This window comes from Panicum virgatum, chromosome 5K (genome assembly GCF_016808335.1).
Source record: "Panicum virgatum strain AP13 chromosome 5K, P.virgatum_v5, whole genome shotgun sequence".
NCBI lineage: Eukaryota > Viridiplantae > Streptophyta > Magnoliopsida > Poales > Poaceae > Panicum > Panicum virgatum.
This window is the reverse complement of record NC_053140.1, coordinates 50,593,633-50,733,248: the sequence shown is the minus strand read 5'-3', so window position 1 is coordinate 50,733,248 and position 139,616 is coordinate 50,593,633. Positions and strand designations below refer to the sequence as shown.

The 139,616-nt window shown below is 49.9% G+C and overlaps 7 protein-coding genes, 2 long non-coding RNA genes and 1 pseudogene across 37 annotated transcripts; 4 read left to right on the top strand and 6 right to left on the bottom strand.

The window, feature by feature from the left end:
* The first annotated feature begins 6,201 nt into the window (after nt 1-6,201).
* LOC120708267 (serine/arginine repetitive matrix protein 1-like) lies at nt 6,202-7,477 on the top strand. The gene has a single exon (XM_039993462.1). It carries the CDS (start codon nt 6,427-6,429, stop codon nt 7,267-7,269), a length of 843 nt encoding a protein of 280 aa, XP_039849396.1. The 5' UTR covers nt 6,202-6,426; the 3' UTR covers nt 7,270-7,477.
* Nucleotides 7,478-15,144: 7,667 nt separating this feature from the next.
* LOC120708266 (helicase-like transcription factor CHR28) lies at nt 15,145-25,880 on the top strand. 4 transcript variants are annotated; one of them, XM_039993461.1, is made up of 13 exons: nt 15,145-15,493; nt 17,592-17,661; nt 17,764-17,868; nt 17,992-18,201; nt 18,277-19,229; nt 20,129-20,200; nt 20,282-20,359; nt 20,438-21,320; nt 22,610-22,740; nt 23,223-23,444; nt 24,091-24,648; nt 24,731-24,940; nt 25,429-25,878. In XM_039993461.1, exons 1-13 carry the CDS (start codon nt 15,329-15,331, stop codon nt 25,531-25,533), a joined length of 3,762 nt encoding a protein of 1,253 aa, XP_039849395.1. In that variant the 5' UTR covers nt 15,145-15,328; the 3' UTR covers nt 25,534-25,878. The 4 variants fall into 4 exon arrangements, with proteins under 4 accessions (XP_039849395.1, XP_039849393.1, XP_039849394.1 ...); XM_039993459.1 differs by having other exon boundaries at nt 15,197-15,493; nt 17,764-17,883; nt 25,429-25,533; XM_039993460.1 differs by having other exon boundaries at nt 15,197-15,493; nt 17,761-17,868; nt 25,429-25,533.
* A 36,423-nt stretch (nt 25,881-62,303) lies between these two features.
* On the bottom strand, nt 62,304-64,339 carry LOC120708264 (annotated as a pseudogene).
* Nucleotides 64,340-65,471: 1,132 nt separating this feature from the next.
* Nucleotides 65,472-68,507, bottom strand: LOC120708263. Of its 2 annotated transcripts, XR_005689309.1 has the most exons (4): nt 67,966-68,507; nt 67,330-67,433; nt 67,123-67,195; nt 65,472-65,724 (listed from the first exon to the last, which is right to left on the bottom strand). It is a non-coding gene; the product is annotated as an uncharacterized LOC120708263 (long non-coding RNA). The 2 variants fall into 2 exon arrangements; XR_005689308.1 differs by having other exon boundaries at nt 65,472-67,195; nt 67,966-68,504.
* A 1,536-nt stretch (nt 68,508-70,043) lies between these two features.
* Nucleotides 70,044-87,128, bottom strand: LOC120708262 (insulin-degrading enzyme-like 1, peroxisomal). 3 transcript variants are annotated; one of them, XM_039993454.1, is made up of 26 exons: nt 86,710-87,128; nt 86,538-86,613; nt 85,184-85,251; nt 84,496-84,587; nt 84,302-84,375; nt 84,022-84,065; nt 83,416-83,467; nt 82,896-83,015; nt 82,720-82,832; nt 82,468-82,630; nt 82,241-82,333; nt 82,057-82,142; nt 81,639-81,725; nt 81,315-81,418; nt 80,439-80,541; nt 80,249-80,344; nt 79,952-80,141; nt 74,082-74,143; nt 73,799-73,903; nt 72,832-73,033; nt 72,525-72,733; nt 71,897-72,021; nt 71,716-71,767; nt 71,325-71,411; nt 70,779-70,901; nt 70,044-70,561 (listed from the first exon to the last, which is right to left on the bottom strand). In XM_039993454.1, the coding sequence occupies exons 1-26, from the start codon at nt 86,842-86,844 to the stop codon at nt 70,307-70,309; spliced, it is 2,916 nt and encodes a 971-aa protein (XP_039849388.1). In that variant the 5' UTR covers nt 86,845-87,128; the 3' UTR covers nt 70,044-70,306. The 3 variants fall into 3 exon arrangements, with proteins under 3 accessions (XP_039849388.1, XP_039849390.1, XP_039849391.1); XM_039993456.1 differs by having other exon boundaries at nt 84,302-84,365; nt 84,496-85,251; nt 86,710-87,126; XM_039993457.1 differs by lacking the exons at nt 86,538-86,613; nt 86,710-87,128 and having other exon boundaries at nt 84,302-84,365; nt 85,184-85,198.
* A 2,704-nt stretch (nt 87,129-89,832) lies between these two features.
* Nucleotides 89,833-92,739, bottom strand: LOC120708261. Of its 2 annotated transcripts, XR_005689307.1 has the most exons (3): nt 92,030-92,647; nt 90,604-90,681; nt 89,833-90,052 (listed from the first exon to the last, which is right to left on the bottom strand). It is a non-coding gene; the product is annotated as an uncharacterized LOC120708261 (long non-coding RNA). The 2 variants fall into 2 exon arrangements; XR_005689306.1 differs by having other exon boundaries at nt 90,604-92,739.
* Nucleotides 92,740-97,819: 5,080 nt separating this feature from the next.
* Nucleotides 97,820-102,974, bottom strand: LOC120708260 (vacuole membrane protein KMS1-like). The gene is made up of 8 exons (XM_039993453.1): nt 102,648-102,974; nt 101,632-101,843; nt 101,337-101,415; nt 100,784-101,086; nt 99,826-99,983; nt 99,408-99,524; nt 98,499-98,684; nt 97,820-98,366 (listed from the first exon to the last, which is right to left on the bottom strand). The coding sequence occupies exons 1-8, from the start codon at nt 102,721-102,723 to the stop codon at nt 98,205-98,207; spliced, it is 1,293 nt and encodes a 430-aa protein (XP_039849387.1). The 5' UTR covers nt 102,724-102,974; the 3' UTR covers nt 97,820-98,204.
* Nucleotides 102,975-105,953: 2,979 nt separating this feature from the next.
* LOC120708259 (septin and tuftelin-interacting protein 1 homolog 1-like) lies at nt 105,954-109,254 on the bottom strand. Its single transcript, XM_039993452.1, is given in 3 exon segments — nt 105,954-106,157; nt 106,258-107,552; nt 107,554-109,254. Coding segments are annotated over 2 exon segments (2,022 nt in total). The 5' UTR covers nt 108,832-109,254; the 3' UTR covers nt 105,954-106,157; nt 106,258-106,808.
* A 9,449-nt stretch (nt 109,255-118,703) lies between these two features.
* LOC120708256 lies at nt 118,704-120,591 on the top strand. 2 transcript variants are annotated; one of them, XM_039993444.1, is made up of 5 exons: nt 118,704-119,261; nt 119,484-119,674; nt 119,787-119,960; nt 120,085-120,231; nt 120,350-120,591. In XM_039993444.1, exons 1-5 carry the CDS (start codon nt 119,063-119,065, stop codon nt 120,563-120,565), a joined length of 927 nt encoding a protein of 308 aa, XP_039849378.1. In that variant the 5' UTR covers nt 118,704-119,062; the 3' UTR covers nt 120,566-120,591. The 2 variants fall into 2 exon arrangements, with proteins under 2 accessions (XP_039849378.1, XP_039849380.1); XM_039993446.1 differs by having other exon boundaries at nt 118,706-119,396.
* Nucleotides 120,592-124,638: 4,047 nt separating this feature from the next.
* On the top strand, nt 124,639-129,429 carry LOC120708257. 21 transcript variants are annotated; one of them, XR_005689304.1, is made up of 9 exons: nt 124,639-124,976; nt 125,077-125,133; nt 125,246-125,308; nt 125,418-125,582; nt 125,695-125,754; nt 125,865-125,936; nt 126,363-126,441; nt 126,761-128,700; nt 128,826-129,429. XR_005689304.1 is itself a non-coding variant. In XM_039993448.1 (9 exons), exons 4-9 carry the CDS (start codon nt 125,550-125,552, stop codon nt 127,126-127,128), a joined length of 642 nt encoding a protein of 213 aa, XP_039849382.1. In that variant the 5' UTR covers nt 124,639-124,976; nt 125,077-125,133; nt 125,246-125,308; nt 125,428-125,549; the 3' UTR covers nt 127,129-127,233. The 21 variants fall into 21 exon arrangements, 4 of the variants coding, with proteins under 4 accessions (XP_039849382.1, XP_039849381.1, XP_039849383.1 ...); XR_005689299.1 differs by adding an exon at nt 126,023-126,052 and having other exon boundaries at nt 126,363-128,700; XR_005689296.1 differs by adding an exon at nt 126,023-126,052 and having other exon boundaries at nt 126,278-128,700.
* Nucleotides 129,430-139,616: the final 10,187 nt, after the last annotated feature.

The window sequence follows — 139,616 nt, the reverse complement described above, 5'->3', positions numbered from 1 at the left end:
CACCGCCGCTCCACATCCACGCTGTCGCCGGTGAGGCTCGCCGCCGTCCCCTCCACGCCGTGTGCGCGCCCTCGGCCCATCTCCGGCCCTGTCACGCCGGCGCCGCCTTGCGCCGCCGCCGCAGTCGCCACGCGCGACGTGCGCGCGCGCGACGTGCGCGCGCGCGACGCCGTGGTCGCGCCCACGCGCGGGTCAAGGCGCGTGCTTTGCCTTTACCCGGCGGGTGGATCGCGAGCCAGTGGGCCCGGCCTGTTGGCCTCTGGGCTGGCCAGGTCCGGGTACACCTAGCATTTTGCTAGGGTTTTTCTTAGGTTTTATATTTCTGCAATTTTGCAAAATTTGTAGAAATTCATGTATAGCTCCAAAAATTATGAAACTTATTTTGTTGGATTCCTATAGCTGAGATCTACTTAGTAAAAATATTGTTGTGCATGTTACTTTGCTGTAGATTTATCTATAGTTTTATTTTGCAAAAGGGAGTTTAATGCTTATTTATTTGTGTATTGCTCTAAAAATTTCAAACTAAATTTTGTTAGACTCTTTGTAAGGTGTAGTTTCCAGTAGTGCAACTTACTCATGTGTTTCCTTGCTGTTGGTTAGGGTTTCATTTTGATTTCGTGCTTGCTGTCCAAAAAATGGTTTAATGTAGAACTTTTTGCTGTAAAGTGAGAAAATGGCAAAACTAGTTTTGTTAGCCTTGTGTTGCTGCCTAGTTTCTATGATAATTTTCTTGGATTTGTTTAGTTCAGTTTGCATTCCTTTCCCGATTTATCTTGCTTAGAGTAGCTGAAAATTGATCTATTTATGGTTATTTATAGGAAAATGCTTTTGCTACAAAATCAATTTTTTTGAGTTCCTTGTATAGTTCTATGCATGCTCATTTATTTCCTTGATTTATAATTGTTGTTTAGTTTGTTTCTTAATTCTTGCATCGCATTCATGCATTATAGTGACCGAGCCGTCGGAGAACGAACCCGTGGAGCCCGCCGAGTCCGTTGAGCCCGAGCCTGGAGTCCCGTTCGTGGTCGAGCCGGAAGTTAACCAAGGCAAGCAGCTAAGCATATTCCTTGCACCTATCTAATCTGATTTAGTATAGCTATTCCACTTGGGTATTGTGGGCTATATATGTATAGTATGTATGTATTGCATTTTTATATCTATCTTTATGCATGATCCTTCCTTGATTTGTTATCCCTATTCTTGGCACTAGTTAGATAGTTAATTACTTAACTTGACTATATGCTTAGCCCTGCTTAGAATACTTCTTTTGCTCGCTAGACAGGAATGGTTTGGAGGATCACATTTACCGATAATCCTTGATCGCACTGGTTCGGTTGGGTTGTTAAGAGTTTGGTAGTATCGAGATTCGAGCGGAATGGTAGGGCCTAGAGAATGAAGTCACATGGGCATAGTCCGCTTGGATCGATTAAGGACCGAGTGGATGCCATCGGCCTTGAGCACCTTTCCGTGCTACCACATATCCAATATAATGGAATGGTTGAGCCAATTACCTTCTCTGACTTGATCATTGATGTGCAGTCCTAGATACGTGGCTACGAGCTATGCAGAGAGGTTTAGTGTGTCCCCAGGTGGACCTATGTGTAGGAAAGTTTAGAGATGTCCCTGGTGGAACTAAGTCTCTACTCGTAATCTAGGTGTGAGGTTCAATGATCGAGCCTTGTTGGGAACGGTTGACGTGAGTACCCCCTTGCCCGGCATGATCGGTTGGGTGAGCCGCATGGTCCTCGCGTCGTGTGGGTAAAGTAGTACACCCTTGCAAGGTTATAATCAATTCGAATTGCCGCGCTCTCGGTAATGAGCAAGCTCTTTGTACGTTGAACTCTTCGTAGAAAGTTCCGGTTTTGATGGAAATGATTCATGGCACCTCTGTGCCTCATTATTATGTATACTCTTAATGTACTAAAATTGTGTAGGGGTTTGGGCAACATTAATCAATTCTGATAGGTGATAGTGTAGAGAGCTAATGCTTATGCAATAATTACTTAACCTTAAAGCTTTTACTTGAGCCAATGTATGATCCTTGCTTATTTAACCGCGTAAGTCTTGCGAGTACCTTTTGTACTCAGGTTGCTTTCTAAACCTAGTTGCAGGTGAGCCGGAAGTGGTGTTCGGCCACTTCTACCCCGCTGATCCAAACGCGGGGGAAGAGTAGGTCGTGGTGGCTGTATTGATGTCCTTGAGCAAGGCATCATTACTTTAGTAAGTCTTTATCGTAATCGAGCTTCGTGAGAGTATGTAAATACAATAAACTTTACGTTTCTGTTTAATATGACTTTCGTGAGCCCAAGGCTTGTAAGTGGAGTTTGAAACCCACCTATATTGAACTTGTAATATTAAGTGTGTAAAATTGCTCTTTGTGGATTATTGGCGATGTATTCGATTGTAAACGGTATGTGCATATGCTGATTCTGGGCGTATGTTGGAGCACATACCGGGACTACTGGATTTGATATTATTTTGGATGAATGACGTGTCGGTTATTCGTGTCTCTAGATGTGGGATAACACGTGGCACGCTCTCCGGCAAGCACGTGTTAACTCTCATCTGGATGATAATGACCGACGGTTCGTTTAAAATAGTATCAAATTAGGCGGTTCTCACAACGGGTATCAGAGCTAAGGTTTTCATGAAGTGAACCTAAAATTGGCATAGTAGGTTGAGAGTCAAATAAAATTTGACTACTTGCACTAAGATTTACTTTGGTTAAAAATTTGAACCTAAGGTGAAATGCTACCTTTCTTCTTTGGTCTTAGAACTAATTCCTTCTTATTGCTTCATTTGTTTAATTAAGATGTGCTTAACCTCTCTTGTCTGCATGAGTAACGAGAGCGTAGGAAAACCCTTTCATCCTCTGGAAACCTTTTGAGCCTTTTACCAGGGTTGAGAAGGTGAGAATCACCCATTGTCCTAAGTGCTAGTAGGAGGGTTATAGCGCTGCTGGGCAATGCGGTTGTTTCGGGTCGTAAGTGAGTGCTAGAACGTTAAGGCGTGCTCACGATGTGAGGAGACGTCATGTTGCATTCATACCTCGCATGCATGCATACTTTCTTTTGGTTTTCAAACCTGCATCTAACTAATCAAGTGTATCGTGGTCTAGTTTTCGCTGATCTCGTTCTTGCTAATCTTAGTGGACCAAATCTACTCTATCTCTTCGAGTTGCTACTCCGGTGTTGATCGTGTGTTAGATTTTTATCTACACATTATCTTTCCACCCTGCCTTTGAGTATCATTCTCTATCTTTCATTCCTGACCGCTAACCGTTTTGTTTATTAACAGGATGGTGTTGCGTTCGGGAACCGAAAGGAATGGTGCCAATGGTTCGGGTGGCAATAACAACCGCAACAACGAGGATCCCCTCCCTAATCCTCCAGTTCACCCAAACCTCGCGGACGTCTTGGCCCGGCAAACTGAACATATGGCGACCATAGTCAATCATATGGGCAATGTTGGCAACCATGGTCCAAGAGCTGAGCCCCCAGTGAACAGGTTCGGAGAATTCTTCCGTACCAATCCTCCCATCTTCCGTGGTTCCAAAGATCCTCTGGATGCGGATTTCTGGCTCAATGTGATTGAAGAGAAGCTTGGTCTTATTGAATGTGAGCCATATGAGAAGGTTTTATTTGCCGCTCATCAACTGCATGATGCCCCTAGGGTTTGGTGGCGGAACTTCAAGGCATCTCACCCTGCCAACTACCGCTTCACATGGGAGGAGTTCCGTAAAGCTTTTCGCTCCTTCCATATTCCCAAGGGTATCATGGACATCAAGAAAAATGAATTTTTGAATCTCACTCAAGGAAGTCGTGATGTGATGGCCTATGTCAATGCCTTCAACACCCTCTCCCAATATGCACCTGAAGAAGTGGCCACTGATGCTAAGAAGCAAGAACGCCTGTATGATGGGCTCTCCGCAGAGTTGCAAGACAAGCTCTCCACTACCAAGTTTGAAGACTTTAATGACTTGGTGAATATCGCTATCAGAGCTGAGCACAAGATAAAGAATCTTGAGGCAAAGAACAAGCACCCCGCTCCTACCTCAGCAGGCGGTAGCTCCTCACGTCCACGTCTGGGGCCTTCTCCTTTTCCACCTCGGGCACCGGGTGCTCAACCTCCCCGTCCTATGTGGATTGTGCGTCACCCTCAACATCCTCAAGGACAAGCTCCTAGGCCAATCAATGCCTATTGGAGCAATCCAAATGTTACTGCAAAGGGTCCGTGCTTCAATTGTGGTGGCACAGGTCATTTCTCCAGGGATTGCCCCTCTCCGAGGCGTGGCGGTGCCTTCAATGCACCCAGACCTAATAATCCTCTACATCAAGCACAGTGTCAAGAAGTTAAGCCACAATAAGCTCCTAAACGTGGCCGCCTCAACTACACCACCGCCGAAGAAATTTCGGAGAATGCCGAAGTCCTCATGGGTACGCTCCTAATCAATTCTCACCCTGCTATGGTTCTTTTTGATTCTGGAGCAAGTTTTTCTTTCATCAGTAAGAAATTTATGCTGCATAGTAAGCTTGAGATGCAAAACCTACAAGTGTCATACCATATAGAATCACCGGGTGGGGAAATCATTGCCAGACACTTTGCTAGTGAGGTTCCAATTCTCATTGAGGGAGTTACTTTTCGAGCCAATTTTCTCATTCTAGACAAGCTGGAGTTAGATGTGATTTTTGGGATGAATTGGTTGGGTAAGCATGACGGAGTTATCAAATGTGGGCCCCGCACGGCCGCACCATTGATCTTTTACACCCTTCTGGGAGTAGAGTTTTACTGTCTCTTGCCAAGGTTGTATCTGGTTTATATGCCTTGGCGAGCACTAAAGCCACGGTGTTGGAGGATATTCCCGTGGTTTGTGAGTATCCGGATGTCTTTCCAGAAGAATTACTGGGTATGCCTCCTGATCGTGAGGTGGAATTCATTATAGAGCTCATGCCCGGGACTGCTCCTATCTCTAGACAGCCTTACCGAATGCCTCCCAATGAGTTGAATGAATTGAAGAAGCAACTCAAGATTCTGTTGGATAAGGAATTTATTCGTCCGAGCTCCTCTCCTTGAGGATGCTCGGCTCTTTTTGTGAAGAAGAAAGATGATAGTTTACGGATGTGTGTTGATTACCGTCCGTTAAACGAAGTCACTGTCAAGAACAAATATCCTCTTCCTCGGATATATCTTATTTGATCAACTCTCGGGAGCTCGATATTTCTCCAAGATTGATTTAAGGTTAGGTTATCATCAAATCAAGATCCGAACAGAAGATATTCCAAAAACAGCCTTCTCTACTAGATATGGTCTTTATGAATTCACTGTCATGTCCTTCGGCCTCACCAATGCACCGGCTTTATTTCATGTATCTGATGAATAGCATCTTCATGGAGGAACTTGATGTCTTTGTGATCATCTTCATTGATGATATTCTCATTTATTCCAAGACCAAAGAAGATCATGCTCGTCATATTCATATCGTCCTCCAAAAACTTAGAGAACATCGTCTTTATGCCAAGTTTAGCAAATGTGAGTTTTGGCTTGAAGAAATATCTTTTCTTGGTCATGTCCTCTCCAAGGAAGGTATTGCTGGGGATCCTAGCAAGGTGCAAGATGTTATTGATTGGAAGCAACCTCAGAATGTCCATGACATCCGGAGTTTTCTCGGACTTGCGGGATATTACCGCCGGTTCATAGAGAACTTTTCTAAAATTGCGAAGTCTATGACCGAGTTACTAGAAAATTAGGCGGTTCTCACACCACACATAGCCATGTGTAGCGGCACAAAGCTTTTATTCGAAGGGAGATTGGTTGGGCAGCAGAGCAATCTGCTCTGGAAGGAGTGGCCGAGTCGTACTGGGATCTCGCCATACTGTTACAGTGTTACATAAAAACTCCTTTGCGAGGATGCTCCTAAAGTTGCACCGTTGGCCTCTGTCCATGCCTCAATGGGATATGAGGTCTTGACATATCTGATGGAACTTAGCAACTTCATATAAATTTGAATAAGTTTGAATGATGTTTTGTCAGCTGGATTTGGTAATTGGTATGGTACGGTGCAATTACCATCCGATAATACGGAGCACTTGCCTTCGTGGATTGGTAGTCTGGCACTCGTCACACTCTGTTACTCTGCTACTGTACCCGATTGCCACTGTTTCAAGCCAGCAGCGAGCAAAAATCTCGTACAGTCGTCAGGCTCGCTGGCCACTTGCCCCGCTCCCCCGCCGAACCCCTGAACCTACTTGACCACCAGTCCCCCACCCCACGCCACGCTCCCATCCCCATCGCCTCCTCCGCCCAAATCGAAGCACCCCCAGGAGGCAAGGAGAGGAGAACCCTCACGACCCCGTCCTCCACGCCCAGCCACCAACAGCCAGTCAGCCACCTTGATGGCCGCCTAGTGCGCCGGCGGCAGCAGAAGAAATGGGCTGCTGTTTCAGCAAGAAGCGCAAGAACCGCACGGCGCCCGGGGCGCGCCGGTGCGAGCCCGAGGACCAGGACCGCGACCCGCCGTCCCCGGAGGAGGAGACGGTCAAGGAGGTGCTCTCGGAGACGCCGAGCGCCAAGCCGAGGCCCGAGCCCAAGCCCGTCGCCAATGCCGTCCCCGACGCGGAGGAGCGAGGAGCGGAGAAGGCGAAGAAGCAGGAGTACAGCACCGACGCCGCGGTGAGCGACCTCGGCAGCTGCGTGTCGCTCTCGCTCGCCACCGACGAGCTGTCAGAGGCGGCTTCGGAGTCGTCGGCCGCGACCAGCTCGGTGGCCGGGCCGGAGCGGTCGCCCGGGAGGAAGCCGTCGGCTAGGAGGCGCCCGGTCTCCGCCGATCTGGGGCCCGCGCGTCGGGACCGCGCCGCGGCGGCCTCCTACGGCGTCCGCTCACGCAGCGCGCGGGCCTCGCCGTCCCCGCCTCCGCCGCGGCACGTGCCCCGGGACCGCTCCGTGCGGCGGTCGCCGTCGCCCGCGGCGAAGCGGCCGTCGACGGAGCACCGTCGCGCCACCAGCCCAGCCGCGCCCGCGCAGCGGAAGCCGCCTGTCCCTATAAGGCCGTCCGGCCGCGTGTCGCCGCGGCGCGCCCAGGAGCCGCCGCCTCCTCCCGCCTCGCCACCGCCGCCCTCGCAGCCGGAAGACGACGACGTCACCGTGTCAAGTGATGAGCACAGCGCCCCGGACGCCACCGCCGGTGGCGATGGGCAAGGCGGCCGTGACGGCGGCGGGAAAGAGTCGTTGGAGAACCCGCTCGTGTCATTGGAATGTTTCATCTTTCTCTAGCGCCGTGCTGCTGATGCGATTTCGCGCTGTTTCCCTTTGAAAGCCTTGGGCTAATCCAAGTTCTAGACGTTAAGCTCAGTGAAGTACTCCCTCTGTCTTTTTTTAACATAAGTTCTAGACGTTAAGTTCTAGACGGAGGGAGTAGTTTGGTGTAGGCCATGGTGGTTTGGTTTCGTACGTTCTACTGCCGCCGCCCACCGTCCGTTAACTTTGGCCGTGTTCAGTTCCATTTTTCCAAATTCCAAAAAATTTTTCCGGCACTTGCATGGAGACTTAAATCTAGACGAAATAAAAAACGCATTGCGACTGCTGTCTGTAAATGGCGAGACGAATCTAATGAACCTAATTAGGCTGTAATCAGATGCTAAATTGCTACAGTAATGCTACAGTAAATAACCTCTAATGATGGATTAATTAGGCTCATTAGATTCGTCTCGCGATTTACAGACGAGTACTGTAATTATTTTTGTGATTAGTCTATGTTTAGTACTTCAAATATAGAAAGATGCCTTTTCAAAAAATTTACAGGCTGCAACCAAACACGGCATTTGTCAGTGGAAATGCTCGTCGCTTTTGACTTTTTGAGCGCCGTTGGAATTGGTCGGAGCTACGATGCTTGATGATTTGGCTATCGTGTAAAAAAGGTCATATCGGATATTGTGGCACACTGTATTATTTTTTATTTGTTTATGGTAATTGTTGTCCTACTATGACATAATTAGGCTCAAAAAATTCGTCTCGTTGTGTACATCAAAACTATGTAATTAATTTTTTTATTTATCTACATTTAATGCTCCATGCATGAGGTAAAAAATTTGATGTGATAGATGAATAGTAAAGTTTAGAGAGAGAAATTTTGGAAGTGAACACAGCCTTGGCTTTTGTGGCCTTAACGTATTTTGCAGAGATGTTCCAGTAATCTGAACTTGTCACTCTTGAATCTTGACCCGACTCTATTTCAGTAGTTTGTGCCGCAGCCAATGTGCCCGCCCGATCAGTGATCAGCTGATCGCCCGGACATCGGATGCGATCCAAGCAGCGATTTTACGATCTCGTCTCGTCAGCAGATTCGCGGAGAATCAGATCCTCGCGCCGACAGGGAGCTCGCCAATCTAGCCAATGGATCACTGGATCTCGCGCATTCCCCCGCCTTGGAGGCGATTAAAAATTGGCGACGCCCCTTAATCCTCAGCAGGGTCGCATGCGCGCGGCACTAGCGAGCGCCGAGTGGCACCGCACGAGCAGAAGCAGCCGCGTGACTGCGCCAGGAGGCGGCTTGGAACACGAGAACGCCCCCACGCTCTTGTTCGCTTGGCTCGCTCGCCGCCGCCGGCCGCACCTTCCGGTCCCTTGGGAGTGAACAGTGAAGGCCACGAGACCAGAGTACCGGAAGTGTCGGCCGGCTGCCGGATCGCTCCGGCCTCCAGCTAGTCTCTCCGTTGTCTTCTTTTGCCGCGCTCGCGCTGCTCTCATCTCTCCTCCACTCGGCCCCATCGTGGCGTGTCCGCTTGCGGCGCAAGCGCGAGGGTCGGTTCACATCTCAGCGTCAGCTGCAGCTGCTGCTGCTCTGCAGCCTTGCCGAGACGGGTACCTGACGGCACATGGCCAGTAGGGTAGCCCACCCCGCCAGGGCAGGATCATCCCCTCTGCTCGAACTCCACACAGCTCTCTGGTTGGGCATGCTGTGGGCGGGGTTTTGGGCTTTTGGCACCTCGTTTGGTCCTATCACGAGACCGGAAAAGATGGGGGTGCGCCGGTGAGGTCGTGATGATTGGTGACGGCTGCCCCGACCCCGGCGCGCCGTGCTGCTATCATCTTCTCGGCTTCGCGTCGCTGTTGGTAGTGTAGTGCGGGGCAGACGACAGCGCCGCCGTCAAGGAGCGGCCGGTTCACGTGCTCACATGGGGCTCGGTTTCCTCTCCTCCGCGCGCTCGCTAGGCGCGGGCGGGGAGTGGCGCCCGGCGCCGGCGGCCGTTGGAGTGGATTTCTTCTGGTGGCGTTCGAGACTTCAACCGGCTAGCGAAAGACAAAAAGGCTCATGCTATAGCTGAGCGTACAAATCAGCGTCACCTGATTTGCGGCCGTGGTGAGATGGAGAGACCGTGAACCTCCCGTCCCGAAATTGTTTCCTCAAAAGAAGTGCGGCGGCGGCGTCTTCCCCGGCCGGTTCGGCCCTTGGCCGTCGTCCAAAGCTGTTGCTGCCACGGCTGAGCCGCAAAAGTCTCCCGCGCGACTCGCAAGGATGCAAATTTCAAAAAGTTCCTCCGTGCCGTTCATCTAAGTTTCTTTTATCCGTGTGCCACTACTGTGGACATCCGTTACTTATTGTCGTTTGCCCCCCATACTGACATGTGGGCCCGGTCCATGAGTCTTTCTCAACTCCCCTCGCAACACTCCCATGGAGGCTGCCGGAGCCCCACGCGCGGCCCGCGATGTGCCCCGACGTGTCCGGCGGAGCTCCTCGCTGCGGCAGCTCCCTGCGCGTGGCCGACGGAGCTCCCGTGGTGGCGAGCGGAGCTCCTTCCCTGCGCGGCAGCCGGCGGACCTCCCCGAGCGCAGCTGGCGGACCTCCCTGCGCGACCTGCGGAGCCCGCCGACATTGCGGCAGATGGAGCTCCCCCTTGGGGCGGCGGACCTCCCCGAGCCCAGCGGAGCCGCTGCTAGCGGCGGCGGAGGTGTGGAGCCCGCCTGGTGTGGCGCGCGGTAGGTGGAGCTCCCCCACGACAGGGCGGCGGACCACATCCGCGTGACCGCGCGGACCTCCCATGGTGGCGGGCGGAGCTCCATACCTGTGCGGCCGACGGAGCTTGCCGGCGCGCGGCTGCGGGGCTAGCTTGGGGGGCGCTCGCTGGCGGCGGGGACTGGCGGGGCTAGCTCACGGGCGCTCGGATTCGCAGCTTTGCGCCGGAACGGGGCCGTGCGAGTGGGGTCGAGGTCCGCCCCGGCCGCCACGGGCGCGCGCGGGGTTGAGCTCCACCCCGGCCGTCACCGGCGCATGGCGGTCCTGCAGCGGCTGGCACGGGCAGCGGGCGGGCGCAGGCAGCAGGCCGACGCGACGGCGGCCGCGCGAGGGCCAACGCATGAGCGGCGCAGGCCCATGGACTAGAGGCTGCAGGGGCTCGCACGCCGGAGGAGGGCAGCGAGCAGGATGCGGTGGAGGAGCAGAGCACCTGCCGGCTGCTTGGGGACGCAGGGCGCGGCGGCCGGGGCACTGCCAGTAGCAGCTGCAGCACCAGGCGCGAAGGAGGGGCGGCGCTGCAGATCGGGCCCACACGTCAGGACAGGCAAACGGAGGGAAGGCCGACGGAATGGCACGTAGGGAAAGAAAAAAATTTGGATGGTGCCGAAGAACTTTAGAAATTTTTGATGGTGTACAGGTAATTTGTAACTTTTGCAATGGTAGGTAGGTAAAAACCTCAAAAAGAATCGACTAGACGATAGGCATGTGGGTAGTGGGCTTAGGTTGGGCTTAGTTTTGATCCTCTTCTGTTGTTGTTGTTTTTTTGTTGTTGGTGTGGCGGGTGGAGTGGGCCTTGAGACCCTTGTAGCCAAGAAAACTCGTTTAGAATTGGGCCATGGCCCAACAAAGATGGGTCTCGTATATATTTTTACGTGCGTAATTTGCGATTTTATGCACTACTAGGGGACGTCAAAATCCAGGCATACAAAACAACAAGAAGAACCGCGAACTCGTTGGAAACTTCACCGAGCCAAGCAAAATTTACCTGGCAGACATCACACAACCGGCGAAACGCGAGCCAAGCAAAATTTACCTGGCAGATATATCACACAATTGGCGAAACGGATGCTGTATTATGCTTCCGGGGAAACTCGTATCTTTCGCCTTTTTCTTATACATCCCGTGACACGTCGAACCAAAACATCTTTTTTAACTGGCCCCCGCGGGCAGCGTATCGAACTGGGCTCGAGGACTCCACGGCGAGACGCATGACTTGACCTCGAGACTTTCCCCCTTGATGAGATGGCGTGTCGGTGCAGAACAGCAGGCTTGTTTTCAGAGAGGACGCGGCCAGCCATGCTGCCCGGGCAGAGGCCTGCGTCGACGCGGACTCGAACGCATCGGGAAATTGGGCGACGGACGACAGCGCGAGACGACTCGGGGGGCCGGGATGACCGGCGCGCGCCGACAAGTATTCTTGTCGCCGTGGCCGTCACGGTCGTCCTCGTTCGTCGTCCCCCTTCCCGAGGGAAAAGGATTTGCTGCGGTCAAGTCAACGCAAAGCCCGATCGATGCTTCGACAGGCAGGAGCCATGTGTGCATGCTGCTTGCCCTGGAGTTTCGAAGAAACGGGCCGCGGTAACTGCGAAAACAGGGCCGCGGTAACTAACCAGAGGTGATTCCCCTTTCTTCTTATTTTCTAGGCCCTGTTTAATTCTCAAACAAATCTGTCACATCAAATTTTTAAACATATATATGAGTATTAAATGTAGTTAAAAAATAATTAACTACACAGTATAACTAATTTATACGAGATAAATTTTTAAGCTGAACATTAATTGTCAAATAACAATTAAATGTGTTACAGTACCAAAACTTAAACTTTTCATGAACTAAACACGGCAGGCATGGAGTAATTTTGTGTGGCACTACTGCGCCTCGTGTTTTCTTGCACTACGAACTCATTTTTTTTTTTTTGCCCTTGTGTAGTTTGTCTCAGCGACTATCGAGGTCGGTCGACGCTTCACGTCGTGGTTGCAGCGGAAGCTTGAGTACCGTCGCGTATGAAGCTTTGCCAAACGAATATTTTACTAGTAGCTTTATCCACAAAGCACCTGCTCAAGCTATTTCCGACGGGCCTTGTTTGGTTTTTTTAAATTACTGTCACATCGAATATTCGGATGTCAACGTAATATATCATAAGTTGCAATTAGGGCTCTAGACGAATCTATTAATTATAACTAATGTACGATTAGTGAATGGCTACTGTAGCAATTAGTTGTCAAATTATGAACTAATTAGACTTAATAGATTCATCACGTGATTAAATCACGACTTATGAAATTAGTTTCGTAATAAGCCTATATTTAATACTCCTAATTGATGTGTAAACATGGAATGTGATGAGACTTATGACTTAAATAAAAAAACCAAACCAGTCACACTGGGGAGGATCCAGAAATCATAGGCCATGTTTAGTTCCAAAAAAAATTCTACTACTGTACCTGTCACATCGAATCTTTGAACACATACATGAAGCATTAAATGCAATTAAAAAATAACTAATTACACAGTCTAATTAATTAGAACGAGATGAATTTTTAAGCCTAATTAGTTCATAATTAGATATTATTTGTCAAGTAACAACGAAATATGTTGCAGTATCAAAATCCAATTTTTTTCAAAATCTAAATTTTTTCACCAATCAAACACACTTGCCCAGCTTCTTCCACGGAACGTGCAAACAATTTTAAAAAACAGCTTCTCCTCTAGTATCATCAGAGAAGCTGTTTGGAAGAAGCTGAACCTATGCCCCGTATTGTGCCGCTGCAGGAACGCGCTGCTTCTTTGACCGGAAGACTCTGCAGTGCCATTACTGTGAACTGCGCGCGCGGCGTGCCTGTCACGGGAAAGGCAGCCAGCCTCTGCACTCCAGTTGCCCAGTTCCCAGCGCGAGGTGTGAACGAGGACAACTGTGAACTGCGCGCGCGGCGTGCCTCGCAGTCGCGTGGACTTTTCCTCCCCGCGGCCGGGGGCCGACCGCCGGGCGGCCGGGACGTGCTCGCCGAATTTCCGTGGAATTTACGAGCCCCCGGGCCCCGCTCCGGTGACGCGGAGGGAAACCCGCGAGCAATCAAGGCAACAAACTACGGAGTACCACCAAACCCCGAGCGTCCTTGAGCTGCCGACGAATCAGAATCGCGAATCAGGAGCTGGGAGCGCTCCTCGTCAGATCGCACTGCGCCGCGCGCCCCTGCGGCAAAAGGGTTTGTGGCCTGCCTTTCCGTTCTTCTGCGCGGCCCCTCCCCTGATGCCGAAATTGCCGCTCCAGCGACGACCGTGCCTACGATCGCAATTCGCATGGCCTTCCCTGCCTTAAGTGAGCCCTCTGCGACCGCTTCAGAAAAAAAAAGGAAATTCTGTAGAAACTTTTTAGCTGCATTATTGGCTCCCTATTTTCACAAGAGTTTATGGCAATGCCACTTGTTAAGAGATGTGAAAACAAGCTTTTGGACACTTCAAATTGACGACATAAGGAAGTAAGCTCTCTAGTCAATTCAGTCATCACCTCTTTCTCAACTTTCCTGACCTGCATCACGAGACTACATTACATTATATATGACGAGGATCGTATGTGAATGCAAAACAACCTCCAAAAGTTGCATATCTTATTGTGTGTTTACCAAAAGGAGGATTAGGAGTTTTAGTCTTTTAGATATAAAAGAATGACAATCGCTAAAGTTTTTCAAAACTTTAAATCTTCCTTGGGTTAAGCTTTGTACTTGTAACAACTAACAAGTATTATATATACGGATGGAAAACTATGAGGGACGACAAAGAAAGGAACCTTCTTGCAGTAATGATATTCTCAACCTTTTTGATTTATATAAAGGCATTGCATTTGTGATATATCAAAATGGAAAGACAGTCTTTGGCTCTTTGCTCTGGGATGATATATGGTGGTCTACTACCAAAGAAGCATATGCTTAATCATTTTCATTTGCTAGGTACAGGAACATCTCACCTAAGAAAAGTAGATAAAGCTAAACATTTTCGCACTCTATTGCGTACTCCACCCTCACCATAGGTGTATACCCAATTTCGATTACTGGCAGATCAAATAAATAATTATCAATTCATTGTAGAAGATAACTGCACGCACTACCTACACTTGGGAAACGGTTCTTGTAGCTCAAGCAAAGCAAACCAAGTAATGGACATATAAGAGATCCATCGGGCATATTTATGACTCTAGAATGTTCATGCAAGCTTAGATACATCTCTCTCCTGGCTCTTGCTCAAGGACAGGGTAACATATAACTATTAAGAAAGAACATAGAATTGCGTAATCATTTACATGTCTTTGCAAAACACATTCCTGTCAGTCAAATTGAATTGTTGAGGTAACAAAATTGACTTATCTCAATACTGAGTTGTCTTAAACTCTCCTAAAATCATTTAGCAACCATAGTCCAAGAGATATATAGTCGCAAAAAACATCCAACTCCCAGCTTGATACAAATAGCTCCTTCATCATACATCAAATACTCTCAACTAGTATGCTCGACCAAACACAACCCAACCTTGAGTGGAGCGCACACAATACATTATACGAGGAATGGCCTCGATTGCATCCAGTAAAGAGACACATGTAGCAATAGACATCTTTTCCAACGTGTAGCAACACTAATAAAGAGGACATGTGCCATTTGAGATGCTCTGATTGCTATACACTAATAAACCCGGCCTAATACGTCAACAGCAAAGATATTGACCTTCTTATAATTTTAAAATAACAACTATGATCAGCAGAAATATATGACACAATAGTATTCCACGGTCACGGAGGGGCTCAAATACAATATTGTCATTAGAAACCCCCTATTTCTCAGGGGCTCCCTTGCAAAAGGACCGCTGCGCCAACGGGTACGTGTAGCACACGCGCCCGTTCCACGACTCGGAATATGGACGGGTCCGCCCCGATCACCGCCGGCCGGTCACAAACGAGCCAACCGTCCCGACTCCACTGCGTCGCGAGCACATGCGCGATCCCCACCAGAAACTACCCACCCCCGGCTCTCGCCTCCAGAAATAAACGATTCCGATTCCAGTTCGGCCATTCCGAGCGGCAGGCCTCGCCGACCCGTTCCTTTTTTTTAAAACCCCCACCCCCAAGCGAAATTTTCCCCTTCGACCACTTCGGTTTCGTTTCGACGCGGATGCCATCTTGTTCTTAGCCCCCCTCTGCCCCGCCCCGCCCCGCGCCACCACCACAGCCGCCCACCCGAGCCGGTTGGAAAAAAGGGGTTTCGCTCGTCCGGAGAAGGCAAGGCGCCCGCCCGCCCCCGCGAATCGTATGGTCGAATCGCGCCGCGGGTGATGGCGGAGGAACCGGCGGTCTGTGTCGATGGCTTCGAGGCCGCCGGCGGCGCTGGCGCCGGCGGCGCGGAGGACAACCTGTCCATGACCCTCGGCGACTTCATGGCCTTCCTCGAGACCGACCCGGGCGGGGAGGAGGACGAGGAGCAGCAGCAGCAGCCTGGGGTGAGTCGCCTCTCGTCGTGCCCTAATACGCTTTGCGCCGGATTTTGCGATTCGGATCGGATTTGGCAGGATGGGGCTGCGTTTAGGCTAGGGTTTTGGGTTGCGGGGCGACCGAATACGCCGGATTTTGGGTGGAATTTTAGCTCTCGGCTTGGCGATTTTGGATGATTTGGGGGGCTTATTAGATGGATGCTGTACCTTTCAGAGTATAGCGCCCCTGTCTAGGCGAGGGGTTGATGAACTGCAGAGCCACGATCGAGCTAAGGGATTACTGCGGTCCTTTTAATTTAGCTAGCGTTGTTTGTTGTCGTTCAGCACTTACTGGATTTTGCGTGCTTGTTCTGATAGTAAATGTTCTTCTGGAAACGATAATTATTTGAGTGTGGTGTTGTTCGGGAAATGGATGCTCTGTTAGTTATTCGAAAGTGCCCTTGTCTCTGAACAACCGACATGAAGAGGTTCCTGCTGTTCCTTCTCTTGGTGGATTTGGAGGGCTGAATGCTGATGGGTACTGGCACTCTTATCTATTGCAATGGTGTCTGCCAGGGAGCGGTTCAGGGTTAGTGATAGACATGGAAGCAGGGAGAGCTGGCAGCTAAGTCAATATTGTGATGAGGATTCAACGGCGGTGTTCGGCTATGGGCGGTTTTTGGATGAAGTGGCAATTGTGGTCCATAGTGGTGCCATTGTGTTAGTAGTTATGGGCTGTGGTGGATCCTGGGTGGGAGAAGGCGATGGTAATGGTGCTAGGTACTGGGTGGTGGTATTACTGTCCTGGTGTCAGTTGTATGTGATGAATAGTTGGTTTGTGACAGGCAATGGATTGTTTCTAGCTACCGCATGCCCTGTCTTGCAAAAATTTTGCAGTATTTGGCCTTGAAATCAGGCTCAAAGGTGGTATATGATATTTATAAATGAAAAAATTAGTCACGTCAAATGTGAAGCATATAGAAAATCAGATTACGGAACAAGTGAGTTTGAAATACATCATATATTGTTCTCACATGAAGAGACTACTGGGAGTTTTAGAAATGCACTTTAAGTCGGTGTAGTAATTCGAAAATATGAAATATTTGCATTGTGAATTGTAAAAACCATACACCTAAGCTATTGAGTTTGAAATACATCGTAGTAGTGCTGCACATGAGGGAACTGCTAGAACTGAGTCATGACTCACAATTTTGGACTTCCAAGAGACGAAAGGAATCTTGTCAAGGAAGTCAGATAAAAGAAAACATTTCCTTTTTTAGGGCCATGGTAAATGTCTGCAGCATTTTCCAGTCCTCTAAACCACTACATTGGGTTTGGCTGAAAATTTGAACGTTGATATTTGACTGCTATGCTTGTATCATCAATTTTATAGGTCTGCCTTTACTTTCCCTTACCTCAGATTATTTCACAAATGAAAAGAAAATCATGTTGCTGCTGCCCATCTAACTTAGCAGTATTACTTATGAAGCTTGATTGTGACAATTTTTTTTTGTTAAGTGATATTTGCTAAGTCATGTTGGACAATAACTCACGGAGTGTTTTGGTTGAAGGTGAGATGAATAAGATTGATTTGATCTGGCATCGTTGTGGTGGTTGAAACTGTTTGTTAAGTGATATTCTATGCTTTGTGTGAATGCTGTGGAAATGTGAAGCTGTTTGTAGTTTTGTGGCTCATAATGCTAATTTGTATTGAATGATGCTCCTTTATCATATTTCTGTGGAAACATGAAGCCTTGTAGCATAAATGGCTTATGTTTGTTAGACAGTATCAAGTTTTTGGATATAGTGATATTCATATCGTTGAATCTAAAGGCCTTGTTTTTCTTCTGTTATTTGAGCAGAAAGGGGGTCAACAAGTGACAAGTGGTTTCTTCAGTTTTTTTTTCTTGCATCAATTGCACCTTTTTTTTTTGTTTGGTTGATACAAATCACTCCATTTTTCCGGGGTTTTAGGGAACCAGGGAATCGATCCAGGGTATTCCACCTAAGATCATTTGTGCAGTAAATCTGTGATAAAGATATCACACATATAACATATAATAGTTTGTATCGTGTTTTGTGTCTGTTGTCTAACTTTAGGCTCTCTTATTTCTTATGTTTAATACAGGCCAATCAAGGTTGTTTGGAGATGCCTGCTGACACCAATGGTTCTGATGATTTATTCCAAAGCCAAGAAGGTATAATAGAATTGGCCATTTTAACATATGCCTTTGCAGGATACAAAAATTCCTTCTTTATAATTTTTGATATGTTATCTTGTCACTTCGTGAGATCAGCAGAAATGCTTGAGAATGTAGAATTTTGGTCAAACTACTCGCAACCCAATGAAGGACAACAAACAAATGATCACACAGGGGCTGCCTCTTATGGATTCTCTATCAATGGTGAGGAATGGAAAGGTGGAGTTAGATGAAACTGAGTTGCTGCTGCCCATTATTAACTTTCTCATTATATCACCTAATGTTTTATCTTGCAACTTACAAACGTTTTTGGTTACTGCTTTGCAGATCTACAAAACCAATCAGGATCGTACAACTTTGTAAATCAACATTTTCCAAGGGATGCATCAAATAATGCTATTTTTGAAGAAACAAGTGGTCCTCCATATGAAGATCTCTCAAATGGTTCATACCTTGGACAGCAAACAATGTACTCTGACCAAACAGAACTCCAAGTAGAGAACAACACGGAAGACATGGAGAAGCAAATGAATACTTGTACGTCGTTCGCCTCTTGGGAAATACATATTTTGCATTACCATAAAGGAAGCATTAATTAATTATCTGCTACAGATTTTTCAGGTGGTATATCCAAGCAGTCAGCTTTGAGTGAAATTCAATGGGAGAGTACAGATGAGATGCTTGGTAATACTGGTCTGGATGGTGTTCATTTCACTCCGAGGGTCATGATTTCTCTTACCCACAACACAGATATTCCTGATATTCCTTGCACTGAGTTGAACATGGGTGAGACAACTGAAAGCTTTCGCAATGCCAACAGCAGTTGCCTTACAATGCAGGAAGAACATCTGCAGGGGGAATGTGGAGAGTATCCTCATTCAGATTATATTTCTGTTGATATGGTTGGTGAAAGATCTGTGCATGATTTGCCACAGGATTTTTCACAAAACAATGAGCAATATGAGATGGAGCAGTTCCCACAAGATATATGCGAAAGTGGTTCAATGCAGATGGGCTCTCCGGATCAATATTGTGATGATACATCTTTGTCAGATATTTACATGGATGTATCCTCGCCAGAGTCGATATCCTGTGAACAGAACCAGTCTGAAGATGTTTTTTTCAAGAGTGAATCTAGCACTGACTCTTCTCCAGTACCCTCTAGCAGAAACTCCACCACAGAGGATGCTGATAAATACTTAGGTCACACATCAAAACAGTTGCTGGACTCTAGGTTTATCCATTTCAACAACCAGCATCCGTTTAAGAATGCGGGATATCAAAAATCTCCTGTATTGCATAAACAATATGACTATAGAAGGGACAACTATTCTATTCAGGGCAATTCGTCAAGAGGTTCCTTCAGTAAAGATGGCAGTGGGGCTTCTGATTTGTGTATGATTGAGGGCAATAGGAATCTTGCTCCTGATCATCGATTGCCAATCCACGGGAGGTTCCATCATAATATTCAGCAACCTATGTATGGTAATCCCATTCTTCCTACATTTGGTGGGATGAGATACAAGCCACATGATGAAAGAATCACTTTGAGGCTTGCATTGCAGGTCATATAATCCTCCTCTAGACTGTTGCTTTCTTATTTTCCGTATTCACGTTTAGGCATTCTCCTAGGAATCAGGCTGCTGCTAACATTTTCGGAGTCTCAGTTGCTGGATAATAAATGGCCATTAGTAAAATAGTACGTGGAAGGATGAAATGAAAAATCTTGGTTCAGTTGCTGCTAGGAATCTGGCTGCTGCTAACATTTTCGGAGTCTCAGTTGCTGGATAATAAATGGCCATTAGTAAAATAGTACGTGGAAGGATGAAATGAAAAATCTTGGTTCAGTAACATCATTTTGTCATTGCTGTTGCTGATTTGCCCTTCTCGATAGCATAGTGTTTCATGCTTTACTTTGGTTCCTGGAATCAATTTGTACCCGATTATTTTCTTCTTTGTATTGAGCGCTTCATTTCTTGAAATACCTTGCTGTAGGAAAGGTAATGTCCTGATAGTTTTTGGAGCATCATGTTCAATGTAACTTGACTTGCTAGTGTTGAGTTGCTTGGCCAAATAAGTCTTATCTAAATGCTGTGGTGCTACTCCCATAGCCTGATCTTCCCTCAAGCTGTAATAAGCTGGGTTCTTGGCCTTTGTAACCCAATGTTCTCTAGGATCATAATTTGCCACCAGACTGTTTTGTTTGTTGCTTTCTCAGAAGCTGGCACTGAATTTTTTTTAACTATTTGTTCCTTCAATCCATTTAGTAGCCATTTGGCCACACTCATTTTCTATTTCTAGTACCAGATGCTTATTTTTCTAGTCTTTTTTGGATTTCTATAATCTGACACAATTAAACATGAGCTTCTTTATTGCTACGAAAAGAAAAAATGAGATCAGATTTCTTTTAGTGTTATCTTTCTTCTGCCTCTTCTGCGCACTTGACAAATTTGGTGATTGGCAGGATATTTCACAGCCAAAATCTGAGGCTAATCCACCTGATGGGGTTTTAGCAGTTCCTTTATTGAGGCATCAGGTTTGCCTTGTAGTCAGTGTTGTGTAATTTTATGAAAATAGTATTTACAAATTCTTGAGTAACTGTTATTGCTTTGGACAGAAAATTGCCTTGTCTTGGATGGTACAAAAGGAGACAAGTAGCCCTCATTGCTCTGGTGGAATTCTTGCAGATGATCAGGTATACTACTAATTAATACCTTCCCTGTCGCTCAGCAAAATGATCAATTGTGTCTTGAGGCATTTGGTATTTTTTCAGGGTCTGGGTAAAACTGTATCAGCCATATCACTGATTCTAACAGAACGACCACCAGTGCCACAGTCATCTACTATTAAGAAAGAGCCATGCGAAGCTGTAAGTCTAGACGATGATGATGAGGATGATTGTGCTGAACCTCATTCGAAAAAGCGGATGCAGACATGTAACCCTGAAGTGACAAGTAACACAGTGAAGCAAGACAATCCTATTTTAGCTGTTAAGACAAGGCCAGCTGCTGGTACTTTGGTTGTTTGCCCAACAAGTGTTCTGCGACAGTGGGCAGGAGAACTGAAGAACAAAGTTACAAGCAAAGCTAATCTGTCCTTTTTAATATACCATGGTAGCAACCGCACAAAGGATCCTGAAGAGCTCACCAAATATGATGTCGTACTAACTACGTATTCTATAGTGAGCATGGAAGTGCCGAAACAATCGAATCCTGACAGTGATGATGAAGAGAAGGGGAAACCTGACAGATATGGTGCTCCTGTGTCCTCTTCAGGCAGCAAAAAGAGGAAGCCTTCTTCTAAGAAAACAAAAAATAAAAGTGCTGCAGAGATCAGCTTGCCTGAAAAACCTCTTGCAAAAGTTGCTTGGTTTAGGGTTATTCTTGATGAAGCACAAAGTATTAAAAATTACCGAACTCAGGTTGCCAGGGCTTGCTGGGGTTTGCGAGCCAAAAGAAGATGGTGTTTGTCTGGGACGCCTATACAGAATGCCGTGGAGGATCTCTATAGCTATTTTAGATTTCTGAGATACGACCCCTATGCTGTATACAAGCAATTTTGCACTATGATAAAGATTCCTATCAGTAGGAACCCAACTAACGGTTACAAGAAGCTTCAGGTTGTTTTGAAGACGGTAATGCTACGGCGGACTAAAGGTCAGTAAATAAGTTAAACATTTCCCTATTGATGCTCAACCACATGTTACCTCTTAGTCGAATGCCATTTTTTGTTGCCTAAATTTTGTGTAATTGCTGTCATGTCAAATCTGGTTTCAGTAGTTATCATATTTATGTTGAGTTTAATCAATGTGTATCAAATCTCTTGGGAGATGTTCTGCAGAACAATAATCATCCATTGATTAGTGGTTTTTTTGGTGTTCTTACCCCTGTTTTGAAGTGTAATTGTGATTTTGCCCTCATTTTTTAACTTTGTGATTTTGCCATATACTATCATTCATTTTAGAGATAATTTTCTATTACCATGAAATGTAGGAAAACCCAACAGTACAGTAACTGAAATGATCAGGACAAATTTGATGTGTGCACAAAAATGTTTAATTTATGGCACCCTTGTCGCACAATATGGAATACTTGGGGGCTTATAGTGCAGTTATGTCTGTCTGTGTCAAGAGGTGGACTTGATGACATATTATGTTTCTCATCCCATGGAAAATTTCCTGATTGTGCATACCTTTATATCTATCTTGTTTCTCCGACCAGTTCCATTTAACCTTGAAAGTGCAGAGCTTAAACGTACTCCCTCCGTCCCGCAAAGTCTGTTTATTTAGCCTTCAAATTTTGTCTCACAAAGTTGTTCATTTAGATTGTAGTAAAGTCCATCTAATTAAAGCAATATCAAATACCAAGAAACAATTGCATTGAGAAAGGCATAGAGCCAATCAAATGTTTAAGTGGATGTTACTTTTTTAATTCCAATGCTTTGCATTTATTGAGGATCTAGGGAACCAAATAAACAGTGCGGTCTTCAATCATAACTGCTGTAGTTAATTAGGGGTAGCATGGTCATGTTACACCACTAGTAGTATGTCTGAAATTTTCTAAACGAACGGTCTTTGTGGGACAGAGGGAGTACACATACATTCCTATGGTGCTAGTGCTACAAATTGTAATGTAGGTATGGGTAGCCTAGATAATCTATGGACCGGGCCCTAAAGGAGTTGGGCTCTAATCTTTATACAATTTTGAGCTAAAAATATATAAGGGCCAAGTTGAATTGTGAAGAGACCACTAGAGCCATGATCCGTAGGGCAATGTTTTTTTAATATTCTCCATTTTTTTTTCTTAAACGAAAATATTCTCTATTGTGACTTGGTTGACTTGGTGCCAGTTGTTCTCCATTTGGCATTCAACGTTATATTTGTTTATGTTTAGTATTATGATTTTTCATCGTTTAACTTATGATTTGTGATTTTATCATCTTGTAGCAACCATGCTTGATGGGAAACCAATCATATCCTTACCGCCAAAGACTGTTTCCCTTAAGACAGTGGACTTCACTACCGAAGAGCGTAATTTTTATAACACTTTAGAAGTTGAATCACGAGAACAGTTCAAGGTCAGTTCATAGTATTGATTAATAGCCTTATATATTCTTCTGTTTTTGCCTTATATATTCTTCTGTTTTTTCACTCAGCTTGATCTTTGGCTGCTGCATTTAGATACATTTTTTTGCATGATCAAAGATAAACGAATTGGTGTAATGCTTGCAGCTATCATTTTATTCTCTAATCATGTTGAATTACAATTAAGTGACATGGATCCTTTTGTTAATAATCGGTTGATAGCACTGTGTTTGGAATGTAGAAATGATAGAACCCTACAAAGTTAAAAAAAAATTATCAGGATAATTATTACTGTATGGCAGTTAGATATTTTAATGGCTAATACTAGGTCATAAGGGCACTGTAGTAGATGGTAACATGATTGATTTGCACATCCCGTGGCATGTTTATGCCATTGTAAAGTTGATATTGGTGTAAGATCTCATGTTTCATTTGCAAATATTAGAAGGCTATGCTCACTAAAACTTCTTTGCAGGAATATGCAGCTGCCGGTACTGTAAGGCAGAATTACGTCAACATATTATTGATGCTTTTACGGCTCAGACAGGCATGCGATCATCCTCACCTAGTTAGAGGTCATGAGTCTACTTCTAACTGGATGTCTTCATTGGAGATGGCGAAGAAACTTCCCATGGAAAGGCAGCAAGAATTACTTATTTGCTTGCAATCATGTTCTGCAATATGTGCTCTCTGCAATGTGAGTGAATTCCTCCCTCCCTTTCCCCCTCATTGTGTGTGGTCTTTTCATATGCACCTTGTTCTGTACTCCCTCCGTTCCAAAATGTAGGTCGTTTTGACTTTTCTAGATTCATATATTTTGTTATGTATCTAGACATATGTTATATCTAGATGCATATCAAACATTATGAATCTAGAAAAGCCAAAACGACCTACATTTTGAAACGGAGAGAGTAGTATGTATTGTACCTGATGTTTGGAGTATTCTTTATTTGAGTAACTTTCGCAGCGAAGTATGCACAATTAAGTTTTATTGGGAAATATACTTGGAGCACTATCATTACCAATTGAAGACAACACCCCAGAGACTATAGCTTGTGTTTATGTTAATAATAAATATTAATGCGTTGCTGTGCCGGTGGTTAGGTTGTAACAGATCTGTTGCAAAAAGTTTTCATCTTAGTATTAAGCTTGCATTTCTGTCAACGCAACTGAGTTTTCTAATTGCCAGCTAGCTTGAACTGAACCCTAATATCAGGAAATAACATAATGTTATCTGTGTTGTTGATCCCAGCTTAATGCTCGGTGCCTGGGCCATTTACTTACTGCTTTACTTTCTATGCTGCATAAACACTTCTGGTTCTTAACAAATATGAACTTTGCAGGATGCACCAGAAGATGCTGTTGTTACTATATGTGGTCATGTTTTTTGCAACCAGTGCATACTGGAGCAACTCACTGGTGATGACAGTGTATGCCCAGTGTCGAATTGCAGAGTCCGACTAAATACAACTTCACTGTTCTCCAGAGGCACCCTTGAATGCTCTCTGAGTAGATTAACCTGTGATTTCAAGTCTAACAATACCTGTACGGAAATGATACATGCTGAAAAGCGCCCTGGGATTGATTCATCCTATGCATCTTCAAAAGTGAGAGCTGCACTAGATATACTTCTTTCATTGCCCAAAATATGTCCCACCCAAACGATTGATAGCAAAAATTCGATTGAGCTAGCATCTGAAACGTCTGATGGAATGGGTTCTTCAGAACAAACTGACACCAAGTTGACGGAGAAGGCAATTGTTTTCTCTCAATGGACTAGAATGCTAGACTTGCTTGAAGTTCATTTGAAAGCTTCTCATGTCACGTATCGAAGACTTGATGGAACAATGTCTGTTGCTGCACGGGATAAAGCTGTGAAAGACTTCAATACAGTTCCAGAGGTTTGCATTTATAGTTTTTGGCATATCCACACACCTGATCTTTTCAAGTATGAGTTCTGTTTTCAACTTCCACTACTGTCAGGTCACTGTGATGATCATGTCACTCAAAGCTGCAAGTCTTGGTTTGAACATGGTTGCTGCCTGCCACGTGCTTATGCTAGATCTTTGGTGGAATCCAACCACAGAAGACCAAGCTGTGGATAGAGCGCACCGTATTGGCCAGACGCGGCCTGTCACAGTATCACGGTTAACTATAAAAGACACTGTTGAAGACCGTATTCTGGCTCTCCAGGTAATTTTTTAAGCTTTTATTGTGTTTTGATCATCTTTGTTTGTACATGTACAGGTATTGAGTTTCAATTTGGATTGTGATAAGAATCTATCCATACACTAAACCCTGAAACTGGCACAGGTATTGAAGCCAGTCCAGGCCCTCTAGGTAGTAGAGCAGTATGAAAATTATAATAAGCCAGTTTAGTAGTACCATTAAGTTGTTTCGCTTGTGATTCTAGGGGTCGAGCAGGTTTATTTCATTGATAATGAGTTATTTTCCCGGAAACAATTCAGAATACAGAAAAGTGTTGGCTTGATCTGAGATATAAAAACACAGTTATTGAATTCCTCGTAATTTTGTCACTTACTGGAATTCCTTACATTGCCAAAACCACCTATTTTTTTGTCTACAAATATAAACTATTTGTTTGTTGGTACTTTAGTTTACAATATTCACTTCAATAACCTACTCTCTGTTGATGCTTAACTAAGTTGTACATTTCTCAGGAGAAAAAGCGGGAGATGGTTGCTTCTGCGTTTGGGGAAGACAAATCTGGTTCCCGCCAAACTCGGTTGACTGTGGATGACCTGAATTATCTGTTTATGGTTTAGCATCGCTCCTGAGAGTGAACAGTTTTGCTCATTGGATGGTGTAGACAGTGATAGATAAAATCTCTTAAAACAAATAACAAATAGTTCTCATCTAGGGGTTATTAGTGCCTGTAGTTTGTACAGTTGTAGAGATTCTGTAGTTTTGAAGGTGGCATTGTGGCGGTTAGGTCATCCTATTCTTTTTGTGCTTAAAGCAGTAAGATTACTGAACCGGGTGAATTCTTCGGATAGCTGCAGTAGTGCCTGGTGACTTAATATCATGGATTTATTAACAGTCATCAGTTAACATGATATCTGTACATATTTTTAATGGGAATGTCTGACGTGGGCATCATCGTCCGCCAATAGTTTGGTTGTATGTGATGAACTATCGACAAGACTAGAAAGGCCTGCGGCTTTGCCGCGCGGGATCCGTATTCCGTGACGTAGTATAGGAGTTGATGCAAACTATAGTTGATGCATCTAGCAGTTCACGTTGCTTTGTTATTTTCGTATAGATGTTGCGGTATATATTATAGGCATTCTGTATTTATTGTGGTAAAAGAAGGGGTGAAATAATTAATTACGGAGGGTGGCGGTGCGGAGCATATGTAGTTGTGAAAACATGACCTAATTAATAGGTGTGATGTTTTTTAAAAATTTTGTGGATATATTAAAATATACTGCGCTATTGTAGAGGTCACATGAGAAGCTATAGAGAAATAGTATAATATTATATTTTAATAAAATAAGATATTATGTTGATCAAATTATGAAAGTAATTGTGGTGAAAGGAGTGGTAAGATAATTTATTAGGGAGGGCGGAGCACAATTAGTCAGATATTTAATGTATTATTGAAATCATTTTGCAATTAATAGTGTGTTATTTTTATAATGAAGCGGTGGTTATACTAAATGTATGCGTTATTGTAGAGTTAGCATGAAAAACTATAGAAGAACGGTGGCAATATTATATTATTAGCAATTTAAAATGTTATGTTTGGGTCGACCATTGCATAACTTGTGGCTTCAACTACCATCTCCTATCTTCTCATTTTTTTTTATTTTTTCTATGTGCGCCATTCTTTGTCTGTCTTCTTTTTTTTCTTTTTTCCCATCTATTTTTTCCTTTACTTTTTTCCTTTTCCTTTTTTCTTTTTTTCCTCTATATTTTTCTCTTTTCCCCACCATCGACGCCTCCGGCTCTCTCTCACAGCTCCTCTCTCTCTCGATCTCCGTCCGCGGAGGTGAAGCTCCTCCTCCTCGTCATCCTCCTTCTCCCTTTCTCCCCTACTCCCGCGCCGTCCTTTCCGCTGGCCCGCCTCCCCTATTGCTGCCGCCGTCCTCGGCTCCCCTACTCCCGCCTCCTCTGTGCCCTCTCTCCCCTGGCTCGGGCGCGGCGGCGTTGGGCGCGAGGGCGAGGATGAGCAGGCGGCGTTGGGCCATCTCGGCGGCGGGATCGAGCCCTCCGGCTCCCTCCATCGCTATCCCCTGCGCGGCGGGCGGGCGGCCGGAGGGGAGCGCGGCGGCCAGAGCGGAGGAAGCGGCGGCGGCGCGCGCACGGCGGGGCTCGGGCGGCGTCGAAGCGGGTCCGCGGGCCGCGCGGCGGCGGCCGGCGCGGTCGAGGGCTGCGTGCGCCGCCGTTGTGCCATTCACCCCTCCCTTCCCTCGGTCCCTCCCCGTTCTCTCTCTCCCCCCGGGCTCGGCCGCGGCGGCGGTGGCCACGAGGGCGAGGACGAGTAGGCAGCGGCGGGCCATCTCGCTGCCTTGTTCGGTCCTCCTGCTCCCTCGACCCCCATCCCCTGCGCGGTGGGCGGAGCGAAGGCAGAAGCAGCGGCACGCGCACGGCGGGTCTCTGGCGACGGCCCTCGGCCTTGCCGCGTCCAGCCGCGTTCCCATCTCTGCTCTCTATCTCCGGCCGGAGGCTGCGCGCGGTCGCTGCCTCCTTCTCTGCGGGCGCGAGAAGGCTCGGGCCGGCGCTGCGAGGAGCTGGCAGGGAGGAGGGGCTCGGCCAGCCACCGGCCGTTGGTCGCCGGATCGACGGCGACGATTTTTTTCGATGACGTGGCCTGCTTCTCCGCTCACCTTTTGGTCCAGGAATCGTAGTTAAAGATTGAGCTGAGCTATTGTCTTGTTATCTGGCCGTGTTTAGTTCCACGCGCAAAATTTTTTGTGTTGGAATCTTGTTAATTTGAAGTATTAAATGAAGTCTATTTACAAAACTTTTTGCACAGATGGGTTGTAAATCGCGAGACGAATCTAATGATGCTAATTAATCCATGATTAAGCAGTAATTAGCGGATGGTTACTGTAGCATCACTGTTGCAAATCATAGATTAAGTAGGCTCATTTGATTCGTCTCGCGATTTACAGCCCATCCATACAAAAAGTTTTATAAATAGACTTCATTTAGTACTCCATGCATGTGTCGAAATATTCGATGTGATGTTTTTTTTGTGTTTACGGGGTTTATGAGGTGTGATCTAAACAGGGCCTCAGTTCTGTTCGAGTTCTTTTATGCCTGTTGTGTTCTCCTATGTGTCTGTGTATCTGCCCCGGCTGTTAGGATATGCATCTGGGCCCTGTTTGGATTGGTTCTAGTTCCTGGAACGCACATTTCTCGGAAAAAAAATCTCGCATGCATGGATTACTAAATGAAGTCTATTTATAAAATCTCTTTAAGAATTGGTGTAACTTTTCGCGACAAATCTAATAGCAGTAATTAATTGTTGATTGGCTACAGTGATGCTACAGTAGTGTCGGTGCCCTGACCCGGGGGTCCAGATCCCAACTAGTAAATGCTGCGTGTTTCCTCGTCCCAGATGTTGATGCAAGAGGCAACACAGTAACGCACGGGTTTATCCTGGTTCCGGCCGCGGGGCCGTACGTCCAACAAAAGGGGGTGTGCGAGGGCACTGTATTATCTTGCACCCTGAGCGCTTGTAGTAGGGGGTACAAACGTGGCGAGAGAGGGAGGGAGGCTCCCAAGTCTCTGCTAGAAGAGGAGTTGGGCGTGGCGAGTAGCGATGTTGGGGTGGAAGCGGGCGTGTGTGCTTTGAGCGGTGTAATGCCTAGAGAGCTGTCCCCCCCCCTTATGGGAAGCCTGCCTCCACCTTTTATAGACTCAAGGAGGGACGGGTACATGTACAGGGGATCGTGGAAGTCGTCGTGTTCTTCCCGAGCTGTGGGGATACGACAGTCGAGTACTGTGGGAAGTACACTGTGGGGTATGGCGTCGGGCGTGGTGGTCGTCCTTGTCCTCGCGGAGATTGCGCCGACGTCCTGCCAACCCCAGCAGGCGGCGTGGTCCTCACTGTAGGATGTTCAGTCCTCCAGATGTGGCGTTCCGTGGGTCCTGCAGGTCAGGATCCTGCATGCTCCAGTGGTGGCGGGGCACGCACTGGTCCCGGACCCCCCTGGATAAAGTGCCGGTGTGCGCACTAAGGAGGTCCGAGGGTTACGTGGAGGTCCCGGACCCCTCGAGGGGGCAGGTCCGGGACTCCGACTGCGTGTGCTGTGCGTCCCTCTTGGAGGGGCACGTGGCATCGCCGGACCCCTTCCCAAGCAGGAGGCGGGTCCGGGGCCATACGTGTGATGAGGTGGAGTCCGGACGGCCGGAGTTGGTAGAATAGTACGGGAGCAGTGCCGAGCACGCTGCGCCCCGCGTCGTAGATCCCACAGTGCTGCCACAGCGCCCGGGATGGCGGAGCAGTGACCGGAGTTGGCGGATGGGACTTCGGTCACAGCAACTGTGGGGAATGACGGTCTGACGCCGTCTGTCCTGAGCACTGTGGAGGAGTGGTTGGCATTCAATGCCTCTGTACGACGGGCGGTTGAGCGGCAGGTCCGTTTGTCCCTTACGCCGAGGGGTGGCCTCGAGCGAGGCGGAGATGAGTTACCTGCTCGAGGGAGGTTCGCTGCCCTCGAGCGAGGCGGAGATGATTTGCCCGCTCGAGGGCAGATTCGCTACCCTCGAGCGAGGCGGAGATGCGGGGCGCAGTCGAGGGTCCCGATGGGAGCCCTCGAGCGAGGCGGAGATCGTCCCGCGGGCCCGAGAGGGGTGCGAATGGGCCGCATGCTGGGCTTCTTTGAGTCCTTTCCTTTCTTCCAGATTGGAAGGAGGCCGTGGTCCTTCGTGGGCCCAGTTGCCTTAACACTTGTTTGCGTTTTTTAGAGTAATCTTAGTACCCCGATTAGGACGTCCCTAATCGTGGCACCCGACAGTAGCCCCCGAGGCTTTGGTCGAGTCAAGGGATTCGGCCAAATGGTAATTCGGCAATTTCCCCCTTTGACGTGATTGGTCTGTGCTGTGCACCCGCCAGGCGCGCCTGAGCGCCAGCCCGACGGATGTGACAACTCGTCGGTCGGGGTAGTGCGCCTGCGGGGAGAGTACGTCGAGGCGCGCACCTTTTTTGTTTTGTTTGTTCCGGGGACAAGACGTGTCAGCGTGTTGAGCGGACCAGGGCGTTGATGGTGCCTGCTGCTCAACAGCTGGTGCTTTCGTCGCACTGTCCCGCGCTCAAGGTCTCGGCCCCGCTTTCCCTGATTGCCTTGTGGCGCGCCGTTCGAGGGCGGTTGGCCTGGGCCGATGCTGTGCCGCTCAGCATCCAGGGAGTCAGCTTTATTTCATCGCGTCGCGTCTCGGCACGGTGACCGAGGATTTCTTTCGCTCGTGGAGGGCCGCGCCATCACGGGCGGTCCAAGCCCTTGTCCTTCGACAGGCATGAAGCTTGGCGCCTGACGCAGCTATAAATATGGGTCGTGGGGTTCCCTTTCCTCTCCAACTTCCCTTCTCTTTCTTCCAGCATTGCCTAAGTCTTGTAATGTTTTCTTTTGCCTTTCGTGACCGGCCCCAGATGGGGTGGCCTGGCTTTTTTAGGTTTTGGTGCTAGAAGAATGCTTGCGAGCGGCGGGGGAAAGCCAGAGAGGGTGTGCGCACCATCCCTCAGCTTCAGTGGGATCAGCAGAAGAGCATTGGGCCCGAGGGGTCCTGCTCCTGCGATGTCCCCTAGCCTGAAGGGGGATGGAGACACCTGACCATGGCGTTAGCGCCAGGTTTGGTGGTTGTTCTTCGCATTGTCTCCCCCGGCAACAAGGTTGCTCTCGGGGAGACGGCACGGACGGTGCTGTCCGCCAGCTCGACCCCTCGCATAGTCTTTGGTGAAGGAGACGCTAGAAGAAAGCTTGCGAGGAGAGCATCCCGCTGGACCCGTGCGGCCTGGGGGCTATTCCTCGCATCCCTAGCAGCCAGGGGCTCGGTGCTTTTCTTCGTTACTCGCTCCTCCCCAAGACAGGGAAAATTGCCACGCAGGTGGCAACGTGTTTGTACTTTTCGACGGCTTCACGCTGGTAACCCTTTGTAATCTTTATTTGCATGGAGCAATAAAGTCCCCTTTCTCCTTTAAGGGGAGGATGACCGAGGATATGGGGATATACAGAGGGTTACATGTCTCGAATATGTGTGAAGTTTCCTTCGTGGGGGTGCGTCAGCGCACCCGCGGGTGTAGCCCCCGAGGCCTTGGAGGAGTGTTTGTACTCGTCCAAGGGCTATAAACGTCGCCCCGCTGGGTTGCTTCACTGGGGTGGCCGTTCAGCGTCTTTTTCAGCCGGGATCGGCACTCTTTCGGCCGCCCTCGGCATTCTCAGTGCTGGTACAGCGACCCGGCGTCCAGCTTAACCATCAGGCGGGCGCGCGTTAATTGTGGGAGACTTGGTTAGACACGCGGGGCTTCACAATCGACGGTCGTCGACTTATTCGAGGGTGCGGTCTGAACTGTGGTGTGCGAGGAGCCCCCGAGCCTAGGCCTATGTGAAGGCGTTCAGGGGAACCCTCGTCTTTGATTACGACCCTCGTCGCCCTTCCGCAGGGAGGAGGGGTGAAGCGCACCATGCTACCCATGCCCGGGCCGCGAGCTATGGCTGCTTCTGTGAGCTATTAGCAGGTAGTTCAAGCGGACGTCCGTGCCCCGTTCGATAAGGGTCGGCTCGTGGTCCATGGACACGTCTGATAGAGCGCTCGTGAGAGTTTGCTAGGCAGGGCTCGGATCCGTTCGAAAGGATCCGAGGGCTCGATGCTCTCCCTCGATGGGATCCCCCTTCTAGGCACCCTCGACTGGCCTTGAACACCACATAGGATGTCTCAAACTCCACGTTCGAGGGTAGCTTGTATGGCACATCCATGCAGTCCCTGACTCTGGCGATCTGGGGCGCCTGTCGAACCCCCGACGGGCCAGGCTTCGAACCCCTGATCAGTAAGGCCTCGGAATGCGATTCCTTCGAGGGTAAAGAGCCCCCGGGAGGAATATTCCGTCACGATTCGAGAATGGCGCGGAGTCGCGAGTCACGCGCGCGCGTCTTCCGCTGGTTGTGGGCGACGTGGCCCGATTCGTGTGGTGTGGTGCGGGCGCGCGTTTTCAGGCGGCAGCCTTGGGCAGACGAAGCGGCGTGGGCGGCGGCTGACGGATGGGACAGTGCAATAGTCGCGCTGCGCCCGCCGGTTACCGTGCCACAGTTATTGCTGTGTGCGCGTGTGGGAGACTGCGGTCGGGGGGCCCAGCCGTCAGCGACAGTGAAATCTACCGCATTCAATGTGGTAGATTCGGGCTGTGGCGGCGGACCCGCCCGTCGTGGTGAATAAAAACGAAGAGAGAGAGAGGTCGTTTTGGGCTCACCTGGCTATTTGCCTTCGTCTCACTTTGCCTTCTCCGCCTCCCCTGCATCCTGAGCCCCGCATCCAAGAGCGAAAGGGGGAAGAGGAAGGAGTGAGAGCGCACCTTAACCGTCCCGGAGTCCACATTCCCACATCCCCCCGCGACTCGAAGAGATGTCGGATGTCCAGGAGCCATTGCCGTGGGGGAGGTCCTCCGCCACCGTGGCGGTTCTGGAGCAGTTGGTCGCCGACCGGCTGTTGCCGCTGAACCCCAATTCGGGGGCGCCGGCGTGGATCTCCCCGCGGCCAGAGGAGACTGAGCCCTCGAACCCTCGAACCCTCGAAAACGATCTCCGCCTCGCTCGAGGGTAGCGGACCTACCCTCGAGCGGGTGACCCATTTTCTGCCTCGCTCGAGGGCTCCCCTCGGGACCCTCGATCGCGCAACACACCTCCGCCTCGTTCGAGGGTAGCGGATCTACCCTCGAGCGGGTGACTCATCTCCGCCTCGCTCGAGGCCGTCTCTCGGCACAAGGGACAAACGGCCCCGCCGCCCAACCGCCCGCCGTACGAAGGCATTAAAGGCCAGCCACTCCGCCACAGCTCAAAGGACGGGCGGCGTCAGACTACCACTCCCACAGTGGATGTGACCGGGGTCCCATCCCCTGACTTCGATCACCGCTCCGCCGCCCCAGTTGCTATAGCAACACTGTGGGACCTGTGATGCGGGACAAGATAGGCCCGGCACTGCTCCCGTACCGTTCTGCCGACACCGACCATCCGGACTCACCTCCCCGCTGGGGAAGGGGTCCGGCGATGTCACGTGTCCTTCCGAAAGGGGCACTCAGCGCGCACGGGCGGGGCCCCGGACCTCCCCCCTTGTGGAGTCCAGGACCTCCGCGCGTCCCCCGGACCTCCTAGTGTGTACGCCCGCACTCCGACCAGGGGGTCCAGGGCCGTCGCGCGCCCCGCTACCACTGCCGTTGGTGCATGCAGGACCCTAATCCGTAGGGCCCACCGAATGCCACCGCGCCGTATATAGGAGTCCATACATCAACTACGACCACCCCGCCTGCAGGGACACTGCAGGACGACCGGCGTGATCTTCGCAGAACCAAGGATGAAATCCAGGACGACAGCGCCGCGCGCCGCCTTCCCACAGTGTACTTCCTACAGTATCCAACCACTGTACCCCGCGATTCAGGGGAAAATGACGACGTCTATGCCCCCACTCATGTGCACCGCCCCTCCTTGTGACTATAAAAGGAGGAGGCGGGCTTCCTTTTAGCCAGGCTGGCTGGACTCTTTCTCTCTCTGGCTTCTCTTTTTCAAGAGGACGTTCAGGGACTACTGAGGACTCATCTCAACCGACTCCACTTCTAGCAGAGACTTGGGAGCTTCCCTCCCTCTCTCGCCTCGCTTGTATCCCCTGCTACAAGCACTCCGGGTGCGAGATAATACAGTGCCCTCGCACACCCCCTTTGCTGGATGTACGGCCCCGCGGCCGGAACCAGGATAAACCGTGCGTTACTGTGTTGCCTCTTGCATCATCATCTGGGACGAGGAAGCACGCTACATTTACTGGTTGGGATCCGGGCCCCCTGGGTCGGGACACCGATAGTTGGCGCGCCAGGTAGGGGCAGCGGCGTGACATTTTTCTCTCTTTTTCCCATTTGATCTCCAGGGATGGCGGGCAGATCCAACCCATACCCCATGGGCGTTTCGGATCCGTTTCCAGCGGGACGCGTGATTTCGTTCGGGAGTCTCGAGTTCAGAGCAACCGGCAACGGTTACCTCATGCAGCTCCTCTCGCCCGGACGCAACCCCGTCACCCCGACTTCACCAGCCCAGCGCAACAGGCGCTCGGGCCAACGTTCGCGACAGGCACGGGCGGAGCGGCGGCGCGCGGCACGCCACAACTCCCCCAAGCGGGTCGAGGCTGGCATGTCGCTGCTCAGCATCACGACTAGCGGGGCCACCGCCTCGTCATCACATGCCTCGGCGTCATCTGCGCCGACATCATCACCTGCTGCAGCGCTAGTGCCTCCCAGGGGGGCTTGACTTCGGCGTCGCCCTTCCCCTTTGGGATGCGCAACGCTGCCGCCCACGCCTCATCAACCAGTGCTAACTTCATCGAGCACGAGGATCTGCCGGGTCATCATCTTCTGTCGATCCGCAGCCTCATCGCGTCGTCTCTCTGACGAATCCTACCCCGAGATGGCGAGCTCGATCGCCGACGACGTCATCTTCTTCATGAACAACTTCACGGCCGAGGAGGCCGAGGACTACTCCGGGGTCCGCGACCCCGACGCTCTCCGCACGCTCCAGCTGGCGACGGCTTACTGCCTCACCTGCTCCGAAGAGTCCAGCGAGGGGGATTTCGATCCTTCCCGAGAGTGCTTCATGGCGGACCTCGCGGACGAGCAAAACAACAACACGCCGAGCAACCACGGGGACGGCGGGGCGGACGCGCAGGCAAACCCACCGGTGGTGCCGTTTGCAGCCCCTTCTTCATCAAGCTCGGCGGCGCGACAAGCTCAGCTGTCACAACTCAATGAGCTTCAAGCCAAGCTCAACGAGCAGCGTCAACAAACCCAGGAGCTGCGCGCCGCACTCGAGCAGCAGCATACCGTGCGTGGTGCACACGCCCAGGCGGCGGGACGTGTTGCCCGGGAGCGCATCCTGGCCGACCACAACGTCGACAAATCTCCGGACCTGAAGACGGCGGGCGAGAAGCTCGCCGCTGCGGCTTACCTACTCCAAGCTATGCCCGAGCCATCGACACCTTCTGGCCGCAACCTGCGCCGCGAGGCACAGGAGCTCATTGAGCAAGCTGCCGTGCAGCAGGCCGGGAGTTCTGCGTCTCGTATGCGCTCGAAAGCCCCGGAGCAGCCGGATGGGACTGCGCATCAGGACCGCGAGGTTTCTGTGCACACAACCCAGCGGGGAAGGGCAAGGCAGCCTACGCCCGGTGCGAAGGCGCCCTCGGTGTACGAGCGCATCGGGAGAGTTCCCGTAAGGGAGCGAATCTGCGACACTCGTGGGCACGCTGGCGACGGCGACGCCCGCAACGTCATCGACGGCAGGAGGTACACCCCTCGACGGGGTGGACGCTTCAACCCCGAGCACGACAGGGGTGAGTCCCCGGAGCCTCCGGGCACTCGGGTATTCAGCCGGGAGATTCGAACTGCATCTTTTCCCCCGCGCTTTCGACAACCCAACACCCTCGTCAAATACTCGGGCGAGACTGATCCTGCAGTCTGGCTCAACGACTACCGCCTAGCGTGCCAGCTAGGCGGCGCGACAGAGGACGCGGTCATCATCCGCAACCTTCCTCTTCATCTTGCTGACGCCACACGAACGTGGCTCGAGCACCTGCCTGCGGATCAGATCCACAACTGGGCCGACTTGGTCCATATCTTCGTGGGCAATTTCCAGGGCACATACGTGCACCCTGGGAACTCCTGGGACCTCAAAGGGTGTCGCTAGAAGCCCCGCGAGTCCCTGCGTGACTACGTGCGACGCTTCTCCAAGCAGTGCACCGAGCTCCCCAGCGTCACCCACGTCGAGGTCATCAATGCTTTCCTCGAGGGTACGACCTGCAGGAACCTGGTGCATGAGCTCGCAAGAAGCCGACCCGTCAACACCAATGAGCTGTTCGATGCTGCCACCAACTACGCCGCCGGCGAGGAGGCCGTTGGTGCCATCTTCGACGACAAATCGAGCAAGCGCAAGGACGATGCGCCCGCGGAGGGCAGCAACGTCAAGCCCAACGCCCCCGCCAAGAAACAGAAGCGGGAGAGGAAGGGAAAGAAGCCAGTCCCAACGAACCAGCGCGGCTCGGGGCAGGTAGAGGACTCCGAGGAGGCCTTCGCCGCCGCCCCAGACCGCAAAGGACCTCGAGGCCCCCCTCGAGGCGGTGGTGGCCAATTCGACGACATGCTCAAGAAGCCGTGTCCTTACCACAAGGGCCCGGTCAATCATACCCTCGAGCAGTGCGAAATGCTCAAGAAATACTACAACCGCGTCGCGCACCGTGACGAAGACCAGAAGAAGGATGTTAGCGACAAATATGGAGATGACGAGTTCCCCCCAGTGGAGAACACCTTCTTCATCTTTGGAGGAGCAACGACGAACATGACTTCTCGGCAGCGCAAGCGTGAGCGCCGGGAAGTTTTCTCCGTCACCAAGGCCACGCCTTGTTACCTCGACTGGTCGAAGGATACCATCACCTTTGGCCACGAGGATCACCCCGACTACGTCCCGCATCCGGGACGGTATCCGCTCGTTGTCGACCCCATCATCGGCAACACTCGCTTCTCCAAGGTGCTCATGGACGGAGGCAGCAGCCTCAACATCATGTACGCCCCCACCTTGGAGCTCATGGGGATCGGACTGGACAAGCTTCGCCCCAGCAAGTCGCCATTCCACGGCGTCGCGCCGGGGAAGCGAGTCCAACCCCTCGGCCAGATCGATCTGCCTGTGTACTTCGGCACAGCAGCCAACTTTCGCAAGGAGGTACTCACTTTCGAGGTGGTGGGGTTTCGAGGATCCTACCATGCCATCCTGGGTCGTCCTTGTTACTCCAAGTTCATGGCCATCCCCAACTACACCTACCTCAAGCTCAAGATGCCGGGTCCAAAGGGCGTCATCACCATCGGCTCTTCGTTCGAGCACGCCTACGAGTGCGACGTTGAGTGCGTTGAGCGCGCGGAAGCTCAAGCCGAGGACGAGGCCCTCGCAGCCACCCTCGACAAAATGGCAAGCGAGGCCTTGGACTCCACGCACCGACATGCCGGGAGCTTCGAACCCGCCGAGGGTATCAAGAAGGTGCCCCTCGACCCGAGTCACCCCAACGACAAGGCGTTGCGGATTAGCACCAACCTCGACGGCAAATAGGAAGTGGTGCTCGTCGATTTCCTCCGCGCCAACGCAGACATCTTTGCGTGGAGCCCCTCGGACATGCCTGGCATACCGAGGGAGGTCGCCGAGCACTCCCTTGATGTCCGACCCAACTCCAAGCCGGTGAAGCAGCACCTGCGACGCTTCGACGAGCTCAAGCGCCGGGCGATCGGCGAGGAGTGGCAGAAACTTCTGGCGGCCGGATTCATCAAAGAGGTATTCCATCCCGAGTGGCTAGCTAATCTAGTATTAGTGAAGAAAAAGAGTGGAAACTGGAGGATGTGTGTAGATTACACCAGTTTAAATAAGACATGTCCGAAGGTTCCCTTTCCTTTGCCACGAATTGATCAGATTGTAGATACTACTGCGGGATGTGAACTCCTATCCTTTCTTGATGCCTATTCCGGTTACCACCAAATCAAGATGAAAGAGTCTGACCAGCTTGCGACTTCTTTTATCACACCCTTCGGCATGTACTGCTACGTTACGATGCCCTTTGGCCTCAGAAACGCCGGAGCCACATACCAGTGGTGTATGCTCCACGTTTTCAGAGACCATCTCGGGCGGAGCGTAGAGGCATATGTCGACGATATCGTTGTAAAATCCAGGAAGGCGGACGACCTGGTTGCCGATCTCAAAATCACGTTCGATTGCCTACGGGCCAAAGGGGTGAAACTCAACCCCGAGAAGTGCGTGTTCGGGGTGCCTCGAGGCATGCTCTTGGGCTTCATTGTCTCCCAGCGGGGCATCGATCCCAACCCTGAAAAAGTCTCGGCCATCACTCGGATGGGACCGATCCGAGACCTAAAGGGGGTACAGAGGGTTATGGGATGCCTAGCGTCCCTTAGCCGTTTCATCTCGCGTCTCGGCGAGAAAGGCTTACCCCTGTACCGACTCTTGAGGAAAACCGAGCGCTTCACGTGGACCCCCGAAGCCCAAGAAGCCCTCGAAAGGCTGAAGGCGTCGCTCACTCGCGCCCCCATTCTCACACCACCTACGGACGGCGAGCCCCTCTATCTGTACGTAGCTGCGATGACCCAAGTGGTCAGCGCGGTGATCGTGGTCGAAAGACAAGAGGAGGGTCATGCTCTGCCCGTCCAACGACCGGTGTACTACATCAGCGAGGTGTTGTCTGAAACTAAGACACGCTATCCGCAGATTCAAATGCTGCTCTACGCAGTGGTTTTTGCTCGGCGCAAGCTGCGCCACTACTTCGAGGCTCACCCCGTCCCCGTGGTCTCGTCTTTCCCCTTGGGAGAGATAGCCCGCAACCGGGAAGCCGAGGGTAGAATTTCCAAATGGTCTGTGGAGCTGATGGGAGAAACACTCACCTACGCCCCCCGCAAGGCGATCAAGTCCCAAATCTTGGCTGACTTCGTGGCTGAGTGGACGGACACTCAGCTACCTTCACCACAAATCCAGAGCGAATGCTGGACTATGTACTTCGACGGGTCGGTGATGAAAACCGGCGACGGTGCCGGCCTCCTCTTCATCTCACTCCTCGGAGAACACATGCGGTACGTGATACGTTTGCATTTCCCCGCTTCTAACAACATGGCGGAGTACGAGGCCCTTCTCAGTGGCCTCCGCATCGCCATCGAGCTCGGCGTCAAATGCCTCGACGCGCGCGGCGACTCTCAACTCGTCGTCGACCAAGTAATGAAGGAGTCTAGCTGTCATGACCCGAAAATGGAGGCATACTGCAGCGCGGTGCGCCGCCTCGAAGACAAATTCGACGGCCTTGAGCTCAATCATGTCCCGCACAAGTACAACGAAGACGCCGACGAACTGGCCAAGATCACGTCGGGGCGGACCACCGTCTCCCCGAACATCTTCGCTCGCGACATCACCAAGCCCTCCGTCGAGTTCAAAGATCCGACGGAGTCAGGCCCCCCGTCCGCTGGGCCCTCCGGCGAGAACTCTCCGGCGGACGGGGTCAAGCCCATGGACATTGACTTCGGTACCACCTCCGCGGACGAGGCCGAAGCAATGGAAGTCGACGAGGCCCCCACTTCGCGAGACTGGCGCGTCCAGTACATTGACTGGATGACTCGAGGGGTCCTACCCTCGAACCGCGCTCAGGCGCGGCGCCTCACTAGGCAGGCCAAGTCCTTCATTCTAATCAACGACGTGCTATACAAGCGCAGTCCCTCGGGCGTCATGCAGCGATGCATCCCCGTCCCCGAGGGCAAGGAGCTGATCCGCGACATCCACACCGGCATATGTGGCCATCACGCTGCGCCGCGCACCCTCGTGGGTAACGCGTTTCGGCAAGGTTTTTATTGGCCCACCGCGGTCGCCGATGCCACCGACGTCGTGTGGACCTGCGAGGGTTGCCAGTACTATGCTCGAAAAACACACATCCCGGCCTATGCCCTGCAGACAATCCCCATCACGTGGCCGTTTGCCGTGTGGGGACTGGACCTCGTCAGTCCGCTGAAGAAGGCGCCCGGGGGCTTCACCCACTTGCTGGTGGCGGTCGACAAATTCTCCAAGTGGATCGAGGCTCGACCCATCGGCAAGATCAAATCCGAGCAAGCAATTCTATTCTTCATCGACATCGTCTTCAGGTTCGGGGTCCCGAATTCGATCATCACCGACAACGGCACCCAGTTCACAGGCAAGAAGTTCTTGGCGTTCTACGATAGTTTCCACATACGTGTGGACTGGTCGGCTGTGGCACACCCACAGATGAACGGGCAAGTGGAGCATGCCAACGGTATGATCCTCCAGGGACTGAAGCCGAGAATCTTCAACAAGCTGAACAAATTCGGCCGGAGGTGGCTCACGGAGCTACCCTCGGTCATTTGGAGCCTGAGGACGACCCCAACCAGAGCCACGGGTTTTTCCCTGTTTTTCCTCGTCTACGGCGCCGAGGCCATTCTCCCTACTGACTTGGAATACGGATCGCCAAGGCTCAAGGCATACCAAGAGCAACAAAACCAGCGAGCTCGCGAAGACTCGCTGGACCAAGCGGATGAGGCTCGAGACGTGGCACTCCTCCACTCTGCGCGCTACCAGCAGTCCTTGTGAAGGTATCAAGCGCAGAGGGTCCGGCGCCGAGACCTCAACGAAGGGGACTTGGTGCTGAGGCTCTGACAGGACAACAGGGGCCGCCACAAGCTCTCACCTCCATGGGAAGGGCCGTACATAATCGCCGAGGTGCTCAAACCCGGCACGTACAAGCTGGCGAACGAAAACGGCGAAGTCCTCACCAACGCTTGGAACATACAACTGCTACGTCGCTTCTATCCTTAGAATTTCAAGCTATTTGTATATTGTTCCTACTCGCACTTTCAATTTCCCGAAATAATAAGGAAGTACGCTTTACTTATTGCTTTTTGGGAACCTTCCGGACCCTCGAGGGCTCGGATGCACACGAACATTGAGGTACGCTCGGCTTTACCCTCGGCAAAGCCGAGCCTCCCTCGGGGGCTACTACGGGGGGAACCCCCGAACGTCCCCAAAAAGTCGCCAATGTTTTTTCGAAATATTTCCGTCTCGACCCTAAGCTTCTCGTATCGTTGGAAAAACGGACGCGAGGCATAAGCAACTACGGTACGGGCTGACCGAGTCGTGGGGCCGCCTACGCCTCCGGGATACGGCACCCCCCTCACCACCCTACGCCTACGTTGCTTATGAACGCGAACTTCCTCGCACATGTTTATCTAAGTCGCATACGAAGAACACGGAAATAAAGTAAAGAAATATAGGCTCGAACGCACAAGGCCTCGACGGGCCACACATTCAAATTACGAAAATAAAATCTCTCATATTCTTAGGATGCGATTACAAAGCGCGACTATGATAAACACTAATCTATTTACATGGGCTTCGAGGCCCAGTTTTCCTACAGGCTATCATCCCCCCCTTGCGGGCCCTCAGGGGCGTCGAATTCGGCGATGGGAGGGATGTCTGCTTCTAGCTTCTCGACGAGAACGGTGGCGAACTCCTCCGCGGCTGCATCGGCTTCGTCCATAATGGCCGATGCGGCGTCCGCATCCGCATCATCGGGAACGACGTACCCCGATGACACCCTCTGGAGATCCATGAGGTAGTGTGTCGAGGCCACGACGAGAGCCCGCAGGACACCGAGACGGAAGGTGCTCTTGGCGTGTTCGGCAATCCGGCCGCCTAGCGCGCGCAGGCGGCTGATCACCGAACTGCCCGAGACGGCACCCTCCCCCTCGAGCTCTTGACACACGCTCACGGCGGTCTGCTCCAGCTCAGCAAACTCCATCTGCGCCGCCGTGAGCGCGGTGTGGACCGCTTCCTTCGCCGCGGTCTCGTCCACCACCTTCTGCCTCAGCTCTAAGCAAAGGAAATAAACGTCAGCTACGAAAAGAAACAAATCGACGAAAAATCGAAGGTACTCACCCGTGACGAAAATTCATGATTCTTGATGCGTTGGAAAGTAGACTTGATGGAGCTTCAAAATAATCTATTATTTGCTCATGGTACTTCTCTGATCTTGGACGAAAAACTCATTACAATAGTAACACTTTGGAGATGATGATGATCCGATCGCACGATTTTCTTCGCGGGCATGCTTCATACCTATTGCTTGAACAAACAATTTTTCCAAAAACATTAGTCTTTAAAATCAATTGTCACGGCGGCGTATCTTATTTATCATCTTTTGCTTTGGGGAGTGGGGACTCGATAGCGGATGCTGGGTCACTAACAAAATTAGCACCTACCACTAAAGAGCGGGTCTTCACGTAGCCATCAACTTGCTTGAGTGAGGTTGGACTTGTCAAAGTACGGACGTTGAGAACTTCTCAATCACTTTGTGTCTAGGGTTTTACCTGCATTCATGGACACAAAAAAGAAACACAGGATATATGCAATAATAAAATTAGGGTTAGTCCGAAAACTAGATAGATCGCCCTAGGGTTCGTGTTGCCGATCCCCGGCAACGGCGCCAGAAAAGCTTGTTGACGCTCCTTAGCGCCCCGATTTGTATACCGCAAGCGCACGGTTCGTGTATCTTTTCCCTTAGAGTATTCCCCCAAGGTTTATCAATCCGTGGATCGACAAAGAACTACCTAAGGTTTTCCATCTAATCTAATGGATCTATCCTAACATGAAGCATTGATTGCATATAAAGGGTAAACCTTCAATAGATATGAGTGATGTGTAAAGGTTGATCTCATCCATGAATATAGGCTTAATCATAGCAAAACCAAAGATATGACTAGGCCTATCGTCATCTAGTTGTAGTTCAAGCTAACGAGCGGATAAATCATGCATCTCAATCAAAAGCATCTTTAAACTCAAAATCTCCAATCCGATCCCTCGATACCCCACCTACTAAGTGGCAACGGCCTGTCACGACGCCACCCCTTTCAACAAGATACCCTGAAGCAAGTCGAACCCCCTTTGGTAGTTCCGCCATGAACCTCTAGCCACCATGACTACAAGATCATGCTAAGCGATCTATCTCGATAATAGATCTAAGATGTAGCAAACCCAAAGAGAAGAACGAAATCGAAAGAGGAGAACATGATCGCTAATAGATTCAGAAGACATGATTATCATTACTCACATAATAGATTCGTTTGGATCATCACCACCATGTGCACACCATCGATGAATCCAACTAGCTCTTGAACTCCGCCATGGCACAACCACGCAGGGAGGCCACGGTGGCTAGGGTCGGCCTAAGCCATCTCCTAGACAACTTTGAAGACTTGCGGCGGCCGTCGTCTCCCTCCGATCTTGGCCCTAGGTTTTCGTCGAGTTCTGGGTGGATGGATGCTTCGAGTTGAATAAGGTGCGAGCTATTTATAAGCCGAGGAAGCCACCGGTCGAAGGGGAGGTCGAACCGACCTAAAAAAGGGCTGGGCCGGCCGGCCCAATGGGCCTAGGCCGGCCGGCCTGGCTCATTCCTTCGCCGTCTCGTGTCCTCCTTTCGCGTGCAGACTCCTCGCATCTTCTAGAGTTTATGTCCTTCACGATTGCACCCCTTTTGACGTCGTTATCTTGGAGATATCTTCGAGGAAAGGATAGGATAGGGAATTCTTCCTTAAATCTTCATTTGCTTTGCTTAATCCCGAAGTATCTTGATCTCATCTTTGTAGGCTTGGTCCTTTGGGCTCTCTTGGAGGATGGATGTGCATGAATGGGCTTCGAATCAACATGGGTTTTGGTCCTTTCTTTGGGCTTTGGCCTTCGTCTTTCTCCGTGTTAGCGCTCGATCACGGGCCTCGTCGTTTCATGCTCGAAAATAGGCCAAAAACCTGCAAAAATGAAGTTCCTCCAAAATATATGTGCAAGTGTGAAAATGACCAATAATTAGGCCGGGGTTAGGACGGTTAGTGATTTTGATATTAAATTCATGCCATTATCAAGGATAAACAAGGGATAAAAGGGGTACTTAAGGAGCGCCAACACTATCTCATCCGTCAGCCGCCGCCCACGCCGCTTCGTCTGCCCGAGGCTGTCGCCTGAAAAGGCGCGCCCACACCGCACCGCACGAATCGGGCCACGTCGCCCCCCACCAGCGGAAGACCCGCGCGCGTGGCTCGCGACTCTGCGTCGTTTCCGAATCATGACGGAATATTCCTTCGAGGGGTCTCTTTACCCTCGAAGGAATCGCATTTCGAGGCCTTACTGATCAGGGGGTCGAAGCCTGGCCCTTCAGGGGGTTCGACAGGCGCCCCAGATCACCAGAGTCAGGGACTGCAGGGATGTGCCGTACAAGCTACACTCGAATGCGGAGTTCGAGACATCCTACGTAGTGTTTAAGGCCAGTCGATGGTGCCTAGAAGGGGGATCCCATCGAGGGAGAGCATCGAGCCCTCGGACCCTATCGAATGGGTCCGAGCCCCGCCTAGCGAACCTTCGCAAGCGCTTTATGTGACGTGTCTATGGAACACGAGCCGACCCCTATCGAACGGGGCACGGACGTCCGCTTGAACAACCCGCTAATAGCTCAATGAAGCAGCCATACCTCGCGGCCCGGGCATGGGTAGCATGGTGCGCTTCACCCCTCCTCCCTGCGGAAGGGTGATGAGGGTCGTAATCAAAGTCGAGGGTTCCCCTGAACGCCTTCATACGGGCCTGGGCTCGGGGGCTCCTCGCACACCACGGTTCAAAACCGCACCCTCGAATAAATCGACAACCGTCAATTATGACACTCCACGTGTATAACCGAACCCTCCCCCATGCCATTAGCGTACGTTCCCCTAACGGCTAAGCTGAACGACGGGTCGCTGTACCAGCACTGAGAGTGCCGAGGCCGGCTGAAAAAGTGCTGATGCCGGCTGAAAAAGACGCTGGACGGCCATCCCAGTAGAGCTACCCAGTGGGGCAACGTTTGTAGCCCTTGGACGAGCACAAACGCTCCTCCAAGGCCTCGGGGGCTACACCCGCGGGTGCGCTGATGCGCCCCCGCGAAGGAGACTTCACACATGTTCGAGGGTCGTAACTCTTTGTACACCCCTATACCCTCGATAATCCTCCCCGTAGAGGGGAAAGGGGACTTTATTGCTCAAATGCAAATAAAGATTACAAAGGGTTACCGGTGCGAAGCCGTCGAAAGATACAAACACGTTGCCACCTATGTGGCAATTTTCCCTGTCTTGGGGAGGAACGAGTGACGAAGAAAGGCACCGAACCCTTGGCTGACGCAACGGCCAGGCTGCTAGGGATGCGAGAAGCAGCCCCCAGACCTCACGGGTCCAGCGGGACGCACTCCTTGCAAGCCTTCTTCTAGCGTCTCCTCCACCGAAGACCACGCGGGGGGGGGGGGGGGTCGAGCTGGCGGACAGCGCCCTCCGCACCATCTCCCCGAGACCAACCTTGTCGCCGGGGGGGACGATGCGAAAAACAGCCGCCGGACCTGGCGCCAGCGCCACGGTCAGGCGTCTCCATCCCCCTTCAGGCTAGGGCAGTGGCGGAGCTGGCCAAAAATTTTAGCTGGGGCAGGATTTACATCAACTTTGAATGGTGAAAATGCTAAGTCCACCTTTGCTCGCTGGCCATAGCAGTCATGTTGTTGCCGCTTTGGTCATAAAGAATTATAATTTACATCAATTTTGAATGGTGCAAATGCTAAATCCACCTTGTCTAGTTCCTACGACAATTACGGCTTTGCTCGCTAGCTATAGCAGTCATGTTGTTGCCGCTTTGGTCATAGAGAAACATAAATGAGATTGTTTCATCTTTAATTCAACCAATTGTCATACAAGGTAAACTAGTTCAGTGACCCATTTACATTCGTGATGAGCACCATCGATGCATCACAGAGATCATGGAAACACATGAATAATCCCATAACCATAAAGGCATGTATTATAGTTCCATTAGTTTGCTATGATATAAGATGTTGACCGGCTCCGATGAATGTCTTGTGCCATATCTAAATGCTACAAGCAAAGCATGCATTTCTGTGATGCCTCAACATGCACAGCTGCACAAACGCATATAAAAGAGCTAGCCCGTTTGGGCATACCCACGTTCTTTAAGTGCTTTAAAACTGAAGCGTCATCTTAGGCCACACCACCCACCTAATGTCGACCCACCAAATGGGCTATTATCGACTTATCTACTCCCGGCCCATATCTATTCATCGTCTTCTTCAATTAACCACAAGACGATGTCTGACGTCCAGTCATCCAGACGCTGCCGCAAGCTTTGATTTGAGAGCCACTAGATCCCAGGGAAGAGAGGGAAGGGGGGTTTCGTGCCGCGGAGTAGCTGGGGCAGCTGCCCCACCGTGCGGTATGGGCAGCTCCGCCTATGGGCTAGGGGACATCGCAGTAGCAGGACCCCATGGGCCCAATGCTCTTCTGCTGATCCCACTGAGGCTGAGGGATGGTGCGCATGCCCACTCCGGTCTTCCTCCACCGCTCACAAGCTTTCTTCTAGCACCAAAAGCCTGAAAAAAGCTAGGCCGCTCCATCCGGGGGCCGGTCACAAAAGGGCAGAGTAAACATTACAAAATTAGGGCGATACTGGAAGAAAGAGCTGAGAGGTTGGAGAAGAAAGGGAACCCCATGACCCCTATTTATAGCTGCGCCGGGCACAAAGCTTCAAGCTTATCAAAGAGTGGAGGCTTGTATCGCCCGTGACGAAGCGGCGCTCCACGAGCAAAGGATGTCCTCGGTCCCCGCGCCGAGACACGACCGAACGAAATAAAGCGGAGCTGAGCCCCTGGACGCTAAGCGGGGCAGTGTCGGCTCTGGCCAGCTGCCCTCGAACGGCGTGCCGCAAGGCAAACAGGAACGCCGGGGCCAAGGCCCTACGTGCGTGACAACGCGACGGGAGCACCAGCTACCGAGCAGCGGGCGCCACCGTCGCCCTGGACCCCTCAGCGCGCGGACACGTCTTGTCCTTCAAACAAATAAAGAGGCGCGCGCCTCGAAGTACTCCCCCTGCGGGCGTACTACCCCGACCGGTGTGTTGTCACACCCGCCGGGCTGGCGCTCAGGCGCGTCTGGCGGGTGTGCAGCATTGACTGATCACGTCAAAGGGGAAATCGCCGAATCACCCTTTGGTCGAATCCATTGACTCGACCAAAGCCTCGGGGGCTACTGTCGGGTACCACGATTAGGGGCACCCTAACCGGGGTACTAAGATCGCTTTAAAACACAAACACCTGTTAAGGCAACTGGGCCCACGAAGGCTCACGGCCTGCTTCCCATCCGGACGAAATGAAAGGACTCAAAGAAGCCCAGCATGCGGCCCATTCGCATCCCCCTCAAACCCGCGAAAACGATCTCCGCCTCGCTCGAGGGTAGCGGACCTACCCTCGAGCGGGTGACCCATTTTCTGCCTCGCTCGAGGGCTCCCCTCGGAACCCTCGACCGCGCAACACACCTCCGCCTCGCTCGAGGCCGTCTCTCGGCACAAGGGACAAACGGCCCCGCCGCCCAACCGCCCGCCGTACGAAGGCATTAAAGGCCAGCCACTCCGCCACGGCTCAAAGGACGGGCGGCGTCAGACTACCACTCCCACTGTGGGACCTGTGGTGTGGGACAAGATAGTGTGCATGCCCGTACCCCGACCAGGGGGTCCAGGGCCATCGCGCACCCCGCTACCACTGCCACTGGTGCATGCAGGACCCTAATCCGTAGGGCCCACCGAATGCCACCGCGCCGTATATAGGAGACCATACATCAACTACGACCACCCCGCCTGCAGGGACACTGCAGGACGACCGGCGCGATCATCGCAGAACCAAGGATGAAATCGAGGATGACAGCGACGCGCGCTGCCTTCCCACAGTGTACTTCCTACAGTATCCAACCACTGTACCCCACGATTCAGGGGAAAACGACGACTTCTATGCCCCCCACTCATGTGCACCGCCCCTCCTTGTGACTATAAAAGGAGGAGGCGGGCTTCCTTTTAGCCAGGCTGGCTGGACTCTTTCTCTCTCTGGCTTCTCTTTTTCAAGAGGATGTTCAGGGACTACTGAGGACTCATCTCAACCGACTCCACTTCTAGCAGAGACTTGGGAGCTTCCCTCCCTCTCTCGCCTCGCTTGTATCCCCTGCTATAAGCACTCTGGGTGCGAGATAATACAGTGCCCTCGCACACCCCCTTTGCTGGATGTACGGCCCCGCGGCCGGAACCAGGATAAACCGTGCGTTACTGTGTTGCCTCTTGCATCATCATCTGGGACGAGGAAGCACGCTGCATTTACTGGTTGGGATCCAGGCCCCCTGGGTCGGGACACCGACAGCGCTGACGCACCTGGCGAAGAAGGGGTTGACGGCGGCGGCCATCATCGCAAACTTTTATCGGCAGAGGGTGATCTCTCTCATGGAGAGGGCCCTGCCGATCTTCAAGCTCACCCCCAGGACCCAGGTTTCGGGCTCGAGGACGGCGGTCGAACTGCTTCCCCACAACACCGCTGCCCGGAGGGCGAGGTACGCGGTGGCGGAGTTCCCCAACGACCCCGCGGATATTTGGAGGATCAAGATGCGCCCCGAGCTGGGGTACATTTCTCTGGTGAGTCTCGATTCTGGATTCGTTGTGTGTCTTGTGCGTCCCCTTCCCCCGCCCCCGACTTCAACTTGGTTATGTTTGCAGGGGTTGAAGTGCCACCCCTCGAGACCTCCGGTCCCGGAAGAACGCCAAATCAACCGCCTGCACGCAGAGAAGTTGAAGAGGTGGAAGGACGCGGTGGAGGCGACGGCTGAGAGGAAGAGGAAGAGGAAGAGGAAAGCGAAGCACGACAAGGCGTGCAAAATCACTCGCGCGGAGGGGAAGCCGCGGCTTGCCACGCCCGAGTCCACGGACGAAGAGGAGGAGGACACCTCAGATGCCGAGGGCCACCTTCTGGGGGACGATGGGGCGGCGGTGGGTGCGAGTTCCCCATCGACCTATCAGTGGGATGCCGACGAGGGGGCGCCGGCAGCGCCGGAAGAAACAAGGACCGCGGCGAAGTCGTTGGCGGATCCGTCCCCCAAGGGGGCGGAGCGGGAGTCGCCCCCGCCGACGGCGGGTGAGGAGACGCCCACGCCCCGGGTGCTGATTTGCGGCGATGAGTCTGCAGCGGGCGCGGAGACGCCCGTGCTGACAGCCCCGAGGCTCCAAGCCGACCCGAGGATGGCGCCCTCGGGACAGTCTTCAAGGGGCGACGTGGTGCCGCGGGCCCGAAGGAGCTGTACGGGAAAGCGGAGTATGAGCGCTCGATCCGGGTAAGTTGACTTGGATTTCGTTTCTGTTGTCTATTCGATTGATTTCTCGCTCTTGTTGTCCTCAACTTTCGTTCCCCGATTTCCAGCCCAGGGCCGTTGCCAAGGATGCGGTCCTGCTGGCCCCAATCAAGGCCCTCAAGACTGGGGCACGCAGTACGCCGCACACGGTGCCGCAGCCCCTGCCTGTCGTGGACCTCGTGGTGGAGGCCGCAAAACTGCGGGAGGCAATGGACCGAGGGGCCCCGGCGGATGGAGGCGACGTCGGTCAAAGCGGTGTTGAAGCAACCGCTCAGGCTAACGACGTGGGGGAGACCGGCCGGGGTGGTGCGGACGGCGCCGCCCGGCCGGACATCGAAGTTGAGGCCGGTCAGGGCAACATGACTAGCACCGCCTGGCCGGTTACAGGAGGAGAAACTGGTGGGGGTGCGGAGGAGCGCCCCGCCGGTCATGCGGAGGTGGAGACCCTCGTCCTCGAGCCCCCGAGGGCTGAGGTCGAGAGCATTGCAGAGGAGGGGACGACGCTAAGGGTGTCGGGGATGGAAGGAGCCCCCGTCTCGGAGCCCACCGAGGCCCGGGACCAGGGTATCGTCACGGTGGTGCCGGTGCAGACGGCGCAGGGGAGCATGGTGCCGGTGGTGCAGCTGCCGGACAGCAGCGAGGAATACGGGGATTCGATGGACATTGACCCTGCTGCTGCGGCAAGCGCCGCCGAACACATCGCCGAGTTCGCATCGGCCAGCGCGGATGTGCTCAACGCGGGGACGTCTGTGGGGCCCCATCACGGGACGATCATCCCGTCCGGGCTCCCCTCGGAGTTTCTCCGCAACGAGCAAGAGGAGGAGGAGGCCTGGAATGCGTAGTTTGACGTCGGCCGCGAGATCCTGCAAGCCCTCGACCGCACCTTCCAGCTCCATCAGAAGGTGGATTACCAGGTCAGTAAGGTAAATACTTTCCCTTGAAAATTGTTTGGATTCGATTTGACTTTAACGTGCCTTTACCCACGCCCTTCCACTTGCAGCGGCTGTCGTGGGCTTTTGGGGGTACCCACAGCCGGGTGGCGGAATGCACCCGCCTAATCCCAGAGGGGGAGTACTCGGGAAAGCGCTAAGCGATTAGGCTGATCTAGCTTGGGGGCAAGAACACAAGAACACTCGGGTTTAGAGTGGTTCGGGTCGCCGGAGCGTAATACCCTACGTCCACTGTGAGATGTATTGCTCTTAGTATGCTTGAGTCTATCCTCTGCCCAGCCGGGACTTGAATCCATCTTCCTCTAGCGAGCGTCTCCCTTTTATAGACCAAGGGGACGCGTACACAGGCGTTCAGACCCCGACAGGTGGGTCTAACGTGGATGTATAGTATACTGCGCAGAAAGCTTCAATGGAGCTATAGAGGTTGAGAATCTCTTCTCGGATACGCTTCATCGCCCTGTAGACTCTCTGACTGAGGGAAGTCTTTATTTGTCCCATCGGCGAGGCGCCCGTTGGGGCAATGTAGCTTGCGGCGTAGTCTGTCGAGGCTACCGTGTAGGCGTCATAATAGGCGAAGCCGAGCCGTCGTGTCCAACTAGCATAGTAGACTGACACACGCGGCGTGGGCGGCGCCAGCGACTGCACTGTGCGCCTTGGTAACACGCGACCAACAGTGCAACCTGGCAAAAGCCGCCTCGGGCCCCTGCTGTGGCAGAGCGCACTTCTGCCTACTGCATTGAATGCGGTAGGTAGGCGAGTCTTCTAGTGGAAGCCACACGGCCCTGCGCGCGTGCCCGCACCTGCGGACACGTGGCGGTTCCGGACTAGCCCCAGGTGGGGTGTCGGTTCCACCCCGCTGAGGGGCCCGGATAGTATATGGGGGTCCGGGACCCGGCGGGGGTCCGGGGCCCCCAGCTGTTTTGGCTGAGGGCTACCTCCTCCGGGACACGTGGCGTCACCGGACCCTCCCCAAGCGGGGAGCGGGTCCGGGGCCGTTCGCCGGGAGAGTAGGGCTCCGGACCACAGGGGTCCGGCTGCTCGGGCGTCAAGGCGTAGTTAAGGATAACTACGAGACTCTTGCCTAGACACAGCAAGAGGGGGTACCCCAGTCCTGGGGTACCGACAGCGGCTGAGGGAAATCTCGCGCGAAAAGAGCGCCGAGATGACCCGGTTGTACTCCCAGGTGAGCTGGCTCGGGCAGCACAACGCCGAGCTAGTGCTCAAGAACATTAAAGCCAACACTAAAATGGTGGATCTGGGAGCCTGTCAGCAGGCGCTAGAGGAGGGTTTGGCGCGGGTTACCGGCGAGCGCAACGTCCAGAGGGCCGCAGCAGAGCAGAAGGCTCGGGAGGCCGAGGCGCAGACTGCCGAGCTGCAATGCCTTCGGACGGCGCTTGAAGAGATGGCTCGGGAAGCCGAGGCGCAGAGTGCCGAACTGCGGTGCCTTAGAACAGCGCTTGAGTAGCAGGAGACCGAGCTTCTCCACAAGGAGGTGACCGTTGTCACGCTCACCGGGACCCTCCAGGAAAAGGGCGAAGCCCTCGCGGAGAAGGAGGTGGCCATCCAGAACGTGGAGGCCGCCCTCAAGGAGAAGGAAAACTCCTTGTCCTCGCTCGAAGAGGCCGCCCGAGTCCAGAGGGAGGAGGCGCAGAAGAGCATCATGGGTAAGTACCTTCGATTTTTTGTTGGTTTGTTTCTTTTCGCAACTTACGTTGATTTCCTTTGCTCAGAGCTGAGGCAGAAGGTGGCGGATGAGTCCGCAGTGAAGGAAGCAGTCCACACCGCACTCACGGCGGCGCAGGTGGAATTCGCTGAGCTGGAGCAAACCGCCGTGAGCGTGTGCCAAGGGCTCGAGGGGGAGGGTGCCGTCTCGGGCAGTTCGGTGATCAGCCGCCTACGAGCGCTAGGCGGTCGGATTGCCGAACACGCAAAGAGCACATTCCGCCTCGGTGTCCTGCGGGCCCTCGCCGTGGCCTCGACACACTACCTCATGGATCTCCAGAGGGTGTTGTCGGGGTACGTCGTTCCCGATGACGCTGATGTGGACGCCGCGTCGGCCATTATGGACGACGCCGATGCAGCTGCAGAGGAGTTCGCCACAGTCCTCGCCGGGAAGCTCGAAGCTAACATCCCTCCCATAGCCGAATTCGATGCAACTGAAGACCCGCAAGGGGGGGGATGGTAGCCTGTAGGAAGTCTGGGCCTCGAAGCCCATGTAATAGATTAGTGTTCGTTGTAATTACACTTTGTAATCGTGTCTATGAATATAAGAAATTCGTTTTCGTTAAATCGACTGTGTGGCCCAACGAGGCCTTGTGCGTTTGAGCCCGCGTTTTCTTTACTCCACTTCTGTGTTCTCGTACTCGACTTAGATAAACTTCTGCGAGGAATTTCGCGTTCATAATCAACGTAGGTGTAGGGTGGTGTGGGGGTGCCATATCCCGGAGGCGTAGGAGGCCCCACGACTCGGCCGGCCCCGTACCGTAGTTGCTTACGCCTCGCTTCTGTTTTTTCCAAGTGTACGAGAAGCTTAGAGGCGAGACGGAAGTTTTTCGAAAAAACATTGGCGATTTTTGGGGACGTTCGGGGGTTCCCTCCGTAATAGCCCCCGAGGGAGGCCTGGCTTTGCCGAGGGTAAAGCCAGGCGTACCTCAGTGTTCGTGCGCATCCGAGCCTTCGAGGGTCCGGAAGGTTCCCAAAAATAAATAAGTAAAGCGTACTTCTTTATTATTTCGGGAAATCGAAAATGCGAGTACAAACGATTGTACAAATAGCTCGGAATTCTAAGGATAGAAGCGACATAGTTGTTGTATGTTCCAAGCTTTGGTGAGGACTTCGACTTTTTCGTCCGCCAGCTTGTACGTGCCGGGTTTGAGCACCTTGGCGATTATGTACGGTCCTTCCCATGGCGGTGAGAGCTTGTGGCGACCCCTGTTGTCCAGTCGGAGCCTCAGCACCAAGTCCCCTTTGTCGAGGTCTCGGCGCCGGACTCTCTACGCCTGATACCTTCGTAAAGACTGCTGGTAGCGCGCAGAGTGTAGGAGCGCCACGTCTCGAGCCTCGTCCACTTGATCCAGCGAGTCCTCGCGGGCTCGCTGGTTTTGCTGCTCTTGGTATGCCTTGAGCCTTGGCGATCCGTACTCTAAGTCCGTGGGGAGTATGGCCTCGGCGCCATAGACGAGGAACAACGGGGTAAAGCTCGTGGCTCTGCTTGGGTTCGTCCTCAGGCACCAAATGACCGAGGGTAGCTCCGTGAGCCACCTCCGGCCAAATCTGTTCAACTTGTTGAAGATTCTTGGCTTCAGTCCTTGGAGGATCATGCCATTGGCACGCTCCACTTGCCCGTTCGTCTGTGGGTGTGCCACAGCCGACCAGTCCACACGTATGTGGAAGCTGTTGCAGAACGCCAAGAACTTTTGCCTATGAACTGGGTCTGTTGTCGGTGATGATCGAGTTCGGGACCCCGAACCTGAAGACGATGTCAGTGAAGAATAGAACGGCTTGCTCGGATTTAATCTTGCCGATGGGTCGAGCCTCGATCCACTTGGAGAATTTGTCGACTGCCACCAGCAAGTGGGTGAAGCCCCCGCGCCATCTGCAGCGGACCAACGAGGTCCAGTCCCCACACAGCGAAAGGCCATGTAATGGGGATGGTCTGCAGAACGTGTGCGGGGAGGTGCATTTTTCAAGTGTAAAATTGGCAACCCTCGCAGGTCCGTACAACGTCGGTGGCGTCGGCAACTGCGGTGGGCCAGTAAAAACCTTGCCGCAGACGCCAGCGTGGATGTCGTGGATCAGCTCCTTGCCCTCGGGTATGGGAATGCATCGCTGCAAGACGCCCGAGGGACTGCGCTTGTATAGCTCGCTGTCGATTAGAACGAAGGACTTGGCCCGCCTAGCGAGGCGCCGCGCCTGAGCGTGCTTCGAGGGTAGGACCCCTCGAATCATCCAGTCAAGGTACTGGACGCGCCAATCTTGCGAAGTGTGGGCCTCATCGACCTCCATTGCTTCAGCCTCGTCCGCGGAGGTGGTCCCGAAGTCAATGTCCATGGGCTCGGCCTCGTCCGCCGGGGGGTTCCCGTCGGAGGGCCCAGCGGTCGAGGGGCCTGGCTCCGCCGGATCCTTGAATTCGACAGAGGGCTTGGTGATGTCGCGAGTGAAGATGTTCGAGGGGATGGTGGTCCGCCCCGACGCGATCTTGGCTAGCTCGTCGGCGTCCTCGTTGTACTTGCGCGGGACATGATTGAGTTCTAGGCCATCGAACTTGTCTTCGAGGTGGTGCACTGCATTGCAGTATGCCTCCATCTTAGGGTCGTGGCAGCTAGACTCCTTCATTACTTGGTCGATGACGAGTTGAGGGTCACCGCACACGTCGAGGCATTTGACGCCGAGCTCGATGGCGATGTGGAGGCCACTGAGGAGGGCCTCGTACTCTGCCATATTGTTAGACGCAGGGAAATGCAAACATATCATGTACCGCATGTGTTCTCCGAGGGGTGAGATGAAGAGGAGGCCGGCACCGGCGCCGATTTTCATCACTGACCCGTTGAAGTACATAGTCCAGCATTCGGCCAGGATTTGCGGTGGGGGTAGCTGAGTGTCCGTCCACTCAGCCATGAAGTCATCCAAGATTTGGGACTTGATCGCTTTACGGGGGGCGTAGGTGAGAGTTTCTCCCATCAGCTCCACAGACCATTTGGCAATTCTACCCTCGGGTTCCCGGTTGCGGACTATCTCTCCCAAAGGGAAAGACGAGACCACGGTGACGGGATGGGCCTCGAAGTAGTGGCGCAGCTTGCGCCGAGCCAAAACCACTGCGTAGAGCAGCTTCTGAATCTGCGGATAGTGTGTCTTAGTTTCAGACAACACCTCGCTGATGTAGTACACCGGCCGTTGGATGGACAGGGCATGGCCCTCCTCTTGTCTTTCGACAACGACCACCGCGCTGACCACTTGGGTCGTCGCAGCTACGTACAGAAAGAGGGGCTCGCCGTCCGTGGGTGGTGTGAGAATGGGAGCGTGAGTGAGCGACGCCTTCAGCCTGTAGAGGGCTTCTTGGGCTTCGGGGTTCCACGTGAAGCGCTCGGTTTTCCTCAAGAGTCGATACAGGGGTAAGCCTTTTTCGCCGAGACGCGAGATGAACCGGCTGAGGGACGCTAGGCATCCCATGACCCTCTGTACCCCCTTTAGGTATCGGATCAGTCCCATCCGAGTGATGGCCGAGACTTTTTCAGGGTTGGGTTCGATGCCCCGCTGGGAGACAATGAAGCCCAAGAGCATGCCTCGAGGCACCCCGAACACGCACTTCTCGGGGTTGAGTTTTACCCCTTTGGCCTGTAGGCAATCGAATGCGATCCTGAGATCGGCAACCAGGTCGTCCGCCTTTCTAGATTTTACAACGATATCGTCGACATATGCCTCTACATTCCGCCCGAGATGGTCTCCGAAAACGTGGAGCATACACCGCTGATATGTAGCTCCAGCGTTTCTGAGGCCAAAGGGCATCGAGGTGTAGCAGTACATGCCAAAAGGTGTGATAAAAGAAGTTGCGAGCTGGTCGGACTCTTTCATCTTGATTTGGTGGTAACCGGAGTAAGCATCAAGAAAAGATAAAAGTTCACACCCCGCAGTAGAATCTATAATCTGATCAATTCGTGGCAAAGGAAAGGGAACCTTCGGACATGCTTTATTTAAACTAGTGTAATCTACACACATCCTCCAGTTTCTGCTCTTTTTCTTCACTAATACAGGATTAGCTAGCCACTCGGGATGGAATACCTCCTTGATGAACCCAGCCACCAGAAGTTTCTGCAACTCCTCGCCAATCGCTCGGCGATTGAGCTCGTCGAAGCGTTGCAGGCGCTGCTTCATCGGCTTGGAGTTGGGTCGGATATCAAGGGAGTGCCCGGCGACCTCCCTCGGTATGCCAGGCATATCCGAGGGGTTCCACGCAAAGATGTCTGCGTTGGCGCGGAGAAAGTCGACGAGCACCACTTCCTATTTGCTGTCGAGGGTGGCGCTGATCTGTAACGCCTTGTCGTCGGGGTGGCTCGGGTCAAGGGGCACCTTCTTGATACCCTCAGCGGGTTCGAAGCTCCCGGCGTGTCGGTGCGTGGAGTCCAAGGCCTCGCTTGCCATTTTATCGACGGTGGCTGCGAGGGCCTTGTTCTCCGCTTGAGCCTCCGCGTGCTCAACGCACTCGACGTCGCACTCGTAGGCGTGCTCGAGCGAAGAGCGGACGGTAATGACGCCCGTCGGACCCGGCATCTTCAGCTTGAGGTAGGTGTAGTTGGGGATGGCCATGAACTTAGCGTAGCAGGGACGACCAAGAATGGTACCACCTCAAAGGTGAGTACTTCCTCGCGGAAGTTAGCTGCCGTGCCGAAGCAGACAGGCAGATCGATCTAGCCGAGGGGTTGGACACGCTTCCCCGGCGCAATGCCATGAAATGGCGACTTGCTGGGACGAAGCTTGTTCAGTCCAATCCCCATGAGCTCCAAGGTGTGGGCGTACATGATGTTCAGGCTGCTGCCTCCGTCCATGAGTACCTTGGAGAAGCGGGTGTTGCCGACGATGGGGTCGACAACGAGCGGATACCGTCCCGGGTGCGGGACGTAGTCGGGGTGGTCCTCACGGCCAAAGGAAATGGTATCCTTCGACCAATCGAGGTAGGATGGCGTGGTCTTGGTGACGGAGAAGGCTTCCCGGCGCTCACGCTTGCGCTGCCGAGAGGTTATGTTTGTTGTTGGTCCTCCAAAGATGAAATAAGCATTCTCCATCGGGGGGAACTCATCATCTTCACCTTTGTCGCCAGCATCCTTTTTCTTGTCCTCGTCGCGATGCGCGACGCGGTTGTAATACTTCTTGAGCATCTCACACTGCTCGAGGGTATGATTGACCGAGCCCTTGTGGTAAGGACACGGCTTCTTAAGCATGTCGTCGAACAGGCCGCCACCGCCTCGAGGGGGGCCACGAGGTCCTTTGCGGTCCGGGGCGGCAGCGAAGGCCTCCTCGGAGTCCTCTGCCTGGCCCGATTCGCGCTAGTTCGGTGGGACTGGCTTCTTTCCCTTCCTCCCCCGCTTTTGCTTCTTGGAGGGGGCGTTGGGCTTGGCGTTGCTGCCTTCCGCGGGCGCATCGTCCTTACGCTTGTTCGGCTTATCGTCGAAGATGGCACCAACAGCCTCCTCGCCGGTGGCGTAGTTGGTGGCGACGTCAAACAACTCGTTGGTGTCAGTGGGTCGGCTTCTCGCGAGCTCGTGCACCAGGTTCCTGCACGTCGTACCCTCGAGGAAGGCGTTGATTACCTCGACGTGGGTGACGCTGGGGAGCTCGGTGCATTGCTTGGAGAAGCGCCGCACGTAGTCGCGCAGGGACTCGTTGGGCTTCTAGAGACACCCTTTGAGGTCCCAGGAGTTCCCAGGGTGCACGTATGTGCCCTGGAAGTTGCCCACGAAGATCTTGACTAAGTCGGCCCAGTTGTGGATCTGGTTCGCGGGCAAGAGCTCGAGCCATGTTCGTGTGGCATCAGCAAGGTGAGGAGGAAGGTTGCGGATGATGACCGCGTCTTCCGTCTCACCGCCTAGCTGACACGCTAGGCGGTAATCGTTGAGCTAGACTGCAGGATCGGTCTCGCCCGAGTACTTGACGAGGGTGGTGGGTTGTCGAAAGCGCAGAGGGAAAGAAGCGGTTCGAATCTCCCGGCTGAACACCCGGGTGCCTGGAGGCTCCGGCGACTCACCCCTGTCGTGCTCGGGGTCGAAGCATCCACCCCGTCGAGGGGTGTATTTTCTGCCACCGACGATGTAGCGGGCGTCGCCGTCATCGACGTGCCCGCGCGTGTCATGGAGTCGATCCTTTGCAGGAGTCTTTCCAATGCGGTCGTGCACCGAGGGTGCCTTCGCACCGGGCGCTACGGCTGCCTTGCCCTTCTCTTCCGGTGGAGTGTGCACAGAAGCCTCGTGGTCCTGACGTGCAGTCCCACCGGGCTGCTCCTGGGCTTTCGAGCGCATACGAGATGCAGAGCTCTCGGCTTGCTGCACGGCAGCTTGCTCATTGAGCGCCTGTGCCTCGCGGCGCAGGTTGCGGCCCGAAGGCATCGATGGCTCGGGCATGGCTTGGAGTAGGTAGGCCGCAGCGACGAGTTTGTCGTTGGCCGTCTTCAGTTCCGGAGGTTTGTCGACGTTGTCGTCGGCCAGGATGCGTTCCCGGGCAACGCGCGCCGCCGCCTGGGCATGTACACCACGTGCGGTGCGCTGCTACTCGAGCGCGGTGCGCAGCTCCTGGTCTGCCGGCGTTGCTCGTCGAGCTTGGCTTGAATTCTTTGAGCTGTGCCAGCTGGGCTTGCTGCACCGCCGAGCTTGACGAAGAAGAAGGGGCCGCAGGCGGCACAACCGGTTGGTTCGCCTGTGCGTCCGGCCCGCCGTCCCCGTCGTCGCCCAGGGCGTTGTCGTTTCGCTCGTCCGCAAGATCGGCCATGAAGCACTCCCGAGTGGGATTGTACTCCACCTCGCTGGAGTCCTCAGAGTAGGTGAGGCAATAAGCCGTCGCGAGCTGGAACGAGCGGAAAGCATTGGGGTCGCGGACCCCGGAGTAGTCCTCGGCCTCCTCGGCCGTGAACTTGTTCATGAAGAAGTTGACGTCGTCGGCGATCGAACTCGCCGTTTCGGGGTAGGATTCATCAGGGGACGATGCGATGAGGTTACGGATCGACAGAAGATGATGACCCGGCAGATCCTCATACTCGCTGAAGTTAGTGCTGATTGAAGAAGCGTCGGTGGCAACGTTGCGCATCCCGAAGGGGAAGGGCGACATCGAGGTCGAGCCCCCCCTGGGAGGCACTAGTGCCGCAATGCTGAGTTGCGACATGCCAGCCTCAACCCACGTGGGGGAGCTGTGGCGCGCCAGACGGCGCCGCTCCGCGCGTGCTTGTCGCGAATGCTGGCCCGAGCGCCTGGGTTGCGCCTGGGCGAGAGGAGCTCCATGAGGTAACTGTTGCCGGTTGCTCTGAACTCGAGACTCCCGAACCAGATCACATACCCCGCTGGTAGCGGATCCGAGACGCCCATGGGGTATAGGTTGGATCTGGCCGCCATCCCTGGAGATCAAATGGGAACAAGAGAGAAAATGTCACGCAGCGTCCCCTACCTGGCGCGCCAACTGTCGGTGCCCTGACCCGGGGGGTCCGGATCCCAACTAGTAAATGCAGCGTGTTTCCTTGTCCCAGATGTTGATGCAAGAGGCAACACAGTAACGCACGGGTTTATCCTGGTTCCGGCCGCGGGGCCGTACGTCCAGCAAAAGGGGTGTGCGAGGGCACTGTATTATCTTGCACCCTGAGCGCTTGTAGTAGGGGGTACAAACGTGGCGAGAGAGGGAGGGAGGCTCCCAAGTCTCTGCTAGAAGAGGAGTTGGACGCGGCGAGTAGCGATGTTGGGGATGGAAGCGGGCGTGTGTGCTTTGAGCGGTGTAATGCCTAGAGAGCTGTCCCCCCCCCCTTATGGGAAGCCCGCCTCCTCCTTTTATAGACTCAAGGAGGGACGGGTACATGTACAGGGGATCGCGGAAGTCATCGTGTTCTTCCCGAGCTGTGGGGATACGATAGTCGAGTACTGTGGGAAGTACACTGTGGGGTATGGCGTCAGGCATGGTGGTCGTCCTTGTCCTCACGGAGATTGCGCCGACGTCCTGCCAACCCCAGCAGGCGGCGTGGTCCTCGCTGTAGGATGTTCAATCCTCCAGATGTGGCGTTCCGTGGGTCCTGCAGGTCAAGATCCTGCGTGCTCCAGTGGTGGCGGGGCACGCAGTGGTCCCGGACCCCCCTGGATAAAGTGCCGGTGTGCGCACTAAGGAGGTCTGAGGGTTACGTGGAGGTCCCGGACCCCTCGAGGGGGGCAGGTCCGGGACTCCAGCTACGTGTGCTGTGCGTCCCTCTTGGAGGGGCACGTGGCGTCGCCGGACCCCTTCCCAAGCAGGAGGCGGGTCCGGGGCCATACGTGTGATGAGGTGGAGTCCGGACGGCCGGAGTTGGTAGAATAGTACGGGTGCAGTGCCGAGCACGCTGCGCCCCGCGTCGTAGGTCCCACAGTGCTGCCACAGCACCCGGGATGGCGGAGCAGTGACCGGAGTTGGTGGATGGGACTTCGGTCATAGCCACTGTGGGGAATGGCGGCCTGACGCCGTCTGTCCTGAGCACTGTGGAGGAGTGGTTGGCATTCAATGCCTCCGTACGACGGGCGGTTGAGCGGCAGGGCCGTTTGTCCCTTACGCCGAGGGGTTACCTCGAGCGAGGCGGAGATGAGTTACCTGCTTGAGGGAGGTTCAGTGCCCTCGAGCGAGGCGGAGATGATTTGCCCGCTCGAGGGCGGATTCGCTACCCTCGAGCGAGGCGGAGATGATTTGCCCGCTCGAGGGCAGATTCGCTACACTTGAGCGAGGCGGAGATGCGGGGCGCAGTCGAGGGTCCCGATGGGAGCCCTCGAGCGAGGTGGAGATCGTCCCGCGGGCCCGAGAGGGGTGCGAATGGGCCGCATGCTGGGCTTCTTTGAGTCCTTTCCTTTCTTCCAGATTGGAAGGAGGCCGTGGGCCTTCGTGGGCCCAGTTGCCTTAACACGTGTTTGCGTTTTTTAGAGTAATCTTAGTACCCCGATTAGGACGTCTCTAATCGTGGCACCCGACAAGTAGTCATTCTCTAATCACGCGGTCAAATGCCTCATTAGGTTCTTCAAGACTCCTAGTGCAGGTGACCTCATTAGATTCTTCAAAGCTCCTGGTGTACGAATTGTAGAGTTAGTTTTATAAATTGCTTTTATTTAATATCAGTAATTAACGGTTAAAGTTCAAGTTGTGCTAGGGAACTAAACAGGACCTTGTTTCCACGATTAATTATTTCAATGTTATCATCAGCACAACACAAGAGCTCCTACCATTAGCAAATTGCACACTTCCCCCTCGAGCACGAGTGGGGTGGGTCCTAGGAAGTAAAATAATGTGTTTAAAGTCAAGCTAGTCAGCATTTTTGCTGATGTGGAGAAGAGAAGAGAGCTTGGCTTTTGTAGGGTCAAATAAACATATGTGTAAGGAAGAGTAAGAAAGAAAAAATAAGAGATGATATCACATAATAATAAAAAACTTTTTTAGAGACCAATGTAAGACAACTATTATATGACTTAGCTTTTATCACTGATTTATAATCAAGCACTTGACTCTATTATTAAACATGCTCTAAGGTGGGCTATATATGTCAGGCGTATGCCTTCTCTTAAGGTTGCCATCTTAGCTTGGCTAATAACTCGATGCCACATGAAATTTAGTTCGTAGTTGTACCGTATTAGATTGTTGATAGAGAAAAGATATCTCTTATTTTAGAGTCTCGTACACGTATGCTTAAATCAATAAGGTTGGCGCCTGAGGCTATATAGGCGCTTAAATCAATATTTCTTAACTTGACATAAGAGCTACTCCATTTGTTCCAAATTACAGTTCATTTTATTTTTTTACATCAAGTTTGACCGCCCATCTTATTAAAAAATTTGTGTAAGATATTTCTTCTTTTATTATGTCACATTTTATCAATAGAAGTTCTTCAAAAATAACTTAAATTTTACTATATTTGCATAATTTTTTGAATAAGACGAGTAGTCAAATTTGATTTCAAAAAAATCAAGAGCCCTAATGTTAGAGCTACCACCAAGAATCATATTGCATAGTCCTACGCTTACCCTTCCCGGAGCTTTCGCAGCGATTTTGAACTTACCACTGGGGTTGCCCGTAACAAAATCACAGTACCATGATGGCAAACTTCATATGGAAAGGGAACTTGAGGTAATTACTTCTTGTGTCACCCTCAGTACATTTCGATGCTATACACCTATGGAAATGGAACACGAGGTAATTATTTCTTCGTGTGTCACCCTAAGTACATCTCAATGCTGTACAACTATATCTCAAAAATCATATAATCACTCCCTCGTGTGTAAAAAGTAATAAAAACACCAAGCGGGCATAACAATCATAGTTCTAAAGCCTCGCCTAGGCGTTCATGCGCCATCCACCGATTTGCGCCTTGCTCGCCTAGGCGCCCGCCTTACTCGCCTAGGCGTCCAGCCACCCCACCTTGCTAGGCGTCCGTCTTACCGCCTTGAGAACTATGATAACAATCTCAAAAATCTTTCCTTTTGAGAGGAGCAAATTCCTTTAGGCCTAAGCCAGTAAAAAAAAGAGACTATCAGGGCTCCAGCAGCCTATCCCTGACTGATGAACCTTGACCAGAGGATCCACAATCACTAATACCTGGATCCTTGGTGCTCGACGCGCCTCCAACGGAAATCGGAGCAAGCAAATCTGGCAACGGGAAGTACGTCGGCACGGGCATCTTCGGTGGCAGCAACCGCAATGGCGCCTCGAATTTAGGGTGTGTTTAGATCATTTTGCATTTTGCATTTTTTATTTTTAAAAGGAAATTTTTAATATTTGAAGTATTAAATGTAAACTAATTACAGATCTCGTCTGTAAACTGCAACACGAATTTAATGAGCCTAATTAATACATCATTAGAGTATGTTTACTGTAACATCATTGTAGCAATCTAGTGCCTAATCATGTCATAATTAGTCTCATTAGATTCGTCTCGCGATTTACAGTCCATTTGTGTAATGTGATTTATTTTTTGACTACATTTAGTACACCAAGCAAGCGATTTATAAAATTTTTGCATTTTGTCCTTTTGGATCTAAACAAAGCCTTAAGCACGTTCAGAGCCTGCCTGATGCTTGGACTATGTGCGTAGTCAGGGTGAGCGCACCACAATCCTACAACCATCAGGCGCTCCATCTGCTCATCGAACTGCTCCTTGAGCCTCCAGTCTGCTGCTTCAAGGAGGGCGTTCTTGCCATACAGCTACCACACCCATGGCACCAGCCTCGCCTTGCTTGGCTCCTCGTTGAGCTCCGCCGGCCGCCGGCCGCACGCGATCTCAAGCGCCACGACGCCGAAGCTGTACACGTCCGACTCCCCGCTAGCCTTGCCTGTCATCACGCACTCCGGCGCCAAGTAGCCCAGCGTGCCGGCCAGGGCAGTGGTGTACGGTTGGCTGCCGTGCTCGACGAGCTTGGCGAGGCCGAAGTCCCCGAGCTTTGCGCTGAAGGTGGCGTCCAGCATGACATTGCTCGGCTTGATGTCGCGGTGGACGATGCACTGCGCGCACTCCTCGTGGAGGTAGAGCATCGCCGACGCGAGGCCCAGCGCGACGTCGTACCGCGTCGGCCAGGTGAGGAGCACGCCCCTGCCGTAGAGGTGGTGGTCGACGCTGCCGTTGGGCATGAGCTCGTACACGAGCAGGAAGTCGCCGCGGTGCTCGTGGCACCAGCCGACGAGGCGGACGAGGTGCCGGTGGCGGAGCTGGCTGATGATGCGCACCTCGGCGGCGTACTCCTTGCGGCCCTGCGTCGAGCCCTTGGACACCCTCTTGATGGCCACCTCCAAGCCGAGCTCCTTGAGGAACCCCAGTACACGGCGCCGAACCCGCCCTGCCCGAGCTTCCAGTCCTCGGCGAAATTTCTCGTCGCCGCCGCCAATTCGTCGTACCGGAACCTTCTCGGGCCGGTCTCGACGACGAACTCGTCCGCGAGCTCGTCGTACTCGCCTCTCATCACGTCGTCAACCACGATGTCGCCGTCGTCGAATTCCCCGGTCTTCCTCCATTGCCTGACGAACCAAACGACGCCCGCGCCGATGAGCACGAGAAGCGAACCGCACAGTCCTAGCACCACCCACAGGACCAGCGTCTCCTCCTTGGGGTCGACGGTGGAGGTGAACTCCCAGTAGAGCACCTGGTGGCTGGTGCAGCTCCGCGGCCTCGCCCGTGGCGGCGGAGAAGCCGACGGCGACGGAGTCGGGCAGGTGGTCCCTCAGATCGACGGCGTACCAGAGCAGGACGTCGCCCGTGGCGTTGGGGCGCGCGGCGCCGTAGGAGAGCGCGACGGTGAGGTTCTTGGCGGCGCCGTCGTATGCCACGCGCGCGTGCGCCGTGCGGCCGTCCTTCATGCTGGTGGGCCAGTCGGCGGTGGCGGCGGAGACGATCCCGCCGATGTCGACGCCGACGTGGTCGCCGCTGGGGTCCCACTCGTTCTTGTAGGTGTCGAACTCGACGGCGACGAGCCGCCCCGCGCGGGGCGCGGAGGAGTTGAAGAGGCCGAGGAGGCCCCCCGTGGAGGCGCCCGGGAGAGCGGAGGGGAACGGGGAGAGGAAGAAGGCGAGCCCGTCGCCCGAGGCGGCGGCCGAGTCCGGGGCGGCGATGGAGAAGGCGAAGGCGGCGGCGAAGGAGGCCGGGCGGCGGGTGACGGGGTCGGCGAGCGGGACGGCGCGGGAGTAGAAGGCGCGGCCGGCGCTGCTGGTGATGGGGCCGAGGCGCTCGTCGCGGGTGAGGCGGATGGCCTTGTTGTAGAAGGCGTCCCCCTGGAAGGCGATCCCGGGCGGCGGCGTGTCCGAGGGTGAGGTGAAGTTGTACGTGAAGGAGAAGGGCGCCGCGGGCGGCGGGAGCAGCAGGAGGAGGAGGAGCACGAGCAGGGCCCTGGCCCCCGCCCCGCCGCCGGAGATCCCCATGGGAGAGGCGTTCGCGAGAGAGGAAATGGGGGCTACTCGTGTCGTGTCCACGGGGGTGTTGACCACCAATGCGAAGGCGTCGACGTCGTGTCGTCCGCGTCGGTCGTGAGCTGGGATTGGATTGGTTCGCACGTCCGTTCCGGTGTCAGCTGGCGGATCCAGAGCTGTCCAGAGGAACAGGAATCGTGTACGGAGCAGCAGCGTTCTTGTGTGCTTCATCAAACGGAGAAAGACGGTTCTCTAGGAATGACTGAGCATGGAACAGATAGGGGGCCGTTCGGTTCTCTAGGAATGACTAAGGCGGTTCACACTACGGTTCCTAGTGCACACTACGGTTCACACTGCAGTCAAAGTTTTCTAGTACTTCCTATGCACTACGATTCACACTGCAGTCAAAGTTTTCTAGTACTTCCTAACTAATACGGAAACCAAACAGGGCCTAAATAGAAGGATTCGAGGCCGGAACTGTTAGCTAATCTTTTAACTTTCTGGAAGGATTCCTGGTCTCGTTCTGGCCTAACCGAACGGCTAGGCCGGACCTTGCAGGGGCACAGCGTGGAGTGGAGCTCATTTGCTCGTGCCCTCGCGGTCGATCGGGCCGTTCGGGTTTGCTGACTTGCTGTTGTCGATGAGCGGGACGATGAGCACGGCGTAGCTCATTGTTTTTTTTTTTTTGAAACTAAGACGTAGCTCATTGCGACTTGTGAGGTTTGGGTCACGGCGCGGGACATCAGCGCGTTGCCGTAGCCCCTCGTAGGTGGCGGTCCTCAAACAACCACCGAAAGGATATGTACGGAGCAAATTGAGGACAATGCCGGATGCGGAACAGAATGATAAACCCGAGATGTGGTTTTGGGTTGTACGAAAATTTTATGACTCACTGGCTCCTTGGACTAAGCTCGGCTTGATTTGACTGTAATTAGGGATCTTTTAAAAAAGGACTTGGCTAGCTTCCACTACGGCCGGTCTATTTTGGGAAGGCAAAACACAACGCGGTCTGTTATTTCCTTTTTTAGCAAAAGCTGCTACCCAATGTGGAGTGTTACGGCGGGACAAGGACAAAAAAAATATGTCAGCGCATGCAAAACCAATTACAAATTTAAAAAAAGCTATAATTTTACAACCAAGCATTAAAATTAAAATCTGATTGCACCATTGAGTTGACCCCAATAAAAAGATCAAAACAAGATCTCACTTCAATATGTTATGATGATATTTTTCTCGTATAGTTCCAAAAGCACTTTTGTTAAAAGTTGAAAGCATATCATAATACACTCCGAAGCAATTTAGAATAAATGTACAAGCAAATAAAACAGATTGATCCAAAGCAAATTAGAATAAATATACAAGCAAATAAAACATATTCACAACAATAATGTTTCATCACGTAATCACTAGATACACCCCTGCTTATGCTTGACTTTAGCTTCGCTGCACATGACCTACAAATACAATGTAGTAAATTGATCTGATAACACAATGCATATGCTAAACCGCATGTTAAAAAAGTTCTGAAGGCAGCATAAAAAGCACATGTATGATCGATTAAATTGTGCTAGCTTCAGAAGTGCTATATTCCCTAAAACCAGAAGCGCATTATTGTCCCAAATGACCATGGTATTGCCTAACACAGATCATATTGTTGCTAACTATAATACCAAAAGGATGCAACAGAAAAACAAGAAAAAACAAAGCCTGATGAAAAAGCAAAAGCTTGACATCTGTACACAAAAAGTAAACTACCCTAGTTGCATAACCATAAATTCCTATTAGCTTATATTCAAATTGCTTCTAAATTTGACATAAATGCTTTCCAGACATACACTAAATTGCCTAGATTCTGCACTAGACCACCCCAGTTACATATTGTTCCGATCCTTGTTCATGACCCATGAATACATAGCATCGAACAGAAATGAATATCTGATAGCTTGCGGGCATCATCTAGGAAATGTTAGGCAAAAAAAAATGTTAGAAAAAGGTAATTAGACTAGGGGGATAGACATGCAGTAGTGTGTTTTAGGAATGACTCGGGTGCTGATCAAAACAGATCAATATAACATCTTGATAGCATAATTTTAGAACAATTGATAACCCTCAATTATAGGCATGGACACATGGGCATGACACTGCAAGTGAAAAAAAGAGCACTCACAATGAACGCTTAGTGTATCTATAATTGATTAATCAAAGCACTAATCTTTATAATCTTAGTACACATGCATATTTGTGATTTAATTCAGCAATACATATACCTCATAATCTAGCAAAAAACAGCTTGTATGTGCATAAAAAAGTCATCAGAGTGCTAAGATTTGCTGATGTGATAGAATGTGTACCTTGGATGCTACATTTGCATATTGACAACTGAATTATTGCCTAACCGATCAGCACCATCTACACTACAAAGTAATCACAAATGCTTCCCCAAAAAAAAGACATCGCAAGGCTATAACACAACAGCACCAAGCATGAAAACTGATCAATAGAAAACAAAAAAAAAATAACACTGAAAATGCTTAAAACTGAATGCAAAAATGAAAAACTAAAATGAAAAATTTGCTAGCTGATTAGCAAATATTGCCTACAAGATGAAATTTGTGGTCCGGACGCTGTTGTGGCCTAGCACCACTAGCAAGTTCAAATAGATGAATAAGTACAAGGTAAATTACACACCAAAGAAAATGAATGGTTCAGTTGAATGCTCTTTAACATCATAAGCATTTTGATTAATGTTCCCTAGGTATCTTAGTGGTATTAGTTAAGCATTTGATGAGTTCATCAATATCCTCTGTTCTGATATGCTAGTATATCTAAATTCTGAAGACAATAATGCTAACCTGGCATCATAAGACCCGGACTGAGAGGATTTGGGAGAACATCAGAGAGGTCATGGTCGTCGTGCTCTGTCCACTGTTGATATGCAGCCACCACCACCAAGTTGAAACAGATGAATAAAAATGCAAGGTGAATGTCTAGGAAAACAACTAAAAAACATGATGCAGTTGCACGTTTTTTTTTGAACTGAATGCAGCTGCATGTTCTACCTGATTATGATTCTTGGAAACACAATGCCCCAGTAGGATCTTGTAGAGTAGCAGTAGATTTCTTCTCAATTATTCCCTCAGATTATGTTATGCTGCACTTGCTCCTGTAAGAAAATTCAGAGACCTGTCAAAGTCTGCTTCAGTGCATAGGCTCTAAAAGTTCATCACCAACAGTGCACAAATGCTAAATCAGAATTAACATATTGTGTGTACAAGTTATAAGTTACATGAACATGGCATCATCTAATAACCATTTTAACTGAAGGCCTCTGCTTATTATCCCCAATTTACAATATTCAATACCAAGCAGGAACTAAATCACTAATATTGGTTTGTCTGGGCCTATTCTAACACCAAGCACCAAAGCAGGAACAAAATCAGTAGAATGCCAAACCAAAATGGCTCATTAACAGAAGATGAGAAAAATACACTAACTGGCTAATTCCATAATAACACTGCCTAATTAAAATCATATTATTGCTTAATCCTTAACCAAAAACTAGGAACGACAACCAATCCCAAGACAAACCCTAGAATAGGGACCAAATCAAATTGGGGGAAATTAGAGCTGAGGTGAGCGAGAGGGGGAGAGGAACACACGAAATGCTTCGCATCGTGCAGTAGAAGTGTGCTTACGGGTGCGGTGCGGCCAGGAGCACGAACCAGACTCCGACGGGCCGAGGCAGCGCCTCCGCCATCGTCGTCCGCGGCTGCAACGTCAGGAGATGCGGCCCCGCTGCTAGGTCCGCGAAGGTGTCGACCGGCGAGCCCGCGGCGCCAGCCCGAGGGACGTCGGGACGTGGTCGAGCCGGAGCCAATCCCCGGCGCCGCCATTGCCGCTACTGCTCCCGACACTGCCGCTCCCGCTGGTGCCCGCGGCTTCCTGGTGATACCTCGATGCTGATGAGCCATGCCAGGTGACGTATGGAGCAGATCAGCCAGGTAGTGACGCGGCCGCGCCGCCGTCGCCAAGCTGGGCCGCTGATCGGAGAGAGAGAGAGAGAGAGAGAGAGAGAGAGAGAGAGAGAGAGAGGATGAGAGAGGAGAACGGAGAAGCTGAGCAGATCAGGTTCTGTGGGGACCACGCACGAGAATGGAGTCAAGAGATTTGAGCCGGTGGTGAAAACTGTGAAAAAAGGTCCCTCCACTCGCAACTGGACAGCAGATTGGTGTGTGCGTAACGTTCAACAAAATTACGGCTGGCCGGATACAAGTCATTACCTTTCAAAAAACTATAATTAGAAATAGCCATGGGCATCCGAAACCTGATTATTTTATGAAGACTGTGCAATAAAACTTTACACTAAAATTGGCGTTACTATAAGGCTATATTTGTTTTTAGCTTGGTCTTCCCAAAAGATTTTGATCATATTTTTGTCACAAATAATCACAATATTTATAGTTGGCGAATCAATATAATGTGAAAAGCATTCTTAAATATGAATCACTCGCAATTCGGTCAAAATGTATCATATTCCAATAAATTTTCTGTTTTTTTAAGATGACGCGTTTTCAGACTATTGAGCTGATATCATGATATTTGAGTCCCTGCACATGAAAATAGTAATCGATAAGGCAGAACAAGCTATAATCCATAGATCACGAACCGTTTTAAAAATGCATTGTGGCAGGGGAACCTTCGACCCTTCGTGCTATCCAATGTGGTGTTTCTAAAGTTTGTAACCTGTACCACGCAAACCTATCATCGTCCATCTGACTATCTGACGATTTCTGCTAAAAAAGACCTTCGTAAACCGGATGTCCCAAGGCCCAAGCAATCAGTTGGCCTCCGGGTACGCTACTCTCCGCTCGGATGAGACGAGAGGATAGGAAAGGGCCGCCGCAACCGCAGAGAAGCTACGGGAGGGTGGAAGGATCTGCTCCTCCTGGCTCCCTGTTTTGGTGCGCACCCCGATTCCATGGCGTGCACCGAAAGAAAGCCGCAACTCCTCCTTGGACAACGAAACCGGAGAAGGGATCAGCATGCGGCGCCAGCGCACGCACGCACGCGATCCCCGGCCGCCGGCCCGCCGGCCCGTGCGCGCCACGCCCTCCGCTCCGCGCGCAGCCACGCGCCCACGCCCCCCGCCCTCCCCTCCACGTCACCGCGTCGCGAAACCAACCCAGCCACCCCCGCCCACAAATATTCCCCCGCCCTTTTTCCTCCCCTCGTCTAGTCACCTCCCACCCCAGGGGGGCACCACCACCCGAAAACGTCGCGGAATCCAGTTCCGTTCCGGCGCCTCTGCCTCTTCATTGCATACGCGACGCCGCCGGGGCGATCGGTGTCCTTCTCTAGCGTCGCGGGCGCGGCTCGCCCTTCAGTCCTGAGAGCATGTGCCATCCGGGGCTGCCGCCGGGCTGCGCGGCGAGGCGGCGGGAGCGGCAAGCGGGAGTGTCGCCGTCGCCGTCGCCCTCCGCGCCGACGCGGGTGCGCCAGGCCCAGCCGCACCACTACTGCGTGTGCTCGCCCACGGCGCACCGGGGGTCGTTCCGGTGCAGGTGGCACCGCGTAGGCTACGAGTGGGGGCACCGGCGGCCGTTCGCGCGGGAGGGCACCGGCGCCACTGTGCGTGCCGGAGCCGAGCAGGCGATGCACGAGAGGATGGCGGCTGCGTGACGGTCCGTCGGGCAGCCGGGTTACAAGCTGTGTATGTGGTAGTTGATCTCTCTTGGCTCCTCATGGCGCCTTCTTGTGTAGTTCTGTACTGTGATGATGTAACTGTTAAGTGTACAAATTGCATAGTTGTCCGAACCCAGAAGAAAGACAAACCAACATGTGCATGTGACTCGGTACAGCTCTTAGATTTCTCCAGAAAGTGACGTGTGGACTGTGGTCGTGCATTATTGGTTAAGCCGTGACTGAAGAATAGTATCAACTGTGCAATCGAATCTTCATGGAGCTAATTAAAATCTAGTTCATGCGTATGCACAGCCTATAACTATAAGAAAGAGAGTAGCAGCCTGGTATAGCTTTTCAGTCCATTGTGATCCTACCCGGACCTCCCTTGAGTGAGCTGTACAGCGGCCTCGATCGTTTGAAGCCGAATATATCTGTAATCCTGTACGTTTTCGGTGGATCGGCTTCGGCGGCCGCCTTCTTGAACTCTGCAGAATGGTTTCCACTGAAGACTTGCACGCTTAGTGTCCTCCTTTGGGGCGCATCCAAATTTATGTACTGATCGAAAAACGCAATGAATTCCTCTTTCTTCAGCTCTCTTAGGAGGGCGACCTGGCAAATTTTATTCGAGGTCAGTACATCTTGTTGACGATTAATATTCAACCTTCTTATTTTCTGTTCTCTCTGAATATTAACAGTGATAGAATTTTGAGAAAACTTCTCTATTCGTACAGCATTTCTGTTTAACTACAACCTGTTTGCTTTAAACTTGAATACTTGATGCAATGTTGTTTTACAATGATAAAGCATTTTAAGCAAAAGGCCTTACCTCAGACTCGACCCTATCGAACTTGAGAGTCCCTGCGCCAATCTCTCTCCAGTAGAAATGAGATTCCTCCCGCAAGTTTTTGAACTTCTCTAGTTTAGAATCAATGAGTGATTTCACATTTCTCTGAACCAAGAAACTCCATGTCAATAATACCAAGTAATACCCTCTGGTTATGGACATACGAATAGTCCAATAATATATAGGGTATGAATTATAAATTCAGTTATGATGTCATATTCTGAATTCCATTTTAAAAGCCCAATTCTTCATCCTTCCAATCCACTCTCCAGTGGTGCTTGTGACTCAACAGCGAATACTTTAAAGAGCATTTTAAGGAATACTTAAGAAAATGAACAGCACTTTGACATCCAACATCACATAAATGTAGGTCGTTTTGGCTTTTCTAATTTATAGACTTTGCTACGTATCTAGATATACACTATGTCTAAAACATCCTAAAAATTATGTATTTAGAAAAGTCAAAACGACCTACAATTTGGAGCGGAGAGAGTACATTATATAGAAGTACAAAACGGAGCCACTAACCTTGAAATCCTTGTCAGACAGTTCATGGATTTTGCTTTCAAACATCTTGAAGAATTCGTCAATTCTAGCATCAAGGTACGAAGGATCCTATGTGTCCAACATAATATCAGCAGGAGCAAGTGGAATTTTAGTCATGTGATTTTTCGAATAAAGAAAAAGTAATAAAAAACTCGACCAAGGAGAGGGGGGGGGGGGGGTTCTAAGAAGGCGCCGTGGTTTGAACCCGGGTCGGGACAGGAGTCTCGACCAGTCCTAGAGTTCAACGCTCGTATCAGCTAACCACGAGAAGGTTGTCATATTTTTTTAAATAACGTCGTGCCAATTACTCTATATCAGTAGAAGCAAAGACGAAATTTTTGACAAGCCAGTTACCCTAGTTCTGAACCAGTACCTTAACTGTGGACTGAATAACCACCTGGAGTGCCCAGACTCCATAGTCGGATCTGCAGAATGATAACATTCATATTAAGCTAGGTTTTAAATGGTCAAATTCAAATGCTAGTTAAAAGCTTATGGTAATCCTGAAAAGAGAAAAGAACAAGCAATTGTAATACAAACCCCCTGGGATATACCTTAGAGAAAGACTTGTTATATACCCAAGTTGCTCAACTGTCCGTAGCTGGTTGAAGGCAGGCTGGCTAGCAATTAAAGAGAACAGCTGAAGTTTGATATTCAAACTGGCATCATCTTGATGTACCTGAATATATTCAACATGTTAGTATCCTGGCATGGTTTCTGTTAATTGAAATGTTCCCCTAAGCAAGGTACATTGGATAGATCCATGAGACAAATCTTATTATATTAAGCTAGGAACGTATTTAGTCTTATCCTGATTTTTTGTCAGTTGATTCTTTAGATGAACTGCTACCTTATAAACAAATTCTTGTTGTGTTTGAGCATTCAATATTATTTTGCACCCTAGCATCTTTAAAACTGAAGGATGGAAAAAATATCTGAATCGAATAAGTTTGACCGAGTAAAATTGGCCAGTGCCCAACTGAGTGGCAACTGGCAAACTGCCAACAATCCTCGACACAGTGTTGCAGCTATCATTATACTGACAACAAACACTAGATAACAAGGAGCAGATTACCAAATTAGTAATTGGTTTGGTACATTAGTTTTGCACTGAAGGTTTTAAGGAACAACCAAATTTGTACTGCACCTGTTGCACCAAATCACACAAAGATTTTTCCATACCTGAATATATTGGATAACTGATGAATTCTCATTTTTCTGATTTAAGCCCTCAATTTGGTAGTAGCATTTCAATTCATTTTCAAGCATGATAACCCTTTTAGTCAGATATTGTGATGGAGACATGGATTTGAACATAGTGTTAGGGGTACTGAATATAGTGTCCTCAATCTCCTGCGCAATGGATTTAGCCTCACTTGGTTCAATGTTCCCTACAAGGAGAATTTTAGTAAGTACAATTAGAGATATTTTCCATTCATGACACACGAAAATTAAATTACACCATTATTAGTACATAAATCTGCCAAACCTTGAATATAACATTCCAAAAATGCCTTTGATAGCAAGTTTGGTAAGAACTTCGCGAGAGAATCTGATTCAAGCTTCGCAAGAGCTTCAAGTTTCTCAGCTACAGGCCATTTTTTATCTTCTAATATTAAAGATACATAGGATGAAGCTTGACAATGTGGTTGACTGAAATTGAAATTTTGGTAGTCCTTGACTGTAGTTTCCTGAGATTGGAAGATCTTGATCAGTAATATCATGAAAAAAAAATCATCACAAGAAAGACTACTATGCTCAGTAGTTTGCAAATGCCTGATGTGGACATTGCCACCCTAGATTTGAAATACCACAGGACAAGTATGATGTTTGATGAAATATGTTGCAACCTGCAACATATTTGGTTCTGACAATCCACACTATTAGTGCCATTAATGAAATGTGCATATTGCCCTACTTTTTCTTAATCACAATGTGATGAGTCAGTCATATGCATAAATGCATAAAAAAAACTGCACCATTACAAGCAGTTACACCAGGGAGTTGAGAAAATTAGTGTTGGGAATTGACATAAGGACTAAGATTAACATCATAGGGTATAGACAGTTATAAATTATTTGTGAATATTTGACTTGTCAAGTGTGCCTAGAATCTAGATTTCTGCATTCACAGAAACTAAATTTTAGTAAAGACCTTATTTTGTTCAGCTAGATGTTGTCGAAAGTTTTCCTACACTTTCATGACAAGCTGGTGAGCCAAAAAACAAAAAAAAAATCAAGAGCTGACAAAATAAACCACAGTTACTCCTGTGGAGCACCAGATCTCTAATCATCTATAGTTGTAATTTTACAAAAAAAACAGAGATTAACGAAACTGAAACTCCTCAAACGAACTGAGCAAAAAACTTTATTACAAGGGTAGATTACGAATTTAAATGTTCCTGGCAAAATTATGAAAGGAAAGCAAGCACCAGAATATCAAGATTCACAGCTTACCTTCAGGGCAGAAAATATGTTTGGCTTAACTTCAAAGTTAGCAATTTGCTTCAGTATGGCATTTAGGAGAACCCTCATCTTATCATTGTAACCGCCTAAGGAGACCTTTAAACATACACAGATAAATGTTTAAGTTTTAATTTAAAAAACTAGCATAATACCAGCAATGTGACAATGCATCAGAGTTCCAACAAACAGCATAATAATTATACAATGTGCCCCTTAACAGTTACAGTTAGGAGCACTCATTGAAGAGAAAAGCAATTATAGTAACTATAATTACCTGGAATCCAGCCGAAGTAAGATATATTGAATAGTATAAACCAGCAATTTGAGCATCATAAGCTGCAAAATGAACAGAGATTTGTCAGTATACATTTTTGTTGCCGTATATGTGAGTGGCCCATATGGCCTGTGTGTTAGGCCCATCTAGAGGCTCATGTACAGCTTCTATATTACTCACCCTTCTAGGGTTTGGAGGAATACACTACACTATTCTCTCCTACATGGTATCAGCTAGCCTTCTCCCTCTCTTTCTCTAGCTGCCGCCGCTGCCATGGCTGGCCGCCGGCCGCCGGCGCCTCCTCCCCTCTCCTTCTTCCCTCCCCTCACCTCTTTCCTTCCTCCTGCTGGCGCGGAGGGCTCTGCCCCTGGCGCCCCTGCCCCTGGATCCGCTTCCTGGGGGGGCGCCTGCGCCGCACTGGCCGCCGTCCCTGGCGGCGCAGGCGCTGGGGACGCGGGCGCCGCCGCCACACAGGCTGGCCCCGCGGGATCCGCCGCTGGGGGGCCATGGCCGCCGCCCGATCCAACCCCTGGGCGGAGGGCGCCGCCGCCGACGCCCTTGCCGCCGTCCCTGGCGGCGTAACCGCTGCCGCCCAGGGCGCGGGCGTGGCCCCTGCTCCTGGCGCCGCCCCTGCTCCGCTCCTGCAGCTGCCGCCGGTGCCCGCGGCCGACGCCGCCGACGCCGCTGCCGCCGCCCACCGTGCCGCTGTCGCTGCGGGCAAGCAGACCCTTCCCGCCGACGCCTCCATTCCTGAAACCCTTCCCGCGCCGACCGCGCCCGCACCCGCGTGGCCTGGGCTCTGGATGCCCCCCGCGGATGCGCCGTACGCCGCCGCCGCCGCCCTCCGTGGGCAGCATGCCGACGCTGCTCTCGCCGCGGCCCTCCTCGCCGCCAAGTCCGAGGCTTCGGCGGCTCAGGAGCGGGTCCGCGTGGCTACCCTCGCTTGGGAGCGCGAGCGCGCTGCGGCCGATGCTCTCGCTCTCCGGGTCGCCGAGGCGGAGCACTACTTCCGTGTCTCCTCCGGCCAGCAGCCCGTCGTCCCCTTCACCGAGCACGGCGCCTCTTCTTCCCACCAGGCCCCGCCCTCTGGACCTGGACCCCGGCTCGACCCGACCGCCCCCATGGTCGCCCAGCTCCACCTCCAGGCCACCAGCGTCCAGAACATCAGGGCCCTGGTCACCGTCCTCCTCGACCCCACGTCCTCCTACTACGGACGCTGGCGGGACCAGGGCCTCCTCACCCTCCACGACCACGTCTCGACACGCTGATCGAGGCGCGGGACGTGGTGTGGCTGCGCCTCGACAGCATCGCCATGTCCTGGATCTTTGGGACCATCTCCCTAGATCTTCAGGACATGGTCAGGACTCACGGCAGTACCGCGCGACAGGCCTGGCTGGCGCTCGAGGGGCAGTTCCTCGGCAACGCCGAGTTCCGCGCTCTCCAGCTCGACGCCACCTTCTGCACCTTCGAGCAGTGGAACCTCTCCGTTGGTGAGTTCTGCAGGAGGATGAAGGGCATGGCTGATGCTCTTCACGACCTCGGGTGGTGCCCGATCGGGTCTTGGTTCTCAATGTCCTGCGGGGTCTGAGCAGCACCTATGACCACCTGCGGACATGGATCACCCTCCAGAGGCCCTTCCCCTCCTTCCTGCAGGTCCGGGACGACCTCGTTCTCGAGGAGATCACCAGGGGTCTCGCGACCGGATCGTCCTCGTCCACCTCCACCGCACTCGTGGCTGTTGCACCGGCTTCCTTCGCCTCACCTGCCACCTCCCTCCTTGGTGCTCCTCCCACCGGGCAGCCCGGCAGTGGGGGGGAGGGGGGCGTGGACGTCGTCGGCGGGGAGGACGGAGTGGTGGTGGTACTGGTGGCCCTGCTTCTGGAGGTTCTGGTACTGGTGCTGGTGGGGGTCGTCGGGGGGGGGGGGGGGCGCCGTCTCCGGCTCCCGCTCCTGCCCCTGCCCCTGGAGGTACGCCCTGGCCATCCTTCAGCAACCCATGGTCAGGGCACATCTCGATGTGGCTGTTTCAGGGTCCCGGGGGGGGCTCGTCCTCAGCTCCAGTCGGCGGCCATGTTCACCGGTGCTGCTACCCTGTTCGCGCCGTCCTGAACTCCACCTGCTCAGCCCAGCCAGCCACCGACCTGGTCTGGTGGGTGGCACCAAGCCGCGCTGGCGCAGTCCTTCAGCACCATGGGGCTGACACCGCCGGTCAGCACCGAGTGGATCGCCGACTCGGGTGCCTCCTTCCACACCACCTGATGCCGGTATTCTCTCTTCTGTCCGACCCCCACATCCCTCTTGCCCTTCTTCCATCATGGTTGGCGATGAGTCTTGTCTTCATGTCACTGTCGTGGGTTCTGCTCCTAGTTTTTTTCGTCTTCCCAATGTTCTTGTTGCTCCTCAGATGATTCATAATCTTCTTTCCATTCGCCAGTTTACAGCTGACAATTCTTGTTCCATCGAATTTGACTCCTCTGGTCTTATTGTGAAGGATTCGGCTTTCCGGCGTCCGCTCCTCCGATGTGACAGCTCGGGGCCCTTTACACTCTTTGTCTTCCTGCTTCCGCTGCTCTGCCTTCGACTTCTTCGTCTGCTACTTTTGCCGCGACGCCGTCTTCCACCACCTGGCACCACCGGCTTGATTACCCCGGCCGCGACGTTTTGGCTCAGCTCAGTCGTAGTACCGATGTTCCTTGTACTAGGGCTCCTGCTGAGCACCTCTGTCATGCGTGCCAGTTAGGTCGTCATGTTAGACTTTCTTTTTTCTTCTTCGCATGCGACGCATGCCTTTAATCTTGTTCACTGTGACCTGTGGACCTCTTCTGTACTCAGCATTTCTGGTTATAAATACTATCTGGTGGTGGTTGATGATTTCTCTCATTACTCTTGGACTTTTCCTTTGCGCGCCAAGTCTGAGACCTTCCCCACCCTCCTCCACTTCTTTACCTAGGTGTCCACTCAGTTCGGCCTCACCATTAAGGCTGTCCAGTGTGACAACGGGCGCGAGTTCAATAACTCCACCTCCCGTACCTTCCTCCTCTCTCGGGGTGTTCAGCTGCGTATGTCTTATCTGTATACCTCTCCCCAGAACAACAAGGCTGAGCGAATGATTCGCACGACGAACAACGTCATGCGCACCCTTCTGATCTAGCCCTCTCTACCTCCCCGCTTCTGGGCTGAGAGCCCCCACACCGCCACCTACTTGTTTAACCGCCTTCCGTCCACTGCTTCTCCTGCTTCCACTCCACACCACTCTTTTCGGTACCCCTCCTCGCTACGACCACATTCGTGTCTTCGGGTGTGCATGTTATCCTAACATCTCCGCCACTGCTCCTCACAAGCTGGCGCCCCGCTCGACTCGTGTGTTTCTTGGTTACTCCCCTGACCACAAGGGGTACCGCTGCTTTGACCTCACCTCTTGCCGGGTCCTCATCTCCCGACACGTTGTGTTTGACGAGTCGGATTTCCCCTACTCCACCTCCTCTACACCTTCCTCTGACCCCGAGTTGGAGTCCTTGTTCTCGCCTGACCCGGTGGTTCAGCCACCTTTGTCTGTCTGTCCTTTCTCTGCAGATTTTCCTGGTACACCGTCACCGCTTCCGGTGATCCCTGCTGCGCCACGCGCGGCCCCGGTGCCTGCTGTCGCGCCACGCGCGGCCCCAGGACCTCCTGTCGTGCCACGCGCGGCTCCGGTGTCTCCTGCTGCGCCACGCGCGGCCCCGGTGTCTCCTGCTGCGCCACGCGTGGCCCAGGTGCCTCCTACGGCGCCTGCGCGCTACGCCCAGCCTGTGCAGGTGTACCGGCGTCGTTCGGCGCCAGCACCGGCACCGGACCCGACTCTGGCACCGGAGTCTTCACCGCCACGTACACAGGAGCCGTCGCCGCAGCCACCTCCGCCGACTCGCTCTCGAGTCGAGCCGGTTTACCGCCCGCCAGTCATCCATCGGGACCCTCGTCATATTCATCCCATGGTGACTCGGCGGATGGCTTCTCAGCCCGCGACTCTCTCTGCCACCGAGGGAGAGCTGCGGATCTCTCCGGTACCATCCTCTTTCCGCGACGCCCTGGCGGATCCTCACTGGCGTCGCGCGATGGCAGAGGAGTACGCAGCTCTTCTTGACAACCAGACGTGGGACCTCGTGCCGCGTCCGTCTGGTTGCAATGTGATCACTGGCAAGTGGATCTGGATGCATAAGCGTCGGGCTGATGGCACACTGGAGCGCTACAAGGCTCGCTGGGTTCTCTGGGGTTTCACCCAGCGGTCTGGTGTGGACTATGATGAGACCTTCAGTCCAGTGGTGAAACCTGCTACTGTGCGCACGGTCCTCTCGCTCGCTCTCTCTCGCTCTTGGTCTGTGCACTAGCTGGATGTGAAGAATGTATTTCTCCATGGCACTTTGTCAGAGACAGTCTATTGCTCTCAGCCAGCGGGATTTGTGGACTCCAGTCGTCCGGACATGGTCTGCCGGCTCAACAAGTCTCTCTATGGTCTGAAGCAGGCTCCTCGGGCATGGTATTCTCGGTTCGCCACGTTCTTGCTGACATTGGGGTTCACCGAGGCCAAATCTGACACTTCTCTGTTCATCTACCGCCGTGGAGATGAGACTGCCTACCTGCTGCTCTATGTTGATGACATTGTGCTCACAGCCTCCAGTCAGTAGTTGCTTCAGCGCGTCATCTCCTCTCTGCAGCAGGAGTTTGCTATGAAGGATCTTGGTCAGCTCCACCACTTCTTGGGTGTTACTGTTGAGCCTCGCCCTTCTGGTCGTCTTCTCCTTCACCAGCGGCAGTATGCACTTGATATCCTGGAGCGGGCTGGGATGACTGATTGCAAGCCCTGCTCCACTCCTGTCGACACTCAGGCGAAGCTGTCTGCTGATATGGGTGATCCCGTGGCTGATCCTACTACCTACCGGAGTCTTGCTGGAGCCTTGCAGTACCTCACTTTCACCAGGCCGGACCTCACATATGCTGTTCAGCAGATCTGCCTTCATATGCATGATCCCCAAGAGTCACATCTTGCTGTGCTGAAGCATCTCCTCCGCTACGTCCGCGGCACTGTCGACTTCGGCCTAGTTCTTCACCGCTCTCCCTCTGCTGAGCTGGTTGTCTACACCGACGCTGATTGGGTTGGCTATCCGGACACTCGCCGCTCCACTTCCGGCTATGCCGTCTTCCTGGGCGGCAACCTGGTCTCCTGGTCGTCCAAGCGGCAGCCGGTTGTCTCCCGCTCCAGTGCCGAGACGGAGTATCGTGCTGTCGCTAACGGCGTGGCGGAGGCGTCCTGGCTCCGACAGCTGTTGGCGGAGCTCCATAGCCCGCTCGCCAAGAGCACGCTCGTCTACTGCGACAACGTCAGCGCCGTGTATCTCTCCACCAACCCCGTTCAGCATCAGCGGATGAAGCATGTGGAGATCGACTTGCACTTCGTTCGTGACAGGGTCGCTATCGGCGATGTTCGGGTCCTCCATGTTCCGACCACCTCCCAGTTTGCTGACATCTTCACCAAGGGTCTTCCCTCCTCGACCTTCTCGGAGTTTCGCTCCAGCCTCAACGTAGCAGGTGGCTAGTTGTGGCTAGGGGGTGTTGTCCCTGTGTGTACTTTCTTTGTTGTCCAGTCTTGAACTTCGTTGTGCCGGTAGTTCAGACTGCGGGGGGGTGTTGGTGTATATGTGAGTGGCCCATATGGCCTGTGTGTTAGGCTCATCTAGAGGCCCATGTACAGCTTCTATATTACCCACCCTTTTAAGGTTTGGAGGAATACACTACACTATTCTCTCCTACAATTTTAACCTAAAGTTGGCAGGAGTACAACCTAAATTGACTGTTATGGTGAAAAAAGATCACCCTATTAACAAGTTTGGGCTTACCATAAGCGTTCAAATAATCCACTAACAAATCAACAAAGAGATCAGTAGAAACATATGCTTCGGGGGAGTGGCTTGATAGTGGGCAGTGGAAATCAATTATAATGTGAACCTTTGGCGTGGAGAACAGCAAATCAGGCTTATACCACAACCGTGAAAGTGGTGTCTTCCTTAATACTTTTGGAAAAGTAACCTGATAAAACAATTTTATTTTTGTTAGAGTTGTTTATTATGTAAGGTCTCAACAATTCATACTATTATGGTATGCTGATGCCAACATTGAAGTACTCCAAAATTGACCTTTTCAGTCACTTCTTTAAGAGCAAAATCCTTTGGAACGAACATGTTAGGCTCTGGGAGGTGGAGTTTCTCCATGGGAGCTTTTTGAATCCATTGCTGTCAAGTAGTGAAAATCAACAAAAATATGTTAGAACATTAATAAGCCAAGTGGAATAAGATAACTGGGGTACAATAAAGAAAATGGACGAACCTGTATCACAGAAGGAGTAACATTTTCAACAGAATATGATGTATTATACCAGGGCTCAGCAGAGGTAGTAGATCCTTCAAATTTTTTGGACTCCCAGAATATTCTAAATAGAGACAAAGAAGTATTGAATCAAAGAAGTAAAAAAAAATGTATATAGTACCATAGGGCATAGACAAAGCATGTGTGAAATAAGTTCAGGATATGAATGAAGATAAGTTCAAGATATGAATGTATAATCAAATAAGCTATTGGCTAACCTTTTAATCACTACCTATAAAAGAAGCTAGGGCCACTAAGATAACTTAGCAACCTTATAAGTTCGTTGAAGTACAAATTATACCCAAGGAGTCTCGCATTATAAGCTAGCAAGGTCAATCACTCCGCTGCAGATACTAAGGTTGTAATGCATCGCAGTTCATGATTTTCTAAAGTCAAAGACTATCCAGGCTGTCACCCCCACAACACCTCCGATACGCATGTGGGTGCTCATGCATTGGACAAAAGCATTTCAGCACAACGAGGAGTCAAAAGAACATCTATATTTCAGAAAAGTCAATAGGTTTTCAAGATTGCGCCCAGTGATAGGAAGGGAGATTTTACAAGATGAATGCTAGAGTTACTAAACCGTGAGATTGAAGAAGATACACTAGTCCCCAAGGTCCATTACAGATTTTCTGCTCTTTTCTTTTGATCTGCACACTCATCAGTAAATGAAATGGCAAAAGGGAAGGTCATTTTCATTTTATACTTTGTTTACATATTGTTCCTCTTTTATACCTTAGATTAGAACCATTTCATGTACTTTTATGTGTTTACAAGGATTGCAATATAGACTGTAGGCAAAAACAAAGATGCCATGTGAACTGCATAGTGTACCTTACCCTTTCAGGTGACAACTGATCGAGTATCATCATTATTCTTTGTGGTACATACTTCGATGGCAATGCTGATCCAACCAGCCACTCTTCTGGCGGGAACAACTGCAAGCAAGTTTACAAGCATTTGAAATTGATCACAAAGATAATAATGAACTGCAGACAAAAGTTGTGGTTCAACAGCTTTCCTGAACGATGATGAAATTATATGTAACATATTTTTTAGTGCTTAGTGCTGAAATTGAAAGAATGTGGAAAGAGAATACATTACTATAAAGATAAACTATCGCAAATAATTGCAATGTAATGGGTGTAGATAATATACCCGCATACTTGAGACAGTACCCGTCACATAGCTGATTGGATCAATTTTGTCTTGATAATGGAACTCCGTTTCATTTATTGCCACAAGCTAGCCAATAACAGGTATTAGAATTTATGTTTTGTGTAATGAATGTAAATCAATTCATTTGTTCCACAAAATGCTAAAAACATGTATAAGAATTGATATTATGAGTTAATATTGGCAACAAACAACCTCTAAATATCATGTGAAGAAAACATGAGTCCAAGAATGCAGAGCCCATATCCAAATACCCATGCTACATCATTACTCATTAGCAGATTATAAGTCTATCATCTGTTATCTAGCTTTCTATCCCTCAGCGAAGCACTTGGATACAAAATCAAAACTCTTCAAATAATAATTTACATAAAATGTAAACCATGAACCTTTCAGTTACCTCATTAAATATCCACTCATGGACTCCATCTTCTTTTAATAGAAAAAGATATTTGAAGATCAACCCAACAATATCTTCCATGTGTTCTAAAATAAAGCATATGGGTAAGATCCTTAAAAATGTAAATGCTGGTTCAAATTAAAATAATGCTGGTTCAAGTAAACAAGGATGAATGGAAACTGACCATGACCAGCATCAGTGAGCCTCATGCTTATTGAGAAAAAAGAATATTCAGTGCTGTTAGTGCTCTCTCCAGCCATCAGGTTCATGGCCCATCCTACAGTAGCAAAATTTGGACATCTCAGAGGTTGCAAAAGTTGATATATAAGAAAGTAAAGGATGATAGACTATATGTAAATGATAAGGCAGCAAAAGTATAAGCACAGCAATCAAATGTAGAAGTAAACTTGCCTAGTTCCTTTATTATATGGAAGATGGACCCCTCGCCTTCATGCCCAATAAGGTGACTCAGATAGTGGCAAGGACCTTCTTTGTAGAAATGGATGCTAGGTGTAATTGGCCATATTATTCTTAGATAGTCGCCTTCTTCTATTGGCAGTGCTTTGACAAGAAGCTGTATAAGCATGAGACATCACTTCTCATTTGCATCAGTGGACTATTTTTTTTGTGACAAATAATACTGACGAGCATTCTGTCTTCTACCTGCAAATGTTCCTCTGAAAGAGGATGACTCGGACACTTGAAGCTTATCCGGTCAGTGTTTTTTATGTCACTAAACAAACAATCAACCAAGCCCTGAATGCAATCGAGGCTCTCTGCAAAATCATTTTATCAATTTCAAATAGGTATATTCCAATGGAGTAATTTGCATTACTTACCCTTTCCATAAACAACAAGGTGCATAAGATTTGCTGAATAATTCTCATAAAACTTCAGAAGTTCATGCCTGATGTCCAAGCCCCTCTCTTTTGGTTTAGTTTCCAGTGTTTCCCAACTTCCTGATATATTAAATAGCAAATTAGAAGAAACAGAATAGATTTTTGATAAAAAAAATCACATGACAGAATTACTTAATATAGAATTTTCACAAGAAAGTTTCTTACTAAGAGTACGCAAGAATTGACAGGGACAATAATTTAGATTTTACATGTAGTTATTTCAATTTGCATTAACAAACATAGTGTCCTTTTGAAGTGCATCATAAAATTGATTTATGAAGGTGGTAGATACTCCCTGTATAAAGATAAAATGGAAGTTGTACATAAGAAACCTGAAAACATGTTGACGCTTCTCTGCACGGGGTATTATCAGAATCCAGTACAAACTAACAAGTAACAACCATAATGAGCTGATAAAATAAGCACCCACTGCAGCTGTCTGAACATATATCATTCTTACCGGTACTGAATTTATGGTAAGGGTGATCCTTTGAAGCCAGATGCTTTTGAAGCTGGGAGGTGAAAAGGAGAAAGAAAGTGAGGCCACAGCGCAGCATGTCTATGGGATCAAAAGTTAAATTGAAGAGAGCAAATTTGAGGACTGGAGGAATTTTTGGTTAGATATGTGTTAGCTGTGTATACCTACATAGTTGGAGGGATTCTATGCATATGTACACTCGTAAATTTTCCCCTTTGGGCTAAGGAATAGATCTGGGTTGCTCGTTCCTAACCACTTTGAGGATAAGCAAGACTTAAAACATGTACACTGCTATGTTTATAATTGGGAACACACTTCGTAAATACTAAAAATTGAGAAACTAGCGGATACTCGGAGTTTTAGGATAAGCAAAACTTGTTCAATGCCATATATGGCTGGTTCTTGTTGTAACATATTTGTAATCATCTTAAATATTCACAGTGTTATTTTAATATATGGAAGCACAGCATGTAAAAAAAAATCATGTACTCAAAATGCCTCTATGCTTTACTGACTGCCGTTTCCGTTGGAGATATGGCATAGGGTGCCAAAAGATTATCTGACTAACAAAGCTGAACTTGCAGGTACCTGGTACATTCTCCAGCCATCAGACAATAAGTTTTTCTTGTGCTCTGTAAGGTCAATAAAATAGTAAAATTAGCCGGAGTGTGCGCATTACGGAAAATAATTATTTTGTAAAGTACAAAGTTACCATAGCTGTTAATTCAGGCTAGTATAATAATAATAATAATCAGGCATCCAAGCTAATTAATTTGAGGATTCCATTTGGAAGACCATATAAGCGTATCCCTTTGTAGTATGCAACAGTCCAATATAAATAGCATCCATGCATAAAACAACTGCTTACCAGACTCAACAGCTTTTATCTCTCTAAGAACAGCATCCTGTGACATCAGCGGCCTAATAAAGAACTGAGCAAATCTGTGTATCAGAGATCACCTCATTATTATTCAACAAACAAATCCAGAACATAAACCACCACCTTATCCAATGGATATGATGAGTTAACTGAACAGAAAGTACTGTTGAAGAAACTTATACCTTTCTAAAGCTTCTTCAAAATTGTCCACATTGACGTCAAAATAGAAATTCGTTGTCTCTGAGCTTGTATATGCATTGTAAGAGCCACCATGCTGATAATTTTCATATCGCGCCAAATTGTTAAAATATAATCCAAGCTTGTTGAAGGTTTCCATGTTTTTTTGGGAAACAATAATAGGACCAGGCATGAAGCATGATACATGTTCACTTAAGGGAATCATAATAATAGGATTTCCAGGCTTGTAAAGCATGGACCTCTTAGCCTCTCAACAGCTTATAACAGGAAGTTGTTGCAGCTTCCTTTGCAGCATTTGCGCTGCGCTGTAAGAGCACCACGACACCACAGAATATCATATGTACTCTGGTTGCAGAACTAGGTGTGTTTGGTTCGAGGACATGACAGGTTACAACTGAATAGGTTGATCCATTTTTGCTGCACTCTGCAACCACAATAGGGAAGACGATATCCCTATGACAGTAGATACTACCGTACAAGCATAAGTGCAGATGAGTCATAAAATCCCACCTATCTCAGCTTGCCTGACTAAAAATACTTTCTGACGTTCTTTTTCTATCTCTGTGTGGTGTCAATCATGCTCTACGAGTCACTAATACTTGCATAAAAGAATTTTTATGAAGTGAAAACAGGTTGAATTTTTGCAACTTGAAGTTGATCAATAAAATGTACCTCTGTGATATATTTCGTATACTCATGTTCTCCTGGGTATTTCTCGCTGGCATAAAATAGCATGTGCTCTGTGAGCAAAGACAATGAGACAGATCAATAGGAGAAAGGAACTGAGAAATAGTTAAATGAAAGCAAACTTTGATTTAATGCAACTGATCCACCGGCCATCATCCTTATCAAACATTTCGCCTTTATAATTAACAGATTGTGCAGGAAGCCTACCCCATTGCTTGGGGAAAAAGGCTATGTTGTTGTATGTTGTTGTTGCAGGAAGCCAGGAACGCCGCCTATCAATTTGACTTTACGTGGTCTTAACAATGTGGTAATGTTGCTTTCGCATGCATATGGAGAGTAGGTGCTCATGTACAGCCCTGCACGAGTAGTGCAGTGTTCGCATAAATTTGTATGTTCCCACATGCGTGTGCCAGTGCTACTTTACCACACTTTTCACGGCAGACAAAGTCGACACGTATTGGTAATGCAGTCTGCACATAGACCAAGTGTGGATCATACAAAATACTAGCATTGCGTAAGCTGCCAAGGCTCGCACCAGACCGCAACGTGTGGGAGCATTTAGGTTTGCCTGTACAAGTACAACCCACTCCAGTCATACAATTCAATATTGTCACAATGTCACCGACTCTCATTATTTTAACTACAAGCTGACACAGCAAACCATTTTTAAACCTAAGAGAAAAGCAAGTACTCAGAGAACGATGACTACAGAATGCAAAGAGCCGTTACCCTGAACCGAAATGCTCATGAGGACAGGTTCAAAAAAAAATGCTCATGAGGAAGATCAAACATTAAGGCGTGCATTTGCAGATGGGGCCGTACGATCAATCATGGACACTTTCAAACGATCACCCTGACGAGAGAATCAGTTCCCTTGTTCTGATTCTGCATCAAAACCGTCCACTGTTCAGCTCAAAAAAAAAGTCCACTGTTCAATCTGACGGTCAGAATATGCCAAGCTGGCTCTCAACCACCACCACCTATCAAATGACTTGGCTGCAAATCTACGACGTCATCATTTGACCCAGGATAGCACGCAGAAGAAGAGCGGTTCTAGCAGCCAAGTAAGCGTCTCCTTGATTCGACAGAGACAATTCGAGGCCCCAGCCGGATCCCAAAAGGGGATCCATGCCAGCGCACAAGCGATTCCGCGAAAGCTCCGCAGCGGGGCCCGGTGCCGTAGCGAAGAATGCCCTCATCTAATCATTGTCTACTAGCCCAGATCCTCACGCCACGAATCGACTGGAATCCGAATGGTGATTCGATCAGCACGCGCACGCAACGAACTAGAGCGCTGGCAACCAGCGAACGGGATGAGGCGGGGAGGATACGAACTCACCGAGGAAGTGCGCGAGGCCCTCGAGCCCCTCCGGGTCGCTGAACGAGCCCACCTCGACCTCCATACACGCCGCCGCCTGCGCGCAGCGAGAGACACGGAGGAGGGGTTAACAACTGAACGCCAAAGTCACGCGAAGACGATGAGTGATCAGCCAGCGAGCGAGCGGGCGGACCTTGTCGGTGTCGGGGTCGCTGATGAGCAGGATCTCGAGCGCGTTGGGGAGCACCACCCGGCGGTACTGCCGCTTGTCGCTGCGCGCGCGGATGAATTCCACATCCCTGCTTCCCGCCGCCGCCGCCGCCGCCATCACCGCTCCACCCGCTCTCCCAGTCCCTCCTGCGACCTCTCCTCGCCCAATGGTGGATTGGATTGGCTGGCCGATTGGGGGGCAAGGCTTAAGCGAAGCTAATTGGGACTCGAGACCTTGGGAGACTCGATTAAATCGATCTCCGTGCCAATTTATATAGGCAGGGGACAAACTGCCCAGGCGGGTAGGGGGCGTGTCGTCCCCAGTGGCTCGCGGCGCAGGTTTGAGATTTCAGAAGCGGACTCTGCTTTGACGCTCTCGTCAAGGCGTGCCCTGCTCCGCTCTACGATTAACCAATACTAGGGTCGTGTTTGGTAAAACATCTAATCAAGATTTCACAAAAAAACAAACTTCCGCATGAGTACTAAATGTAGTCTATTTGCAAAATATTTTCAGAGACGGATGTAACTTTTCGAGACAAATCTAATGACGGTAATTAATTGATGGTTTGGTACAGTGATGCTACAGTAATCATCCTCTAACCACGCAGCAAAAGACCTCATTATGTTCGTCTCGCGATTTACACGGGATTATGGAGATGGTTTTGTAATTAGACTTCATTTACTACTTTAAATTAGTGGTCAAAATGCAAAAAGTTTTCGCGAAATTTTTTTCCACCTCAACCAAACACTGCCTAGGAACCGTTCGCTGCGGCTGCGAGTCCTGACGTGCCTGCGACGGCCTTTTCATTCGGCGGCGAAGACCGGTGCCAGTCGCCTCCCCCCGTGCGGGCCGCTAACCTGCTTGTCCAGACTGCCGACCAAGTCTCGGGCTCGGGTCTCCTTTCAGCTTTCACAAGTAACTAGGCAGGTTGACGCGCGATGCGCGTCTATTTGAAAGATATTAACTTGAAAAGAATGATGAAACATAAATTTATATTTTGTTGTACTCAATCCAATATTAAATTTAGATATTTTATGCTATCATAATGATCATCTAAGCACAATATAATTTTTTTTAGAAATTCGTTGACTTTTAGGTGTGAGTAAAAATAGCTGACAGAGTAACGTATAAAATTAGTGATGGAAGAATAATTGATCCTATTTTTTGAATTTATGTACGTGAAACAAACTATAAAAAGTATTAGAGCTATCGTAGATGAACGTGGTGTACAAAATTATTATTTTCATATATATAGTAAAAGTTTAATTTATTTTATATTTTCTATATGAAATCATCATCGATGTTTTTTTTTCAAATGGTAGAGGCACCTAATAATACCGTGAGTCCATTAAGTGGGGCACACTAAATGTGCATGGGTCGCAAATGGTGTGGGCCCCCACTTTGTAGTATACAAACAGTAGGGCTACTACATGTGAACGCAGTATACAAAATCATATTATTTTTTATATAAAAAATAATTAAATATATTTTATACGCAGGCCCCACTTGAATAGTATGCGGGCCCCACTTAAGCAGTACATATGGGCCCAATGAACAGTACCCGGCCCACGTGGGCCCCACTTAAACAGTCAGGTTGGCGCGCTACGCGCGCCTGTACCCAAAACGTGGACCTAAAATATTAATAGAAAGATATTATCTGTTACTATGTTCGAAGCAACATCGTATCGATGTATTGAGTTAGATATAAAAATTACAGTAAAGCGGCATAGTAGTTTTGTGTCTGAGAGCGCGCAAATCTCAAGCATTGTAGTATAGAGGTATAGGTAATTTTTCCTTAGGATTTTTTTGTGTCAGTAGGTATAGTTTAATTACTTTAGAAGGAAAAAAAAGTAAGATTAGAAATGAATGAACAGTTTAATTATATTTTGTGGGTTTACGGAGGGAAATCGAAGCCCAAGAAGTAGTACAACTACCACGTGTGAATGTAGTATACAAAGTTTAGTTATTATTTTTTGTATGTAGGAAGTAGTTAAATATATTTTGTATTATCAAATAATAGAAGGAAAATATTTTTTAAGATAAAAAGACTAATTTAATAGAATCGTGGGCCCCACGTGGGTCCCGCCTAAATAGTACGCGGATCCCACGCGGATCCCGCCTGAATAGTATGTGGGTCCCATGTGAATAGTTGTGGGACTCGCGTGAACAGTGCACAAGCCCCACGTGGAGCCCGCAAACAGTAGCAAGGCCCCTGAGAGCGCGCCGATTCTTGGCACTTTAGTATAGGTACTCAACTAGACACGTCAGCATGCCACTCTTAGCCCGGGCTGTGTTTAGTTACAAAATTTTTCTCTCCAAATTTCACTATTCACCTATCGGATCAAAATTTTTTGCCTCATGCATGGAGTACTAAATGTAGATAAATAAAAAACTAATTGTATAATTTTGATGTACATTGCGAGACGAATCTTTTGAGCTAGTTAGTCTATGGTAGGACAATATTTATCACAAACAAACGAAAAAATACTACAGTGTACTACAAAATCCGATATGACCCTTTTTACCACTTTTTGCGAATCTAAACACAGCCCGACCAACGTGCCCTCCACGAAGTCACTGTGCATCAGCCGTCCGGGTCCGTGCCAGCATCAGCATCACCATGTACGGCTGACGCGCCGTGACCCGTGGGCACGCATGCTTCTTCTTTTTCCTCTTCTTCGAGGAAATCGCGAGTGCTTTGGAAAGTCGCCGCCTCATGTGAATTTGTTGGGTATCGGTGTCGGACGAGCGTTGCCTGAAGGCCGCACGGCATTAGGTAGCCATCGCTCTCGTGCAGCACCGTCGCTTTAAAGCCTTTGTTCCTTCCACGCGACGACGGACTCTCTCGATAACAACTGACAAGCCTACACGATACTCTGCTTGTTGGAGTCGCGCTACAAATGCTAGTTAATCAGGGTGCGCGGTGTCTTTAGTTCTTTACTAGAAAGATGGCGCGGCGTTGCCGCGCCTAATGACCCCCAAATAAAGTTTGGAGAGTTATCTTGGCTTTGGAGTGGTTGATATGCTACTTGCTACGGCCAAAATTATATGTATTTATACAAGATATCAGTCACTAATATGGAAGTTTACACTCTTGATAATGGATTTATGCCTCTGAAAGCAGCATGGATATATACTTTCCGATTAACAATTGATTTGGAATATTTTGAATAACAGCATGGATATAAAATTCCCAATTAACAAATGTTTGGAATATTTTGAATAACAAACTGCTCATTACATATATAGGGACAGGGATTTAAATTGCACTCATGCCAAATGAGACCGTCATTAATGTCATCGAGCAGCTTATAATTTTTGTTCCCTGCATTACACAAAGAAACTATGAAGTGTTAGGATTTTGCAAATCATAGGAAGGATATTCAACTGAAGGTGAAAACTGAAAATTGTATTTTTGCCTCTGAAACAAATGGTTGCAGCTAAGCATCCATCGATTTGGAATATTTTGAATAACAGCATGGATATAAAATTCCCAATTAACAAATATTTGGATATATTTGAGAAGGTTTTTGCATTCCTAAATATTGATTGTATATATTCATATACAGCACCTACTATTTTGGAAATCTTTTTTTAGTCTGTAAAGCGACCGCTCTCACTCTTTCCATTTTTTTAGGATTTTGTTTGAACCCATATAGTATTTTTTACCCCTCTTTTGCTTACTAACAGATAGTTATCATCTCGTAAGTATTGTATTTATGAGCTATACCCATTTAAATCAGACCAAACATAACCTCCTACAATTTGGCTATCTACTGATGCAACAGTTGAGTCTGTCAGAGCAAAGTATAATGCATAGCATCCTAGGCAAACAGTAGTCTTAGTAGAAAGAAAAAAAACTTGAGCAAAAAGTACCTTAATTATCTTTGCAGTGTTCTCTTGTGGTTTCCAAAGAAGGGTATTTGCCAAACTTAAGGCATCCGCTTTGAATTGCTGCAGTTGAAATTATTGAACATTAAAAGAGTCCTATCAGATGCATGCTGTGATGAGAGCAAGTCCACAAATATTTAGGGCATATCCTATTTTACATTGAATAACTCTAGGAAGAGTTAAGAGAGTATGTAGTTCAAAGAGTTGGAAATGGAAAAAATAACAGATTTAGTACTATCTTCATCTTGATACTCATGACTCACCTACCTGTACTTGAGATTCATGTCATATTGGCATTGTTGGACAAATTATATATCATCATGATTAAATATGTACTGTCTTCATGTTAATGACAGCTTGAAGAAAATAACATTAAGGTAAAACCTCAGGTTAGTTTGTAGCTATTGGCAAACTTGTTTTTGAGCCGTGCTAGATAAGTTTATGTAACAAGGCAGGTCAAAAGAATTCAGTTCAATTAAATTCACAAAAGTTGACGCCGAAAGTCGCCTGATAGTCATCAGTTTGTCCCTGTTCTCCATTTGCAGTAGCTGCTGCCATCAGGTAATCGACGCAGGTAAGATATGGCATTAAAATCTGTAGTTTCTCTCTTGCATTGAGCAATGCACCCATAAATCAGTTGTTTTTAAATATAAATCTTTGTGACTACTTGCTCATACCTGGTGATAATCCAAAACACATGGAATTTGAACATCAACATGGTGATTTGTTTTTCCCTTTTGGATTAATGAAGTGATTATCTTTCAATGGATCACAACATTTATTGTGAATACCAAGATGATAACCAGAATTCCAAGAAGATATCTCAAGTTCTGAACTATGGCTCATTGCTATTTTTTTTATTTCACAACAAAATATCTAAATTTCTCCTAAAGTATGTTGAAGTAAACATTGTATAGAACTGCAGGTGTATGTGTACTTCTGAGATAATTTATATCATGTGTGTTCATTGCATTAGTTGTTGATTCTTACTACAAAACCAAGACGAGTTGTCAATCACATATAAAAGAAGGAATTTATGTAGATTACAGGATTGAAACCTAGTCAGTATGTTTTATGCATAAGTGAAATAAACAAGCATATGAAGCATTTAGTCAAACAGATTGCGTGCATGGACGTATGGGTACAACAACCTTGATCAAGCACCCATTTAGTCCCATTAAACTAGCTTGGGTGATTCTATTCAAGAGTACATGTTTAGAGGTGGCAGCGGTATATTGTGGTCCAAACCCGAGATTAGGAACCAAATCACAAGTTGGGAAATCAGAGAAATAGAGCTCTGAATTGTAAAGCTGGAACCCCCAGCCGTAAACATTCTGCTTTCAATATAAGCAGGGCCAAAGTTTTGGCCTTTGGTCTAAAATCAGAGAGATAGCAAGAGGACTGAGGATACCTGGGTTGAACGATGGTAGCACGGCTGTAGAGGAGAGGTAGGCAGCGGCAAGCAGCAAGCAGCAAGCAGCAGCACTTGTAGTGTCCGGGAAGGTGGGGCAGAGGTGGCCGAGGTCGATGGCATGTAGGGAATCTAAGGTGTGCTTGGACAGCGAGTGCTGATGCAGTTGGGGGGAGTTATGTAGGCGCTCGTCTTGGTCGAGGTCAGGAACAACGTTAACCTTCACTGCGACAACAACGGCGACGGGGAGGGCACACGAGGACCGCGCGGTTTTGCGAAGTCAGAGGAGTGGGAGGTGAGCAGCAATGGCGGAACGCCGGCGGCCGCATGGCGCTTGCACCGAGAAGAGCTCGGGCGGGGTTGGGGAGCGCAGCACCGAAGGCTGTAGCTAGCAGACTATGACGGCGATGTGAAGATGGAGGGTTGGCCTGGGTAGAAGGACGGCAAGGATCCCGCAGCGGCGGACGAGCACCGAAGACTCCGCGGCGGCTGCGGCCAGTCCAGACCTCCAGGGGCCATGAGGAGGACCCCTGCAGCGGCGGCCGGCTTGGTGAGGAGGCGACCGATCCGGGGGCGGTGAGCTGGATGGTGGATGGGGAACGAGAGGGAGAGCGTGAGGGGGCACCTGGGCCACCGAGCGCGCGCCGAGAGGGAGGGGGGCGACCGGCCCCTGGCGGTGCGGTGGCCGCCGCATCAAGTCGTCTGGCGTGGATCTGAGGAGGAGAGGAAGAGAGGGATGGGGAAGTGGACTGCGGGTTTATTTTGAGAAAAGTTGAGGGCTTTTTCGTAAAATTTTCTGAGAGAGGAGGTCGGACTGCGGATTGATTTTGATAAAGTTCGAGAGATTTTTTGCAAAACGACTGGGAATCGCACGATCTGAACCTTCCGCGTGCGCGATCGGACGGCCAGGATTTCACGATGATGTGGCTCATCCTGCGCTCGTTTTTGGCCCCATAGCAGGGTGAGCTTTCGTCTTTTAAAAAGAACATTCCGCGCGCTTTGCGCGCACTATCAAAACCAAAAACCGTGTATATTTATTCTGTAGAGTACGCAAAAGAATAAAAAAATAAATAAATAAATCTTTGTAAAAAGAAACTCAGTAAAACCACATTGTTTCTTATTAAGATTTTTTATAGGATTATGTAGATCACTAAATCCTGCAAGATTGGGAAAAGATCCATTTAAGTATTGAAAATTCACAAATAAATCCACCATTCAATTCAAAGCTAGTTTTGGACAGCACACACAGACATGCAAAAAAAAAGAAACATATACCACAGCAAATTTTAAACTGAATCAAGGTATTCCAATTTGTACATATGAAAGGACATTCACAATTCATTCGAGGAAAGCACATTCGCAGTTACAACTAAAAACTATAATATATTTTCTTGACACAAACCATCCTGATGGGATACAAAGCACAGAGGTTACTTAAACTCGTTGCTGGTCGGTAAAGAGGATGAAGGTGTTGAAGTACTCCATATAACCTTGATCAGGTGGAGGTTCTGGTTATTCTTCACGCTTCTATCATCCTTCTTTGAGCTTTTTATTTTTACATGCCATGTATTGAAGAGTCATAAAGTAAAATAGGTTAGTTCATACAAGAAGCAGGATTGTAATTAAGATCATGGAGGCCTAAGCTGAGCTGAACCAAAGAAGCCCCCACATCGTACGTTCATTCTAAATAAATGTGACCATGGCAACATCTATCTGAATCAGTGAAGTAAATAACTTTGGTCTTGAGAAAGTTTAATTGAAGTTAACCTGACACCTCTCCAATTTCATTCAACACACAAGCATGCACAACATAGATCTAAATGACTCAAACACAACTTCAAAAGACCAGACATCGAAATGCATGTGGTGCTGGCATGTACCACTAAATTGGATCGCATATTGCATAAGATTCTAAATTATATACCAGTATTCGTGTTTCCACAAGAGCAGACATAGAATCCAAAGTTACTGCAATCTCATATGCTGGAACACAGGTATCAGGATGACTACATTGAGAAGCACATTTCATGTTTACAAACTAAACTTACCTTTGTATTTGAAATTAGTGTGCATTATATTTGTTTACACATCTTTAATTCCTCCACAAGTATGACAAATCAGGGTAGTATAGAACTCTAGAAATGTGAAAAGAAAATATTCATGTTTCTAACGACCAAACTATTCAGAACACTATATCTACTTATCAAAATGTAACTGGCTCCTGCCAGGCTTGTGACATTCAGTTTCAGATGTCTTGAGTTCACTTTACCAATGCAAAGTGATACAACCAAGCAGCTGAGTAGTTATTACCTCAAAATTTATATATGAACAGTCAAATGATTTGAGGGAAAAACAAAATCGTGAAATAGGATTAACAGGAAAACACACAAGCAAAATTTTTAAGTAAATTCAACATTTGTCTGAAAGGACAATGTGAATTCATAGAACAGGTGATGACATGCCCATTTCATCAACACGTGGCATGCATACTCATAGGGAGCTACATACAGAACTACAGGAGGACAAACATGAAGTTGTAGCCAACCGAATATATGATGATTATCTCAATGCCAACCTGCAAAGGCCAGTCTGCAAATGTTATTTCACCTGCAAACCCCAACTATAAAATATGATGATTAACTCATCACATGTTTCTGTACTCCATGCATATAAGAAAGCCACAGAAATTTAGATGTTTGGACACACAAGTGGATAAACGGCATCCTCTTTCAAAAAACAAATGTAAGAAACAGCTTACATCATCCTTAGTAGTGCCTACCACACTATTATCACTCTGTGGTGCCACTGGTTCAGGGAAGTTCATAGCTTATTTTAGTTGGCATGGTGCTTGAAGCGTGGTTATCCTCTAAAGCTGCAAATTGCATCAGATTACCTCTTAAGATGTCAAATGCAGCAAACACGGGATTACACTGAATTGCATCTATATGTTAACAAAGACTTACAATGTGAGACCAGATCAAATGCAATAATCTTTAACCATGGCCAATCTTTTTTCTATGACAGGAATTTACAATGAGAGACCAGATCAAATGCAATAATCTTTAACCATGACTAATATTTTTTTCTATGACAGGAATTTACAATGAAAGACAAGATCAAATGCAATGATCTTTAGCCATGGCCAAATTTTTTTCCTATTGACAGGAATCCCAAATAGTAATTTCTGGTTAAAAATTATATAGGCTGAAATTTTCTTATAAATAGATAGACCTTGTGATATATATGAATCAAAATGACATGGTTATTAATTTACACAAATTGGACGGCTATTTATGAGTTCAGTTCTGTAATACCCTGTCATTATCAGATACAAATACTGCACAAAGATAAATAGATCAACATTAGGAAGTCAATTGCAGGAACCTGCCCAATATTCTGAGATCTAAATCGTAAACCAGGAAAATCCATACGAATTTAATGGCTACATGATTCTTATCTTTTCACATCAGATATAAAGCTAAAGATTATTATGTTAGTCCATTCCTAAGATCAGTGGGAGTTATCTTAACATCACAGTTGCTTTCTCATGCTCAAAAGGTGGTTGATTGTTATCCTTGCTCCTGTCACCGAGCTGCAAAAATTATGGCTAGGCACTTTCACAACCCTGAAACTTAAATAAGAAACATTTTCGGACTGGCTTCTGAAGCATGTTATGTAAGAAAGCTAATTTGTCTACATGTACTATTCAATATTATTAGACACAAGACATCACCATCTGAACTATGAAATCGAGAAGCATTCCACAAAGCAAATGTGGGCACACACATATCAGATAAACAGCTAGAATCAAACATCAAATATAAAGGGGGGAAATAGAATTCAATAATCCATTAATCTACATCCCTATTATTGCATTCATCTCTATTCATTATGAACAACCGCCTAAATTGAAACCAAAGGAAGAGAATGAGCACGAAGGTTATGACCTCACCAAGACATCCGTGATGAGGTGGAGGAGGACGCGGGGTCGCTGAAGTCTGAAGAGGAAGATGAGGCGGCAGATGTGCGGATGCTGCAGTTGCCGGATCGGAGGCGCATGATCCAAGCGAGGGTTGGGAGGGGCGGCCTCCAATGTTGCTGCCTGCTATCTCTTGACCGCTCTGTAAACCTTAGCAAAGACAAGAGTACTTCACACCCACAAAAAGCAGCAAGTGTTTCACCTTTCTTCCTTGACGGCCACTCCCAGATCTCAGATCACCAAAGCCATGACTGGTTCGCACCTCTACAAGCAAGAATAAGGAAATAAAAGTACAACAAAGGGCCGGAGCTCACGGATCTGAACGGTGTGGTTTGGGAAGGGGAAATAGCCAGAGGAAGAAAGAGAGCACAAATGCTGCTACGATTTGGGACTAGAGCGAGAGGGGGAGGAGCCAAAGCAAGCGGCGCGGCCGCCACTGCCGCCGTCGCCCGCAGCCACGGGAGCTGCAACTGCTGCACCAAGGGTCGCCGTGGCCGCGCCGTGCTAGACGAGGAGGAGGCCACCAGCTTCAGAAGTGGCGCCACGCAGCGCGGGGAGCCGGAGGTGGCAGCCGCAGCCATTAGAGTCGTTGCCATGGGTGCGAGGCGGGGAGATTTGGGGGTGGAAGTGGAGCGGCACGTCGCCGCACAACAGAGAGAGGAGGGAGCGCTCACGCGTACTGCAGTCTGCAGGGGAGCGACGACGTGTGCTCTGATTGAACGGGTGGTTGGACGGGATGGAGCACTCCACCACTCCGCTCCGGTGAGGGGCTGCAGGCGAATCTGAGGATGATGACCGATTGCCTATGGCTAGGAGGTCCATGACCCTATCCAGCGTCATCTTCATTTCTTTTTTTTATTTGCTCACGCACAGGCTCCAGCATCATCCTGGTCACTGGCTGTAGGGCCACGCTCATTGGAGGCCCACGTTCAGCAAGGATAGAAAGCAGGAAGCTGGCACGGAGGAAATTGCGGACAAGCCACGCTCGCACGGCGGCCGCCTTTCTGAAGGCCCAGCACATGGCAACTCTTCTTTGAGCCATAGTAGCTTACAGTGGGTCCAACAGCATCTCAAGGTCCACCGGCCAGTAGCTCTTTCCAGCCTCTGCCGAGTACACGACATCTTTTCCCCTCTTTTACACTCTTGTGCTTGACCAGACGAGCTGCTGCTCTGCTCAGAGCACCCGCGGACGAGCAGCAGCGCATTCCGGTCGACGTGGTGCGCTGGGATCACTGTCGTACGCGTGAATCGCTCTCGTGCAAGAAGAAGGAACCTATCTTTAAGAAACCCGATTTGCTCCTCTCCCCTTGAGAGCACTCAGCTGGCTACTTCCACAACTTCCATCGTCCGATCTCTTATCCCAACTTTCGGCCCCGTGCCGACTACGTGACAAGCAGGGAGTGACAGGAACATGTTACATGTCGCTACTTGCGGTACAATTGTTTGGTTCTGCTGTAAAAGGTGTTCGGCTGCGACGACGAAGGTACTGTGGGAAGTAGTACAAAGCAAAGGTTACGGTACCAATTGCCGATCATTGGCTTTGCTGAGGTGTAATCGCACTGCTCCTGCGAAACGAGATACAGAACGCCTGCTTATTGAGATGACGAATGCCTGCTTATTGCCTATGGAGTTCTTGAGAAGTCCGATGGCGCGAGCCAGAACTTGGGCAAGCGCCCTTACTGACAGCGCGTCGTGCGAGATGCCCAAGAAAAACCGGCCGGTCATGAGCAGTTTTATTTGCCAAGGGGGGAAGAGCCGAAGTGCTACTGCTAGCTCTAGCTGGCACCAATGACAAAAATCCACATATGGAGTAAGCTTAATGGAAAATATCATCGTTTAATCCTCTAAAGTTTCTATTGCATTTCCAAAACAAATAGAAACAGGTTCCAGCGATACATCTCGGCAAAGCAATCGTGCTTCATAAACAATTCCTACTACTATTTATCCGTGTTGATGTCCGAAAAATAACATAACGATTCTCCTCCGGGAGAAGCCAGTACAGGCTCAATGACAAAAGGTCGCAGCCATCACCTGGCAAGTTAACCAAGCCCGTGTCTCTGTTCACTGTACAGATGAATAACTACTAGCAATCGAGTGTTGGAACTTGGTATCATCTGCAAGAGCTTAGCCAGGAGTCAAGGCTACAGAGGAGAATCTTCGCAGCTAGCAGCTGAATAAACACCACCAGTTGCACCACTAGTTAGTCTTAGAATCGGAGACAAGTTCCATCTCCATGTCCTGCTGTTTTTTGAGATAATCCTGTGCTGTTGACGTGATTATCTTAATGAAGAAGTTTAGAAGCACAAGCCACACTATAGAGTTCCAGACAAATGTAAAAGAGAAATTCCACTGTTTGTCCTGTACATGGTAAAATTATAGTGCATTAATGAACCAGTAAGAAAAATGGATGAGGGTATGAGGGTAAGTAAGGGTAGCTAAGAGAGGTCACTCAAGCTCAGAATATCATGGATTTGAACTGAAGACACCAACCTTCATTTGTGAGGACGATGAGACTGCTGGTGGTGGCGATAGATACTTGTCCTTTGCAGCATGGAGTTTGGCAATCACAGATGGCAGGGTGGCAGAAAACCCAGGAATGTGACCAAATATCCAGATTAATTCCTTCTCAACAAGATACAAGAGCTGATTGTTGCACAAGGACACAATAAAGAGAGTCTGTGGGAGCAGAAAAAATACATGTCAGCATAAAGAGTGCTGCAGCTCTTGGTGTAAACCTTTGTCACAAATCAGGTATGGACATTAAATTTCACAACTTAATTTAGCTGGGCTTTTCAGGAACAAGAAGATTAGAAGTACACCAGATTCTCCAAATATGGATACCAAATAAAGTTACCGTATCAAACCAAATCTAGTTCATCAAATTATATTCAATTACCGAATTCTAGATTTATTTCATTCAGGTTCAGCTTTTCTTATGAAATGATTCGGGAACCCCAAGGGGTGGAACAATGAATAGGGGGACGCTACTGACTGGGCGCTCATCCTGATATATTCAAAACCTAACATATCAGAATGGCCAAGCTTTCAAAGCAACTTATGTAAAACCTGATATATTTTGAGCTAAAATCATATCTGAAGGGCCAAGGTTTCAAGGCCTAAAATAAGCGTACAGAAGTCTAAATCTCCTTATTGGGCTTTTTTGAGATGGCAGTGGCAGGTATGATAAGGTGAGTCCAAGTGGACAAGAATGATCACATACAAGCATACATCCACACAATATCAAAGAGTAGTTGCATCTAACAAAGTTAATACACGATTATCTTAACACATTAAAAAGACCACTGGCCAGACAATAGTATCAACGGAAATCCCTACAAAAAACTGAATATACACAGGCCAATTATTGTATAAGATAAAAGTACAAGGAAGATGCCTCACCTGAATATGAGTCTTGATGATAGCCTTCCCAATCAAAGTTGCAAAAAAGAACTCCCAGAAGGGCACACCAAATTGCCCACACATAATACCAGCAAGGTCAAAGAGTGGGTTTGGAACCTAAGAAGGGCACAAAAAATAATCTTTTTTAATAATAAAAAAGAACAAAAAACCTTTAGAGGAAACTTATAGTAGCTTTTGTACAGGGAGTGTCATGTTCCATTGGCTTATTTTTTGCTGTCGTTTATATCAAATAGATAGACAGCTTAAAAATGTGGAGTTAAACCTTGCACATGGTTTAATGGTGCATGGACTATCTAATTGTGAAGGCACAAGGTCATATGACTCATAAAACACATACTTTTGTAAGACATCCATACTAAAGAAACTGGTAAGGAAAGCTGGCTGATAAGAGACTAACCGAAGCAAGTATCAAGATAGAGAAGAAGTTCAGATGTTGAGAGTGAGAAAGAAGCCAACGTTTGGTTCGATTAAGAGTGGATGCTACTCGGCCATCTTCTTTGGAAGAAGCAGCATCAAGCTCCTTGACTGCTTTTGACTCACTTCCTGATAGGCGAGCTGAAACATGGCACAACATCCATTTAGGTTAACCAAACTTAAATCAATAAAAAGAACAGGAACAAAAATGCCACAACTAGCCTTCCTACTCTTACCAGGAACTCACACGCAACATTCTAGAAATGGATTTTCATAAATTCATCACATAATTGGAGCTGCACAACACCTCAACATACTAACATAAATGTGCAGCTGCTGCTACAAAGTGTGGGCTTGCTTCTAGCCCCACAACCTGACGAAACTTCCTTTGATGTTTGCTGGGAAAAGGCGAGTGAGAGAGTTTCAGGTCAGGTCAGAAATGGGTTAAATTCTATCATCATTCTAGGTGTATGGTTAGTTTGGAACCATCGCAATCGTTGGGTTTGATGGCGCTCCACCTGACTTGAATGCAGTCTGCAATGTGATCAGAGAGGAGCTTCATCTATGGAACTTAGCCAGGGCTTGAGGAATTTCTTATCTCCTTGCCCTAGAGCCCTCACAAGAGCAGTTGGGTCCTTGGTCTAGTTTAGGTCTCGATGCTTCATAGAATAGTTATCTAATTCTGATAGTAATGGGGTTTGTACAGGTTTTGACCAAAACAAAAACCTGTGCTGTAACTTTGGGTTTCTTTACACCCTTTTCTTCTTAATATATTGATACGCTGCTCTCCTGCGTGTTCGAGAAAAACGTAAATGTCCAGCCATAGCATGTAAAAGAAATGGGCATGGCCTGTTTCCTCTGATTGCGTTATCTAATTCTGATAGTAATGCTTCTGTACAGCGATTTGTGAAATTGTGTAAAGAAATGACATGCAATTTTACCTGCACGTGATATGAAATAAGGGGGAAGCTCGCCAAGTGCAGTCCCAATGCCCCAAAGAACTGCTTCCAGCTGTATCTGAGGTAGCAAGTCGAAGACTGGGATCCTAACTGAATAAGCTGATGCTGGGTACACAGGTGGTCCAAATTCTGAACATTTCTTGTCAAGCCATGATGGCCCAGCTTTTAGCTGTATGGTGTCATATGGAGCCATTTTCAAATCAATTCGGCCACATTGAACAGCTTTAATAGTGAACAGAGCAATATGAGGGCCCAGATACAGCACAAATGTATGCAAACCAGAACCTGCATTTTAAAACTTATATCATCAGCTTCATAAATGTGTTTTCTTATCTGTTACAGCAATAGAACATTCCAAATTTACATGTTCTAGTTTCTAACTTTAAATGTCGGCAAGCACTAATTGCAGCATGTGTTGACAAGCAAAAGCAAGTTTAGCACCGGATGTATTTGAAGGCTTGATTCGTCATTTGCTTTTGCTTTCTTTTAGGTGTAATTGAACTCCACAATGATGAAATGTGCAAATAAAACTTGCCTAGTCCGATTGATGAAGCCACACCTAATGACACCCACCATAACACAAATTTTGCATAGTTAATGAACTCCTGCACATGCTGCATACGTGTCAACAAAACAACATTAGTGTTCAAACCAATATGCTATCAAAAACATATTAGATCAGAATATAAAATTCTTCAAAGTATCATCTTCCTTGAATATTTTGGCTTTGTAGTAAAAACTCTATTACAGTAAAATATTGTATCAAGTGTGATGGAATGGCTAGCAGTATACCACAGATTAAAACAGCATTACAAGGAAATGCAACACACCTTCTTGTGCAGGCCATCTGAAACAACAAGGAAGATTCCAGGAGCTACCACCAGAACAAGTAAGAGAACAAACAAGCCACTCTTACTCAGGATATATGTTGCTAATCTTTTCAAGTATTGTAACAAGGCCATCAGAAAAAAGTGTAATGTTCTGAGTGGCTGTTTTGTCAGTGTCAAGTTTTCCAACTCCATTTTGTGTTTCACTCGAAGTTCTGCAAAATAAACAAAAAAATGAGATAAAGAAAACAAAACATGCACCAGTCATCATTAAATAGGAACTAGTAAGTCTGGTTATCAAGAACAGGGAACTCATACTGCCACTGGCAAAAGCATACATCTGAACATAGGTCCTTAGTTGGTCCTCATTTGCAATGCACCACCAAAAACTAAGTGAAACTGCTGACTGGATCAGCTATTCCATGGTTTCAGGCATTTGAGTTATGCACACAGCACAGCACACACTTGTTATCTAACAAGTCCATTGTAGTATTTGTAGAGGCATGTTTGATTTGCCTCACGGTGTGAGGTGCACAACCAACTGAGCTATGTGATTGATGCAAACTGAACTAGGCATCACAAACGGCAAAAACTACTATGTGGTTATTTGCCTCTCGTAATTATATTCTCTCTACAGTAATAAATGAATAGAAGAACTGGCCAGCTAACCTTGAAACTGAAACGCCTGGCTCGTCCAAAAGTAACAGCACAAAAAGGGATGTGACGTGGTATATTACGCGCACTGGTGTGATGCATGTTTGAACCCAAGCAAATCTTAAATCGACACCGACGAAATACACAGGCGGTACAATGCATGCACCGACGAACCTGATATCCCGCACTCCCCGTACAAGATTATCCTCCCCGATCTCACTAAGCTACATCTCCACTCCGTACCTCTCTCCCTGCCCGCCATTATCAAACCGGTTTCCATAAAAACAAAGGCAAGCTAGCCCCGATCCAACATTTCATAGTGTCTTAACGCCACCACACGCATAAAAAAAAGGCACGGATCTCACCGGGGATGACGCTTCCTCCCACGTTGGACCAGCTCCGAGACGGCGGCGCCGCCGCTGACATCTTCCGGCGCCCCATCGCTCCCACTCCGCGGCGCGCGAAAAACCTAGATCCCGCGGTTCAACGGCACCATAACCACCATAGGGCGTCCCCCGCCCGGATCTGAATCGCAGCTCCGAGGGCTTAGCGAGCGGCCGCCGGGTGAGCCGGATCGTGCACAAGATCTTGGTGAGGTCGCCGCGGAGCCGCCGAGACGCTGGTTCCCTCCCGACTCCCGTCGCGCGGTTCGTTCATTCTCTTTTTCCCCCCATTTCGCTGTTGCTTGCTCCGGTTCCGCTTGGTCCTTTTGCATCCAGGTCCTCTAACGTACAGGATTTCGTCTTCGAGGGACGCCCAGCCGTGCATCGCCGTTGCTTCCGCATCCGACGAGAAAGAAGCGAACGACCACGGAAACCAGGCCTTGTTTGGTTAGGGATGAAAAAGTAAAAAATTTTTGCCCCTTTGACCATTAATTAAAGGTATAAAATAAAGTTTAATTACAAAATAACCTCCATAATTATGGTACTGTAGCATGTGTTATAGTTAATAAGATTTTTTACCGCATGATTCGAGGATGATTATGAGCAATTACTGTAGCATCACTGTAGACAATCACGGTGGAACTTGGCTTATTAGATTCGTCTCGAAAAGTTACACACATCCGTGAAAAGGTTTCGCAAATACTTCGTTTAGTACTCCATGCATGCATTCGTCTTTTTGTGAAAAAAATTTTATGGTGTGAACTAAACATGGCCCCAGAGAGCCAGGTCAGTCGTCAGCCCACGGGCCCACAAACTGCGAAATCCCAATCCCCCGTGGGCCGTGGCCGTCGGCCGCTCGCTGCCGAAAAATCTATATATCTTCCGAAAGATTTTCCCCTCTCACCTTCCAGTATTTGAGATTCGTGTAAAACAGTCACAGCCGTTGGATCCACCTAACCCTAACTTCCTCCCTCACATTCCTCTCCCCACCAACCCCCCTGGCCGCCAGCCGCCCACCCCGCCCGCCCCGCGCCCACGCCGCCTGCTCCCGCTCGCCTGCGTCGCTGCTGGCTGCTGCATGCCGCCACCACGCGCGCGTGACGCCAGCTGCGCTGTTGCCGCGTGCGCGCGTTGCCACTGCGCTGCCGCCCGCCCGCCCTCCCGCCCCGCGCCCACGCCGCTTGCACTTGCTCGCGCGCGCCGCTGCACGCCGCCGCGTGCGCGCCTCGCCATCGCGCCGCCGGGCGCCGGCGCCGGAGAAGACGAGGATTCAATATTTTTTCAATATTGATTCAACATTTTTGAAATACTGACTCAACATTTAAAAAATATTGGGTCAACATTTTCTAAATGTTGGTTCAATACTTTCTAATAAATGGGTCTTAGGCCCCGTTTAGTTGCGCTCCGTAAAATTTTTGAAAAGTCGTCTTTTTATGTTGGAAGTACTAAACATAAATTAATCACAAAATAAATTACAGAACTCGTCTGTAAATCGCGAGACGAATGTAATGAGACTAATTAATCCGTCATTTAGAGGTTGTTTACTGTAGTATTATTGTAGCAATTTAGCGTCTGATTATGGCCTAATTAGGTTCATTAGATTCGTCTCGCGATTTACAGGCAGCAGTCGCAATGCGTTTTTTATTTCGTCTAGATTTAAGTCTCCATACAGGTGCCGGAATTTTTTTTGGAATTTTGATTTTTGCAACTAAACGGGGCCTTAGTGGACTTTATAGATGAGTTATTTAACCATCTTCCATGAGATACATAGGAGCCGCCCTCGCTGTCACTCCTCGAATTCGCGAGGAAATTTTTTTTCTTCTCTCTCTCAACTTGAACTGACTCTGACTGTCTTTTTTCACTGGACAATGAAACTGTCCGCCTATACTCCTCAAACTCGTGAAACCATTCATATATCCTCCTGAGCGGTTTGAGATTGAGGTGGCAAGGATTTTTTTCCTTTTCTTTTATATTTATTTTGACTGGATCTTTAAAAAAAATATCGTAAATCAAAAAAAATTATAAAAACGGAAATTCATTTTTGCTGGTCTCCTCGTCAGCCTTGTGGAGGAGGTCAACGACATCAGATTGAGGACTTGAGCTTCAGAGATCAGAGTAGGAGCAAACATCGTGTGACAGATTGTTGGATCGAGACTCGAGACTGGGACTGTAAATTGATTAGAATGTGACTTGTTAATGTAAGCAAGAAACAATGAAATTTTGCAAGCAAACATCCTGGAGCATGGAAAAGGATCGATGCGAGTCCAAAACATTTAGAACATTCAGTACAGCTCTACCAGTTTCAGTGCAGCTGGTGCCCTGGCGGTGCGACCTCCGCGGCCACCGCGTGAGAAGAGGGCCCACCAGGCAGCGGCGCAGAGGGCCCCGGCCAACGGCGCGGGGGAGCCGCTCTGGCGGCGGCACGCGGGAGGAGCCCCGATGCCCTCGCGCAAGGGAGGGGGAGGAAGAAGGCTGCCAGTCTATCTATAACAGTATGGGCCATAAGGGTTGGTGGAGTAGAGTGAAGCCAAATAGAATGGGAAAAAATAATGGAGTGGAGCACTTTTTTTTTAGAGTGGAGTGCTCCCAAATAGCCTCTAAGTTGCAGTGGCTTTAGCCACTCCACTGGATGTCGGTCCCAATTTCAGTGCATCACCCGCAACTGGGCATGGTCCTCTGGCACTCATCCCCTCGACGCTGATATACGCTTCCACAATCACCGCCCACCTGTTGGCGACCGCTGCGGAGCAGAACAAGGGTCTGCGCGCTGAGGAGAGACGTGCTGCCCATGCTCGACCGCATGGTCCGCCGGTGCAGCCGGGCATGGACTCACTCGTCATTCGTGGGCCATTGGATGGCCGATCAAGATCAACGCAATGTCCCATCACGTCGGACATCCCTCTAAGATGTTGGTCCGCATTCCGCAATGTTCGCCGCTAGACATAAGGCCGGTCTTATGGGAGTTTTATGGAGAGTTTCATAATATTAAATACCATCAATTTTGCTGATATGGCAATGAGAGAGAATGATGGAGTTTCATGGGATGTGAGGAGAGTTTCATCACCATGAAACTCATCTGGCACGGTTATCTAATTCTCAGTCTAGGTATCTGTGTCTATGAAAGTCCCACTGAGACTGGCCTAAGAGATCAGAAAAATAGCATGACTTGTATTGGAGGCAAGTCTGATCTAATTGAATTGACGTCGTGACACTGAAAATTGTAGGTAAAAGGAACAAATCAGCAGGAAGAGTGTGCATATTTCTAGAGGAAACATCAACTCCCTTTTAATAGCATAAGTAATTCAGGTGTTGTCTTCACTGTGCATATTTCGAGCATATTGCAAATATAGAATCTGGATCTGAATAACCATGAAAACCCTTAAACCAGCATAGGTGCTCTTACTGTTGATGTTCTTTCTGATCTTAAATTCTCAATGCATTTCAACGCTCCACCGGAAATTCCCTTTGCCCCGTCCAGTGGTCCATCCATCACTGCAAGGATCATTGCACATTATGAGTTGTTACCGTGGTGTTTCTGAAAATATTTGTGGTCCAAGAAGAGTGAAAACATAGCTAAAGTTTTATATGTTACCTGGCAAACTCCTTGTTCTCTTCCACTCTGGTTTCATCCATGGAGCACTTTCGGTTTGCGTAGCATCCTGAAGAAGGCAAGACGAAATACGAGTCTGCCAAGAAGACGTGACATGCGACGATGCTTTGTTTAAAAAAAAAACATATTCGACGATGCTTAAACTTTTTCAGCGGAGGTTATGGCAGCTGGCAGCTGTTAGTACCTCTGGTGGTGATAGATGTATGTACAGGAGTGACAAATGAATTTGGAACTGATTTCAGTGTATGCTCATCAGGAGAATATGATAACAAAATCTGGCAGAATTCAGTGAATTCCAAAGGCGTGGGGGGCTATCCGTAACCATCAACATTTCAAGAGGGAAAAGTTATGCCACCAATATAAACACTGTGAAATAACCCCATATCATCTGAATTTTCTAGTAACACTATTAATACTCATGATGGATGCCTGTCGTTGTATCCATTGCTTATCCAAAGTGAAAAGGGTTTTATCATGGAAGAAAAATAGTGGAAATCAGTAAATGCCACGAAAAGATGATGAGTTATCCCTATTCAATTCATTTCCATAACTTGCCTAAGAGATACAAGGCTCCATCTCTCAGCTCCTTCTCCTAGTTGTGCATAGACCACTCGCTTCACGGAATCTAAGCAAATACTTACAGTGCCAAATTCATACACTGGCATGCCATTGTAGGACTTGCCAACTTTAGGCATAAACAACAAACCCTTCTCCATCGCGTATGCCTGGATACACTCCTTGAAGCTCATGTCTGTCATGGCTGGTCCTATCACCCCATGGCAAGAAGGGAACCGTGATTCGTTCGGTGCTGCATCGGGTGGTCGCTTCTCTGTATCTCTCAAGCAGCCCAGATTCTCTCTAGTCCCAGGCTGCACAACCTCCAGTCCTTCGGCGGCTTGGTTCATCATGTCCAGGCCTAGTGCCAAAAGCAACCGTATGCGCTCGTTGGCAAGCAACTCCGGTGGGAAACGGCCCTTCCAGTCATTGTACCAACTAACGATCTCGTTGAAATCGGGATTTGGTGAACACAGCCAATGGTATATGACCTGATGCCACTTGCTGAAGAAATCAACTTCCAGCACATGAACCATGTGCTGCACCGGGATAGTTGAGGCCCAAAGCATCACCCAATTGAACTGATCGAGCTTCTGGTCTGCTGGCTTGATCTGAAACTCCTGCAGTGCCATCTTCAGTTTGGGAACGATACAGCGCGCAATCAGGTCTTCCCAAATTCCAGAATCAAACACATTTCGCCATGGATGCAGCACCGTGCGAGAAGTCGTATGGTTAGTCTTCCTCCAGCAAATCCTTCCACGATGACATGACCTCCAACCCAACCGACGGGTCCCGGAGCGGCTGCCAGCCCTGGAAGAACCGGATGAGCAGCGGATGCGCGAATTGGCAGGCGATCCACGCGACGCAGCACATCTTGAACTCCTCCCCGAAGCGCGCCTTCAAGTCCCGAATCGCCATGAACAATCCTTCGAGAGTGAGAGCGCCGGCTGCATCGTCCAGCCGGACCTCCTCCAGCGCCCCTGCGATCGTCTCCATGACCTGCAGCTGCCGTTTCTGCGCCGCTTCCTGCTTCGACAGCTTCTCCTTCTCCCGCGCCAAGCTGGCCGCCTTCTCCCGCTCCCGCCGCAGCTGGCCGTGCAGTCTCTGAACGCAGATCCTCGCGTCGTCAACAAGCAGCCGCACGTTGTACTGCAGCTCCGGCATCGGCGCGTCGTCCGACTCCATCTCCTGCTCGTCGTTGAGCCCTCTCAGATCCTTCAGGACACGCTCCTGTGGCCCTCGCCTGTCGATCACCTTCTGAACAACAGCTGGCTGACCCCCCTGCTGCTCCTCCCCATCGCGTTCGCGCATTGCCAACAACGCGATTCTTGTCAGGACCGGAGTTTTCCTGACGCTGTCCTTCTTCAACCACCGATGCTGCCGCTCCTTCGTTGACGCCGGCTGACAAGTCGCGGGCGGCAGGTTCTCCTTGGACGGCGCGAGCATGGGTTTCTTGGATCCCTCGACGTAGCCGAGGCCGGCGTTCTTGAGTCGCACGGTGGCCTCCAGCGGCTCTGTTCTCCCCTGGCCGTACTTGCTGAGGCCCATGCCGGGACAGTACCCTCCCTTGCGCATCATATTGGCCACAGTGGCGTTGGACTGCATGCTCCCCGGAGCCGGCGGCGGATTCCCCGGCGCCTGGCGCCGGCGCGCCGCGGCGTCGCGCTCCCGTTCCTTCTCCTCCCACCTCGCGCGGGCGCCCTCCCTGATCTTCCCGAACATCGTGGGGAGCGGCTCAATGTCCTCCGCCTCTGCCCCTGCCTCGTCCTCCTTGGCCGCGGCGTTCACAGGGACGGGATCTGGTTCGTGGGAGGGCATGGCGTAGCCGGTGGAGACGAACCGGACGGGCTTGGAGAGGTCGGGCTCGGGCGCTTCCCTGCGGCGCTTGCGGCGGCGGGAACCATCGTCGTCGGAGTCGTAGTAGTATGAGTCGCCCTCAGCGGAGACCCCGTTGATGGCGTCGTGGCGGGCCCGGCCCGCGCGCTCGCCGCCGCAGTCCATGGCGCCGCCTGCCGCCGCTCGCTCCCCACTCTTTGCGATTGGGAGGAAGAGAATCGCGCGAGGATCGAACAGCTTCCTCTGTTGGTTCGCAAGAAGTATTCGCGATTCGGTAAGCAAATAGGACGCGGCGCGATTGGGGAAGGATGACGGATTTTTTGCAATGCTTTGCATGGACCAATTCAATCCGAACGTGTTTTGCCTTCAGGCTTGAGCCCGAGCGAGTCGGTTGCGTTCATCCGTGAGAGTCGGTTCGTTCCACGTTGTAGATTTTTTTTTTTTCTTTCCCACTGCAACTCTAGTCGGTTCAACCTGTTTGCTTCAGAAACTATTCTCTCACAAGGAAACTATTCAGCTCGCTCAGGCCTTGTCTGTTTGGCCTGGGTGCTTTGGGTGTTGATGTCTGTTGTTGGCAGCGAGTTCTCTTGGTCAGTTATGAATGAGCAGAACTGTCAAGTCCTGAACTGGAATGTTAGAGGACTTAACTGTCCGGTAAGGAGGAAAGTGGTCCGTGATCTGGTCAGGGACACCAAGTGTACGATCGTGGCTCTGCAGGAAACGAAGTTGGCTGTTTTCAGTGAAGCTCTTGTCACAGATACTCTGGGAGTTAAGTTTGCAGCACATTTCATTGCACTGCCGGCACAAGGCACTCGTGGTGGGGCTTTGATCGCAGTGGATGAAGACTACTTCACTCTGCATCATGCTGAATTCAGAAGTCACTCTGTTACAGCATTACTGAGATCTTGTCGAACTGCTGAGGAATGGTGGTTCACCGTTGTCTACGGCCCGCAGGGAGATCATGAGAAGTTGCTATTCTTGCAGGAGTTAAAAACATGGGTTGATGTGGTGGGTGATAACTGGTTGGTCATGGGAGATTTCAACTTAATCCTAAGTGCAGCCGATAAGAGCAATGCAAACCTCAATAGGAGACTAATGGGTGAATTCAAAAGTGTGGTCGATCACTTGCAACCGAAGGAAATCAGTCTTACAGGCCGAAAGTTCACATGGTCCAATGATGTCACACAGACACGCATTGACAGAGCGTTCTGCACGGTTGCGTGGGATCTCATGCTGCCATCATCGGGACTACTTGCTATATCCTCTCTGATGTCCGACCACTGTCCACTTCTGCTTATGGGGGGGGTAGCTGTCAGAAAGTTCAAGGGATTCCGTTTTGAGTCTTTCTGGCCGTCGTTACATGGGTACAATGAGGTTGTGTCAACTGCGTGGAACCGAAGTTTACAAGTCGTGAAGGAAAGCGGTTTCACATCAAGTTACAGAGGACGGCAAAGGTTCTGCGCAAATGGGCTAGGGCACAAATCGGCAACAACAAGCTTCTGTTGTGTGCAGCAAAGCAGCTCATTGGGGTGCTAGATGTTGTCCAGGACTACAGACCACTAAGTGCTGTAGAAAAACTTCGAGCTAGGCAACGTTCTAGACTTCTGAATGTTCGCGCAGCTGAAGCAAACACAAAGTTGTTCTATCTACAAGCAAACAACAGGAAAAGGAAGAATTATATACATCAGCTGGCCACGGATCATGGAGCTGTTTTCACTCATGATGACAAAGCAACACTTTTGCATGATCACTTCAGTGCAACTTTGGGTCAGCCAGCAGGGAGGGAATTCACTTTGGATTGGGATGCTCTAAATATTCAGAGACATGAGCTGAGCCATCTAGAAGAAGAGTTCTCGGAGGGTGAACTGAAAGCGGTCATATCTGATATCGCCTCTGAGAAAGCACCAGGGCCCGATGGCTTTATAGGGCTATTCTATAAGAGAAGTTGGGACGTAATCAAGAATGACTTAATGGAGGCTGTGAATTTCTTCTACACGCAGCATGATCAGCACTTCACGTTGTTAAATAATGCACACATCATCCTGCTGTCGAAGCGTGCTGATGCGAACTCAGTAACTGATTATAGGCCGATCAGTCTCTCCCACAGCACGGGCAAGGTTATCTCCAAATTGTTGGCAACAAGGCTGGCCGGGGAATTGAATGTGTTAGTGTCAAGGTCACAAAGTGCGTTCATTAAAAGGAGAAGCATACATGATAACTTCCTATACACTCAGACCATCATCAAGGAGCTACACAGATCAGGGTTACCAGCACTTTTCCTAAAGCTTGACATTGCAAAAGCTTTCGATTCGGTCAGATGGGACTTTCTTCTGGAAGTGCTGGACAGAATGGGTTTTGGAACACGTTGGAGATCTTGGGTCTCCATACTACTGGCTTCAGCTTCGTCTTCGGTCCTGTTAAATGGTGCAAGAGGCCGGTGGTTCAGACATAAAAATGGTTTGAGACAAGGAGACCCCCTATCACCGATGTTGTTCATACTTGCAATGGAGCCTCTACACTTAATGCTGGACAGAGCCACTAATGATGGTTCGCTCACGCCAATAAATAATAGAAGGGCTACTTTGAGGACCAGTTTATATGCCGATGATGCTGCAATCTTGCTCAACCCTGTCAGCCAGGAAGTCCATGCAGTGAAGGACATTCTATCAAGCTTTGGGGCAGCATCAGGTCTGCTTGTCAATATGCAGAAGAGTGCAGTCTACCCCATCCGATGTGAAGGATTGTCACTTGATCATATCATGGAAGCCTTTCAATGCCCAATCAAAACTTTTCCTTGCAAGTATTTGGGACTTCCACTTCACACTCGACAGCTCAGGCGCGTGGACATCCAGCCGCTCATTGACAAAGTGGGGGCGAGATTGTCGTCATGGAAAGGGAAGCTACTCAACAGGGCAGGGCGTCTCCGACTCATAAACACAGTACTCACCTCCTTGCCAACCTACCATCTAACAGTTTTCAGCCTCCAAAAGTGGGCAATCAAGAAGATTGATAAGTTGCGACGAGGTTTTTTATGGAAAGGTGAAGAATCAGCGAATGGTGGGCACTGTTTGGTCCAATGGACGAGATGCCAAAGACCCAAGAAATTTGGTGGCTTGGGAATTCTGGATTTAGATCTTTTCAGCGGGGCACTGCGTTTGCGCCGGCTGTGGTTCCAATGGACGGAGCCGGAGCGGCCATGGGTTGGGACAGATCCTCCGGTAAATGCAGTCGACCGCCAATTGTTTCGAGCGAGCACGGTGGTCACTTTAGGGGACGGTGCAACGGCTTCCTTCTGGCAGTCCGCCTGGCTTGATGGTTTGGCCCCCATGGACATCTACCCAAACTTGTTCAAGCTGGCTTGGAGGAAGAACCGTACAGTCAAGGAGGAGCTGGTGAATCATAATTGGACGCGGGGCCTTTGGCAGATGCAAAGTGTGCATGAGATGGCTTGTTTTGTAAACCTTTGGGACGCAGTGCAGGCGATTCAGTTGACTGATCAGCCTGACTCCATCCGTTGGAAATGGACAGCCCATGGCGACTACTCGGCCAAATCAGCTTACAATATTCAGTTTGCGGGGTCTCATGGACAGTTCATCAGCTCTCACATCTGGCAAGCGGAATCGGAAGGGAAACACAAGTTCTTCACTTGGCTGCTCGTGCAATCCAAGCTACTAACTGCGGACAACCTACTCAAACGTCAATGGCCTTGCGAACCGGTGTGTCAGCTTTGCAGTCAGGAGCCTGAAACGGCTGATCATCTTATTTTGAGCTGCTGCTTTGCGAAGGAGGTTTGGCACAAGATGTCACGGTGGACGTTGGGCTTTATCACAATGCCGTCTACATATGTTTTAGTAGCTGATTGGTGGCAAAACGAGTTAGCAGGTCTACCGAAAAAGCAAAGACGGGTCAAGGCAGCACTCCTCATGTACACTGCTTGGAATCTTTGGAAGGAGAGGAATCGACGCATCTTTGAACATGTAAACTCGGATGCAGTGCGAGTCATGCAAGAGATCAAGGCAGAGGTCGCGGTTAGACGGCTTGCTTGCGGCGGGCCTGAGCTCACTTTCACTCATGATTAGTATTTTACTTCGTTTACTAGCTTCGGTGTTTCTGTGGGTTGAGTTTCCTTCGTTTTATGTAATATCGGTCTTGTATTAAACCAGCATGCTTCTTCTCCTTAAATGAAATAGCAGTGCTCCTGCTTTAACCTTCAAAAAAAAACAAGGAATCATCCATCAAGTGTTTTTTCCCCTCTTGTTGACGCAGAAATATTTATGCAGTGAAAGAAGAAGCTAAAATAAAATTCGGTGGCACTGTGGTATGGCGGTTATCTTTTTCTTCTTCTTCTTCTCAAAAATGCAGAAGAACTGCGCTTCTTTGTATTATGATAGAAGAAAATGGTTCCAAATTACACTTTGCGTAACACGACTTTGTGCACGGGCCCATCTCTTGCTAGATTACAAAATAAAAATCCGGATCAAGGAACACAACATAAAAGCGACTCCTCGCTAACTAAACAACCTAGTCAGCTTCGTCGTAGAGCGATCAAACTAGCAAGAGCGGCTTTGCGCCTGCTCGATGTCTCCGCACCCGGAAACAACTCCTTCATGGCCCGTAGAGGATGGGGTGAGATGGCAATGTTGTCTACGCCCGACAAGAAGTTCGAGGAAGACTATCAATGGCTATGGCCCCAACCCAAGTACCAAGTACGACGGCTATCACTTGTGCTACGGTAGCTTTTTTTCGAGTTGTGCTACAGTGGCTGCTTCCAAGTTCAAACCAATGGAAGGTGCGGGGTCAAATTCTCCTTGTGCAGAGCTGCTGATAGCTCAGCTACTGATATGCTAGCAGAGAGCAAACGAATTTACACGTATTTTATTGGCCACACGGGTCACGTCGAAGGATCCTGAAAGGCCAAGTCCATCGGTAATCATGCTTAATCAAGAAACGCAACATGTTCAGCTAATCTACTGATTTTTACGATGCTGACTGCAGATCCTCCCTTCGCCTGCTAGCTAGCAGCTACCTTGATTGAAGAATTGATACACGAGCATAATCTCAAAAAAAAAATGATACACAAGCATGGCCGCAACGAGAGGAAATTAAATAATGGAGATCCCCATGTGAGTAACGAGCTCACCTGACGGAGGTGTCGAGTGTCGCCTCACCACTAGCCATGAAAACCTTTTTGTTTCTTCGAGTCGGTTGTTGCTTGCTCGCTTTGCTCACCTGTCCGGTCTCGGCGGCGGCGGCCGTCCGTTCTTCACGGCTTGGGCGCTTGGCTCTCGGCTTCTAGGTATGAGATGTATGTATAGGAGGCGGCCAAGGCTCGGCATGGGGTGGCTCCGGGCCGTGCTCTCCCCGCTGCGGAGGCTCTGGTGCCGCGCCAGAGCGGTGCAGCGCAAGAGGGAAAAAAATTCGGTGAGGATGGGCCGCACCAGCAGTCCCGTGAGGACCCCCTCCCGATGCTGCACGCGTGGCCAGCAAACTGATCCGACGCTCGTGGCAACTGCAGCTCTACCGCACGCTCGCTGCCCCTCTCTCTCTATCGAACGCTGGCTCGGCTTGCTTGCACAGGCGCAGCGCTGCTCTCTCGCGCCTTGCGGCTCGCACAGCTCGGCTCCCAGGCTTAGCTCGGTTCCTCTCCATCAGGAGCTCGGATTTGTCTCCATCAGGCTATCACGCCCAATTCGTTGGCTGCTCTCTGCAAAATGACTACCGAAAGGAGTAAAGAATTTATTAAGTAGGGCATCGGCAGAAAGAGGAAGCGAATGAATCAGTAATCAAACACCAATCGACGAGACGAGAGGCCAACATGCTGATGGAACGCAGCGGGCGAGGATCCTCCTAATCCGACATCCGCCAATCGGTGATCCTCCCCTACCCTCCCTCCCGGGTCAACTGCTCCTGCCGCTGCCAGGAGCTGGCAAAGAGGAAGAGGAAGGTGGGCGCCAGTAGGTAAGGCTTCTCCGGTCATGGTGCCTGGCGGCTGCCCTTGCTCGTGGCATCGTGGCGGCAGCGGCGGCGGCGTGTGGATTGAGATGTATGCTTGGCTCGCAACGAAGCCTATAACGAAGCCGAGCAAACAAGCGTCGCCTGGGAGCCGCGAGCTGCAAGGCCTGAGGGAGTAGTGCTGCGCCCGCGCAAACCGAGCCAGACGTCAGATAGAGCCGCAGTTGCCACGAGCGTCGGATCAGTTTACTGGCCACGTGTGCACCATCGGGAGAGAGGGTCCTCACGGGAGCGCTGGTGCGGCCCGTCCTCACCGAATTTTTTTCCCGCAAGAGTACGTCGGCGATGGCTGTGATATCCCACGGCTGCTCTCTGCTCGTCTGGTGTTTTCTAAACCCTGCTGGTGTCTGATGAATGGGGAACTCTTCTTTCTTCTTGTTGGTGTGGTGTGTGCAGAGAGAGGGATATACATCCTGTACGACGACGTCAAGTCGTGCCAATGCGAGGACGTGCACGTGCTCTGGTCGATTCTCGTGGAGTAATCCATTTTCAGAGGCGGTCGCCTTAAGGCGCCTGTCTCCATAAATTCATTTTCGGAGATGGTCACCGTCTCCATAAATCGATTTTATAAGGTAGTTATTTTTTTGCCTCGGTAAAATCAAACGATCGCATCTGTGAATTGTTGGATATTTTACAAGGTGGTTAGATTTTGTGACCACCTCGATTAATGTTTGTGCAGTGTCTCGTAAAATAATTTTTGTAGTAGTGATATGCAGACAACGTGAAGAAATATTTGTTTTTATTAGATTGGACGAGAAACTGCTCAAGATTTAAGTTTACAGTTTGATTAGTTAGGTCAACAACTAATTCATGTCATAATAATAATTTATATTTATTTATTAAGTAATGGTTGTCAAAGTTTCAAAGTCCCGTAACTGAATCTAACAGATTCTGAAGAAAAATAAAGAAAGAAATTGAAAAAAAATCAAATGGGAAAAGAAATCGGTAAAAGTGACCAATAATGACTCAACTCTTCTTCCATAACTACAGGGTCTCAACGTGAGAAAAAACAGGATTGAACTAAAAAAACTCACCGTAGTTTATTTGGATTAGAATTCCTAGCTGCATATGTCTAAAGGTTATAGCATGTAGATATTTAAATAGAGATTGTTTCCACAATCACATATAGTTAGAGAGGACCGGACAAAAAAAATAGATGGAGAAATATTGTCTCTTTATTATCTATCTATATATATACATATTACTAAAGCGAGTAAGATTTCCACCCAAATTTTTTATTTGGTACATTGGTTTGATCCGCCTATGTTATTAAAAGGTGGGTCTTAGTCCATTCCGTATGAGAGTCGGACCAACTCCCCTCTGTTCACGACTCGATTACGTAGATCACTAAAAATTAACACATGAGCACCAATACGTATCCGATACTTATACCAGCTTTGTCCATAGTAATGCATGGGCATAATTACATAGTATTTTTCTAAAGCAAGCAATGATTCCACGGTCCATCAACCGGAATCCTAATCGGAATCCAAATAAATCAAGCGGAATCGTAATAGAAACCTGAACAAATCAATCCGAATTTCAATACAATCGAAAACCGGACAATTAATACCTCACGCGGTCATGGTACAGATTGTACATGGAGTTTCTATAAAAAAATTATTGGACCCATATATTTATGAGTAAAATTTATATAAACCGTAGTGACGCACGAGCACAATACTATTAAGTATAATATAGATATTAAAGAAAAGCCCAGCCCACTCGCGTGCTCTGTGGCCCAGTCAATCTGAGCAAAGCGAGCTCTGTGGCACTCAACCCATCAGCGCGCCTTTTTCATTTTTATATTAAAAAAACAAAATTTCAAAAATATATGTCGAATAGAGAAATTTTCAAAAATGGGTGCCTGTCGCCCCCTAATGGGCGACAGGGTGCTTGTCGCCCATCCAGTGGGCGACAGGACCTAAATGTACAAATAAATTTACATTTAGGTCCTGGCACCAAGGGCGCATTAAACAGTGAACTTGTAAAATCGATATGAAATCGTAGAAAAATCGGAAAAAATACAAAATCAATTGTTCTGTATTCTATGAAACAAGATCTACAACTTTTGTTACATAAAGTTTTTCATTTGATCAATGTATCTAAATCAAGAAAAATAGTTCTTGTACCTAGAAAAATCTAAAATAATTCATTTGGTCTAGTTGTGTTTATCTAAAATTTACCAAACCTTTTTTATAGCTCTTAGGAAATAAAATAATCGTACTATAAAAGTTATGGCTATACTTAGTATAGCAGCATGGATAAATAACCTATTTAAACTAGACATATTGCAAGATCTAATTTAAAAACTTATTCTAGAAATATTTTCTGGGACTACCAATTTTGTACAAGCCTATTCTCACCATATGAAACACATTGGCCAAAGATGACATGCATCCAAAGGATGGATCTTGAGATTTAAATAAAAGTGCATTAAACTGATATTTAAAATAGAAAAATATACATTGATCAAATGAAAAACTTTATGTAACAAAAGTTGTAGATCTTGTTTCCTAGAATCCAGAACAGTTGATTTTGTATTTTTTGATTTTCTACGATTTTATATCGATTTTATAAGTTTACTGTTTAATGCGTCCTGTGCGCCAGGACCTAAATGTAATTTTTTTTTTACATTTAGGTCCTGTCGCCCACTGGATGGGCGACAGTCACCCTGTCGCCCATTACGGGGGCGACAGACACCTATTTATGAAAATTTCCCTATTCGACATATATTTTTGAAATTTTGTTTTTTAAAATATAAAAATGAAAAAAACGCCCCATCAGCACCATTGGTAGGAATCCGAGGGCGTGTTTGATTTCTGCGCTCTAGAAGGCCTGGGCGCCTGGCTCGTGGCTCGCCAGCCACACCTAGGCTCAAGCCAGCAGTTGCTCTTGTTTGATTTAATTGTACCAAATGAGCCAGGCTATGTAGCGAATGTGTTTGATTTGCGTGTACCAGCGGTATGGGTACCTTGCATACAGCAACATGTAGCCTTACCACCCATCCTTTCCCTGCTCTCGCCTGTGAGTCATTTCGTCGAACACATGCATGGCGACCAGCCAACCACCTCTGGGCCGGCGAAGCAGCACCTCAGCGCCGTGGAGACCCTCGTGTCTCGCTCCCGCCAGCCGCTGCGCACGCTCTCGCTCGTCGGTTGGCCACCGCGCTCGCCCGCCGTTCTCGCGCATCTCAACGCCGGAGCAGGGAGCCCGCCGCTCACCCGCCGCTCGAGGTCGACGACAGCACGGCCGGTGTGCGGGTGCTCGCGCCTGGCCCATGGTAGGCGAGTCCGGCGGCCTCGCTCAGGCCCACGCGGAGGTCGCCGTCGCCCGCGACAGAGCCTGCTGCCGTGGGAGCCGGTCGCGGACGCTGAACGAATGAGGTCGGACGGGGACGCCAGTGGAGCAGGGGAGAGCGGCGCTTGGCCTGGGCGGCGGCGGGGGATGCGGCCAGCTTCGGGATGTCCATGGTGAGGAACACCGCGAGGGCCGCGGCCGAGGGTGAGACCGGTGCCGGCCTCGACGCCAGCACCGCGGACGGGGGCACCGCGGCGATGGCTTGGACCAGCCGTGCTCTGCTCCACCACGAGCGACGACGCGTCCTCGCCGCGCCGGACTGCGACAGGAGCGTCGAGCAGAACCCCAATCCACCGCCGCCCTGCTGCCAAGCTCTCGGCGCTGGCTCCTCCTCCTGGCACGCCTGCCTGGGCTTCGTCGGTGTCGCCGGGCACGACGACGAGGAGGCGTCGAGGTACCGTGTTCAAGGGGGGCGGTGGGTGAGAGTGGAGGTAGCGCTATCCTCACCCGTGGCTCGCGCGAGCACGGACGCGCTTGGCTCCAGAAAAACGGAAGTCAAGAGCGTCGCACGGGAGCCAAGAGAGAGAAGTTTTTTTGGTTCGTTGGAGCCTGGTCGAGGAGCAGTGGAAGGAAATCAAACATCGGCTGCCTGCGTGTGGGGAGCTCGAGCCACTGAATTGGCCCATATCAAACACGCCCCGAGTATCCAACGTTGGCCAGCTCCCACGCACTTGACACCTCTCCTTACGCTGGGCCTTGGCCCAACAAGAGCGCAGACAGCTCCTTCCTCACGCCAAGCAACGCCGCCGTGCGCTCCGCTCCGTGCTGCTGTTCCGCCCAAACCGGCCGCCGCGGGACGAGCTAGCCCCGCCGCGACGCTCCTCCGTGCTTGCCGGCCACCACGGGCCAAGCTACCCCCGTCACTCATCCCTCCTCTGGTCGAGGTGGCCGCCGCGAGCCGAGCTCCACTCACCGCGCCGCCCCTCAGCCCGAGCTCGCCCCGACGCGTGCTGCTCCTCCACTCGAGCTGGCCACGGGCCACCCGCGCGCGCTCCTCCCATTGCCCTCCACCTCCTCGCGACTGATGCCCGCCTTCCTAGGTCAGAGTTGTGCAGATCCAAACACACGGAGGGAAGAAGGGATGGAAATCTTCAGAGCTAGTAAGGGCGCACTGCGAAGATTAAATAGTAGGATGTTGACCGCTTGTGCTGAACGTGGGGAAATGATGAGGAGGAACGGTTGCATCCCGCCGCCGCCACCGATTGAGTTAGTCGATTATCCAGGTATTTTTTAAAAAATAAATTTTAATTTGCTGCATGCCTGCCTTTGTGTGCTCCTCCGTCCTCCTCCACTGGAACTAAAATTTGGAGTAAATTGGAGTTGTTGACTGTCCACCACTACACGCTAACACTACTGATGTAAGCCTAACTTCCCCCGTGCCATGTCTATTTTCTTCAATATATAACTTTGCGATCGTTCGCTGTTTGTGTGTGTGTGGTACGCAGATTTTTTCGAGAGAGCTTGGGGATGGGATTCCTTACTTTCACACGATATGGTTACTCCTTTGTTGCTATCCAAGATGTACCTCCGGCATTATTACATCCGCAATCATCAAATTGAAGCCAATGCTGCTGGTGCCGATGGTCTCGATGGAGATGATCACGGGAATGGAATGCTAGCAGCTCTGGCTGTCTCGGTAGCTTCCTGCCTGGCACCTTGTTATCCTGTTTAGCTTCTAAGTTCCCTAGCTTCATTATCTGATTAGTTTATATATGCTCACAACATTTGTGAAATCATTTGTTTTCAAGTGTATTAAGATGGAGAATAGTCTTAAACATGTGTGGGAATGCCGTGCTGAATCCTTCACTATTGATGATGATGAGACGGAGGTCCAATTGGTGAGTGACAACATTACCAAGCGCGCTCATGAAATGGCTCAAATTCAGGGATCTGAATTTCCTGCCGCTGCTATTGCTCTTAAGGTATGTTTGCATCCCTATCCCTACCTTTAACATGCCAAGCAAACCCCACCTTAATTGGAATGATCAATAATGTTTGGTAAATTGACTCCTCTTGTGCTGATTGCAAACCATGTTTAATTTCAAGTGTATCACCAAAGAGGCTGAGCTGATGCGCCAGTGCATTATTTCTGGGGATTCCATCATGTCCTTCAGTTTAAGCAATTCTCTCCGGCGGTGTGCCTTGATCCTTATGACCTGCAAAGATTATGTTCCTGCCGCCGCTGCCATGATGGTACATGCCTTGACTCTACCAAAAGTCCAAAACAATCTGTGACCTAGCTACTTAATCTTCAGTATTAATCACATGATGTTTATGAATGTCTTGTTGTTGCTTGCAATATAACTTTTAGGGCGTCATGAAAGAGGCTGAGTCGGCGATTGGTTTGCTGCGGGCAGACCAAGATTTAAACAATGCAAAGATTGCCTGCACCGATTTTGTTAGGCATCGCACCTTGTTAATTATGTTTGAGTTGTGTGATGAATGTTCAGCTGTTGCACAGCCTACTGTGTATGACCTACTAACATATTATTCCTCTCATTGCACACACATTTCTCGATTATCATAATATATACATGACAAGTATTCCATACAGATAGCAAAATGAGCGACAGCTCAGTGGTGTGGCTAGATGTGGTTGTGACCACCGACCGGGGTTCAAATCCCGGTATTCCACCCAAAAACACCCCCCCTACTGGCTTGTGGCTATGGTGCGTCGCCAGCCCAGGTAAAGGGTGAAGCGTCCCCTCATAAGAGAAGACTTAAATGTGATACAAACATCAGTCCCAGGAGGCTGATGCCACATTTATTACATCAGATGGTTCATTACCGTACAAACCTCCGAGGACACTCGATACAGATGATAATAACTAGTAACCAAGCTACAACATAACACCAGACCGCAACCCACATGGGATCTAACTCGGGCTCAGAGTACTACGTCAGCGAAAACATCCTGAACAGGGCCAGTTCCACAGGCGAGGTTGGGTGTAGAACGATAACCCTACTCGGCGTCGTCTGGTACGAAGTCTGGGTCTTCTTCTGTAAAAAGTAAGAATGGGGTGAGTACAAACGTACTCAGCAAGTCCAACCACACCCACGGAGGGGGTTACATCAGAAAAATATGCACAGGTAAATCAAGGGTGAGGTTACGGTTTAATTTGCCGAAAGCTAAATTTTATGCGGGGGTTTATTTAGCAGAAAACATTTCAGAAATCAGTTTTTGTAATGAGTAACACGGAGTTCAAGTTTTAACTGCTACCGGACTCCCCGTCCGTCGTAGCACACGGCACAACTGCCGGACACAATTCCAAAACCACTCACGCTAACCCATCCCCAAAGAAACACTAGTTATGTGACCACACCGTAACTCGCCCAATGCCGTGGGCACGGACTATTCGAATAGATTCTTAACTCTGCAGAGGTGTGCAACTTTACCCACAAGCGGGTACCACAACACGAGCACCGAAGTGTCGGTGTAGATCCCGACATAGCCATTACCCACCTTAGCTAGACCTGACTAGCCATCACGGGATGCACCAAGGGGTCATCGACCGTTCACTTAGGTATAACCGGGCATAAGTCACTCGGGGCTTATCCCTTTTCCTTAGTCACCCGTTGCTCTCAGCTCTCCTGATGGCTATCAAATTAACTAGTGGGATTTATGTTAAGCCGTTGCCCATTCAACGGTCGAGTGGTTTGCACGATAGTGGAGTTAGGTGAGATGACACACCAACTCGGTCCTTAGACACGACAAGATGGATATCTCCCTTCTTTGCCCTGCCACATTGGCACGAGCACACCAAATGGCAAATCCGTAGAAATGCCATCCATCCCGTCCAAATTTTCTTTACAAAAACACCACATTTATCCCATCCCATATACGCACACATTTTCTTTATAAATCATATTATGAGTAAAGTCCTAAGCATTCTAATATCGATTAACGTCCAAGCAAAATTAGACATTAATCTAGGTGGTCAAGGAATGATCATCACAAATCAAGGGGTGGCTATCCAACCGTGTTTTCATGTAAGCAAAACATATGCAATTTTATAAAGCAGGCCATTGGGTTGTGTCTATAAAAATTAGGACAAAAACATGCATCAAAGGATGGGATTGAACTTGCCGTCTTCAAAGCCTTCTGGGATGTCCTGTCCTTCGGGCTCGGGGTCGCGGAACGGGCCCTCGTTCACCTGCTCACAGCACTGCTCGTCAACGGGCTCTCCTTCGTTCACTCCGTGGTTTACAGCGCATACAAACAAGCACACAATCAATACACAGAAGGTAAAGATTTATCGTCGAGCTCGAATCGGGAACACATAAGATATGGGGCATGGAGTAATATTTTTGGGTGTGTTCCTAATGGCATGGTCAAAACTATGTTATGAGAGGCGTGGTAAAATTTTAGGTTGATCCGAGGTCGTTTGGCGCATGAAATGATAGGTTACATAAAGGGTTAGGAGTTTAATCAGGGTCCAGGGGCCTAATTGTAATTAAATTTAAGAAGGCAGGGGCTTGGTTTGTATTTTAGAAATTACTTGGGTTAATCTAAAAGAGTCAGGGGCTTATTTATAAATATTTTCATAAGGTGGAAGGGTCTGTTTTGAAATATAATAAAGGCTAGGGTTTCTTTTGCAAAAAGGTCAAGTGGTGGGGGGTTTCTTTACTGAATAGGGGAAAAGCTAGGGGGTTTTGGGCATATTGCCCTGTCTTCTCCCTTCCCCCGCACTGGGAAACAGGGGAGGGGAAGGCGCTCGTCGGCGGCGCCCGATTCGGCCGCTCTGGGCCACGACGGCGACCGGGGTGAGGGGGAAAAGGAGCAGGGGGGCACGGCGGCTTGATTCCCCCACCTGGCTTGACTTGAGGGGAAGCGAGGCGGCAGGTCTTCGAGAGCGGGCGGCGGCGGCCACCGGAGTCCGGCGGGGCGACGCTGCAGCTGAGGAGAGGAGGGCCGTGGAGGTCAGTGAGGTCGGGGTGGTGGGTGCGGAGCTCGGAGGCGCCCCTTGGCCCCTTTTTATAGGCGGCTAAGGCGGTGGAGGCGAGGGTGCTGCGGTGGCGGGCCGGCGGACTCCGCGACCGGCCTTAATGGCGGTGGGGGCCGGCTCGGCGCGTAGCGGGGGCGGCGGCAGCTGGTCGGTGGCGAGGCGACGTGACGCCTCGGGCAGGCGGCGACCGTGCGCAGGCGGCGCTGTTCCGGGGTCGCCGGCGCTGTGTGGCGTCAACGTCCGTCGGCCGGTGGCGTGGCGTGCGGGATCGAGCGACGTCGCGTCGCGGCGTGTCGTGCGTGCGCGCGCGGAGGCGGTCTGAAGCGGGCGTGGCACGGCTTGCGCGGGCGGTCGGGTGCGCGCGCGTCGCGGTGCGCGTGGGCCGATGGCCGCGGCATGGCGCGGGGCCGGTGGCCATGGCACGTCTCGACGCGGCGAGCACGTGCGTGCGGGCGCACGGCTCGGGGGTGGCTCGGCGCGGCGCGGTGGTCGGCCAGGGAGGGTTGTGCGGGGCAAGCGGCGGTGCCAGCGGCGGCGCGGCGGGCGCGCGCGTGCGAGACCGCGGCGGGGCGTGCGCGTGCGTGGCGGGTCGGGTGTGCGGGCTGGGCAGGCGGGGCACGGCCGGGGGCGCGCGCGGCCGTGGGGCGAGGTCAGGCGGCGTGCGCGCGGCCGAACAGGAGGCGAGAGAGAGAAGGGGGCCGGGCCCAAGCGGAGCAGAGCGGGGAGGGGGGTGGCGCAGCCGGGTGGCGCACGGGAGCAGAGAGGGAGGAGGAGGGAGGAGGGAAAAAGAAAAAGAAGAAAAAGAAAAGAAAAAGAAAAGAAAAGAAGGGGGAGAGGAAAGAGGAGAGAGGGAGAGATTCGCGGCGATCTCGTTGGTGGCGACAGCGACGCCGGTCGGGCACGCGTGGCTGTCGCGGCCGCGTGCCGTGGCCAGGCGCGATGTGCGGGTCAGGGCGAACAGGGTGATATATTCGGGTGTCGAGTCTTCGGGGAATCGGAAGATCGGGCAGAACAGGGAAAGTTCCCGAAAAACATAGGGTTAAGGTTTTAGGGAAAAACCTGGGCTTAACGACAGAGACTCGATTTAGCGAACGATTTATCTTAGCGGATTTTTGAGATGTTACAAAGGGGCATCGCGCCGGCCTGGGTAACGGTGTTCGTTGGGCCAAGTTTGTCCCTAACAGGCATAGGTAGGGTTTGGGGGATTTCTTGACCAGGGCCATACAGTCCCTTTTAAATTACAATACCATGGTGGAGGTTGACAAGAGGGTGCCACAAAAGCTAAAAGGCAAATTCTATAGGACAGCAATTCGTCCGGCGATGTTATATGGTGCTGAATGTTGGCCTACAAAAAGGCGACATGTCCAGCAACTGAGTGTAGCAGAGATGCGGATGTTGCGGTGGTTTTGCGGGCACACAAGGAGGGATAGAGTCCGGAACGAAGTTATTCGGGATAGGGTCGGGGTGGCACCAATTGAGGAGAAACTTACCCAGCATCGGTTGAGATGGTTTGGACATGTCCAACGAAGGCCTCCTGAGGCGCCGGTGCGTAATGGGGTTCTTGAGCGGGTCGATAATGTAAAGAGGGGTAGAGGTAGACCTAAACTGACGTGAGATGAATCGGTTAAGAGAGACCTTAAGGATTGGAATCTCTAAAGAGATAGATTTGGATAGGAGCGCTTGGAGACTAGCTATCAATGTGCCTGAACCTTGAATTTATTTCTTTCGGGTTTCATCTCTAGCCTACCCCAACTTGCTTGGGAAAAAAAGGCTATGTTGTTGTTGTTGTTGTTGTTTTAACTATGGTGGAGGTTCTTCTCCCCACCGGTTGAGTTTCTTTTTAGTATTTCATACATTTTCTTTTTATCGGTGCAATTCTGACCTACTATCACCAGGAGTGACATTACTGGAGATTTGAATTCCAATGAATTAGATAATAAACTGGCTGATAATGGCAATCATGAGGAAAGGGGCGATGTAAGTGAAAATAAGGTATGTTCTACACTGAAATTGGGTGGCTAGCTCAAGTAAGTTGGTATCTGTTTGTGCAACTCATTACTAATAAGCATTGTATGATGAATCCAATGAAAAGAACTCCAAGAAGGAACTAGCAAGGAAGGATGGAAGCAATAGGACAGATGAAAATCAGGTATAGTCTACACTGAAAATTGGGCGGCTAGCTCAAACAAATTGATGCCTTTGTGTTCTGCTCATGGCGCTCCTTACTGATATTCATTGAATTATGATGAATCAATGCCAAGAATCCCAATGAGAAACTAGGAAGAAACAGCCTGGAGAAGGGCGAGGTGAAGCCAGATACTAAGGTAGAGTATTTTCAAAGAAAATTTGTTGAGTGCTTTATACTAAAGTGGAATTTGTTACTACATATATATTGGATTAAGAAGCATCTGACAGCAAGGGCTTTTTTTGAAGTCTTGTGCAGAAAAACAAGCTGACCTGGTGGGAAGCAGCAATGAGGGCTATAGTTCCGCCTCTAAGAAGAAGAATGTAGACATTTCAAAAACTGATGAAAAGAACTCCAAGAAGGAACTAGCAAGAAATGACATGGAGGATAGCAATAGGACAGATGAAGATCAGGTATAGTCCACAATGAAAATTGGGCGGCTAGCTCAAACAAATTGGTGCCTTTGTATTCTGCTCATGGAGCTCCTTAATGATATGCTTTGAATTATGATGAATCAATGGCAAGAACCCCAATGAGAAACTAGGAAGAAACAGCCTGGAGAAGGGCGAGGGGAAGCTAGATAAGGTAGAGTATTTTCAAAGAAAAATTGTTGAGTGCTTTATACTAAAATGGAATTTGTTACTTACATGTTTATTGGATTATGAAGCTTCTCACAGCAAGGCCTTTTTTTGAAGGCTGGTACAGAAGAACAAGTTAACATGGTGAGAAGCAGCAATGAGGATGGTTCCGCTTCTAAGAAGGAGAAGGTAGACATTTCAAAAAAAATGTGCAGCTAGGTTAAATTTGTTTATGTTCTTCATGGAATTTCTTGGTAACATGAAATTTATTTTAGCTGTCTGGAAAAGCTGGTGGTCCCAAAAAGGTTTGTCTTTGTGTGCTCATCCTGGCATTCTCTTCTGCTCTGCCAAATTGAATTCTATTAGCATATTACTATCTTTCAAGTAATCTTGGCCTGATGACAAACATATGCCATCCCTTCGATAAAGTTAACTTATGCAGAACACTAGCCCACTTCCTGTTATGGTTGCCTTGGCCCTTTTATACCTGGTTTTCACGTGTTCTCTCTCTCTCTCTCTGAGGATTTCAGGATGCTTTACTTTGGGGAAACTGTCGTGATGTGGTAAACCACAGCCGGGTGGCGGAATGCACCCGCCTAAGCCAGAGGATTTCAGGATGCTTTACTTTGGGGAAACTGTCGTGATGTGGTAAACCACAGCCGGGTGGCGGAATGCACCCGCCTAAGCCCAGAGGGTGAGTACTCGGGGGTTACCTAGCGACTAGTTCGATCTCGCTCAAGAACACGATGAACACAACAGGTTTAGAGTGGTTCGGGCCGCCGAAGCGTAATACTCTACGCCCACTGTGTGCTGTATTGCTCAAGTCCGAAGAGTTGGAGCTGAGTCTAGCGTGCGTCTGTGCGTGTTCTGGATGGCCTGCTCCTGTGCAGTGAGCGCCTCCCCTTTATATCTATATCTCAAGGGAGGCGCGTACATGGCTGCTGGGTCCCCGACAGGTGGGCCCAACGATGTAGTATAAAATAACGTATTGTTCATACATTATGGCGTCGCAGGCGAAGGAGATCTCTCTTCTGGATTTTCTTGTCTGCTCCTCGTCGGGATTCAGATGGAGTTGAATTGGGGCTCTTCTTCTTCTTCTTCGACTCCAGTCTGTTCTTCCCCTTCTTGTTGCTGCTGGTCCTGCGTGTGCAAGTCGCTGGGCAAGCTGAGCAAGAGAAGGCGTGTGGCAAGACCGCCTCGAAAGGCCCGACGGCTGATGGGCTGTTACGGAGGATGTGCTGCAGCTTTCCATTGTTTGCACCTTCGTTCCGGACTGATGGTGGAGGACTGCGGCTTGTGTGCGCGGTTTGACGAACAGATGGGGGTCGATGGCCGGGTCGGAGGTGGAAGATCTACAGTAGCAGTAGGGACTTGGTTGTAATTTTCTTATACCTTGGGGTCCTTTCTGCAAAAGTTGGGTGTACTGATCCGTTTGCATCCTTTTTAATATATATATATATATGTGCATCCTCATCGCAAAAAAAAAGTAATCAGCCATCACGTGCTTTTCCCCCCTCTTGTTGACGTCTAATGTCTTTGCACGTTCGACCCAGAGATCCAGAAATATTATGCAGTGCATGAGTGCAAGAACAAGCTAAAATAAAATTTGGTGGCACTGTGGCGGGGACGGCTATCCCTTGTGCTACAGTACCTTTTCTGCGAGTTGGGCTACAGTACCTTTTCTGCGAGTTGTGCTACAGTGCCTGCTTCCAGGTTCCAATTCCAACCAAGGGAAGGTGCAGGGTCAAATTCTCCTTGCGCAGAGCTTCTGATAGCTCAGCTACTGATCATGCTAGCAGATCAAACGAATTTACACGTATTTTATTGGCCACACGGGTCACGTCGAAGGATCCTGAAAGGCCCAGTCGATCGGTAATCATGCTTAATCAAGAAACGCAACCTGTTCGGCTAATCTATTTTTTACAATTGACACACGAGCATGGCCACAACGAGAGGAAATCAAAATGAAGATCCCCATGTGAGTAACGAGCTCACCTGACGGAGGCGTCGAGTGTCGACTCACCACCAGCCATGAAAACTTTTTTGTTTCTTCGAGTCGGTTGTTGCTTGCTCGCTTTGCTCACCTGTCCGGTAAATCGATGCCGTGCATTGTAAGAGTTGCCCGATGCATGCGTTCCCACCCACGCCTACGCCTCTGCGGTGCGCCAGTCCAAGTCCAAGCAAGCATCATGGACGCGAAGAAAAAGGAAGAGGAGGAGCTTCCGGCGCAAGCGTTCGGCATCCTCGCCCCGACCTGTTTCTTCTTTAACCCCGGGATTTGCATCTTGCTTAATCCGCCGGTGAACAAGGCCCAGAACCAGAAGAAACTAACACCAGACTTTGGCCTGATTGGTTTCTCGATCAGGCAGCAATCAAACAAACAAGAGGTCAGGTAAATGCCGTCCCGTGCAAGATGCGGCTAGCATGCAGACAATGCAGTGCTAGCTAGTTTAATACTTTAATCCGCACGGCGATCCGGAAAGCGAAGGGCGGCCGTACGCGAGCGATGGATCCGCGACGGCGACGGGGCAGCGTGAAGATCCGCCGCTCGCGGCGCTCGGCGTAGGATGATTGCGCGGCAAGGGAGTCTGGTGTGGCAGGGCGCACCGAGACGGAGCCGAATGGGGAGGAGAACAGTGTGGGAGGCTTTACCCCGAGTGTAAAGCAAGGCCGCCGAAGGCGAGCTCCGCGGGTTACTTCACCGGCTGCCGGGCGCCCTGCCCATATACACTAGCTCGCTGCCCAGTGACCGCACCACGCCACCTGCCCCTCGCTATTCATTCTCAGCCGCAGCGGCCGGGCGGCGGCCGTCCGTTCGTCACGGCTTGGCTCTCGGCTTCTAGCTTAGGCATGAGATGTAGGAGGCGGCCAAGGGTCGGCATGGGGTGGCTCCGGGCCGTGCTGTCCCCGCTGAGGAGGCTCTGGTGCCGCGCCAAAGCTGTGCAGCGCAAGAGTACGTCGGCGATGGCTGTGATATCCCACGGCTGCTCTCTGCTCCCTCTGGTGTTTTTCTGAACCCTGCAGGTGTCTGATGAATGGGGAACTCTTCTTTCTTCTTCTTGTTGGTGTTGTGTGCAGAGAGAGGCATCTACATCCTGTACGACGACGTCAGGTCGTGCCAATGCGAGGACGTGCACGTGCTCTGGTCGATCCTCGTGGAGTCCCACGGCCTGCCGCCGCCGCCGCCGCCGATGCTGAGCCTGAAGCGGTGACGAGGGGGGCGGTGGGTGCTCCGGCACGGCAACCCCTGAATAAGAGAAGGTCGATCGACATGGCCATGGGAGGTGAAGTGTGGTAGTGCTTCTGAATTCTGATGTACGTAGGATCAGTGGCTCATAGCAGTGTGTTTCCGCCGGCGCGGTGTTCTACTGCCGGCCCGGATCGGCGCCTCTGTTGGAGGCCGCTGATGAGACCAAGGGTCGAGCGTAGCCGCTGCTCCGGGTGGCTTTGATGAGTGTGGTGATGGGCTTCCTGGAGCGCACCCCTCGTTCATTTGACTCGTTTTCTGCGAGACCTGCATTTGGATGCAGTAAGTTCGTTCATCTATCTTGGAATGAACATAGCAGGAACAAAACTGAACCATCAACAATTGTCTGAATCTGCTGTCAGTATTTTTGTATTTTCGCTTATGTGTACGGTTAACACTCGCTGGTCAGCACCAATTCTGCGCCGGCAAATTCGTCGTATGGAAAGGAAGATGCGTCACGCACTCATAGGTTGCTTCATTTGTAGTTGTGGCTGCTCGTGTCTGTGACTCTGAAGTCTGAACTCTGTTCTGTCGAACATGCCACTGTGAGGCCATTCCTTCTCCCAGATCACCAGAGGGCTTCTGTTGGGCCGGGCCGATCGTCCCCTGGAGAGCTTTGTGCTGGGCTCATTATTATAAGCTTCCTCAGGGCCCAATTTTCAAACGAGGCTGACCGCGGCGGACGAAGCCAGCAGGAAGCCCAGCTCCCAGTTTCCAGTGACCCCAAAATGGAGTTTTTGAGCAGTTGCAGGTGGCAGCAGCACCCTTCGAGTTCTAGCGATTTCTTCTGAGAGGCCAAGTGGAGAGGATTGAGTGACAGCAGATGGCAGGAAAATCCGCTGCCCGTCCTTCAACACCAGCATGACAGTTACGAACGTGCTGTCTGCCAATGGCCCAATGCACCCACCATCCTTCCGGCATTCGCAGATAGCACGAGGCCGGCACCGCGCAGTTGCGCTTGCGCCCATGTGCCCCGCGGCGCCAACGTACGCAACGGCAGGCCCCGGCAGACCGGCACCGCCGCGCCAGCGCCGAAAACCACCGTCGCCTCCTCATGATGAAGCCTCCCAACCAATCAGTCACCCACGGACCCACCCGACCACACCGAACCGACGCCAGGTACGCGACAGCCGGTCCGTCCTCCCGTTCGCCAGCCCAGCTTCCATTAGGCGACTCTTGCGGCGCAGGCAGCTATATATATGCTCGCCTCTTCCCCCGCTGCCCATCCATCGAAACAGCGACGATCCCGAGCTGATAGCTTCTTGCCGCGCTGCTTTCTCAGCTCCTCGGTCCGTCCAAAGAAGATGGCAGCAGGGCAGTTGAAGGCCAAGATCCTCGCGGCGGCCGCGGCCGCCGTTGTCGTCGCCTCGTCTCTGGTCGGCACGGCCTCCGCGGCCGACGCGCCCGCCCTGGCGCCCACGTCCGGCGCCACGGCCGCCGCGCCGGCCTTCGCGGCGGTGTCCGTCGCCGTGTCTGCTTTCGGCTACCTCTTCTGCTAGGCGGCCCGGGCAGCAGGGTGCAGGCGTGTGCGTGCGGGGCCGCCCGCCGCGCACCGCCCCTGATGATGCGCGCGCCCACATGTTTGTACTACGACTTCAATATTGGTTGTTTTACATGGGTGTAAAGTGTAATTCGTTATTTATTTATTGGTTCGAATTTTGTGCGTGATCACATATTCGTTTCATCATTTGCATACGGTGGGAAGTGAGGACGAATTTCCTTACGGCCGATTTTATGTTCCATCACAAGACAGACAAAGCAAAGCAGCTATTCTTCAAAATCATATTCCCTAGACTGGCAACAATGGCTATACTCTTACTCTTATACGCCATGGAAAGGGAGGGCTAGGAGCGCCCGGACGTTGTGGGCGTGACACGTGTCCTGGAGAGAGAGAGGAAGTCCGGCGAGGAGCATGGATTTGGCTCATACGCAGCAATCAGCCCATTCGTGTCCTGAGAGAGGAAGCTCAACGCGGGATATGGATTTGGCCCATACGCAACAATCAACCAATTTCCACGCCCTCCAGTGTACTTCTGTTTCTGCTCTATACGCATACTAACCATCAACACATCAACCATTTTACTTTATATTTTTAAGTAGGCGCAGCGTAGCGCGCAATTTAACTAGTTACATATGTTCCATCACAAGCAGACAGACATGCAAAGCAACAGGTACATGGAAGCCAGAAATTGAGCAGAGGCTGGTGTTACATGAACACTGTGACCTTGTAATTACCTTGTGGTTGGTTCAGGTATCTGGTGATATCACTGGGAAGCCAGGGCACGAAAGGCAACAAGCTATTATATTCCTCACTATCAATAGCATCTCTTTGGCGGACAATCAGTTCATCGATATACAGGACACATGAGAGAACCAACAGCTGCTTCAGGTCAACATAAATTATCCACGTCCTCCCACAAAGCCCATCTTCCCTCAGCACGCCGCACAGGACATCCGGATCATTCTCGGTCAGGACGGGGGAACTCAGGCATGAGGGGCGCCGCCGGCAGGCCCAGAACCTTGTAGTCGTTTTGCGCCCAGAGGTCATCGAGGCTGATCTTACGATGGATCTCCCAGCTCCAGATATCGGCCATCATCATCAGATTCCAAACAGTGATCGCCCGGTCACTTGTTTGGAGGTCCTGCCAGTAGTCGTTGTCGATGTGAACGAAACGTGTATCACGCCTTGGCTGACAAACACGTTCCGGAATGACTCCGGGCGCCACCTCTCGATCAGCCTCTTGCTGGAAAATTGCTGGTTGCCAGGGACAGGCGTGTAGTGGAGCACAGGTGAGTCCTCATCGGAGACGTCGCAGAACACTATGCCGCTGTAGAAGTCGACCCAGCACAGGAATTGACCGGCGAAGGGGACCACCATGTCGCAGTCCCAGAGGCAAGGGAACCGGCCCTGGCCATGCGGCTGCGGAGCGAGCATCTCTCTGGTCGTTCCAATCCCCCTTCTTGGAGGAGAACGTGCAGAGCGCGGCATACATCTTTTTTGAGCAGTTAAGGGCAGGTGCTCTGCCTATTCATTTAGTAGAGTTAGAGGAAAAAATATTTACATGAGAAACTACAAAACGACTAAAAGAAACCAAAAGGCCTATACAACAATACACAAAAAGTAGGAACGACAGGAGGGCCTATACAACAGAGGTGGTGAAGTCTCGCTCGTCGGGGGAATAAACCGCTTTTTTCCCAGGACACGACGAGGTCTGCCACCACGTAGCTGTTTGGGTCGCCGCCGCGGCACAGGATCCCCACGTCGGTGTGCGACTGCGACGGCGGTGGCGTCGTGTGCCACGGCCGCGGCCGCGGCGTCGGGGTCATCGTAGAAGTGGGGACGGCCCAACCGGAACAGGAGCATCCAGTCGGCAAACACCTATGGCTTCGTCGGCGAGCCGGGATCGCGTCGGCCATCTCGCTCTTTTTGATCTGGGATCGGTCCACTAGCACCCAGTCGGAGAACTCCGGCTCCGGCGAACCGGTGGTGGTTGGGTTCGTTTTTTTTTTAGAAACAGATGTGCTCACAAACACGCACGTATACTCATCCCTATGAATACATGCACACAGCATCTCCGAGAGAATGAGCCGACAAATCTTCGAGATCGACGAAGTCACTACATGCGTTTCGTTGTCGACAAGAACGTCGTCTAACACTGAAAGCACAAACACCATTAAATATTAAAAAATTCGCTCACACGAGCGAATTTCCCCGTGGATTTCCCCATTAGACTGATCGTATCTTGATTGTCGGTGTACCGACCCGGGGGCCCGGATCCCAACTAGTAAATACTGCGTGTTTCCTCGTCCTAGATGATGATGCAAGAGACAACACAGTAACGCACGGTTTATCTTGGTTCCGGCCGCGGGGCCGTACGTCCAGCAAAGGGGGTGTGCGAGGGCACTGTATTATCTTGCACCCGGAGTGCTTGTAGTAGGGGTACAAGCGAGGCGAGAGAGGGAGGGAAGCTCCCAGGTCTCTGCTAGAAGAGGAGTCGGGTATGGCGATGATCGTGAACGTAGGTGACCGCAGTAGCTGAGGCCTAGAAGTGTCTGAGCGTCCTCAGAGAGAGAGCGAGAGAGTCTAAAGAAAACCCGCCTCCTCCTTTTATAGTCACAAGGAGGGGCGGTGCACATGAGTGGGGGCGTGGAAGTCATCGTTTTCCCCCGAATCGCGGGGTACAGAGGCCGAATACTGTAGGAAATACACTGTGGGGCATGGCATCAGGCGCGACAGTCGTCCTGGATATCGTCCTTGGTCTTGCGGAGATCGCGCCGGCGTTCTGCCAGCCCCTGCAAGTGGCGTGACGGCGTTTCGTGGGCCCTGCAGGTCATGGTCCGGCGTGCTCCAGCGGTGGCATTCTGCGGGCCCCGCAGGTCAAAGTCTTGTGTGCACCAGCAGTAGTGGGGCACACGGCGGTCCTGAACCCCCTGGTCGGAGTGCTGGCGTGCACATTAGGAGGTCCGGGAGGCACGTGGAAGTCCCGGACCCCTCGAGGGGGGTCCGGGGCTCCGGCTGTGGGTGACGGGCATCCCTCTTCGAGGGGTCCGTGGCGACACCGGACCTCCTCCCCAGCGGAAGGTGGGCCCAGGGCCATACGTATGATGAGGTAGAGTCCGGACGGCCGGAGTTGGCAGAATAGTGCCGGGAATAGTGCCGAGCCTATCTTGTCCCGCGTCGCAGGTTCCACAGTGCCGCCACAGCGTCCGGGATGGCGGAGCAGTGACCGGAGGTCATGGATGGGACTCCTGTCACAGCTACTGTGGGAATTGCGGCCTGACGCCGCCTGTCCTGAGCACTGTGGAAGAGTGATGGGCATTCAATGCCTCCGTACGGCGAGTGGTTGGGCGGCGGGGCCGTTCGTCCCTTGTGCCGAGGGCTGGCCTCGAGCGAGACAGAGATGCGTTGCGCGGTCGAGGGTCCCCAGGGGAGCCCTCGAGCGAGGCGGAGATGAGTGACCCGCTCGAGGGTAGATCCGTTACCCTCGAGCGAGGCGGAAATTGTCCGGCGGGCCTGAGAGGGGTGCGAATGATCCACATGCTGGGCTTCTTTGAGTCCTTTTCTTTCTTTCAGATTTGGAAGGAGGCCGTGGGCCTTCGTGGGCCCAGTTGTCTTAACATGTGTTTGAGTTTTGAAGCAGTCTGAGTTCCCCAATTAGGGTGTCCCTAATTGTGGTACCCGACATTGATATTTTCTATTTGGGATCGAGGCCGCAACCAAAACCTAACTTTTATTTGAGAACTGCGAGTCATTGGGGGTTGTCACAAACCCAGCATGCCGATTCAAAGAAGAAGAAGAAAAGAAAAGCAGCAGGCCGATGCGTGCATGGAGGCGATTTTTTTATTTTTTTTATTTTTTCGTTTTCGTTTTTTACAAAAATATATTTTCGTGTTCGAAATTGACATGAATATACCCCGGCCGCCCCGCTGCCAGGCGGCAGGGACCTGGCCGCCCGGCAGCCGGGCGGCAGGGGCTTATCTGCAAAAAAAAGTCGACAAAAAATTGCGCTGAGGTCCCTGGAGGACCGGCCGCCCGGCAGCGGGGCGGCCAGCCCTCCAGGCCGCCCGGCAGAGGAGCGGCGGGCCCTGGTCGCCCGCCTGCGGGGCGACCGGCCCCCCAACCCTATATAAGGTGTTGGCTGCCCCTCACCCCCTCATTTGCCTCACTAAATATCCAGAAAAAAAGAAAAAAGAGGGAGGGAGGGAGAGGAGGGGTGAGGGAGAGGCAAAACGGCGAAGCTCTGTCGGATTTTCAAGCCAGCGACTGTAGGGAACTAAAATTTTCTACATTTTATAAATAGATTATGTTGTAATTATTATTTTGAAACAGTAGATTAGCAATCAGTTCAATTATTGTTAGGAGTGATTAGTGGTACATTTAGGTGCAGTTACTTATAGTGATTAGCGTTGATATAGAACATTTAGTGTTAGATTTAGTATTAGAAAATACTAGAAAATTGTTAGAGGTGTATTAGAAAATCAAAAAAATTGCAAGATAATATTATAAAATTGTAGAAAATGTTAGAAAATTGTAGAAAATTATAGAGAATGTTAGAAAATTGTAGAAAATGTTAGAAAATTGTAGAAAATTATAGAAACTATTTTGTTGAAACAGTAGATTAGCAATCAGTTTAATTATTATTAGGACTGATTAGTGGTACATTTAGGTGTAGTTGTAGTGATTAGTGTTGATATAGTACATTAGCAATCTAATTAATTAATCTTAAAAATTCCAAGATAATATTAGAGAATTTATAAAATGTTAGAAAATATTAGAAAATATTATAAATCGTTAGAAAATCTTAGAAATTATTTAGAAAATATAAGGAACTATTAGAAATATTTAGATGTGTGTGATTGTATTGTATTGTTTTGATCTTACATGGTAGGTATGACCGGGGTTACTCCTGCGTTGCTGGACCCAACAATAGACTCGGTTCACCGGGCTTTCCTTGCGAAGGTTCAGCAGCAAGAACTAAACGTGCTGCGTCCACGTCCACCTGCAGAGTTGGTTGTTGTAGACCCACGATGGGTGCCCAGGTGATATGTCGTCTATTTTATGTTTTTATCCGTTATACATTTCGTTATATAATGTATTAACATTTGTGCACTGTATGATGCAGGTTGAGCGAGGCAGGTCTTCTCACTGTGGCTCGTCTTGCTGAGAGTGCTTTGGTGAAACTAGACAGGTCTCTACTTTCAGCTCTCGTTGACAGATGGAGACCTGAGACACACACGTTCCACCTCCCTTGTCGGGAGATGGCACCGACCCTGCAGGACGTTACGATGCTGCTTGGTCTTTCTATCACCGGAGACGTTGTCGGGCCCCATGTGGTACCTTCTACGTGGCTGGAGGATCTTGAGGAACGTTTTGCAGGTGTTGCCACCATGATTGATCCTGAAGATTTCAATGAGCACCCACAGTCGAAAGGCCCTTCCAAGTCATGGCTCCAACAGTTTCAGGTACAATTTCGTACAAAACGATGTTTTGATGTATTTTATGGCTTTGAAATAACTCATGTGTTTCTTATTCTCAATGTTTGCACTTCATTGCAGCCGGATCTGTTGGCAGCCGATGCTGATGAGTACAGCGTGACTAGATCACTCGAGACATACCTGTTGTGGTTGTTTGGGTACATCATGTTCAACAACTCACACGGCCACTGTGTGGATAGGGTGCTTCTGCCCTACGCACAGGAGATTGCCGATGCAGATGAGGATGTCATACCCTTATATAGTTGAGGTTCAACGGTTCTTGCATGCACATATCGTGGACTCTGCAAGGCATCACGACAGAATGATAAGAGTGTTGTCCTAACGGGGTGCCCAATTCTACTACAGCTTTGGTCTTACGAGAGGATTGCTATCGGTCGTCCCATGATTGACCAGTCACCGTACACGCCGGATATGTACGGTGACACGAAGGACGACAGACCCACCATGGGGACTCTCTGGTACTCTCGACAGGTATGGAACCGATAAAAATTTATATTCTATGCATACTATGGTCATACATTGTTCTCTCAATACCTTTCTTATGGACACATAATTTTTATTTTTGCAGAAAACATGGGCACATGTACAGACCCGGCGGTCTTATCCTGAGTTTGTTGCCGAATTTGATTGATTGACAACCGAAGACATTGTGTGGGAGCCATACAGTCCTTCGGCTATAGCCGCACGTGCACCGCTTGGGATATCTTCGGTGTGCACACAGGACCAGGGCCTATGGATGACTACTGCAGCTTTGGTGTACAACGTTGCAGTTGAGGCCCACTGCCCGGATAGAGTCATGTGGCAGTTCGGTCGACGCCAGTCTTTCCCTGTGTCTTCAGCGTTGGATCGTGTTCAGTGCCACGATCATTGGTAACAAAAATGTATGAGCACCCATATACTAATAATGTGAAACTAATTTCTATTTAACGTGCAGTTTATCAAGGGCTGGACATCCTTTCTCGACAATGTGGGTCACTAGATTACAACCATGGGTGGCTGCGTGGGATGATGCAGGCGAGCAGTTGGCTGAGGATACCGGTCCACACACTGAGCATTCGTTACGGGCGTACCTGACCTGGTACGAACCGAAGACTCGTTGCCGTTTGACGTATGTTGACATGCATCCACAGCCGCATGTTGCGACTTCGCAGGATCGCTATGCACGACACAGGGATGAGGCATTAGCTGGGGTGGTGAGTAAATATTGACAGCATTTTCGATATTTTAAGATTTGTATACTAAGTTTTTTTGGTTGCAGTTTGAGGTCTGTAGGTTGCTTGAATTAGATTGCTCACTGAATGTAACGAGGATTCATGGCGGGTCTACGATGAGCATGCTGGCACAACTCGGGGCCTAGACCACTCAACGTGATAGAGCCCGAGGCATCCTTCAGGCCTTTGCTATACGGACGGAGTACGAGGATTCCTACGGATCATCGCAAGCGTCGACTACGGTTCCTTGTGGTCCCACATGGCAGCAGCATATACCACCGACAATACGAATGTATGGTGTGATATTTACCGATCCGTATGATTATATGCAGTATTTAAATATGACTCCACACAGGGTACGGGTACCCCGGTTCTCAGCCCTATAGAGGGCCAGGTGCCTCGCAAGGGGCACCATTTCAAGGAACCCAGTTTACCTCTATGCCACATGCTGGAGGGACTTTAGGTAAATATGTGGTGCATAATTTTATTTGCTTATGTTTTATGGTCGAAGACTCATACGTTATTGTTTATACTCAGGATCACAACAGTTCACCGGAGCGGGGCCGTCTTCGTATTACCCTATGCCACCACTAGGAGGATATGAAGGAGCTTCTTCCTATCCACCACCACCACCTCCAACATAGGATACGTACAATAATTTGTACGGAATTGTATTCACCTATTGAATGTTGCTTGAATTTTTTTTGATCTGTAGGGTGGTCTGAAGACAACGACGCGGCCTCCTTGGACGACTTTACACGGTTATTTGCTACGCCTGCCCAGGATGATGATCCCAGCTTGCATACACCTGTGGCTCTGTTACGCCGTCCTGGCAGAGACGTGAGGCCATCGGAACGTCATAGCTACCCTACAGATCACGTACACGCACAACGTAAGAAAGGTCGGAATGGTAGGGTGGTTAGTTGTTAGCACTTGTTTCTCTATTGTTATTATGGACTGTTTCGACTGTTCGGATTATGGTTGTTTATGATTGTGGTAGTTTACTTGTCATTTGTTTCTATAGATATTATTGATGTGAACTTGTTATATTTGTGGGTTCTATAATGCTCGTGAAATAAGGGAAGTTCTTGCGAATTTTTTCCGTGATTTAATGAAGGACAAGTTAGGTGCGGGAGGAGTTAGCGGCCGAGATCCCGCCGACGATGACGACGACTACCGCATACAGAGTAAACTTCGTGACACGCTCGTATAGCTCAAAATAGGGATCATAGTGTATCTAGCTGCGAGTACGAGATCACAGGTTGCCACTGCTCAGCACGGCGATCACGAGTTTCCCATATGTCGCATTGTTTGCCCAGACAAACGTGACAAAAGACGACAGCCCAATAGCAGTGCCCTTTCACCATTTTAAAAAGATGTGACAGCACGGCAACCACATCAGCTCACCTTCAAAGCAGTCTCTCGGGCGAGGACGACGGAACTGTCATTCTACAACGAAGGTCTGTGGCGTGTAGTGGGGAAGGCGGCATCTAGGCACGATCGACCGAGCGGCAGCGATGCAGTGCTGTGAGTCTGCATGCACTTAGATGCTATGCATGCACAGAGATGCATCGATTAGTCAGTTCGAGAATTGAATCTATCCTTTTCAGTGTTCGGTCCGCTAGCCTCTTCACTGTATTGTCATGTAGGCTTTTCAGGTGCATTTACACTCCACACTCCGGGTATCAGACCTTTGTGCGCCTATAAATACTCCGAAGTTTGTGAACTCCCAGCAGCACTCAAACACCAAAGCTCATTGTATACCCAATGTCTGGAGGTGGGTCTAGCGGGAAGAATTACTACGGTTTTGGGAAAGGAAAATGGGGAAGAAAAGGAGATCCCATAATATGGCAGGGGCCTCTTGGACCTGATTTCTTTCCGGAACCACTGTTTGAGTTTCCGCCACAGCACAAGAGTGAATTTACCAATGAAACTCCTCTTCGACAATACGATAACCGTAGAGAACCGTGGCAAAAATGCAGACATGGTGAGGACTGCTTAGTGCATATGTGCACCGACGGGATGGATGTCGGCGGCGTTTCTTCAAATGCCCACACGCATGGATAATACTCGGTTGTTTTATTTCTTTATCTTCATTGAGACACCTTACATGAAATTTATTTTGCAGTCTTCAGATGCTCCAGAAAACTGTGGTTTTACCAGGTGGGTCGATCCTGCACCAATTGATTCAGTTCAGGAGTTCATCGAGTACCTCCAGATAAAGATTTTTGATCTGGAATGCAAGGTGGACCATTACGAGGAAGTGAGTGAGGGTAATAAAGACGACGAAGATGATGATACCAGCAATGGTGCTGCTTCACAGGATGAACCATGCACTATTCCTTACTGCAACTGCCCTTGTCACAAGAAGAAGGGCCCTGCCCCTCCGGCACCACCGCCTGCACCACCTGCAAT

What these genes read in the sequence shown, in the direction of transcription:
- LOC120708267 (XM_039993462.1), top strand. Translation starts at nt 6,427, where the DNA reads ATGGGCTGCTGTTTCAGCAAGAAGCGCAAGAACCGCACGGCGCCCGGG.
- LOC120708266 (XM_039993458.1), top strand. Translation starts at nt 15,329, where the DNA reads ATGGCGGAGGAACCGGCGGTCTGTGTCGATGGCTTCGAGGCCGCCGGC. An exon ending in TTTATTCCAAAGCCAAGAAG is followed by an intron (nt 17,662 to 17,760) that starts GTATAATAGAAT and finishes TCGTGAGATCAG; the next exon opens with CAGAAATGCTTGAGAATGTA. An exon ending in AATCACGAGAACAGTTCAAG is followed by an intron (nt 22,741 to 23,222) that starts GTCAGTTCATAG and finishes ACTTCTTTGCAG; the next exon opens with GAATATGCAGCTGCCGGTAC.
- LOC120708262 (XM_039993454.1), bottom strand. Translation starts at nt 86,844, where the DNA reads ATGGCGGCGGCGGCGGCGGCGGGAAGCAGGGATGTGGAATTCATCCGC. An exon ending in TTTCAGAGGAACATTTGCAG is followed by an intron (nt 82,631 to 82,719) that starts GTAGAAGACAGA and finishes ATGCTTATACAG; the next exon opens with CTTCTTGTCAAAGCACTGCC. An exon ending in GGATTATTTGAACGCTTATG is followed by an intron (nt 74,144 to 79,951) that starts GTAAGCCCAAAC and finishes TTCATTTTGCAG; the next exon opens with CTTATGATGCTCAAATTGCT.
- LOC120708260 (XM_039993453.1), bottom strand. Translation starts at nt 102,723, where the DNA reads ATGGGGCGCCGGAAGATGTCAGCGGCGGCGCCGCCGTCTCGGAGCTGG. An exon ending in GGCTTCATCAATCGGACTAG is followed by an intron (nt 101,087 to 101,336) that starts GCAAGTTTTATT and finishes TTTAAAATGCAG; the next exon opens with GTTCTGGTTTGCATACATTT. An exon ending in CATCGTCCTCACAAATGAAG is followed by an intron (nt 98,367 to 98,498) that starts GTTGGTGTCTTC and finishes TACCATGTACAG; the next exon opens with GACAAACAGTGGAATTTCTC.
- LOC120708256 (XM_039993444.1), top strand. Translation starts at nt 119,063, where the DNA reads ATGCCCGCCTTCCTAGGTCAGAGTTGTGCAGATCCAAACACACGGAGG. An exon ending in TGAGTTAGTCGATTATCCAG is followed by an intron (nt 119,262 to 119,483) that starts GTATTTTTTAAA and finishes TGTGGTACGCAG; the next exon opens with ATTTTTTCGAGAGAGCTTGG. An exon ending in CTGCCGCCGCTGCCATGATG is followed by an intron (nt 120,232 to 120,349) that starts GTACATGCCTTG and finishes TATAACTTTTAG; the next exon opens with GGCGTCATGAAAGAGGCTGA.
- LOC120708257 (XM_039993448.1), top strand. Translation starts at nt 125,550, where the DNA reads ATGGAGGATAGCAATAGGACAGATGAAGATCAG. An exon ending in ATAGGACAGATGAAGATCAG is followed by an intron (nt 125,583 to 125,694) that starts GTATAGTCCACA and finishes ATCAATGGCAAG; the next exon opens with AACCCCAATGAGAAACTAGG. An exon ending in AAGCTGGTGGTCCCAAAAAG is followed by an intron (nt 126,053 to 126,362) that starts GTTTGTCTTTGT and finishes AGAGGATTTCAG; the next exon opens with GATGCTTTACTTTGGGGAAA.